The sequence below is a fragment of the Leptodactylus fuscus genome, chromosome 5, assembly GCF_031893055.1.
Source record: "Leptodactylus fuscus isolate aLepFus1 chromosome 5, aLepFus1.hap2, whole genome shotgun sequence".
In the NCBI taxonomy this organism is placed as follows: Eukaryota; Metazoa; Chordata; class Amphibia; order Anura; family Leptodactylidae; genus Leptodactylus; species Leptodactylus fuscus.
This window is the reverse complement of record NC_134269.1, coordinates 121,764,888-121,909,066: the sequence shown is the minus strand read 5'-3', so window position 1 is coordinate 121,909,066 and position 144,179 is coordinate 121,764,888. Positions and strand designations below refer to the sequence as shown.

Here is a 144,179-nt window from a genome sequence, read left to right as displayed (position 1 = left end):
GAATTTAGCTCTTACAAGAGCTGTTGGTTGTCTTCTCCTTCCTATCCTAGCCTGTCCCTGCCTACCCAGAATCTAAGCCCTAGCTAGCTGGACGGAAACCTCCGTCCTCGGTGAATTGCAAGCTCAGAATGACGCGAAGCTGGGCGTCGCTGTTCTTTTAAATTAGAGGTCACATGTTTTCGGCAGCCAATGGGTTTTGCCTACTTTTTTCAACGTCACCGGTGTCGTAGTTCTTGTCCCACCTACCCAGCGCTGTTATTGGAGCAAAAAAGGCGCCAGGGAAGGTGGGAGGGGAATCGAGTAATGGCGCACTTTACCACGCGGTGTTCGATTCGATTCGAACATGCCGAACAGCCTAATATCCGATCGAACATGAGTTCGATAGAACACTGTTCGCTCATCTCTAGTGACAACTACATTGCTAATTTTTCACTAGAAATACTTTGGCTATTTTACTGTAAGTAAAGACTATTCACATTACAATGAGGGATTGACATGTTCTATCAATGTCAATCATCTTCTGCCAACTGTTGGTGCAATAAAGGCCTAAATGCAGGCTTTACTTAGTAGCGTGAAGCTGTAATACTATATAGACATGGAACCTTGTCCCCGGCACAGCTGCACTTACTAAAGTCCAAACATTCAATTAGTAACAATGATTCAAGTATGAAAACTATAATTTCATACCACATACAATTACATAGGTTGTTATTATATACAACCTCATCCTAAACTTTCTACTTTATGTTTTTTTGGGGGGCCTACAGTACAAGGCTTGCTTTCTGGAGACAATCCTAACTAATAGTCTACAGTAGCTTATCACTTCTTTACAAATAAAGGGAGACACCAGACAGAGCTCCTTGTGAACAAGTATTCGGAGCTTTTTCTGAACCACCACTTGTTCAACTTATCTTCCTTTAAAGATGCACAAATGAACTTCTAGCGACAGACGGTTTTCGTTATTTTTACTCCCTATCTTCTAAAAGCCATAACGTTTTCCATTCACAGAGTCATATGCAGACTTATTTTTTGCAGGGCAAATTGTACTTCCCAATGGAGTGGTTTAATATTCTATATAGTTTACTTGGAAGCTGGAAAAAAAATATGGAAAGGGTTGTAATTTGGGAAAAAAAACACAATGGAGTCGTAAGGGAATTGCTAGAGAAGCAATTCCCCAGTAGCTGCTGGTGAACCCTGGAGGAAGGGGCACAACAAGACAGTGAGCCCTAAGCTGAAACCACCACTGCCCCTACCTGCTTGCCTCACTGCCCTAGGTGACAGGACAACTGGTCGACAAAGTCCTTCCTGTATAGGTGACAACAGAACGAAGACAAGACAAACAACAACAAAGGGAGGTCAGCTAGCCAAGGGTCCAGTAACAGTCAAGCAAGGCAGTACAGAATCAAAATCCAAGAGAATGGTCAAAAGGGAAGCCAGAGGTCAGTAATATAATAGTAGCAGACAGATGAGCTTAGCAGGGACAAAGTCTAAAGACAGAATCTCAATAGCCAGCATGGCTGTGTGGGCTAATGGTTTGCATGTAGAAAGCCAAAGACCCGCCCTAGGCTTGATTGGTAGACAAGCTGTCAATCACACAGACCAGACTAAAATTAACCATTTGATGATCAGAGAAAAACAAGGTCCAGAAGATGGGTGTGGTGGAATTTAATTATAGATGTGAGGTAATACAGCAGTATTCACACAGTGCAATGAAAAACTCTAAGCAAAGAATCAAAATGAGACCGCCTCCTGCACCGCAGTGTACATGCGGAGGTGTTGAAGAGACCCGAACAGGCAGAGACGTTACAGGAGTCATATTTTTACGTTTGTTTTCACAGTATTACCTATATTCTATGGATCAATATGACCACAGCAATACCAAATTTGTATATTTTTTAATGCTTAGCTTTAATAATATTTAGCATAAAAAAATAGAAAACTTTGAAATGCACTAATTTTTTTTTCATATTTCCCTATATGGAGTTATGTAAGAGCTGTTTTTTTTTTTTTTTCCATTGATAGAGATGAGCGAACAGTGTTCTATCGAACACATGTTCGATCGGATATCAGGGTGTTCGCCATGTTCGAATCGAATCGAACACCGCGTGGTAAAGTGCGCCAAAATTCGATTCCCCTCCCACCTTCCCTGGCGCCTTTTTTGCACCAATAACAGCGCAGGGGAGGTGGGACAGGAACTACGACACCGGGGGCATTGAAAAAAATTGGAAAAAGTCATTGGCTGCCGAAATCAGGTGACCTCCATTTTAGACGAATAGTGGATTTCAAATCTGGGTCATATGAGAATGTGAACTTTGTGACTATGAGACAGGGATAGCTGTACAGGCAGGGATAGCTAGGGATAACCTTTATTTAGGGGGGAATGTTATTAAAAATAACTTTTTGGGGCTCTATCGGGTGTGTAATTGTGATTTTTGTGAGATAAACTTTTTCCCATAGGGATGCATTGGCCAGCGCTGATTGGCCGAATTCCGTACTTTGGCCAATCAGCGCTGGCTCTGCTGGAGGAGGCGGAGTCTAAGATCGCTCCACACCAGTCTCCATTCTGGTCCGACCTTAGACTCCGCCTCCTCCAGCAGAGCCAGCGCTGATTGGACGAATTCCGTACTCTGGCCAATCAGTGCTGGCCAATGCATTCTATTGGCGTGATGAAGCAGTGCTGAATGTGTGTGTTTAGCTCAACTACACCGGTGGAGTAGTTGAGCTAAGCACACAGATTCAGCTCTGCTTCAATCAGCGCTGGCCAATGCATTCTATTAGCCCGATGAAGTAGAGCTGAATGTGTGTGCTTAGCACACACATTCAGCTCTACTTCATCGGGCTAATAGAATGCATTGGCCAATCAGCGCTGGCCAATGCATTCTATTAGCGTGAACTGAGTTTGCACAGGGGTTCTAGTGCACCCTCGGCTCTGCTACATCAGATTGCTACATCTGATGTAGCAGTGCTGAGTGTGCATCAGATGTGTAGTTGAGCAGAACTGGCTCAGCACTGCTAAGTCTCTGCATTCGCATAGGAATGCATTGGCCAGCCTTCGGCCAATCAGCGCTGGCTCTGCCGGAGGAGGCGGAGTCTAAGGTCGGACCAGAATGGAGACTGGTGTGGAGCAATCTTAGACTCCGCCTCCTCCAGCAGAGTCAGCGCTGATTGGCCGAATTCCGTACTCTGGCCAATCAGCACTGGCTAATGCATTGTATTGGCGTGATGAAGCAGTGCTGAATGTGTGTGTTTAGCTCAACTACACCGGTGGAGTAGTTGAGCTAAGCACACAGATTCAGCTCTGCTTCAATCAGCGCTGGCCAATGCATTCTATTAGCTTGATGAAGCAGAGTGTGCACAAGGGTTCAAGCGCACCCTCGGCTCTGATGTAGCAGAGCCGAGGCTGCACAAGGGTTCAAGCGCACCCTCGGCTCTGATGTAGCAGAGCCGAGGGTGCACAAGGGTTCAAGTGCACCCTCGGCTCTGCTACATCAGAGCCGAGGGTGCGCTTGAACCCTTGTGCACACTCTGCTTCATCAAGCTAATAGAATGCATTGGCCAGCGCTGATTGAAGCAGAGCTGAATCTGTGTGCTTAGCTCAACTACTCCACCGGTGTAGTTGAGCTAAACACACACATTCAGCACTGCTTCATCACGCCAATAGAATGCATTGGCCAGCACTGATTGGCCAGAGTACGGAATTCGTCCAATCAGCCCTGGCTCTGCTGGAGGAGGCGGAGTCTAAGGTCGGACCAGAATGGAGACTGGTGTGGAGCGATCTTAGACTCCGCCTCCTCCAGTAGAGCCAGCGCTGATTGGTCGAGTTCCGTACTCTGGCCAATCAGCGCTGGCCAATGCATTCTATTAGCCCGATGAAGTAGAGCTGAATGTGTGTGCTTAGCACACACATTCAGCTCTACTTCATCGGGCTAATAGAATGCATTGGCCAATCAGCGCTGGCTAATGCATTCTATTAGCGTGAACTGAGTTTGCACAGGGGTTCTAGTGCACCCTCGGCTCTGCTACATCAGATTGCTACATCTGATGTAGCAGTGCTGAGTGTGCATCAGATGTGTAGTTGAGCAGAACTGGCTCAGCACTGCTAAGTCTCTGCATTCGCATAGGAATGCATTGGCCAGCCTTCGGCCAATCAGCGCTGGCTCTGCCGGAGGAGACGGAGTCTAAGGTCGGACCTGAATGGAGACTGGTGTGGAGTGATCTTAGACTCCGCCTCCTCCAGCAGAGCCAGCGCTGATTGGTCGAGTTCCGTACTCTGGCCAATCAGCACTGGCCAATGCATTTCTATGGGGAAAAGTTAGCTTGCGAAAATCGCAAACTGACAGGGATTTCCATGAAATAAAGTGACTTTTATGCCCCCAGACATGCTTCCCCTGCTGTCCCAGTGTCATTCCAGGGTGTTGGTATCATTTCCTGGGGTGTCATAGTGGACTTGGTGACCCTCCAGACACGGATTTGGGTTTCCCCCTTAACGAGTATATGTTCCCCATAGACTATAATGGGGTTCGAAACCCGTTCGAACACTCGAACAGTGAGCGGCTGTTCGAATCGAATTTCGAACCTCGAACATTTTAGTGTTCGCTCATCTCTATTCATTGATAAAGTTTTGGGTAATGTATTAGATTTTAGTCACTTTTCATTTAATTTTTTGGGGAGGTGAAAGGGTAACAAAACACTGATTTGCCTTTCAATTTTTTTCTAAGACGATCACTATATGGGATAAATATTTTTACATTCTTTAACCCCTTCCCGACATGCGCCGTAATAGTACGGCGCATGTCGGGTCTGTAACTATGGCTCTAATACCTCCGATCGGTCCCCGGACCGATCGGAGGCATTAACCCTCCGGCGCCGCGGTCAAAGGCGCCGGAGGCGCCATTTTCCCAGCGACGCATGGGCGCCGCCATTTTGCACGGGATCGCCGGCTCCTGGAGCATGCTCCAGGGCCAACGTCATGTTGCCATGACAGCCGGGAGCCTGTTCAAGGCTCCCAGGCTTGTCTGCAAATTGTCTCTTTTGCAGGCTGGTCTATGCAGCCTGCAAAAGAGAGGATGATTTTTTGCAATGCATTGCAATGCATTAGCATTGTAATGCATTGCATTAGTGATCAGATCCCCTGGGGTTCAACATCCCTAGGGGGTCTAATAAATGCAAAAAAATTTTTTTTAAAAAAAAAAAGTAAAAAAAAATATAAAAAAATATAAAAAGTATTAAAAGTTCAAATCACTCCCCTTTCCCTAGAACACATATAAAAGTAGTTAAAAACTGTGAAACACATACATGTTAGGTATCCCCGTGTCCGAAATCGCCCGCTCTACAAATCTATAAAAATATTTTTCCTGTTCGGTAAACGCCGTAGCAGGAAAAATAGTCAAAAGTGCCAAACCGCCGTTTTTTCACTGTTTTGATTCTGATAAAAATTTGAATAAAAAGTGATCAAAGCAATAACATTTCCCGAAAATGGTAGAACTAAAAAGTACACCCGGCCCCGCAAAAAAAAAGATGCCCTATACATCCCCGTACACTTATGTATAAAAAAATTACGGCCGTCGGAATATGGCGACTTTTAGAAAAAAATTTTTTTAACACAGTTTTGGATTTTTTTTAAGGGATCAAAATGTAAATAAAACCATATAAATTTGGTATCCCTGGAACCGTACCGAAACACAGAATATAGGGGACATGTCATTTTGGCTGCACAGTGAACGCCGTAAAACCAAAGCCCGTAAGAAAGTCGCAGAAATGCATTTTTTCTTCAAATCCACCCCATTCTGAATTTTTTTCCTGCTTCCCAGTACATTATATAGAATAATTAATGGTGCCATCATGAAGAAAAATTTGTCCCGCAAAAATTAAGACCTCATATGGCTCTGGGAGCGGAGAAATAAAAAAGTTATGGGGTTTAGAAGGAGGGGAGTCAAAAACGAAAAAACGAAATTCAAAAAATGCCATCGGCGGGAAGGGGTTAAAGTCTTGGAATTTTTGAATGTGGGGATACCTAATTCAAATTTTATATTGAATTTAAAATAATTTTTATATTTTATCAACTTCTAAAACTATTTTTATATTATAGATGCCATGGTCACAATTGTCTGAGACATCTAAAGTGCTAGCATCCACTATCAGTTTAGAACGTGATTGAGACTGTTAGCGATAAGTGTCTGCGGTATATGTACAACTGCGCATCTGTGTGCCCACCACATGACCACGGAGTGATTTTTATCCACTGGGAGTAAACAAAGAATGACATCAAGCAGAGATCTAGAAAACCATAGAGATTTGTCTCTCAATATTGGTCTGAATGTGGTCAGCGTCTTTAAGGAGGCCCCTGGAGGTTATATAAGAGAGTGAAAGGGAAAGCTGGGTGGAGGAGGCATAACTTCAAGTAAGCTTTTAAAGGAAGTGTCCTCAATTATAGTGCTGGCAGACTTCTCAGGCTGTGTTTAAGGCTGGGGCCCCACAGGCTGGAAACGCCGTGATTTGCCCACGGCGGAAACACCACAGGAAGAATCACAGCATTTTACAGTAAGTACAAAGTGGATGGGATTCTATTTGCAATAAAAACGGTGGTGTGGACATGCTATGATTTCCAAGACTGGCGCAGCTTTGGAAACAGGTGTGGACACATTGCAATTTCCAAAACTGGAATGGTTTTGGAAATCGCAGCATGTTAATTATATCTACGGAAATGCTGGCGGTTTCCCCATAGGTATAATTGTAATATAGAGTCCTAGGGGGAAAACTCTGCGAACTTTCTGTTTAAAGCGATGCGTTGCCGCCGGTTTTTTACGCAGCGCTTTTTGGCTGCGGAACGTCCTGTGGAGCCTTAGCCTAAAGTAGATTTGGGCCTCTCTGAGGGGGAAAAAAGGTATAGGTGCCAAAACCTCTAGAAGGCTGGGGCCCCACGTTGCTAAAACACAGAAAACTCTGCGGATGGGACTCTGGCTAATTCCATCCACACACTGCAGAAAAAATCTGTAGTGGAAAACACCAGCGTTTTTGAAAATCACAGCATGTCAATTATACTTTTCGTATAGGTATAATAGGGACAGAAAGTCCACAGAGGAAAATCTGCGAAAATGCAATGAAACACTTCTCCTCACTATGTACGGTCAGAATGCACACATCCTTATTAGATACTTATGTCCAATACAGCAGCATGTGAACTTGGAGTCTCCTCTTTCATATAAAGCCCTTCTATTTTTGTCCTTTGTTTTCTCACATGGCTGAATAAAACACGGCTTTTACTCAGAAACACTGTATTTTGTCCAAAAGAACATGAAAGTAAGTTTGGCTGACAGTGTGCAAAGCCTTAGGATACAGTTAAGCATCTGTCAGTTGAAGCTTTAACTGTAGTTCACAGAGGCTAGAGCACGTTCCAAAATAGCTTCTTCCAGCTTGATCTGTATGGGATGGTAAAATCAATCAAACAGAAACTTGGTGATCAAACTTGTGCAAGCTCCAATGCAGTTTTGCATACACTCTGTATAAACTTTTCAACTGATACTGTTTCTAATTCGCCATCATCTTCTTGCCCGCTCTGTTTATATATTAATAATTAGATTCTTCCGTTGTTAGATGTTGACATTTGCTTTAGGCTTGAAATTCATGTTAAAAGAAGGAAGTATTTGGAATATGGATATAGAGCCACAGGAGATTCTGTAAGATGGATTTAAAAACATTTAGATAGTCACAGTTTCTTAAATTCTTTAATTTCTCTAGTGACAAACTGAGAAGATGTAATATTATCACAGCATGTAATATAAATTCCTGAGTTTGCTAGAAGAGACAAATTTATGGCACATTGTTTCTCACAAATATTCAAGGCTGTGTAATGTTAAATTCTTTAGAGGAATGAAGAATTTTAAAAGAAGCTGAGCAAAATCATTGAGTGCTGTCTAGTTCCTGCGAGGCTGTGCAGGTTTTAGAGAGAGCTTGTTGTTTAGTATTCAGCAGAAAGTCCCTTGTGCAGTCGCAAGACTGCCTGCCACCTGATTTCCAGTCATATATAGCAGCTGAGCGGGAGCTGCTTGTGAATTCATAATGCACAATATTATGACACTTTGGGGGCTATTTATCAAGTTACAGAAAAGGCGTCTAGCAGCTAAACGCACACATTTAGGTGGAAATTTAGCTTACGTTTGACTTTTAATATAGTGGTTTCAAGCAGAATGTCTCTAGTTTATGCAGATTTGAGATTCCCCTGAACACAAAATGTGGTCATATCACATCCAGCCCATATATCATTTTAATCCACAACATGTTTATATGTTCCTTTATCATCAAGACCAAAGGGGTAAATTTTACAGATAAGGAAGTAAATATAGACACTGCCATGAAGGTAGGAATTTCATTACTAAGAGAAAGGTCCTAGTAATAAAAGCGTGCATAAAGTTTATTACCAAAACAATCTATTCAGATCTTCTCGAAACACACTTAGGAATATTTTCAATGTTTACATTTTATATTGAAAAAATGGCTTTAGTTACATAACGTTTCTGCTGAGTAACATTATAGGATGATGAATGGACACGGCATTATTGATGGCATGAAAATCCACTTCAACCTTCCAGATAGGAAGAAGTTCCAAAAGGCAATGAGATGCCCTTATTTTACATGGCTTTGAGTTTTGGCACAGAGCCCCTGCCAAGAAGACAGTCATCATTCTTTCCCTTCTAGTAAGAGTGTAATACTTTGGGTCATAAACATTATCTACTGCTACATAATAGATGTTCTAGTCCTTAAAGAAAACAGAAAGTATCTTCCAGATTCCTGGCAACACATACTTTATAAAATATGTAAAAATTGCAGCACTTATCAAGGAGTATATATTCATCATCTCCAATCGATTTTCTTGTCTTTTGGAGATCTTGCTATCATTACCAAGAAGGTTCTTGGTAAAGATCTTGATGTAGAAGGTTCTTGGTAAAGATCTTGCTATAGAAGGTTCTTTATAAATATCTTACTGTAGAAGGTTTTGGTAAAGATCTTGCTATCTTTACCAAGAAGGTTTCTGTAGTAGAGGCAAGCTTTCATGATTAGAAGACTTCCTGAATAGTGGTAATGCGTCATCCCAGATGCCAACAGGAGAATGCCACAATGTATCCGTGCATCCTATGATATTCTACAGAATCTACTTCTACATCATGAACAATTGTGTTCTGACCAAAAATGTGTAATTTGTATACTAATAGGCTTAAAGGGGCTTTCCAAGATTTATTTATTTTTTTTACAGATAGAGCAAAAAATGTGGTGAAATTATTTTTTTTAACTAAAACCAAATATAAATGTCCTTACTTTTTGCAGAAATGTGTGACCAACACAATCTCTATTGCGATCACTTCTTCACTGGTTCTGATAATGTGATGTTTATTATACACATGCCTTCAGGTGTGAGTCACGCCCACCTTGTGATGTCATCAGTGAAAAAAAGCAGCATTTGTCTACCAGAGTTCCCAAGTAGAGGTATGGGCTGGTGAGATTCAAGTTGCAGAATTTATACTGGTCAACCGGGTTCATCTGACAATAACCATGGCCAAGTTAAGCCTTTAATTGCATTTCAGTAAAAACTTGTAAAAACCCAAAGACATACAGTACATTAAAACAATAACCTTTGACGCTTTATGACTAGGTGTGATAACTCCTGGTAGTGAAATGGATATTACACTGCCTACAAAGTGGATGGGATTCTGGTTACTCCCATCCACACATTGCATTAAAAACATTTGCAGCGGAAAAGCTGCGATTTCAGAACCTCATTTCATCACAGCATGTCAATTATACCTACAGAACAATGGTAATGCTGGTTTCCCTATAGTTATAATAGAGACAGAAAGTCTGCAGAGGAAATATCTGCGGACTTTCTATAAAAAAATAAAAAAACGCAATGTGTTTTGGCAGTCTTTTCCACACAGTTTTTTGGCAACAGATGACTATGTGGGGCTTTAGCCTTAAAGGGTATTTGCCATGAAAGTAAGTTATCCCCTATTCATGGTAATTGGATCTGAGCGGTTGGGCCCCCCCCATATGCAAGTTTTCCCTTATCGCTATATAACTTTATAAAACACCTTTAAGTGTTGGTCACAAGGACGTATGTAACCTGACATCAAGTTCTGCTTTTTATTAGCTATACTTTTACAAGAATGTATTTGATGATTTCTAGATGCACTTTGCCCTATGTAATAAAAATGTCCACATACAAGTAATAAAGTGGTTAAATGTTTTCTGATGTTTCCTGCTTATGAGTCACTGACGCTAAACCAGTATTCATGAAAATTTACTTTTTTCACTACTTTGAGAAGATGGAGATGGAGGTTAACAAGTTACCTCTTTACACAACATATATACATATTGGCATACAAAACAACAACATAGGTTCTGTGTGTAACCACCTAATATTCCCCTGATAAAGCATCTGGCGGAACTGTGGTCTATATTTTCTCTTTGCAATGCTTTCTGTGATCTTTGTATGGTCTGCACTTATGCTTTGATTTCATTGTTTGAGCCATTTTTTATCACAAGTATTTATATGTATACCTAGTAGAGATGAGCGAACAGTGTTCTATCGAACTCATGTTCGATCGGATATTAGGCTGTTCGGCATGTTCGAATCGAATCGAACACCGCGTGGTAAAGTGCGCCATTACTCGATTCCCCTCCCACCTTCCCTGGCGCCTTTTTTGCTCCAATAACAGCACAGGGTAGGTGGGACAGGAACTACGACACCGGTGACGTTGAAAAAAGTAGGCAAAACCCATTGGCTGCCGAAAACATGTGACCTCTAATTTAAAAGAACAGCGCCGCCCAGCTTCGCGTCATTCTGAGCTTGCAATTCACCGAGGACGGAGGTTTCCGTCCAGTTAGCTAGGGCTTAGATTCTGGTAGGCAGGGACAGGCTAGGATAGGAAGGAGAAGACAACCAACAGCTCTTATAAGAGCTAAATTCCAGGGAGAAGCTTGTCAGTGTAACGTGGCACTGACGGGCTCAATCGCCGCAACCCAGCTTTCCCAGGATCCTGAATGGAATACACTGTCAGTGTATTCCCGTATACCCGATATATACCCCCGATACCCGTTCCAACGGTGTGCCCCCCCACCTTCACCCCAGAAATACCCTGCAAGTCCCCTAGCAATAGGATTGGGGCTATATACACCCACTATTTTTGCTACTGCCATATAGTGCCATTGTCTCACTGGGAATTCAAAGAATATATTGGGCTTACATATAACTTCAATTCCAGGGAGAAGCTTGTCAGTGTAACGTGGCACTGACGGGCTCAATCGCCGCAACCCAGCTTTCCCAGGATCCTGAATGGAACACACTGACAGTGTATTCCCGTATACCCCATATATACACCCCAAATCCCCGTTCCAACGGTGTGCCCCCCCACCTTCACCTCAGAAATACCCTGCAAGTCCCCTAGCAATAGAATTGGGGCTATATACACCCACAATTTTTGCTACTGGTATATAGTGCCATTGTCTGACTGGGAATTCAAAGAATATATGGGGGTTATGTGCACCCACAATTTTTAATACTGGTATACAGTGCCATTGTCTGACTGGGAATTCAAAGAATATATGGGGGTTATGTGCACCCACAATTTTTAATACTGCTATACAGTTCCATTGTCTCACTGGGAATTCAAAGAATATATGGGGGTTATGTGCACCCACAATTTTTAATACTGGTATACAGTGCCATTGTCTGACTGGGAATTCAAAGAATATATGGGGGTTACGTGCACCCACAATTTTTAATACTGGTATACAGTGCCATTGTCTCACTGGGAATTCAAAGAATATATTGGGGTTATGTGCACCCACAATTTTTACTACTGGTATACAGTGCCATTGTCTGACTGGGAATTCAAAGAATATATGGGGGTTATGTGCACCCACAATTTTTAATACTGGTATATAGTGCCATTGTCTGACTGGGAATTCAAAGAATATATGGGGGTTACGTGCACCCACAATTTTTGCTACTGCTATACAGTTCCATTGTCTCACTGGGAATTCAAAGAATATATGGGGGTTATGTGCACCCACAATTTTTACTACTGGTATACAGTGCCATTGTCTGACTGGGAATTCAAAGAATATATTGGGGTGACGTGCACCCACAATTTTTGCTACTGCTATACAGTGCCATTGTCTCACTGGGAATTCAAAGAATATATGGGGGTTATGTGCACCCACAATTTTTAATACTGGTATACAGTGCCATTGTCTGACTGGGAATTCAAAGAATATATTGGGGTTATGTGCACCCACAATTTTTACTACTGGTATATAGTGCCATTGTCTGACTGGGAATTCAAAGAATATATGGGGGTTATGTGCACCCACAATTTTTAATACTGGTATACAGTGCCATTGTCTGACTGGGAATTTAAAGAATATATGGGGGTTATGTGCACCCACAATTTTTAATACTGGTATACAGTGCCATTGTCTGACTGGGAATTCAAAGAATATATTGGGATTATGTGCACCCACAATTTTTACTACTGGTATACAGTGCCATTGTCTGACTGGGAATTCAAAGAATATATGGGGGTTATGTGCACCCACAATTTTTAATACTGGTATATAGTGCCATTGTCTGACTGGGAATTCAAAGAATATATGGGGGTTACGTGCACCCACAATTTTTGCTACTGCTATACAGTTCCATTGTCTCACTGGGAATTCAAAGAATATATGGGGGTTATGTGCACCCACAATTTTTAATACTGGTATACAGTGCCATTGTCTGACTGGGAATTCAAAGAATATATGGGGGTTATGTGCACCCACAATTTTTACTACTGGTATACAGTGCCATTGTCTGACTGGGAATTCAAAGAATATATTGGGGTGACGTGCACCCACAATTTTTGCTACTGCTATACAGTGCCATTGTCTCACTGGGAATTCAAAGAATATATGGGGGTTATGTGCACCCACAATTTTTACTACTGGTATACAGTGCCATTGTCTGACTGGGAATTCAAAGAATATATTGGGGTGACGTGCACCCACAATTTTTGCTACTGCTATACAGTGCCATTGTCTCACTGGGAATTCAAAGAATATATGGGGGTTATGTGCACCCACAATTTTTAATACTGGTATACAGTGCCATTGTCTGACTGGGAATTCAAAGAATATATGGGGGTTACGTGCACCCACAATTTTTAATACTGCTATACAGTTCCATTGTCTCACTGGGAATTCAAAGAATATATGGGGGTTATGTGCACCCACAATTTTTAATACTGGTATACAGTGCCATTGTCTGACTGGGAATTCAAAGAATATATGGGGGTTATGTGCACCCACAATTTTTAATACTGGTATACAGTGCCATTGTCTCACTGGGAATTCAAAGAATATATTGGGGTTATGTGTACCCACAATTTTTACTACTGGTATATAGTGCCATTGTCTGACTGGGAATTCAAAGAATATATGGGGGTTATGTGCACCCACAATTTTTAATACTGGTATACAGTGCCATTGTCTGACTGGGAATTCAAAGAATATATGGGGGTTATGTGCACCCACAATTTTTAATACTGGTATACAGTGCCATTGTCTGACTGGGAATTCAAAGAATATATTGGGGTTATGTGCACCCACAATTTTTACTACTGGTATACAGTGCCATTGTCTCACTGGGAATTCAAAGAATATATTGGGGTTATGTGCACCCACAATTTTTACTACTGGTATATAGTGCCATTGTCTGACTGGAAATTCAAAGAATATATGGGGGTTATGTGCACCCACAATTTTTAATACTGGTATACAGTGCCATTGTCTGACTGGGAATTCAAAGAATATATGGGGGTTACGTGCACCCACAATTTTTAATACTGCTATACAGTTCCATTGTCTCACTGGGAATTCAAAGAATATATGGGGGTTATGTGCACCCACAATTTTTAATACTGGTATATAGTGCCATTGTCTGACTGGGAATTCAAAGAATATATGGGGGTTACGTGCACCCACAATTTTTGCTACTGCTATACAGTTCCATTGTCTCACTGGGAATTCAAAGAATATATGGGGGTTATGTGCACCCACAATTTTTAATACTGGTATATAGTGCCATTGTCTGACTGGGAATTCAAAGAATATATGGGGGTTATGTGCACCCACAATTTTTAATACTGGTATACAGTGCCATTGTCTCACTGGGAATTCAAAGAATATATTGGGGTTATGTGTACCCACAATTTTTACTACTGGTATATAGTGCCATTGTCTGACTGGGAATTCAAAGAATATATGGGGGTTATGTGCACCCACAATTTTTAATACTGGTATACAGTGCCATTGTCTGACTGGGAATTCAAAGAATATATGGGGGTTATGTGCACCCACAATTTTTAATACTGGTATACAGTGCCATTGTCTGACTGGGAATTCAAAGAATATATTGGGGTTATGTGCACCCACAATTTTTACTACTGGTATACAGTGCCATTGTCTCACTGGGAATTCAAAGAATATATTGGGGTTATGTGCACCCACAATTTTTACTACTGGTATATAGTGCCATTGTCTGACTGGAAATTCAAAGAATATATGGGGGTTATGTGCACCCACAATTTTTAATACTGGTATACAGTGCCATTGTCTGACTGGGAATTCAAAGAATATATGGGGGTTACGTGCACCCACAATTTTTAATACTGCTATACAGTTCCATTGTCTCACTGGGAATTCAAAGAATATATGGGGGTTATGTGCACCCACAATTTTTAATACTGGTATATAGTGCCATTGTCTGACTGGGAATTCAAAGAATATATGGGGGTTACGTGCACCCACAATTTTTGCTACTGCTATACAGTTCCATTGTCTCACTGGGAATTCAAAGAATATATGGGGGTTATGTGCACCCACAATTTTTAATACTGGTATATAGTGCCATTGTCTGACTGGGAATTCAAAGAATATATGGGGGTTACGTGCACCCACAATTTTTGCTACTGCTATACAGTTCCATTGTCTCACTGGGAATTCAAAGAATATATGGGGGTTATGTGCACCCACAATTTTTAATACTGGTATACAGTGCCATTGTCTGACTGGGAATTCAAAGAATATATGGGGGTTATGTGCACCCACAATTTTTAATACTGGTATATAGTGCCATTGTCTGACTGGGAATTCAAAGAATATATGGGGGTTATGTGCACCCACAATTTTTAATACTGGTATACAGTGCCATTGTCTGACTGGGAATTCAAAGAATATATTGGGGTTATGTGCACCCACAATTTTTACTACTGGTATACAGTGCCATTGTCTCACTGGGAATTCAAAGAATATATTGGGGTTATGTGCACCCACAATTTTTACTACTGGTATATAGTGCCATTGTCTGACTGGGAATTCAAAGAATATATGGGGGTTATGTGCACCCACAATTTTTACTACTGGTATACAGTGCCATTGTCTGACTGGGAATTCAAAGAATATATGGGGGTTATGTGCACCCACAATTTTTAATACTGGTATACAGTGCCATTGTCTGACTGGGAATTCAAAGAATATATTGGGGTTATGTGCACCCACAATTTTTACTACTGGTATACAGTGCCATTGTCTCACTGGGAATTCAAAGAATATATTGGGGTTATGTGCACCCACAATTTTTACTACTGGTATATAGTGCCATTGTCTGACTGGAAATTCAAAGAATATATGGGGGTTATGTGCACCCACAATTTTTAATACTGGTATACAGTGCCATTGTCTGACTGGGAATTCAAAGAATATATGGGGGTTACGTGCACCCACAATTTTTAATACTGCTATACAGTTCCATTGTCTCACTGGGAATTCAAAGAATATATGGGGGTTATGTGCACCCACAATTTTTAATACTGGTATATAGTGCCATTGTCTGACTGGGAATTCAAAGAATATATGGGGGTTACGTGCACCCACAATTTTTGCTACTGCTATACAGTTCCATTGTCTCACTGGGAATTCAAAGAATATATGGGGGTTATGTGCACCCACAATTTTTAATACTGGTATACAGTGCCATTGTCTCACTGGGAATTCCACAAATAATTTGGGGATTCATTCACCCTACATCTCAGGCTCTTGCCATATTCACCCAGGTTGTCAGTGCTGCACCAGCTCGTTCCCAGACAGCTCGGCCCGAAAAACACATTACCTATATAGAGGATTTGGACAATGAAGACAACATGTTCTAAATCTAATGTCTGCACCTTCTCCAGAATTAAAATAAAGGCAGCGTTTAACTTTCAAATAGCACTGCACAAAGGAAGAGCTTATCAGCTTGTCTCATGACATGCTACTGAAGTTTCATTTGTGTATCTTAATGTAAATATAGTTGTATAAGCTTTTTGGGTTTTAGGCACTGCCAAGTTATTTATTACCACCCGCTCCCTTATAATGATGATGACGCCAAAGTCACTGTGGGTGTTCAGAGCTCACAGCTTTGGGTGACATTTGTCTTGCTCTCTGTCGGTACCAGCTGTCTTTTTGGATACCGTAAAGTTATGTTGACTTTATTAACAGCTATAGAAACTTTAGCCAGGTTGTGACGGTGTGTAACCCTAACAACACTAAGTGGGATACACATTAATAGTCAGTCTATGTACGCTAAACGTATCACTGAAGTAATTTTTTTTCCCTCTCCCCTAATATAAGAAAGGAACAGACATTAGACCTAGACCGGGGTTCGAGGCTTGAAAAAATCCAGTATTATTTGTTCTTCATGATGTGAAATATGTGTTGAAAAGCAACCCAAGATGAAGTCAGCCATGTGTGCCAGTGTGTTACTTGGCATGCCTTTGCTGGCCCCAACTGTAAGGGTCACTCTCCATTTCCTCCATTTTCCACTCCCCTTCACACCATTTGTGGTGAAGCAATGGGATGCACTGAAGTGCACCCTCTAGCCTCGTGTGGGATAGGGACATCAGATGCCACTCCAACCCCCTCGTCTTCCTCCGCCAGCCAACGGTGCGAAGATGAGAGGAGTGTGCTCTGAATGTTTTCTGCCTAGCAGAGGCTAGTTCTCACTTACGAAAATGGCCCCACTTTGACCTGTATATCAGGCACAATGGTGTAGGTTTCAAAGAAACATGGCACCAACAAGTTGGAAAACGTGGGCCATGCGTGGACAGTGTTTGAGTCTGGCAAGCTCCAGATCTGCTACCAGGTTCCAGCCATTATCACAGGCGCAAAAATGCCAGGCCCCAGGTGTAGCAGGGAAAAAAAAATGCCATCTCAGCCAGGATGGCATCCCTGACCTCGGAGGCACTGTGCTGTCTGTCCCCCAAGCTGATCAGTTTCAGCACGGCCTGCTGACATCTCCCCATGCCAGTGTTACAGTGTTTTCCGCTAGTAGCTGGGGTGGAGGTTGCAGCTTCGTAGGGTTTCAGTCTACTCCTGCCATGAATTTTGGCCTGGGAGAGGAGATAGGCCACCCCAGTTTGCACCCGGGGAACAGACTCCACCACATTCACCCTGCCTGTCATTAAAGATAAGCACTGCAGCATCCCTGACCACAGGCGCTTGTCCATGTGTCGGTGGTCAAGTGGACCTTGCAGCAAAGCGCAGAGCTCTGGGCCCGACTGATGTTATGGGACACATGCAGGCGCAAGGCAGAGACAGCACACCAAGAGAAGTAGTAACGGCTAGGCCCAGCATAGGGAGGTGCCCCAGCTGCCGTCTGCTGACGGAAGGCCTGGGTCTCCAGAAGCATAAACAAACACCAACATCTCCAGGGCCAGCAGTTTATCGATGAGGCTGTTACAGGCTTGGGCATGGGGGTGGGTTGTATTGTACTTCTGCCTGCAATGAAAAGCTTGGGAAATGTGGAGTGGCTGGGAAGAGGCGCATGATGGTGCAGGCCAAAAGGGCGCATGAGGGTGAACTCCCCAATGTGTCAGAGATAGGTGTGTAGGTGTCCTTGCATCATATACTTGCACCATATTTGGCTTTGGAAGTTAATTTTGTGCCAAAAAGTGGTTAAGACAGCGATCCCTCAGCTACTCCCGTTACACTGTCTATTGAAGTTACCATCTGTGGAAGTGGACCACCATTTCTAAGATCCCAAAGGAAGCAGGCAAGAGATGTGCAGTTCAGAAAAAAAGATGAGAAAATAAGTTTAGGCTGTAGAGCACAGAGGGATCGGAGAGGACAGAGCTGGTGTCGGCCAGGTATTCCCACAACATGCGCCTATACTTGTCCCTCCTGGTGACACTAGGCCCCTGAGTGGCAGTAATTTGTCCAGGGGGGCCATTAACGTGTTCCAGACCTAGGAATAAGTCTTCCAACAGGGTAGAGTTTTGCATGCCTTTGCTTCTACCCACTGTTTTTGCTGCTTAGCTTCCCTCCACATCTACTCTGCTTTCACCCCTAAACATCACCCCAGTTTATGCCTTTGCTTCTACCCAGGTTTTTTGTTGATTTAGCTTCCCTCTACATCTACACTGCTTTAGCCCCTAGACATCACCCCTGTCCATGTGGGGTCGGTGGCCTCGTCATCCACCAACTCCTCTTCCAATTGCGCACTGCCCCCTTACTGCAAACCGCACATGACCACAGCTTGCCTTGATGGCAACTGTGTCTCATGATCCCCACTTAGGTCCAGACAAGTCGGTGGCGGGTCCAAAACCCCAAAATTGGAAGGAAATGGCAGATGCTGCAGTATTTCTAACACCTGTTCCTGGTGCTCGGGCCTGGTCTGTGTTGTACCCTGCACCCTGCTTAACGCATCTGCCATATCCGAAGTTGTGCTGAGCGCATGCTAATGTTTCGTGTCCAGTGCAATGGATGGGATGGGATTTCACATAAGTCTGCCACCCATGGCCACTCATGGTTGAGCAACTGAGGGAGTTGACTTTGACGAACCCGAGGGTTTTGGAGTTGGAACTACATCAAAGGTCTGTGCTGCTCACACACTCTGCTCAACACATGATATGTTTAGTGCCAGCAGTGTGGAGACGTCGCACAACAGCCGTTGTTCCAGCAGGTACAGGCGTTGTAGGAGTGCATAGAGGCTAGCAGCGGCAACTATACACTTTAAAAACTATCCGCACAAGCGCCACACTTTCACCAGTAGCTCAGGAACATTGGGGTACCTTTTTCAAAAGATTAGCAGCAATGAGTTAAAAACGTGGCCCAGGTATGGAATATGTTGCAGGCTGCCAAGCTACAGAGCCAATCCCAGGTTACGGCCATTATCACACATGACAACATGCCTGGGCCCAGGTGCAGTGGCAAAAACCACATTGCCGTCTCATCGAGGATGGCATGACTCACTTTGTAGGCAGTGTGCTGTCTGGCCCCCAAGCTGATGAGCTTCAGCACGGCCCGCTGACGTCTCCCCACACCAGTGTTGCAGCGTTTCCAGCTCGTAGCTGGGGTCAATTTAACAGCGGAGGAGGGTGGTGTTTCAGCCCTCCTCCCAGGAATGTTGTGTGGGGAGACAAGTCAGGCCACCACATTTTGCGACCCGGTCCACGCCTCAACTACATTCAACCACTGTGCCCAAATTGAAAGGTAGCGTCCCTGTCCGCATGCACTTGTCCATTCGTAACTGGTCACATGGAACTTTAGGGCTAAGCGCTGAATTTAGGGACCGCCTCATGTTTGGGGGAAAGTGCTGGTGTGGACGGCACAGTGCGGTGGCGCAGTAGACACTCTGCCCAAAAAGGGCAGAGTGTCCCCCAGCCGGGATTCCAACATCTCCTGGGCCAGATTTCTTGAGATGAGGCCGTTGAAGCCTTGGGCATGTGGGTGGGTTGCGCTGTACTTTAGCATGAAATGAAAGGCTTGGGAGATGGGGAGTTGCTGGGAAGAGGCGCATGATGGCGCGGGCAAAAGGAGAAATGGCAGGAAAAGGTGAGGATAAGGGTGAACTCCCCAAAGTGTCAGAGGCAGATGTGGAGGTGTCCTGGCTCCTGGTCTGGACTGCAGCGCCAGCCCTGTCAACAGTGGAAGAGGCAGTGGCCGCCAGGCCAAACGACGATTATCCTGCGCTTGCTCTCACCCACTGAGCCCAGGGCTTGCCTTCCAAATGATGGCACCCGCAAGAGGTGGTGAGATTCCTCTCCGCAGATCTCCAAACCATCTTGGACTTGCAAATTGCACTAAATTTGTCATGTAACTGACATGTATATGATGAGTCTATCCATTGTCTGTTCATTTTGGTGAAAGTCAGCCTGTCAGCTGACAGACAGCTGTGCTTGTCAGTGATGATGTCACCGGCTGCTTGTACCCCCAGTTTTTGCTGCTTAGCTTGCCTCCACATCCACACTGCTTTTGCCCCTACACATCACCCCTATCCATGCCTGTGCCTCTAGCCATAAGTCTGCCACCCATGGAAACTCATGGTGCAGAAAGTGAGGGAGCTGACTCTGAGGAACCCTTGGGTTTTGTAGCTGGTACTCCATCAAAGGTCTCTGCTGCTCACACACCCTGCTGAACATACGGTATCTAGGGTTAGAGCGTGTGGTGACCTCGCACAACAGTAGGTGCTTCAGGCAGATGTAGGCCTTGCTGGAGTGTATTGCGGCTAGCTCCAGGTACTGTAGACTTGGGAAAGTGGGTGTCCAAGTGCCGCACTTTCACCCTTAGCTCAGCTAATTTGGGGTATGTTTTTAAAAATCATTGCACCACTACATTGAACATGTGGGCCAGGCATGGAACGTGTTGGAGGCTGGCAAGCTCCAGAGCCCTCCAACAAGCTAAAAAACCTGGCCCCAGGGGCAGCGGAGATAAACAAATTGCCATCTCATCCAGGATGGCATCCCTGACCTCAGAGGCAGTGTGCTGTCCGTCTCCCAAGCTGATGAGCTTCAGCCCAGCCTGCTGACGTCTCCCCACACCAGTGTTGCAGCGTTTTCAGCTCGTAGCTGGGGTAAATCTAACAGCGGAGGAGGAGGAGGGTGGTGTTTCAGCCCTCCTCCCAGGAATGTTTTGTGGGGAAACAAGTCAGGAAAATTCTTGAAACGGGAGAGTTTTGCATCTTTGCCCTTGCTGCCTATGGACATCCCTTTGCCTCTAGCCACCATTTTCCCTGCTTTGCTTGCCTCCACATCCACACTGCTTTTGCCCCTAGACATCACCCCAGTCCATGCCTTAGCTTGTACCCCCAGTTTTTCCTGCTTAGCTTGCCTCCACATCCACACTGCTTTTGCCCCTAGACATCACCCCAGTCCATGCCTTAGCTTGTACCCCCAGTTTTTCCTGCTTAGCTTGCCTCCACATCCACACTGCTTTTGCCCCTAGACATCACCCCAGTCCATGCCTTAGCTTGTACCCCCAGTTTTTCCTGCTTAGCTTGCCTCCACATCCACACTGCTTTTGCCCCTAGACATCACCCCAGTCCATGCCTTAGCTTGTACCCCCAGTTTTTCCTGCTTAGCTTGCCTCCACATCCACACTGCTTTTGCCCCTAGACATCATCCCTATCCATGCCTCTTCCCCTAGCCATAACTCTGCCACCCCTGGAAACTCATGGTGCAGAAACTTTGGTTGCTGACTTTGAGGAACCCTTGGGTTTTGTAGATGGAACTCCATCAAAGGTCTGTGCAGCTCACACACCCTGCTCAAGATATGGTATTGTAGGGTTTCAGCATGTGTGAATGACGGACAACAGCCTGTGTTTGGACAGATGTAGGCCTTGCTAGAGTGTTTTTAGGCTAGCAGCGACTCCTGTGCACTTGCAAAAGTGGGCGCACAAGCGCCGCATTTTCAACAGTAGCTTCGGTACATTTGGGTATGTTTTTAAAAACCTTTGCACCACTAGGTTAGACGTGGGCCAAACATGGAACGTGTTGGAGGCTGGCAAGCTCCAGAGCCGCTACCAGGTTCCAGCCATTATCACAGGCGTAAAAATGCCAGGCCCCAGGTGTAGCAGGGAAAAAAAAATGCCATCTCAGCCAGGATGGCATCCCTGACCTCGGAGGCACTGTGCTGTCTGTCCCCCAAGCTGATGAGCTTCAGCACCGCCTGCTGACGTCTCCCCACACCAGTGTTTTAGCGTTTGCCGCTAGTAGCTGTGGTGGAGGTTGCAGCGTCGTAGGGTTTCAGTCTACTCCTGCCATGAATTTTGGCCTGGGAGAGGAGATAGGCCACCCCAGTTTGCACCCGGGGAACAGACTCCACCACATTCACCCTGCCTGTCATTAAAGATAAGCACTGCAGCATCCCTGACCACAGGCGCTTGTCCAAGTGTCGGTGGTCAAGTGGACCTTGCAGCAAAGCGCGGAACTAAGGGCCCACCTGATGTTGAGTGACACGTGCTGGTGCAAGGCGGGGACGCCACACCGGGAGAAGTTGAGACGGCTAGGGACGGCATAGTGAGGTGCCACAGTTGCCATCAGGTCCGGGAAGGCGGGAGTTTCAACAAGCCGGAACGCCAACCTCTCCTGGGCCAGCAGTTTAGCGATGTTGGCGTTCTAGGCTTGCGTGGGTGGGTGGTTAGCGGTGTATTTCTGCCGGCGCTCCAATGTCTGAGAGATGGTGGGTTGTTGTAAAGAAGCGCCTGATGGTGCCTTTGATGGTGCAGGAGAAGGAGATAAGACAGAAACAGGGGAGGATGAGGGAGAAGTCAACAAAGTGGCGGAGGCAGATGAAGTGATGTCCTGGCTCGTCCTCTGGAGTGCATCGCCAGCACTGTGAGCAGAGGCAGTGGCATGAACGGCGGGCGACGTTTGTCCTGCCGTTGCTGCCTGCCACTGATTCCATTGCTTGGATTCCAAATGACGGTGCATTGAAGTGGTGGACAGGTTGCTCTTCTCAGGGCCCCTACTCGATTTCGAGAGGCAAATTGTGTAGACGACACTATATCTGTCCTCGGCGCATTCCTTGAAAAAACTCTACACCTTCAAGAAACGTGCCCTCGATGGGGGAGTTTTTCTGGGCTGGGTACAAAAGGGAACATCTTCGGACATTCCGGGTCTGGCCTGGCTTCGGCAAAGCAGCTGACCTCTGCCTCTGGACATGTCTCTGCCTCTAGCTACCCTTTTTGGTGCTGCACCTGCCTCAACATCCACACTACTTTCCCAGCTTGACATCTGCCTTGTCCAGGTGGGGTCGGTGTCCTCGTCGTCCACCACCTCCTCTTCCAACTCCTGTCTCGCCTCCTCCTCCTGCACAATGCGCATGTCAACTGGCTGCCCTGACAGCAACTGCGTCTCATCGTCGTCGATGAGGGTGGGTTGCTGGTCATCCGCCACCAAATCGACCGGAGATGGAATGGAGGAGACTCTAGTGTTTGAGCATCTGGACACAGATACTCGTCTGTTAGGTCCGTGGAATCGCGAAATGGAGGGGCAGGTTGCGGTACAGTCAAAGGAAGGGAGAAAAGCTCTGGGGAGCAGGGACAGTTGGGGTTATTGTTCTGGGAAGATTGGGAATTTTGGGTGGAAGGAGGACAAGACTGTTGGGTAAGAGGAGGTAGAGGCTGACTGGCTGGTGGACAATGTGCTTTAAGCGTTATCCGACAGCCATTGCAAGACCTGTTCCTGGTTCTCGGGCCTACTAATCTTTGTACCATTCAGCCTAGTTAATGTGGAACTTTTGTGCAAAGCGCAGAACTTAGGGCCCGCCTGATGTTAAGGGACACACGCTGGTACAAGGCTCAACTCACCCTAAGTGCCAAAAACACTGCTGGTGCAAGGCTCTACTCATGCCAAGGGCCTCAATCTCTGCTGGTAGCTCAGCTTAAGGTCATGTAACTTTGTTTGGAAGGGCTCATGTTAAGGGCTAGAAAAGTGAATTTTGGAAGGTCTTACCACATCACACACACACACACACACACACACACACTCAAAATGACAGTTAAGGGTGAGGGCTTTTGGAATTCCCATTGCCTATTCCATTTGTGGTTGTCATGGGGAACGTGATTTAAAGGGGTGGTTGTTACTGTTTGTTGAGCTTAAATTGGGGTTTGTGTCCATCCATTTGGGGAGTAAAGAAGGTTTCCAGGTATTTTCCCACTTTGATAGAGGGTTTTTTGAATGTGGAAAGTGTGTAGTTGTTAGGCAGTGATGTTGGGGTAATAGAGGGTCTTTGGTGTGTTAGATGCCCCCAGACATGCTTCCCCTGCTGTCCCAGTGTCATTCCAGAGGTGTTGGCATCATTTCCTGGGGTGTCATAGTGGACTTGGTGACCCTCCAGACACGGATTTGGGTTTCCCCCTTAACGAGTGTCTGTTCCCCATAGACTATAATGGGGTTCGAAACCCGTTCGAACACACGAACATTGAGCGGCTGTTCGAATCGAATTTCGAACCTCGAACATTTTAGTGTTCGCTCATCTCTAATACCTAGCATTACCTTGCTTGGCATGTTCTTTAATCCTTCTTTTTATGTTAACTGTATGTTTATGAATTTTTAATCCTAATGGTGTAAATAAAGATGAATTATAGTTTTAACATTGTGCACTGTGTGAATAATAGTTCATGTTACCTTTTTGGTGAACTGTATAATTCTAACTTTACACCAACTATATTTTTCAACCCTATAGTATAGCTTTTACAAATGCACACCATGACCCTTCTCTATTGCACTGGTGGGATGGTGTGTAATATGAGGGTCCATTCACAAGGAGTAAACGCACGCTCATTTTGGCAAAATACACATGTAAAAAATACACATGTAAAAATACGACTCCCATTGACTTCAATGATATTTTTTTACACGTGTAAAAAAACACATCAAAATACACATCAAAATACACATGTAAAATGTCATTGAAGTAAATTCATAGCTATTGACGTACTAGGGCTCATTCTGATACTGCAGCCTGCAAATGTTTGATCGTATTACTGTAAAAAGGCCACATGTGCCTGATGTTAGGAGGAGGATGCACACAGGCTCAAGTAGTATAAGATGGATACTTCGTTGGTGCAAAGAACTGGTAAATATACACCCACACGTACAATACATGACATTGGTGGATGCTTTGTACACATATAAGGCTTCTATAAGATGTCATTCACATGATAATGTGAAGTGCACTAGGCTGGCTCACAGCCTATTAGTATTGACCTTACTATTAAACATGCGCTCATTTTGGCAAAAAACACATGTAAAAAATACATGTGTAAAAATAATACTCCCATTCACTTCACACGTCAAAAACCACATCAAAATACACGTCAAAAAACACGTCAAAATATACATATAAAATGTCATTGAAGTCAATGGGAGTCTTATTTTTTACACGTGTATTTTGTGAAAATGAGCACATGTTTACTCCATGTGAATGGACCCTGAGATCAGTCAGGCTTTCCAGCACCTGTAAAAGTATCACTAAATGAATGTGAACCATATGAAAGCTTTTTTTATGAGTCCTAATATGAAATATAGAAATAATAAACATTTAGTTTGAAAGCCAAAAATCTGAGCATTTGAATAGATTTTTTTTGGCTTCTGAATGTAAGCCAAAATAATAAACCAGTAAGAAAAAAAAACACAATCAGATAATATGAGCAAACAAATCATGTGTCTTTCATCATTGCTGGGTAAATGAAAACATGATGAATGTGCACTTGTCTAAGGAAATACTGTTTACTTACCAATTTAAAGTAAATGGAATAAATGGAAAGTTTTCACAGTTAAAGGCACTAGCTACATTGTTCTGGAACACTTTCTACATACACCAACACCCATGACACGTAAGTATTTACATCTTAATCCTTATAGAATGGTTTACATCCTGGAAACAAAAAGAAGCATAGAACTATGAATGAAGTCTGAGACTCTTCTTCCAAACTAAAACCCAAAGGTTTGAACTGTATAGATAAATATACATGAATATCTATATAAAAAATATAAAACTCTACAGAAATGTGAAGAAGCTGAAACATAACCAGAAGCCTTTTAAATTGAGTTACCAGTCTTAAAGAGGACCTTTCATGTCTTCGGTCACATGCAGTGTAATACACCACTAGAAAGCCAATAGTGCGCTGAATTCAGTGCACTGTCGGCTTTCAAGCGGTGTATTACACCACATGTGCCTGAGGATGTGAAAGGTCCTCTTTAAATGGTCACTAACTTATTAGACAACTTATTTAATAGGAATTGTGATTCTGGTTCAAAATGTCATGCACTTTATTGAAAAAATATTGTGGTTTTCTGCTTAAAACCTGTATAAGGCTGGGGCCCAACAGGCCGGAAATGCCATGATTTGCCTGCAGCGGAAATGCAGTGGGAAAAACCACAGCATTATACAGCAACTGCAGAGTGGATGGGATTGAATGTGGATGTGAATCCCATGCCTACTTTGCAGTAAATTCCGCAGCACAAGCACGCTGCGATTTCAAAAAGCCAAGGCTTTGTCAGGGGGCTGAGGTCGCAGTGGTGAGCATCTAGTATTGGCTATTAATTTATGTCATATGTATACATGTTTGACCATCAGTGCTTTTTGTGATACAGGTATTTTGAACTGCGTATTGTGGGCTTCCATATACTTTTTGTTGTACTATTGTCCCACTTTTCAGGACTATTCTAGCCCTTCTGTTACATAATTGATATTGTAATAGGGTTGTCACTAGACATTTATATGTTTGTTGTGTATCTATTCAGCGTACTATCCATATCCTTTATGCCTTGATTCCTGATATATAACTCAGTCTGGTGGTAACTATTTTGGATGATACATGGCTGTAGTGCTGCCCTGCAACCTCCACTCTTCTGTTGTGTTTTTTTAAATGTTGTACATACAAGTATATATCTTGTTTTTTCTCTATTGTATACAATAAAACATTTTGTGATCTTTATCTTGTGTATGAATATGTCTATAGTATATCAGTACCAATACCAGATTAGTTTATTATAGGTCTTCACATAGGTATTCAGTATATATTATGTCTTAGTGGTGAGTCATTTGTAGGTTTAATATAAAGAGTTAAATAGGCTGTTTTGCTGCATTTGTAAATGTTATAGTGTCATAATGTCTTTTACAGACTAAGTAAAAGACACTGTGATTGGCTCTGACATCCAGACATCCTGGCTTTGTTAATGAAGCATTGAATGACCTGAGGTTTGCACACTGAGTTATGCACTTACCTCCCTCCAACCCTGCATCTTGTACTGATGTGTCTAAGCTGAGAGAAATAAGAAGGCACCCAACCCTGACATAAAGCTGATAGCATCAGTGATGGTAATAGAAGCAGCACAGCGTCAACTGGCACAGTATCAGTATCACGGTATAATATGCTGTCAGCTCAACAATTTTGCTTGAAGTTGTTTTCTGATTAAAACCTTGTAGGTATTTGGTTGCTTTAAAATTGCCTAGTGAGTACATAGCTTGGAGAAGTGAGACACTGGTATAGTGGAAAGCATAATATGCGCTTGTGGCATTCTGTAAGGCAAAAAAGCACAAATACAAGCACAAGGACAACGACAGGGTTATGAGAACATGAATCAAGATTCTGTTGTCTTCAACAAACTGACCAATAGTGGCTGTTGTTTTACACTTTAAAGGCTTTTAAAATGCATGGGAGCTGCAGTGACCTGGCGTAGCCACTACTCTGTGATTCCTGCTCCTTTTCAGAGTTAGTTCTGAGTTGACAGCGGCTGGGGCGCCAAGTGTCATACTATCACCAATTTATTATTAATGAATGATATTGTGTGTTATAGAATCCACCTTTCTTCTTGCCTGTCCCTACTTCAGACCATGTAGTTAACCTGAACATTTCTTAAAGAGGACCTTTCATGTCCTCGGACACATGCGGTGTAATAAACCGCTAGAAATCTGACAATGCGCTGAATTCAGATTTCCCATTCTGTGCCCCTGCTGAAGAGCTATCAGTGCCGTTACCGTAGCTCTTCAGTGTCAGAAGGGTGTTTCTAACAGTCTGTCAGGAACACCCCTCCTCACGGTAGCGTCTATTGCACTGTACTGTAAGAGGGGGTGTTTCTTACTGCCCAGTGATGATATTGAGCAGTGAGGAACGCCCCCCTAGTACTCGTCTATGGACGAGTACTATCAGGAGTAGTGGAGGTGTTTCTCAGCATCATCGCTAGGCAGTAAGGAATGCCCACTCTCACAGTACAGCTCAATGGACGCTACTGTGAGGAAGGGCGTTACTGACTGACTGTCAGAAACGCCCCTCTGATACAGATGAACTACGGTAATGACACCGATAACTGTTCAGCGGAGGCACAGAACAGGAAAGCCAATACTGCGCTGAATTCAGCGCATTGTCTGCTTTCTAGCAATGTATTACACCACATGTGCCCAAGGACGTGAAAGGTCCTCTTTAAGTAAAGTGATTTGTTCCATTTTTTCTGTCCCCTGACAACTGCCTTTCTAGACCATAGGAGTAACTTTAAACTTCCAGGCCCCAATGCAAAATATGTAACAGGCCCCATTTACCACGTGTTACTTATGATACTGGTGTCTTCGTATTTTGTAGAGAAGCCTTTGGGTCACCTGCTCCCTCAATAGCTACGCCCCTGTGCCAGACTGTGTCTACTCCTTCTTGGATTACTTCACTGTATTTACATGTGAATGACGTATCTAGATACCATGCCAATTTTCTGGTTCATGGCTGGCTGCACTAAAAAATGTGACAAAAAGTGCGGAAGTTCTGGTCCAACAGATGTATTGTAACGTATGACTGAGAATTTGCATGAATTATACCTGAAATCTATGCCAATTCCTGACTGGTGTAGATTTCAGTTTTCATGCATGAGATCTTCCACATTGTAACAGAATGACTTAGAGGCTTAAAATTTATTAAAATTCTGGTGCTTTTTCTGCCAGCACTCACATTGTTAAGACTGGCACATGACACATGGGTCTGTCTACAAAAAAAAACAGTAAACCAACATAATATCAACAATGTACTAAACTTATACAAGCCTAAAATGTAAATTTACATAATTACAATTATCTTATATAAGGTACATTTTCTATAGAAAACTGGATGGAGACAGTTCAGACAACACAAGGGTAACACTTGGATTAACTGGCACATTTCCTCATTTTGTAGTATCACGTTTTTTTGTTTTTTTTTCAATTATTCCTATGTTTAGGCTGAGTCTGAGGCCCCACATTGCAGAAAAGCTGCATTTTGTTATTTCAAATTATGGTGCACTTTTTGAGCCAAAGCCAAGGAGTGGGAAGTATAAAGGAAACACTTATACTTCTCTCTTCTGCTAAATGCACTCCTGGCTTTGGGTCAAAAAACACAATTTACTACTTTGTCGCCTTCTAATCCGCCTTCCTTACTTTAGCCTCCTTAAACCCTTTCCCCCATCCCTATAGGTCTCCTACCCTTTTTTATCTTAAGCCTCCATCCTTTCACCACCGCTACGACTCTTTCACTTCTATTTTTTAATTTCGTACCTGTCCATATGCCACTGTTTGAGGGGTGACCCTCCTCTCCAGTTCTTTCATGTGTTTGAGTTTGTGTTGATCTCATGATGTACAGCTTTGCTGCATCAGATCCTTTTGTCCCTCTCCTTTTCCCCCCTGACCCCTGGTCTGTTTTCCACGTGTTGTCTCCCCTCACATTGCTTTCCTCCACCCATTCTCCTTCTCCTGAGCCTTGTTCTTCATTCAAATTATTTTTGGTTTCAACTATGTTATTTTTATGATGAAAACTTAATAAAATCTATCATGTAAAAAAAAAAAAAACAGCAAAACCTGCAACAACAATACGCACCTTTTCAAAAACGTGTGGCCTCAGCCTTAAGACGAATGTCGAGGTTGAATGTGTTTAGTTGGTTATGAATGATGTACTTTGTACAATACAGATCCTTTAAAACTCATTTCTGATGTAGTGCAATAATGTAACAATAAAAGCCTCCCACCAAAAAATGCAAAAACTGAAAATAATTTCTAAAAAAACAAACAAAAGCATTTAGGCCGAAGTCCCACATTTTGAAAACACATTTTTGCCATGGTGGAAACACAATGGAAAAAAACACTGTGTTTTACAATACTTGTGAAGTGCCTGCATTTTTAAAAATCGTAGAATGTCAATTATACCCGCAAAAACACTGGCATTTTCTTTGTAGGTATAATAGAGTTAGAAAGTACACAGAAGAAAACTCTGCAAAATCACAATGAAAGAGAGCCTGCACAAGGAGATTACGCTCGTTCATTCTGAACAGATCCCATTGACTTGAATAGGTGCCAGCATACGTGCTCTACCCATTGAAATCAATGGGAGGCTGTTTTACCTATTGCTTTCAATGTGATTCTCTGCAGACTTTCCACCCAGGAAGTCTGCAGAGTTTTCCTCTGCAGATTTTGTACTTCAATTATAAACTTACTCTGCCACACCTGTGGGAATAACTTGGCTCCTCTGCTAGTTGAGGTAGAGCCTCTATTTGGCTGAACCGCTGTCTATGCGACATAAGCACCCTCAAAAATACCCTGGTGAAAACCTTTTTATGGTCAAAAAGTGTCAGAATGTTGTAATATGTATATATACAGTTTTGGAAATTGCAGCATGTCAATTATACCTATGGAAATGCCAGAGGTTTCCCCATAGGTACAATTGAAACAGAAAGTCCACAGAGGAAACCTCTGCCAACTTTCTGTCTAAAGCGTTGGGGGATGAACTGCGACATATTTCTGCCACGGTTTTTCCCACAGTGTTTTTTTTACTGTGGGAAGCCGCATGCGGCCTTAGCCTAAGGCAGGATTAGGTTATAAAAATATATCACAAGCTTTGAGCATCCCAAGGAGCACTGTTCAATCCATCATACAAAAATTGAAAATGAATTCTACAACTGCAAACCTACCAAGACAGGTCCACAGGAATAAAAAATTGAAGATCCAGCGTATCCGTAAAAAATCTTTTTCTTACTTTATTAAATGGTTCGTAGCCACATTAAAATTGGGTCACAGACATGGATGGTATAGGCAAGATGGAAACAGCATTAAGTCTGACTGACGCGTTTCGAGAATATAGTTCTCTTAGTCATCCACGACAGGGCCGTCCACCTAAACTGACAGATTGAGCAGTAAGAGCAGTGGTCAAACAACGAGTCAAGAGGCCCATGGCCACTCTGGAGGAGCTGCAGAAATCCACAGCTCAGGTGGGAGAATCTGCCCATAGGACAACTATAAGGCTTAAAGAGGACCTTTCACCGTTTTGCCCACAGGCAGTTCTATATACTGCCGGAAAGCTGACAGCTGTCGGCTTTCCCGATGTGGGCCCAGTGTGAAGAGCTTACGGTCCCTATACCGTAGCTGTTCTATGGTCAGAAGGGCGTTTCTGACACTCAGTCAGAGACGTCCTTCTTCATAGCACAGCCAATGGCGCTGTGCTGTGAGAGCCAGGAGGAACTCCCTCCCTCCCTCCCTGATGAATTCAGCGCACTGTCAGCTTTCCGGCAGTATATAGAACTGCTTGTGGGCAAAATGGTGAAAGGTCCTCTTTAATTCACACGGAGTTTTTTGGATCGGAACCTGAGGCGGAGGCTGCCTCAGGTTCCGATCCATAAAACGTGCGGAACTGAAAGCTGGTGCATGGCACCGGCTTTCAGCCGCGCACTCTCCTCCGGATCAGGCTCAATGAATGGGCCTAGTCCGGAAGAGGGTGTGTCTTCAGGCCGAATTGTGAGGCGACTCGGCCTGAAGAATGAACACCTCGCTTCTTTTTTCCAGGAACCGGAAGAAACAGTTCCTGGAAAAGCCTCATGTGTGGCTCCGATTGATTTCAATGGGAGCCGTCTTTTTGGTCAGGGTTTTGAGGCGTTTACGGCCTCAAAACCCTGACCAAAAAACTCAGTGTGAACTAAGCCTAAGACTGCATTCACTTGGAGATTTTTGGTCAGGAATTTGGTCAGGAAACTGATTCAAATTCCTCCTCCTAAAAACACCTCATCATAGGATTGTATGGTGAGGCGTTTTTTGGAGGAGGAATATGAGTCAGTTTCCTGACCAAATTCCTGATCAAAAAACTCTGTCCTGCACTTCACAAATCTGGCCTTTATGGAAGAGTGGCAAGAAGAAAACCATTGTTGAAAGAAAGACATAAGTGCCATTTGCAGTTTGCCACAAGCCATATAGGGGACACAGCAAACAAATGGAAGAAGAAGCTCTGGTCATGTGAGACTGAAGTTTAACTTTTTGGCCTAAATGCAAAGTGCTATGTGTGGTGGAAAAGTAACATTACTCATCACCATGAACACACCATCCCCACTGTGACACATGGAGGGGGCAGCATTGTGCTGTGGGGAGGCATTACTTCAGCAGGGACAGGGAAGCTGGTCAGAGTTGGTGGGAAGATGGATGAGGCTAAATACAAGGCAAATCTAGAAGAAAACATGTTGGAGGTTGCAAAAGACTTGGGACTGGGAAGGAGATTCACCTTCCAGAAAGACAACAATCCTAAACTTACAGCCAAAGCTACAGAGGAATGGTTTAGATAAAAAAATATTCATATGTTAGAATGGCCCAGTCAAATTCCAGACCTAAATCCCATTGAGCATCTGTGGCAAGACAAGACAATTGCTGCTGTCAGATGCTCTCCATACAATCTGGCTGAGCTTGAGTCTGTAGATGTGCAAAGCTGGTAGAGACATTCCCTAAAGGACTTGCAGCTGTAATTGCGGGGAAAGTGGCTCTACAAAGTATTGATATAGGGGGCTGAATACTTTTGCACATCACAATTTTAAGATTTTTATTTGATTAAAATTTTGAAAACCATGTATCATTTTCCTTCTACTTCACAATTATCTGCTACTTTGTGTTGGTCTGTCACTTACAATCTCAAAAAATACATTTAAGTTTGTGGTTGTAAAGTGGCAAAATGTGAAAAAGTTCAAGGGGTATGAAGTCACTCTTTTAGAACCAGCTATTTTAAAGGGATTCTACCATTAAAAAACTATTTTTTCTAGGTAACACGTCGGAATAGCCTTTAGAGAGGCTATTCGTCTCCTTCCTTTGGAAGTGCTCTCCGCTGCGCCGTTCGTTCGAAATACCGGTTTGTACCGGTATGCTAATTAGTTCTCTCGCAGTGATGGGGGCGTCCCCCAGCACAGGAGATGCGATGGGGGCGTCCCCATTGCTGCTCGAGAACCGACTGCAGCGCCGCCTCTATGTTCTTCTGCAGTACGTTCCTCGAAGTCTTCGCCGAACAGAGCGTACTGCGCAGGCGTCCGACATCAAGCCGAAGAAGGAAGGGGAGGATACAGAAGAACATAGAGGCGGCACTGCAGTTGGTTTTTGAGCAGCAATGGGGATGCCCCATCGCATCTCCTGCGCTGGGGGACTCCCCCATCACTGCGAGAGAACTAATTAGCATACCGGTACAAACTGGTATTTCGAACAAACGGCGCGGTGGAGAGCACTTCCAAAGGTAGGAGACGAATAGCCTGTCTAAAGGCTATTCCGACGTGTTACCTAGAAAAAATAGTTTTTTAATGGTAGAATCCCTTTAAATTTATTAATAAAAATTATATTTTAAAGGACTCATATTGAGTCAAAAGATCCAAGCTTAATTGTTGAATGGTCCTCATAAGAACCAAACAGTGCTCTGTCAATCAAATTGTGCCGGCTTTCTCAATTATACCTATACGGAAATCGCCAGTGTTTCTGTACGTATAATTGACATCCTGCGATTTACAAAAACGCAACGTTTTTTTTAAATGCAGCATATCTGCTGTAGATATTTTTTTGCATCCACTTTTTTCCCATCCACTTTGCAGGGATTGTAAAACAGCCTAAAAAGGCCTACAACAAACTTAAATCCTTAAATATACAAGGAAAATGTGCCACACACTAGTGTGGACATCCTGTGGGAACTGGGGATTTGCTTATTTTCTGAAAGAAACACAGAAATAAATAAGATGCATTAAAAACAGGCAGTTCTGTGATGCACTTTGTATTTGGAAAGTTGTTTCCACTTTAACATTTATATTTGACACTATTTTATCCTTTGTTACTGTACAATATTAATTGTGGTGAATACTAATTCTTTTACTGGAACAACCTCACAAGGCTGCTGACTCAATCTGCAGAGATCCGGCATACAACAGGGAGACTTTTTTCTTCCTTCTAGAGAACTATTTTGCATTTAACAGAACAAGAAAGTGTTGTCTAAAAACTTTGCCTCGCACATTGTACATGTGTTGCATTAAGAGCAGGATCATTACTATACTTTACAGGAACATTTATGTTATTTTAGCTTGCATGTAAATTTTTCTTTACAGCAAAAGAGAAGATTGACAGCACTAAAAGCCAAAAGCAGTTTATGACATTTAAAAGTGTATAGGAATGTACCTGCAAGGTCCAGTCATACCTGAAAAATGGTGGCAAATATGTTGCACATTAACTTAATATAAAATGCCAGGGTGTTAAAGAAATGTTTCAATATACATATTCAATAAACAGTAAACCTGCTGCGCAATGCTCTCTTTTGGTTCTCAACTGACTAACAAATACTGTATCCTAAGGCCTGGTTCAAAGATGCATTTGGTATTCCATTCAGGGAGCCTGCTTGGAGACCCCCTGTTTGGAACACCGAACGCAATAAATAGCGGTGAACAATGAAAGCACGCAGACCCATAGACTATAATGGGGTCCGTGTGTCTTCCGCATGTGTCATGCGGAGAGAAAAGTACTTCAAGAACTACTTTCCTCTCTGCATGATTCATCTGGACACTGCATGGAAAACACATGGACCCCATTATGGTATATGGGGTCCATGTGGTTTTATTGCTCACCACTTTTTAATGTGCTCAGTATTCTGTTTGGGGGTCCCCAAACGGACTACCCAAACAGAATACTGAATGCAGATGTGAACAAGGCCTAATTTATATACTACCTATAATACAATAAGATGTAAACATATTGTATAACATAAGTAAATATCAAAATATACAGCATAGTGAGAATATATTATTCCAGGGTAGGGTATCAGTACATCAGTACATAAACCAGTCTATAATATGATAGAAGTATGGTAGATTTGATTGTACATAAGCAAGACAAGTGATCAACAAACAAGGTAAAGCACACTTTGGCACAAAACTTCAGTCACCCAGAGTTTATATATCATTTCTGTTTCCACAAACTGAGGTTCTCTACCACACTCATGGGCTGGCTCTCCTTGTAGCTGCTTTCTAAAATGATGTGGATTGAGCAAACAAATGGAATTACCCGATTATGTTTACCAAAAATGTGAAAGTTATCCTTTTTATAATGTGCCCTTGGCCTGGTTTAACAAAACGTCATGCTGCCCAACAACTCATCCTGTGGTACAATACCAAGGTGCAACCAATATTCTGCCGCTACACATTGCACTTGCAAAGGACACATGGCAACATACACTTTGTGTCTAAGCTGTATAGTATTTAGGTCACAAATGAATATAACATCAAATAAACACAATTCCTTAGGAGATGGTAGCTATCCTTTTTGGGTAGGGACTCTGTGGAAAAAGGAATCCATTGAAGTCAATGGGAGGCTTTTTTTCCACGTTGATTCTGACGTGAATTCCGCAAATTCTGACGTGAATTTGTTCCACACTGAACCATGCTATTTTCAGTGAACATAGACATGTATGACTATTTTGTATCTGAGATAGCCCACTAAATAGTTTTAGGATTGCATGTCTCTGATGACACAAAGTGGACACAACATATTGGCCACTGAATTATTTTTATAAAAAATTTTAATTTTCACTTTACATTAATTTTTGGGAAGCAATCTTGGGCTCAAAATGATAATATCCCTTGAGAAATTCCTTCTTTAACCCCTTGCAAAAATTAAAAATGTGGGGCTAAATGGACAGTTTATAGGAAAAAAGTAATTTTTAAGTCCCAATGCTAATAAAATTTGTGAAACAGCTGTGAGCTCAAAATGCTCACCATGCCCCTTGAAAAATTCCTTGAGGGGTGTAGTTTAACCCCTTGTGAAAATTAAATCTTTGGGGATAAAGTGACATTTTAGTAATTATTCATTACACATCCCAATGTTAATAAAATCTGTAAAATGGTTGTCGGGTCAAAATGGTTTCTATACCCCGTGATAAATTCTGTGAGGGGTGTAATCTCAAAAAGTCTCACTTTTTGAAGGTTTCTGTTATATTAGTACTCTAGGGGCTTTGGGAATGAGACTCATTTTGGTATTGTTTCCTTTCCAGCTTTCATTATTATTTGAGGGGTGCAGTTTTGAAAATGGTGTGATTTATGGGGGGTTTCTAATATATAGTCCTTTATAATTTCCTTCAGAACTAAAGTTATCCCTAAAAAATTAGTATGGAAATTTTTTTGTAAATCTGGAAAATCTCTGTTACATTTGTAAGCCTTCTAACGTTTAAAAGATGATGCAGAGATATGGTAGATAATATTTGTTATTTTATTTGGGCATTTCACATATTGAAAATTGCCATTTTTTTTTTCGAAATTTCCAGCAAATTTCCTATTTTTATTTTTTTTTTAATACAAAAACATTGATCAGTGTTTACCACTAACATGAAGTACAATGTGTCACCCCCCCCCCCCAAAAAAAACAAAACAAAACAGTCTTAAAAGCGTGAGTTGATTCTGGGCAGTGTCAGTTAAAGGGGCTGTCCAATAACAAAGATCCTATCTATACTGCTAGTTTATGTGGATATAAAACTTTTTCTACATACATTGCTTTATCAAAACTGCTTTGTTTGGCCACTATCTTAATTTATTCACTTCATTGTTTTATTAGGGGGTCTAATAAATGCAAAAAAAAAAAAAAAATTAAGTAAAAAAATTAATAAAAAATAAAAGTATAAAAAATTTAAATCACCCCCCCCCTTTCCCTAGAACACATATAAAACTAATACTGTGAAACACATTAGTTAGCCCTGTGACCAAAAACGCCCGCTCTACCAATCTATAAAAATATTTTTCCTGTACAGTAAACGCCGTAGCTGGAAAAAAAAGTTGTCTAACTGCCCCTTCCCTGAGACTGTTTCCCCCCCCCCACACACACACTTGGAATTCAGTCTGACTTTAGCCAGGCTAAATATAGGGTATCTGCAGTGCTCCTATTCTGTCGGGAAGGGGTTAATAGGAGCACTGCAGATACCCTATATTCAGCCAGGCTGAATTCCAAGTGGGGGAAAAAAGTCCTAAAGCTCAGGGAAGAGGCAGACGGACAATCAAAACCCCCCTCCTCTTTCTGCTGCATTTCCCCTCCCCCTAGGCTTATACTCGAGTCAATAAATTTTCCCAGTTTTTGTGATAAAATTAGGGGGGGTCGGCTTATATTCAAGTCGGCTTATACTCAAGTATATACGATAATTAAAGGGGTATTCCCACATCGCATACTCACCAGTCTTCGCTGCTGTAAAATCTTCTTTCTTCCTGCTTTGTTGCGTCATTGGTGGGCGGGGTTACATATGCAAAGCCAGCGGCGAGAAGACGTCGCTTGTATGCCGCTGGCCCTGCATGTGCGCTCACGATGCAGCTAGGCATCAGACGTACAGCCTTCACAATGCAATACAGACTCGGCATCCGCTGTAATAGAGAGGCGGATGCCGGGGAGTGTTAGACGCCGGCACAGGTGCCTGCGACATCGCTACGCTCCTGCCCTGCATGAAGCCAGCAGCGGCAGGAGCGATACTACTATTCCGGAGGGGGGGGGGCGGAGGAACGGAATAGCAACATCGCTCCTGCCGCTGACTTCATGAAGGGCAGGAGCATAGCGATGTCGCAGGCACCTGTGCTGGCGTCTAACACTTCCCGGCATCCGCCTCTCTATTACAGCGGTTGCGGGATCTGTATTGGCGGCCCCTTCCCCCAAAGTATAAACTACCCCCCCCCCCCCTCCAGGCTCGCTCCCGCGCACTTAGCCCCTCCTCCCTCCCCCCTGAGAGCAGCAGATACATCACTTAACTTTTGACCAGATAAGTCAAGGGATGTGTCAATAAAGAAATGAATAAAGTGATATAGTGGACAAACAAAGCAGTTTTGCTGAAGCAGTGTGTTTAGGAAAAGTCTTACATCCACATTAACAAGCAGTATAGATAGGATTCTTGTGATGGGACAACCCCTTTAAGTTTTAGCTCTGGTACTAAAGAGCGTCAAGTATTTTTTTCCTTCTGACATGACTATATTACACCACCAGGTATGTGAAGGGTTCTGTTCAGCAGACTTACAGTAGGCTGGATATTATAGTAATGTGGCAGAGTGTTATGGAGCCATGGTCAGTTTCCAACTGCTGTTCCAAGTGTATTATACATTGCAACGTGGTCTAGGGGGTTCCCTTTAAGAACTGCAAAAAGACCAATTTGCAATGTTGAAAAACAGACGGTAACAGGCAGAGTTGCTACAATGAATCATCTCTACATTATAAATTACCTCAACTCAGTTTCATAAATTTTAATTCTGCAAGGGTGACCTGCTTTATAGAATTTCCTAATGTAGAAAAATGTCTTATGTGACATTATTATTCTCAGAGGTAGAAGTTATTACCACAAGTCTGCAAATGTAACTGTGTTCACAAATATTCAAAATTTAGAACTAATACATAATCTGGAAAAATATAATTGTGGGGCAATACACATCATGCGTAAAAGGGAGCAAGGAAGTCAATATCAAACCAGGCACAGTGCACTGTAGGGGACATTATGTTGATCACTATCATGCTGTAGATAGTCCAATAGATGCATCATTTCCATGACAATTTAGTTTTTAGTTTTATTTAAATCCACCTTTTTAAAAGATATGGCCTCTAAAAAGTTTTATTTAAATTAGATTGTATTCTTCAAATGGGCAATTACCTTTTATTTTGAGAAAAACAAAAGAGCATCTCCCACTTGGGGACCAATCAAGGATCCTTTTAAGTGCAGGAGGAATGTAGTAAGCCATTTTCACCATTATTCTGGAGTACTTTGCAACATTTTGGGATTTATTAATGCTGACAGATTTTGTGCCTGGCACTTGCTCTTTTCTCAGTCATTGACTTAAACTACCATGGCTGTTTTAAGTGACAACTCATGATGTGAGCTCAGACACTTCTCCATTTCTCACACCATTATTGCACTCACCAGGCCTTGACCAGCGCAGCAGTCCTGCTATGATACTGTCTCTGAAGCAAACATCAGAAATTACACACGTAGGCTAGGCTATTTCACACGTACCTTTGCATGTAAATTGCCTCAGTGGTTTCTGAATAAGTCAATTAATATTCATATACTAATGAGCTTCCAGCCAGCACTGGAAGTTCTCAGCAGCACTCGTCCCTGCTATTATCTCCTATGTGTCTGAGGCAAACAGGAAGCTGTCATCATCATCAGCCTCCCATAGGAAACTATAGCAAAGGGGTGCATGATGTATCGTGCAGCAGTCTAATTAACATATGAATAAAAACGAACTTATTCAGAAACCACTGAGGCAATCTACATACTAAAGGTAGGTGTGGAATAGCCTTTCTAAAGGCTATGCAAAGATGTGATTAGTTAAAAATGACTTTTCCCAGTTATAGAGCCCCTTTAAATCGCATCCACTGTGCTGCTACTGTAGATTGCAGGGTATAGGCTGCAGTGGCTAACCCACTGCGATTACTCCTTGTATGTCCCCAGTCTAATAATGTATTTGGCTGTGATCCTGCACATTCTGTACTTTAGAAGCTCCATCTCTAATGTGAATTGTTTTGTTCTATAAAATCACTTGTGCCATGGCCAAAATAATAGAATACGATGAAACAGATGCAAGTTAAAAGCATTGGATCAATGTAAATTATTGAGTCTGCTTCTGTAAGTGAGAAAGATGCTGTATGTTAGCTTCTTTAGACTTTATAATAATCCTCTTTATTTTACTGGGTGTGCTTATGGAATAGCAAGTTTTACTCTGTTACAAGATTCCAACACCCACAATGCTCTGTTAAATAGCTAGAAGACAAGTGTTCTTCTGTGAATTGTTGTGCCCACGCTGCCTTGTAGGACAAGTGTTAAGGGAATTTCTTTCCTTTCAACTGAGAGTGCCAAATTCTAGTGTCATCAGTGAAATTCATTCCCAGCAGGGGTGGCTAAGAAGTAAGGTTATATACCTGGCTTCCATTCTATACTTATATGTATCAGGGTCTAAGTAACAAATGTGTGCACCTCACTTATGTCTATAAAGAAATAACTTCTAGTGGTAACAAATAAGACACCAGGTTTCAATATGTGGTATTATTCTCTAAAAGGTAAAAAAAAACAGATGGGAAAAATAACTTCACTCTTTCTACTTGCAAATGCATTAAATAGTAATTAAGTGGTAGACTGATGTTACTAATCAGATGTATGATCTAGGTCTTAGACTTCAGTGACACAATTTTTTAATGACCGTCACACAACTGCAGTAAATTCTATGTTTGGTAATGGGGCTATTAACATGATCATTTATTGAAGGTCCATTTTAAGGGATCATAATTAAATAGGCCATGTCCTATTTTTACCTGTTTTCTGGGATCCCTCAATAGATTCTAAACCATAAGGGATCCATGAAAACATATCCCACTTGGATGCAAAACAGCCGTGAAAAGCGTCTATTTTCATCCAATGTTTGTGTGAATGTACGCTTAGCCTGGTTTTACATGATGCTGCTTTACTGAAGAAAGAAGAAAATGTTTGTTTTTGTACCGTGTTAGCCAGTGGGTATGAAATATAAAAAACTTGAGAGTCTTCAGTAGATGATACCTTTTTTAATGGCTAACTCATAATGATGACAGAATATGACGTTTCGAAGCTCTTTGGCGTCTTCTTCAGATATAACTACGAACAATTTCTGAATGCTGCATATTTATATACAACAGGACACATAGGGATAGGATTTCAGGAGGGAGGCGGATGAGGAGAAGAGGTTTATTAGTATAAACATGTAAACAATTCACAGCTCCTAGTTTCTTATCTTTATAGCTGTCTTAGTTCAGTGATTTCTATAGCATGACATGAACCCATTCCATTCTCCAGAGTGTTAAATAGGGTCATGCAGTTGTATTCATGAATCTGTCTCTGTTTCCTTGATTTAAAATTCCCTGTTAAAATCAAAATTTTCATGTCATTGGTGATATTATGATTTTCATTGCAGAAATGTTTTGGCACGGGAAGGTCCATTCTCTGTTCTCTAATTGTATGGCGATGTGCGTTCATTCTCATTCTGAGCTTCTGACCGGTCTCTCCAACATACAAATTTTCAGTGGAACATTTGGTGCACATTATTAAATACACTACATTAGGTGTGTTACAGGTGAAGATACCTGGGATTTTATATACCCTGTTAGAGTTTGGTATCTCTATCCTGTCAGTGGTCAGTATGTGAGGGCAGGTTTTGCAACTTTTCTGTCCGCATGGAAATGTTCCTGTGTTAGTTGGAGGTGACAGTGAGCTGCTAACAATCATATTCCTGAGATTTGGTGGCTGTCTATCACACAGGAGAGGGGGGTCTGGAAATATGGATTTTAGATGGTTGTCTTTTTGCAGTAGTGGATGTAATTTGCGTGTAATTCCTGATTACAGTCAGGCCATCAGATGTCATCGCATATGTTCAAACTCTGCAGATAGAGACAAACACCTGGGAGGCCTAAAAAACACATTCTTGAGGCAGGGTTACCATCCAAGAACAGTTGAAAACCAAATCACCAAGGCCACCAGAATACCAAGATCGGATTTATTAAAATACAATACCAAACAGGAAAACAATCGGGAGCCCCTGGTCGTCACATATAACCCACACCTGGAGACGCTGAGAGGAATCACACGCAAATTACATCCACTACTGCAAAAAGACAACCATCTAAAATCCATATTTCCAGACCCCCCTCTCCTGTGCTACAGACAGCCACCAAACCTCAGGAATATGGTTGTATTCCAATATTCCAATACTGTGCAAGCAGCCATTTTCCCGTGGCCTGGGCGCCTGCGCGGTCTGCTCTGCCCAAGGCCCGAGGCCTAGAAGTTACGAGTCTGCTCCGGAAGAAGATGCTGAAGATGACGCTGCAAACGAAGGAGGAGGTGTCGCTAGAGACACTTTTCTGGCAGCGGTGGGGACGCCCCCATCGCTGTTTGAGCGCTGGGGACCGCCCCCATTTCTGCTAGAGAACTCATTTGCATACTGGTAAAAACCGGTATTTCTATGGAACGGTGCAGCGGAGACCACGTCTAAAGGTAAGAGATGAATAGCCTTTCTAAAGGCTATTCCGACGTCTCATCCACAAAAAAAAAAGGTTTTAATGGTAGAATCCCTTTAAATCAATATTTCTTATGTCTGTGGATTTTTTGAATGCTTTATTACCACCTTAGCAATGGCCTCTGTCCCCTTTGACCATTTTATTAAAAAGTAAATGAAAAAACAACAATCAACAGTCTCTAACGAATCCATCATAATCTAAATGATCCAAAGTAACCTGTAAGACAAAAAACAAAAATACAAAAACCCAGTATGAAAATTAGAAAAACAAAAATATTCATCTACAATTGAATAGAAACCAGGATTCAATGAATTCTGTCTCATCGCAAAAGTCCATGCGACAGAATGAGCTAAAGAAGGGACTCCTAGAGCTATATAAGAGTTCCTGCACTTCCTATATGACTGGGGTGACTTCCCCTCATACTGAAAGTAAGACACAGTCAATGTGACTGAGAGTAATCCATAATCACACTGAAGTGAAAATAGGACTAAGGAGCGGGGGAAGCAGGAGCTGCCGGCTATTGATGTGAATTTCTGGATAACTCCTGACATGAAAATGAATAGCTGGCAGCATTATAGGTAGATCGTGCTAGTTATCAAACTCTGCTAGATCAGTGTGGAAGATAAAAAAGTTAACTCTAAGAGTTAGTTCATATTTGCGTTTGTTAATCCGTTTGGGAGGTCTGCATGGGGACCCCCCCCGAATGGAATACCAAACGCATTGGAATGTGGTGTGCAGTAAAAGCACACGGACCCCATAGACTATAATGGGGACAGTGTGCTCTCTGCGCAGTGTCCGCACAGAATATGAAGGCAGAAAAGTAGATTGTCATCTACTTTCATGTCCACATGATTTGTGCAAGCAGTGTGCGGAAAGCACACAGACCCCATTATAGTCTATGGGGTCCGTGTGCTTTCACAGCACACCGCTTGCCAGTGCGTTCATTAGTCTGTTCGGGGGGTCCCCATGTGGGCTTGCCGAATGGATTACCAAATGCAGATGTGAACCAGGCATAAGACTGAACTACTGCTGTTTCCACCATCTAATAGATCTGTCCCTGATATATTCATTGTAGTCTCAGGCCTTATTATAACTCCCAGGCAGCAGGACTGCTGTCTCGGGGTAGTGTTTGACTCAGACCTTTCCTTCACCCCCCATATCCAATGACTCGCACGTTCATGTCACCTCCACCTCAAAGACATCTCCAGAATACACCCTTTCCTTACTAGAGATACACTAAAGACACTTATTGTCTCTCTGATTCATTCTCGCCTTGACTACTGTAACTCCTTACTAATCGGTCTTCCCCTCACTATTGTGAATGCAGCGGCCAGGCTCATCTATCAGTCTAGACGCTGCAGCGATGCCTCTGGTCTGTGCCAGTCACTACACTGGCTGCCTATTCATTATAGAATAAAATATAAAGTTATTACTCTCATGCATAAGGCTCTCCATAATGCTGCACCTCCATACATTTCCTCCCTCATCTCTGTCTAACACCCAACCCGTGCTCTCCGTTCACTGAATGACCTAAGACTAACATCCTCTATTATCAGAACCCCCCACTCTTGTATACAAGACTTTCTCGCCTACCTAAGTATTTTGCTAGCTTACCACACACCTATAGCATTCCACTTGTAATTTTATCTGTAATTTACTGAACATTTTAAAAAATGATTATTATGTCTAAAAATGTTAATGTGTACGTTTCTAATCGGTGTATTTGTCACTTGTTTCCTCCTTTTATTTTTAACAAAGATGCTCTTTGGGCGTTGTCAGTTTATAGAGATTACAGAAACTGAACATACTGTTATCTATTGCGATGCCCATACTGTACACTGCAGCTCAACTCACACTGACTTCAATGGAAGGTGAACTGCAGTGAGTGCGTTCAGTCACTATACAGGGAAGAAGCTTTCTGCATGTACTGTAGCTGCTCCGGGCTCTATGGCATTGGAGGCCCCTGCAGTTGGCCTGGATCCAACGGGACAGTCCTGCATTTCAGAGGTTATTCTGGTTAACAGATAATTTCAGATCTCACAGATAGAGCTGAATACAATGGTGGAGCATGGTGCTATCAGCTCTGTCTTCCATTATTCAACATTTGCCTGATGATGTCTGCGGCAGAGAGGCCCATTCTGTACAGCTCACCAGTCTGAGGGCGGACCCCTGTCAGGCCCCCCACCGATCAGGTATTTATGGCCTAAAAAGCTAAACCCCAGACAACCCTTTCAAAGGCTGCTAACATACAAGTGAAATGGACAGTGGCATGTTCTATTCATCTCTGTAATTAAAAACCACATGTAGGTCTTCAGTAAAAAAAAAAAGTGCTGTATAATCCCAGCCTTAGACCTTATTCACACGTACATGTTTTTGCAGACAGCATCCGTTTTTGCATACACATTAATTTAACATTCTTCATTCAGATGTTCACTTGTTTTGTCCAAGGTCTGCAAAAAAAAATAAATAAAAATTAAGTCTGTGAAAAAGAGCAGGTGATATCCCATGTGTTAGCTTGTACGTTGCAGAAACAGCTTTTTTTTGTTGCAGATTTTGGAGCTAAAGTCAAGAATGGCTAAGAAGGAATGGGAAATCTATAAAAAGTTCTTCTACCCTCTGCTCAATCCACTCCTGACTTTGGCTCAAAAAAAGCAACAAAATATGCAACAAAAAAAGCTGTGTTTCCGCAACGTGGGGTCTCAGCCTTATAGTGTACGAAGCATGAAAAAGTCCTAAATCATTTGGCAAAGTTCTTCACAATATGTATAACTTTTTTCTTTTACGTCTTACTGTCGCCTCTGTCCTTTATATCAGAGGTGAGGCATGGCTCACAGATCCCCCCAGATTTAGGATCATTAGGTCAGCCACTCTCTCCGATTATTTGTGCTAGTATTCTAATAGAAACCTATTCAAGCTTATAGATGTACAATATAATGTCTCTCTGTGACATAGACATTTATATTGGTACCAGGAGATCCGCCACAGAGGTGGCTATACACCGATAGAAGAGGGTATACACCATAGATGAAGGTATACACCATAGAGGAAGGTATACACCATAGATGAGGGTATACAAAATAGAGGAGGGTATGCACCACAGAGGTGGCTATACATCACAGACGTGGCTATGCACCATAGATGAGGATATACGCCATAGAGGTATGTATACACCATGGAGGAGGGTATACACCATAGATGCACCACAGAGCTGGCTATACACCATAGATGAAGGTATGCACCATATAGGTATGTATACACCATAGATGAGGGTATACGCCATAGAGGTATGTATACGCCATAGAGGAGGGTATACGCCATAAAGGTATGTATGCACCATAGACATGGGTATACATTACGTACACAGCGCAGTGCCAGCCGTACCCTCACGTCACCCCCTCCCCGCAGCTAGCTCTCTTTGCCGGTCTACAGCTCCTCCCATTACGCGGCTCATTTGCATACGTGTTGACGCGGATGGGGGTGGGCGGTGCTGGAGAAGCTCCCGGAGCAGACAATGGAAGTCCCGGACCGCTAGCTGGGCAAGTGTCCATGTGATCGGCCGGCGGGAGCACCAGCTGGTTATGTCAGTGGCAGCGGGCACCTCAGGCACACGTCATGGAGCCCGTGCAGCCGCCCTCACCCCCAGTGCTGTGCTCTGTGCTGTCGGTGAAAAGTCACAGCTGCGAGGTGACCCTGGACCCCAGCCGGGCACTGCTGTCCTGGAGAGAAGTGAGGCCTCGGCGGGGGAGAGACAGTAGCCGAGCTGGTGAGTGCCAGGCCAGAGATTGGGGAGTGTGCCATGCTGGTGGAGGTGGCAGAGGTGCCCGTCAGCTGGTGACATATAGGTGCCCTGGTGGGGGGCAGTGTATGGTGCAGACCACACATCACCTGACCCCTGTGTTTGTGTGCAGTGTGTCCGGCTTCCTGTCTGTGTTGCTAGACTTGTTATATACATAATGCATGCCATGTGTACTTCAGTGCCCTCCTGATGGTGCCCATGCCCCCTATAGACTTGTTTATGTTGTATTACTGTGTATGTAATTGGGTGCAGACTACTGTAGAAGTGGCCTGGCACCTGTTGGCATAGACTTACTGTGGGCACTTCTTTATGTAACTCAGCAGAACTTTCTGTACATTTCCACCCTGAGATATTAGAACATTGGATGAATACATATATGGAAATGCCAGGCTAGGATGGGTCATGTTATCTGTAGCGTGTGCTGTCTATCCAGTGGGTTACTAGCTGCCTCTCATGCCCCCCGCATGTGGCCCCCTATTATTATACACTTGTGATGTCCTTCATCCTTGGCACTATGGTGAGCCTGAGCCATGTACTTGTAACTTGCTGGTTACTGTAATGCTCTCACTTTGCACCTGGTTATGGATTAATCACTACAAATACCAAGGTATCAATCTGACAACTGTGTTGCTGTTTTATTTGTATATAGTAGTTGGCTGTAAATTTATGTTTATCGTTTATCCTTCTGATCTTTTAGTTTGTGAAAAGTTGTTTATAACTGGAGGTACACTTTAAAGTGACATTCTGGGAGAACGTGTTCACAAGGAAGATGAGAAAAACCAAAACTAAAACATACTCATTTGTTCCTGGTGTCTCCCTGAATTTCCCACTGCTCTGCGACGTCCTGCGTCCCTTTCCTTAGGCCACTGGTTGGCCTCAGTAGTCATATGCGGAGGGGACTTTCTTTTACATTCCCCAGCCTAATATATGTGTGTGTGTGTGTATATATATATATATATATATATATATATATATATATATATATATATATATATATATATATATATATATATATAATATCTCCTGGACAGCTCCTTTAAGGGTGTACCAGAATTCTCTGTAGAAGCTGATGAGATTCATATTGAGAATCTCATAGTAATATGTAGACTGACTTTGGATCCACCCTGAAGACCCAGTAGGATTTGGAGAGTCAGAATACCAGACAGCCACTAAGTGCCAGAACAGAATTGTTCTATTGAGAACGGATCCACCAGCTAGAAAATTACCAGCTGATCTATTTCCAGTCTGACTTAATGATAACATGTGTTCCCCAAGCTCTACTTTAAAGAGAACCTGTCACCTCTCCTAATATGTCTGTTTTAGTAAATACCTGTATCCTCTAGGAAACAAGTGTTCTGGAGCATCTATTCTTAGAACAAAGTATTGCGCCTTCTTTTTGTTGTTCTTCCTTTTTTTTTTTTCTTCCACCAGAGCAAACATTCCTGTAGAATGAGTGGAGCAGTGCCTATTGAAGTATGCAGTTCTTGCAGGTGGTGAAAGGGCCTCATAGATGTGTGGTATTATGTGCACTGTTTGCTTTCCTGGTATGCGCCCAGTGCTGGTAATATCGGTGTTGTTAGTTTTGGCACCAATATCCCTTCACTATCGTAAGCGTGGGCCTTATAGCGTAGCGTTATTTCTGGACTGTGAGGATCTCCCCCTTGAAAGTACTCTTCTACAGCCTTGAACTGTTGGGGGAGGCCTTCCTCACAGCCAATTGATGACGCAGGGCTGTAAGGCCTGCCTTTCCGACCGTGGGGTGATATCGTGGCGAAGATGGCTTCCATCATGTTTTTTACTTTTCTAATGGAATTAAAAACTCTTTCATGCAGGACTTTTTCTTCTGTTGCAAAAGTAAACCTACATGACAGAAGAAAGGTTCAGTTGTGTTTTTACATTCGAGTCAGGCACAGATGGACTGGACTTCATCTGCATCCATCACTCTTCTACCATTAAAGGGGTTTTCTGGGCAAATTTTTTTTAAAAAAGTGTTTTGAGTGATTTCTGGGTGTCTCTGGGGCTGCTGGTATCTGCTTTTGTTTAGATGCTCAACTTCCAGCTATGTAACTTCCACACTAAACCTCTTACTGTACCCCTCTTTCTTCTTTCCCTCCTCCTACATTCCTCTCTCCCTCCTCTTTCCTTCCTCTCTCCTCCCATAAACCTCCTCCCTGTCTGTCTAACTATCCCACCCTTCCCTACCTATTCAGCCCAATCCCTGACCCATATTATATACTTACCTCTCCATGCTTCTTTTGGCGAGATGTCCCCCTCCTCCTGTACTGCTCCTGTACTCAGCAGCGATGAGCTACCTCTACTGCGCACAGACAGCAGCATTACAGGAGGAGGAGGAGTCTCGCCAAAAGAAGCCTGAATGGTAAGTATAATGGAGATGATAGTGGTGGTGGGGAGTAGTAGTGACGATTCTTATTCAGAAATGGGGAAATGGATCATCACCAGATAATCAGAAAATATCCTTGGGGTGGTCACATTTTTGATAATTGATGTTATTTAGAAAGGAGGAAGGTGTTTAGAGTAGTGTAGGGATTTCAAGTTATCCTGGACAACCCTTTCAAAGTAAATTTACTGTCATTCTACAACAGATGTGAGCAATGACCAGTAAAAACTGTAAGGTAAATATCCCTCTAGATAGTGTTGCAGAACTGTTGTTTTTTTTTTTAAAAAAAAAAAAAAAATATATATATATATATATATATATATATATATATATATATATATATATATATATGAATTTACTACAACAAACATGGACTTTGCTGTTTCCTATTTGGCTCCCTTCAATACTGCATGGTAGGCTACATGCACGCAACAACTCCCATTGCTCTGAGGTCTCGGGTCCTGACCTGTGAAGCAGAGAAACAAGTACACCGTACACCCTGATACGCGCATATCACATTGAAAGCAATAGGGGAAAAAGCCTCCCATTGATTTCAATGGGTAGCGCACGTATGGGATCAATGGGATCTGGTATTTACGCGCTCATTCTGAGCGAGTTTTACGTTCAGAATGACCGGAGCGTAACTCCGTGTGCAGGCTCCCTTATTTTGTTTCTTTTAGTCTAGAGCACTTAGAATGACCTAGAAATGAAAAATAGACAGGAATAGGACTGTCCCGAGTTTTCTGTCTTGACTCATGGGCCACCCAACACGGATTTGTGAAAAACACAGTGGAAAAGAACAGATCAGTGTGATGACTGTTAAAGTAAAATAAAAAAAAAAAGTCCAAAGATTCAGTTGTGTGCATATATCCTAAATAAACAACAGATGCAGTCATTAGAGCAGCCCCCAAACTTTTCAGCCAGTTAGGCCTCCTCCATGTGGCCATAATGTGTCCAGATGTTTTGGACAGTATCATGGCCACAAATTTCAATCATAGCGATCTATGGTGCTGTAATTTTAGGTTATTGGACACACTATGGCTGTCTGCAGGGGGTCTCCTAGCAGCAACATCCCTCTCTTGCTACTGTGCTGGTAGGTGTTTGGGGAACATTTTCAATATACTTAGTTAACCTATCTAACTTTCTTTAGAAAACAGGCTGCAACATTCCCACTAGCAATGTTGTAACAAAGCATTGCCAGGGAGACTGTATACACTTGTACACAATGCAGTATATAGAACTGTAGAATTTGCAAAGGGGGGGTGATCACTTTAAATAGTTATGTCTCTCTAGCTATGATAAAAACTGAAGTATCACCAGTTAAAAACACAGTTGGAATGTGATTTTAATATGCAGCATAAAGTGTAGCATACCCTGTTTCTCCAAAAATAAGCCCTAGCTTGAAATATAAACTGCACTTCAAAACTAACCTCTAGTTGCAGTAATCGCCTCCAGTGCTAGGTTTTGTGTGACGTAACTGATATCACAGAGATGAAAAATAGGCGCTCTCAACCTTCCTAGACAAGTACCCTGCAACCTCCCGCCATGGCAGGGAAGTAATATCAGCTTACTAGCTCCTGAGTATGCCTTCTGAGTGCCACCTCCTGGGTCTCGCCTCCCAGGTGCTACTATGCTTTGGGCTTGGCTACCTACATGACTTGACATCAGATATCCCCCCCTTCCCTGCTCACTCCCACAGGTGTAGACACTCCACTATAGCATCTACCTTTTAAAAGGAGAGGAGATAGAGAGGGCATGGTGCCACTGCCACACAAAGTGTTTAGAGAGATAGAGAGTCCCAGTAAGTTTGTTTAAGGTCGGGGCCCCACGGATCGGAAACACTGCGATTATCCCGCAGCGGAGACGCTGCGGGAAAAATTGCCACATTGTACAGTGCAGGCAAAGTGGATGGGATTCATGCGAATCCCATCCCCACTTTGCGGAAAAGATTGCAGCGCGGACACACTGTGATTTGAAAAGCCGTTGTGGCTTTGCAGATCGCAGCATGTCAATTATATCTACGGAAACGCCGGCGGCTTTCCCGTAGATATAATGTTAAGAGAAAGTCCGCAGAGGAAAACTATGTGAACTTTCTCTTAAAAGCGCTGCGGAAAGAACCGCAATGCGAATACGCAGCGGTTCTTCCCGCAGAGCTTTAGTGCTGTGGATACGGCCCGTGGTGCCTTAGCCTAAAGAGGTTTTCCCATCCCCTTGTTTCAGCTTTGCCTGCAGTGTCTGCTTCTCACTTCCTGTATTTCTCCTCAGCTTTCATGTGATATCAGAATGATTTCTTGTATAAAACTATATACCGGTACGTATGTAACCATTTGACGTGACCAATTTCCCCTTTGTCAAATTTTTCTGCTCTATGTAATAGCTATACAAATGTGTACAGATTTCCCTGGTATCAGCTCAGTTAGAGAGTAAGGGAGAATGTTAAAGCCTGTTTTCTATTAAAAGGAAGTTAGGTTAATTAAGTATATTACAAAAATGATCACCAAACAACCCCATTAGCAAAAAACACAATAGCAAAAACAAAATAGGAGTTGCACTTTAATGCTGGGTTGACACTAGTGTACTATCCGCTTAAAAAGCGGTTACACACGTAAATCCATGGACCCCATAGACTATATGCCTCCTTGCAGGACTTTTCTCTCCGCTGATTAGGGGACAAAGAACAGAGACTCAAACGCTAGTGTGAACCTCGCGTAAACCTTGTATACAACAGTGAGAAAAAGGGAAAGATCTTGGTATAGAAGGGCAGTGGTTCTGCTGGTACTTATGTAACCAAGCCCTTAGTTATGTAACTTTGCATTTACGTGCACGTCAGATTCAGCTGCCACTACAGCTAAGCGGGTAACTGAAAAGCCCAGAACCTTCTTGTGCCTGTTCTGTCTATTAACTTCAGGTTCACACTAGGGTTGTGGTTTCCGTTCTTCAGGGCCTCTTGGGGGGACCAGAAAAATGGAATCCAATCTGCTTACAAAGCTGTTACCTGCGGAAGCCTGACTTCATAGACTACTGGGGTCAGCCGGGTTTCTGCCCAAGTAAAGTGGAAGAGAAAAGTCCTGTTTTCAAGTGGAATGGGGGGGTGGAATGTCTGAATGCAGGTGTGACTGAAGCCTTAGGGTCCGTTCACATGGATTAAAGTGGCGCTGTTTATGGTGGCAAATTCTCTGCGCTGAAAACAAAGCCTCCCATTGATTTCAGTGGGTGCTGCTAGCTTTTTTTTTTTTCTACTCCCAGAATTTATCGCTAGCGGCACCCATTGAAATTAAGTGGGAGGCTTTTTTTTTTTCAGTGCGGAGAATTCGGCGCCATAAACAGCACCAGTTTACTCCGTGTGAACGGACCCTTCCAGATATGCCTGAAGAAAAACTAGAACAAAAAGGTAACAAAAGTAACACAGGCCACAATTTATTCTTTTATACCGTTGCTACAACAATCACCCCGTCCTTTAATTTTCCTTGTGTACTTTTGTGAATAATTTTTTCAGTGTTATCTTTTGGTTCACCTTTGAACATGATTTTTAATATAATTCTGTAGGTATGTTGCATTACTTATCTTGGCTGACCCATGTTACAGCAGATAACTATACAATGCTTGATGTAAAGCCTTCACTCTCAGAAGTTCGATAACTAGCTCAGTGTAGTCACTAAGTAAAGAATGATGGGAGATTTTATCTTTAAGTCCAACAGAAATGTGAACCCTGCAGAAACAATCCTGTTCTAATGGCTGCCCTAAGGCTATGTGCACATGGGAATGAATTTGACATTTATTTTCTGTACAGATTTGCATGAAGAATTTGCTGCAAAATTGTTGTGTTGTGCACCTTCCATATTTCAAAGGGTGATATCCTAAATGAAAATCCTTTAAAAGAAATGACATACTGCAGATTTCTAAATTTTTGTGCAAAAAACTTCTGCAATGAGAAGCTGAGATTTGTAAGATCAATTTAGGCTGGTCCTTGCTGGCTGGAAATTTATTGACATGCCAATCCACATGTAAAAGCCACACCTTGTAAGCAACGTCTGCATTCCGCCTACCTGCTTCTTCGTATATATTGTTTAACAAGAAGTTGTAGGTCACATTCACATAACTCCTGTCCAGGAAACATGGCTTGTGTGCGGACTCTATTTTCTGGACTGAACACTGCTGTGTAAATGGAATTCCCCGTATCATAGTGAGTTATGGTGCAGTGAGCTCCCGAATGGCCAGATCGGTACTGTACCAAACTGTCTTAAAGATGTGAGTTGCGTACAGTAGATCCAGCCTTTCACACAATGGTGTTCATTTATAGAATCGGGGCCAATGTTTGGTGGAGTCAGGGAAAAAATTCTGATTCTGGTCTCAAAATAAAATGATTACTTTTAATTATGTTGTACAGTCTTAATCTCAAGTAGTGTATAATTAAATAGCTGTATAATTTGTTACATATTTAGTTACATAGGAAGTCAATTACTGTTTATTAAATTAATTATAGGATCTTAGGAGTCGCAGTCGGATTGTAGAAAAAGAGTCTTCGTTGGTTTGACCTCCTGATTCCACAGCCGTGGTGAATGCAGCCTTTTCTCAACGCACACTCTGATACAAACACTGCAACAATTCCAAAAATAAACTGTTTGTGCAGATTTTACAATTACAATATATCAGGTCACATTGTTTTTGGAAAAAACAATCCAACAAAAATGCTGTAAAAAACACAACCAAAAACTTCATACCAGTGTGTGAATCCAGCCTACCCCTTGTTACCTAGTGGGTGGGGATCACAGCATGTTAGCCGCTACAAGGTTGTCTGTGACAAACCCACTACATTTAAAGGGATTCTCTAGGGAGGGTTTTAACACTTACTTTCCCGGTGTTATATTTATGATGAATCATAGGGTTCTGTTCCCTCTACTCCTGTACTACTCCTTCTTCTGCTATGTTCACAGGTTAGTTACCTGTACTATGGGGATTAGCTTGCCTATTATAATCTACTATGTCGGCCCCCATAGGACAGGTAACTAGCAGTGAACTCGGGGAAGAGGCAGAGTGACTTGGGGGGCTGGATGGTGGTTTCCATTCACATGACCTGGGTTCAGAATCGGCCAGAAATCTGTGGTCTGCCACAAATAGAACCTGAGGAAACGAAGTGTAGTCCTATGTAAGTAAAGTTATAGGTAGTCGGGTCGGGGTGGCCATTAAACTGCAGATGCAGCAGCATCAAACTCACAGTCCCCTGACTCCTCAGTGTAGAACTCCTCAGGATTTGGACAAACTCTGAAAGAACCTAGGCAGTTGTAACAAGAAACGAAACAAAACAAACATACTCAATGGGTCTCTGTATGCTGCTACTGCAGCCTGTTCCAAAGCATGGTGTCTGACCAGACCTATGCAACCCATATGATCGCTAAGGCCAATCAGCAGCCTCAGTACTCATTCACATCTGCGCCCGGTTTCCGTTTCCTGCACAAAACAGAGGCAGGAGACGGAAACCTGCAGGACTCTTTCTCACCCATTCATTTTAATGGGTTTGAAAGCTGTCCGGCCGTGAGCGGCAGTGAGCGTTTTATGCTCTCCGCCGCAAAACCGTTTTTTTAAAATCCGGACACAGAGTCAGACATGCAGTACTCTGTGTCCGGTTTAAAAAATCCGGTTTCGTGGCGGAGAGCATAAAACGCTCACCGCTGCTCACGGCCGGACCCGGTCTGTGGTTTCCGTCTTCTTGCATGCAGAAGACGGAAACCACAGAACGGAGACCCGAACGCAGGTGTGAACCTAGCGTCAGCGGTCGCTGGATAGGGACTAGTGACATAGTATAATGTCCCATAGTGCTCCCTCCACAAAGTATAACGAGATGTGGTGTCATTTTGCGTCATGACGCCAATGTGACCATTAAGGCATTCATAACGTTTCTACTACCTGAAGACTGGCATCGGAGCACAGAAGTGAATAACACTGTTTATTATGTTTAATCATCCCTTCCCCATGGCTTCCGCTCATTATACTCTGGGGCCTGACGAAACCTCAGCGTATAACAGCAGATTTGGTACGTACCTGTTTGGTACGAACAAAACTGCTGGGTGAACCTTGCATGGCAAATCTTGCAAGGTACGTCCAACAAATACCTCTTCATGCTGCCTGGCAGCCTCCGCTATAAAGGTATGGAGAGGAGGCCCCTGGGCTGCACTATTTAGCAGTAGCAGCCCACATTCTAGTTGGCTAATTGGGAACTTTCCTGGTTACATACATTGCCAATTCACCCCTGGTAATGGGTTAGCCACTGGTGATCCTGCTTCAGCTAGCCATCTGCAAATTTGTCCCATGTACCCCCAGCCTTTTGGTTGTTTTTCCTGTGGCGGCTTGCCGAAGAACGAACACACACATTCTCTGCGGAAAATTCTGCATCATTTGCTCCCCGTATGGCCTATGTATTCACATTTTTTATGTAATCTGTAGATTGTTTGTAAAGTTTGCTAGTGCTGTATTCTGCTGTACCATCTTGCTTTCCCCTGTACCAGAGTAGGATGGGCCTAAATTGTTATAATCTATGTTCTGATCAGTTTCTGGTTAAGTCCTGCCACTGATGCACAATTTTTTGGGCCAAAATAGGTTGTAAAACTGAATGATAAATTCTCCCATATAATTTCTCTGCTTAGAGCTATGTCTTGTAGTACGCATAAGGTTATTTAGTTTATTGCAGCTATATAAATCAATTTGTTTGTTTTTTTCTTTGGCTGAGTGACTCAGTGATTGTGCAACTGCAGGAATACAAAATACAATAGCGGCCTCATATTTGTTAGTACAAGTATAGTAGGAAGTTGTTCCGAAGACAAGGAAGCTGATGTATCTCTATAGTTGTGCAGCCGTCCATGGATAAAGCCCTTTAGAAACTGCTTGTTATACATATGGAATACTTGGTTATAACTGGAGACTGTTAACATTGCAGGAGCTGTCTTTCATTTTCTTTGAAGAAGCCACTAGCTATTTGCTAGTAGCTGAACATTTGTGAAGTTTTGATGCTCTACAAAAGTTGCAGACAACTCGGCACCCACATCGATTAAAGTCCATTTGGAGTGAGCACATTATTACACCTGAACTTGGCTTGGGCCAAGTTCTCCCGTGTGTCATAGAAGTCCGTTGATCTGATCTGTTATAAACTGAGTTTTGTTTTTAACAACAGTCATTCTGTCAGCCTTTCAGTTTGTTCTGATCTATGATGGATTAGTACAACAGACAATGGCTAATGGAAGAGGACTTTACTTGATGCATCAGTGTAGCGCTGGGGGATTAACCGAAAAATAACTATATCCAAACATCAACTTTAATGACCAATATCATTTTGTTGGTGTCTGTTATTTCAATTCGGTTATAACAATATTCATGAGATTCCACCTGAAGTTTCATTCAGACTGAACAAATCAGAACCGAAACTGCTATTATTATACTCTGGGATCTCTTTAAGGACCACTGAGGCCTGTGATTAGGCCTCAGCAGTCCCTGATGTCAGTGAGAAGACCAAAACCGAAGGAGTAAGGCCTGGTTCACATCTGTGTTCGGTATTCCGTTTGGAGAGTCCGCTTGGGGACCACCCGAATGGAAACCTATACGCATTAAAAAACGGTTAGCTAAGAAACCACATGGACCCCTTAGGCTATAATGGGGTCCGTGTGGTGTCTGCTCAGTGTCCGCACGAGTCATGCAGAGAGAAAAGTACTGCAAGCTAACCGTTTTTTAATGTGTATAAGTTCGGGACCCCCCGAACTGAATACTGAACGTAGATATGAGCCATGCCTAATAGAAATGAGCGAGTAGTATTCGATCGAGTAGGTATTCGATCGAATACTACAGTATTCAAAATACTCGTACTCGATCGAGTACCACTCGCTATTCAAATGGAAAAGTTCGATGCAGAACCAGCATTGATTGGCCGAGTGCTATACAGTTGGCCAATCAGCGCTGGTTCTTCTCCTACCTTTAGAAGTCTTCTCCGTGCAACTTCCCCGTGGTTTCTTCCGGCTCTGAATTCACACTGCCAGGCATCGGGCCTGGGCAGAGCCCACTGCGTATGCCCGCTTGTAGTGCAGACATGCGCAGTTGGCTCTGCCCAGGCCCGATGCCTGGCAGAGTGAATTCAGAGCCGGAAGATGCCGCGGGGACGCTGCACTGAGAAAACTTCTCGGAGGATTCAGCCCGACCCTCACTCGGGGACTTGGTAAGTATAATTTGATCGAATGTTGCCTACCCCTGAAACGAGCATTTTCCCCCCATAGAGTATAATAGGGTTCGATATTCAATTTGAGTAGTCGAACATTGAGGGGCTACTCGAAACAATATCGAATCTCGAACATTTTACTGTTCGCTCATCTCTAGTGCCTAATATTGTTTGATCAACTCCCCTGGTGTTCTGCTTATACTCTGGGGTCTAATGGGCCTCCAGAGTATAATAGCAGTTCAGATGTATTCAGTGTAAGTGGATCTCTTGTGGTTTCCCCAACACATATTTATATTTTAAAAGGGTGTGGCCTAAATAATCGCTATTAATCGTAATTGTGGTAAAAGGTCATGAGAGAGCTGTCAGATGGTGAACAAAACTGTCTATTGGACCCCCTGTACCAGAATGAGCGTAAGTTTATGAGCATAAATGTATGCATAATCTTTTCTCTGAAGACTGTACATCTGGCTTCTCTATAACATGCACATCGGCCTGTATGTTCAGTGTTGGGTTCCCTTTACAGCTTCTGTAAATTATCTCCAATGTATTTCCTTTCCTGTAATGGTTGCTTCTTATAATGGAGACCTGCAGTGAAGTATGTCTTTACATTGCTGGAAATATGAATAAAGATCTGATGTGTATGCAGCCTATTAAAGATAAATGTAGCTGTAGGAGCAGCGCAGGCAAGGATGTCACAGATAATGCTAAATTATGTATATGTCCTACTGTCTTTCCTTTGAGGTCTGTTTGTTTAGAACAACAGCTCTCAGCATCTTTACAAGCCGTCTGTTCTCCACGCTTGTGCATATAGCAGGATGATTTCTTTTTTCTGTAAACTCTGAACTTGGCATGAACCCTTATCGATTAGTCTGATTGATAGCAGGTCGGATGTATAATTTCCTTACAAGTATTCTGTTAAATCAACTGACTGTCTAGAAAAATCCCAGTAAAATGTCCCTAGTGTCAGATGAGCGTAAAAGGTCTTGGAGGTCCTTGAAAATCAATATTGCAGAGGTTGAGGAGAGCTCAATTAATGACAAACACATTAGCATTTCTTTCCTGTTTTATCATCTCGGTGAGAATTCAGATTTGTGTATCTGTAGCAGGAGGAGGATCTGCTTTGTAAAGTGCAGCACAGTAGGATTTGACCAGATCTGTGTTTGGTCTGAGGTTGGTGCATTAGTGTATCGGTCATGAGTAGATCAGCAGTCTCTACAAGCCAGTCGCCGCTGATTATTTACATACTGCATGCTAATATGCCTAATTCTTCCCATCAGTTTTACTTGTTCCCATAGCAACTGTAGTCTCTGGAGATGCTTGTGAAGTGCTGCCATGATGTTTGCATGAGCTGTGCTTGGGCCTCCTAGGGTGGCCAAATGTCTATAAATTAGCATTCACATAGTTGCTTGCATTTGTTTCTTGTGCAAGTCTGTGAAATAAACCAACCGGCTTCTATCTGCAGGATCAAGAATAAAAACCCTATGTCGGGTTATTCTGCAAAGTAATAGGAACGCCATCTGGTCAGATGCTACACATCCAGTTCCAGCTATGAGCTGCTGATCTGCGCACAGCCTTTGTCTGTTTAATCTGTTTGCTCATACTAGAAGCTCAGGTGCCACAACCCTGTCATTATATGCATTAAAGGGGCTGTTCTATAAAAGAATGACTGCCACAGATACACAATTACATGTACCCGCTAAATCAAATAAACAAGTGGAGAACAGTGCACTCTTGTAATACTGTTAATTGTACCAGCCTGGCTCATGTGGATGAATTGGTTTAATTCTGCTAGTCAATCTGTACCTGTAAATGGGAGCTGTAATCTGCAGCATCCAACTATAAGTTTCTGGCTGTCCTACCAATAAATATTATTTATCATAAAACATAAGTATAAGGAGCATTACACTGTGTAGGGGCAATTATGAAACATTATACTGTATGAGGGGCCCCAACGGATATTACACTGTGTGAGGGGAATGGTATAATAGTCCACAGTAAACACAGTATAATTCTCCTTATCGCCGACCCCCCCCCTCCCCTGCTGCCTTTTTTCTAAATTACATTTTTGCCGAATTTTGTATAGTTATCCATTTCCCTAGGACATTTTCTAATAATCTGGTGATGACCCGTTCCCGGAAGTGGAACATCACCAATAATCAGCAGCCCCCTCCCCCAATACTTGTGTGTTTTCCTTCCAGACTTCCTTCTGTGGGGAATGGCTCCTCCTCCTTCTGTGACGTCTGACCGCGCATGCACAAAAGACCCGGAATCCCCGATGTGCACTATAGCCAACACTTCAGAGACTAGTCCTCAGCACAGCAGCCTCTTCTGCGCATACACAGAGCAGACGGTGCACACAGACACTTCCGGTGCACGGTCTAAGCTCATTAGCATATGTATAAAAACAGACTTATTCCAAATCTACTGAAGCAATTTACATACTAAAGGTAGGTGTGAAATAGCCTTTCTAAAGGCTATGCAAGGATGTGCTTATCTAAAAATAACTTTTCCCAATGATAGAGCCCCTTTAAGCCTCCAGTTAACAGGATGTGGAACTCTATACCCTCTGACTTTGGTCTATAAGACACATGTACTTTTTAGCAAGGTTTTTCCTTTCTGAAAAGTTGGTCTTGTGGTCTGAAAAATACAGTAATTAAGCTAATTCAGTTAATTCAGTTATTTTTCTATTAATTTCCCAGCCCTGCATTAAACTGTGTTCACTGAGCTTTAAAGAAACTAAAAACAAAAATTGTGAAAGTAGAGATTGTGTGTTTAGAATCTCTTGTAAACTTGAATACAACGTAGCCTTCCTTAGGCAAAAATGAAAAGGAATTAGTTGCAATAAGAATCACTACTGCTATACAGCGTACAGCACTGTGCTGTGTAAGTAGTGAATAGGCCACAGCAATTCTTAGACATGAAAACCCTTTAATACTACCATTCATTTTAGTATCTTTACTAAATTGTAAGTAGTACCAGTTTTGCATAGAATACTATACTATATGCTTGAAGGTTGTACCTCTGTTGCTTGTTGTCTGGAAAGCTTCTTAGGCTGGTTGTGCACATTATACAACAGTGGGTTTGAATGCTTGGCACAGATCCGCTCTGTCTTCGGACCCCATATCCATGCCCTCTGGAGTTGCCCGAGCAAGCATGTATACTGAATTCAGCTGCCGACGTCTTCTCTGCCCAATCACCTGCTGTAGAAGCAGCCAGAGGGCCTATAAACTGAAGACCCGACCTGTTGCCGCTGGAAATGGAGGCCTGAGGAGAGCAGAGTACGGATTTGTTATATGTAGAACGCCTCATCAGCACTATTAAATAGCAAAAATGTGAATCTGTTTAGTAGTCTGGGAGAAATTACTATTTTATTAGTTGCTGTGCTATTGTGGGAGTGGTCTTCACAACTTTGTGTATAATTGTGGAGTCTTCAGTATGAATTAGGTACGGGCCAACTATATGCCCACCACCTGCCAATTTATAGCTTTTTCCAGGATGTTAGAGTTGAGTCAATTTTGTATGGGCTCAAATAAAAAAAAAGTTAGCGACTCTGACTTCAGCTATTTTTAATGACATTATTCAGCCATTTATGTAGGAGTCAGTCTTGCTAGGAGTTGGTGGTTTGGCCTACAGACTCCACAGCCCTGTTGTTTTCCCTATGTACAGATGTTGAGAGAAAGCTTTCGGTCATAATCAGGAGCAGGGCTGTGGAATTGGTCGGCCAAATCACTGACTTCGACGTCTCTTTTACTAGAACTTAACGCAAATGCCGGGCAGCTGTGCCGGGCAGTTAGACAGACTCAGTAATGTTCCTTTAGGGTAAGTTCACATGGGGTTTTTTGGACCGGAAGCCTCCGCCTCAGGTTCCGGTCCAAAATACGGGTAGCTGCGACTGGAACCCAGTGCAGTGCATTGGCATGCAGTTGCACACTCCGCTCCTTGATTAAGCCCAGTGAATGGGCCTAGTTTGGAGGAGGTAGTGTCTTCAGGCCGAATCGCGAGGCGAATCGGCCTGAAGAATGAGCATCTCGCTTCCTTTTCCGGGAGCCTGAATGAACCAGCTCCCGAAAAAAAAGAACTGACTGGCTCTCATTGATTTCAATGGGAGCCGTCTTTTTGGTCAGGATTTTGACGCGGATATGGCCTCAAAATCCTGACCCAAAAACTGTGTGAACTTACCCTAAGGATTAGTGCACACGGACATTTTTGGCGCTGATTTTTGAGGCTGAATCAACCTTAAAATCAGCCTCCAAAAAAGCCTCCCAATAGAACCCTGCGACTAAATAAAATTACCGGTACCTTTAAAAGAAAAACATGAAAACCATAAATAACAGAAAAAACTCTGACATCAGTATGTCTGCCACTGAAGGAGTTTACCCATCTCCTCTATTTACACCATGTACCTCTGCGACCACCAGCAGTCCAACTGAAATGGATGGAATGGTGCTCACGTAAACCAACCCCTTCTGTATTCACAATGGTGGACAAAACTCCCCCAATTGTTGTGGATTGGGGGAACTTGTTCAGATGGGAAAACTCCGCAGCATAAAGGTGGTGACACTCTCCCATTAATAAAGAAATTCCCTATTCTATCCTGAGTCATAGCACCAAGGGTTAAGTTCCTGTTTTAGCTCAGCATAATATAAAAGGGTTACAAGGTGATCTACACGTTACCGGATAACAATGTCTAGGTTATTTCTATATATACATTTTTTACCTTCATTTTTAAAATAGATTGGAGGGGGAGGGCCGGACTCATTAACTATATCTGTCTCTGGAGGACTGTATTGTTATGCAGTATTCATACATTATGGTAATGATTAATGAATAATTTACAGCAGAGACAGTGATAAATCTTACATTGCATAGCAATTAAAACTTCAGCTTTTACTATGTGTCAAATATTACTGTACAGTAGTAGTTTTTAATATCCTCTGGGTGTCTTATGTTCTGTAAAGCAAAAAAAAAAAGTGCTGTAAATATGTCAGGCTTGCAAAGTTTAGCACATGGGTTGTATTTTCTCTGAACCCTACAGATGGTGTGGGTTGAAATACTTGTAGTGTTTTCTACTGGTTAAACATTTAAATTGTAAACCGTACAGTATTTCTTGAAAAGGTTACCTAATCGTACTTTTCTTATGCTAAGTTCACACTAGGGTTGGGGTTTCCATCCTTCAGATTCACTTAATGGGGTCTCTGGGTTTACACTGATTTTATAATGAAATCGACAAAGAGAAAAGTTCCTGTTTCAGCTCAGCATAATGTAAAAGGGTAACCCGAAAGCAATGTCTAGGTTATCTCTGTGTATACAATTTTTTTTTTTCCCCCTTAATTTTTTAAAATACATTGGAGGGGGGCGACCAGGCTTATTAGCTATATCTGTCTTTGCAGAACTGTGTGAGCTTTTCTAAAAATAAAATCTATGGTCTTTTGTGTTTCTCAATTTTAACCGCTTCCCACTGCTGCATTTTTTTTTTACTTTTTAATTATTTTTTTTACTCTCCTCCTCTCAAAAGCCATTTTTTTTTTTTTTTTTTATTCACAGGGTTACGGTAATGTTTGCAGGACAAATTGTGCTTTGTAGCGCTACTGTTTAATATTCTGTGCCTTATATTGGGAAGCTGAAAAAAGTTCCAAATGGGGTAGAACTAGAGAGAAACTATGGTATTCTATGGGATGGCATAGAATATTTGTATATTTTATATTTGTGTGGGTTATTTTTAGTTTTTTATGTGTATGGGGTTGCAGAAGTCCCTTACATTGCAATGCAACTTTATTGCAGCCTATTGGAGAGTTGCTATACAGCTGCAATTGGGTCTATTTTTTGGGGTCTGCTTCTGAGTGCTGTGATATTTTTAAGACCAAGTATCTGCCATACTATCAATGTAAATGAACTAAATCTGAAAATTGGCTCCGTTAATTGTTGTGAACTTGCTCATATCTATTATTTCAATTATTTTGCATCCATGCCATCCAGTCTCACTGTTTTTTGCTAAAGGATATGACACTAGCTCTATGATATCCAGTCAGGATTGCTATTATCTGAAACCAAAATGTATCAGTATATAAATAGGGGATTTTTAATTTAGTTCCTAATCGTCCATCTTTACTATATATGCATTCTGATTTCTTCTTCTGTATATATCTGTGCTGTGTTAAAGGAGATCATTTCCACAAAATGCAGTTCTTTGCATCATTTAATACATGACTTGACTGATTCTGGTGCTGTAAGAATATTTTTCTCTAGCCCCCACTGTTCCTTAACAATTAGTGAAGTTATTGTTGGTTCTTGATATGCTAATTAGGCTTTCTACTGACAAGTGGGTGGTCTTGGGCAGGAGCAGGCCAAGAGCTGTCATTCAGATCTCTCTGACTGTCACATTCTGGTTGGTGTTCTGAATCACTGCCCATTACAGGATAAAATTGCACCAAATGTTTGTATTCTTCATTGTTTTTGTTTTTACTTTTCTTTCCATAGTATGTTTCTCTGCATTTTAATTATTCAACTGAAATCATCATCTTCCTGTTCTAACTCAGACTTTGGTGACTTTATTCTACCTGCTTTGTCGCTGCAGAATTGATAGGGTATCCATAGCTAAAATGAAGTATAACTCTATGCCAGCGTTTTTTGTTGAGGCTTTCTCTCTCCACAATGTGAGTGTTTGTTTGTTGCAGAATTTTTTCAACAGTATGTGTTTCAAATTTCTGAAAATCCTAAGTTTTCATGCTGGAAATGGTTTTTGACATAATCATTTCACCCGAAGACTGGTGTCACACTAGCAGAGTCTCGAATGTGTGACACTGATTTTATGGACCTGTACACTATGGCGGGAGACTAGCTCCTAGCTTCATAGTTATCTAAGATACAAAGAGTCTCTTCCTCCCTGCTTAATATTGTTCTGTTGTCATTACAGTATAAGACAGTACGTAGTGGAGAGATATGGATTCCTAACATTATAGATCACTGCAATGCTAGAAGTCCATCTCTCAACATAGTGTACAGTCTTGTAAGTCAGTCAGTCAGGTACATCCTTCTCCACAGCAGCGCCTATCTCGCTATACAGTGTGAGCGGGGAGGAACGCCCCCTCCCTCTTCTCACAGTGCTCATCCATAGACGAGTATTACCAGGAGGGGAGGGGGTGTTCCTCCCCGCTCAGACTGTACAGCGAAATAGCCGCTGCTTTGAAGAAGACGTACCTGGCTGACTGCCAGAAACGCCCTTCTGACTGTAAAGAGCTACGGTACCGGGACTGATAGCGCTTTACCCGGGGCACAGATCGGGAAAGCCGACAGTGCGCTGAATTCAGCACACTGTCGGCTTTACAGCAGTGTATAGAACTGCCTGTGCCCTGGACCACAAAAGGTCCTCTTTAATTGCTTCCTATGTATTTCTCTTTCCTGTTGAAGCCACTCTTTGCTTTGGCTCAAAAAAAAAAAAAAAAAAACATCAAAATTTGCAAAAGCACAAAAGAAAAAAAAAAACAGCTGTTGCACAATGTGGGGCCTCAGACTGAAATTTACAGGTTTACAAAACCAACAGTAAGTCTTCTAAAAGAATAGAATCTGAAATAAAGGCATAAGGTCAATACAGAATGTTATACATTTACATAGAATATAATATTTTCAGTATTTAATATGTCATTTTCTGGTAAATGCTGGTCCCTTCATCCTGACACATGCTTGTCATCTTAGACATTTATGGCATATGTACAGTCTATGCCGTGTTTCCTAACCCTTTAAAGGGATTCTACCACTAAAACACATTTTTTTCTAGTTAACACGTCGGAATAGCCTTTAAAAAGGCTATTCGTCTCTTACCTTTGGAAGTGCTCTCCGCCACGCCGTTCTGGTCTTCAGTGTCCTCCCCTTGCTTCTTCAGCGTCTCTGTCGGACGCCTGCGCAGTACGCTCTGTTCAGCGAAGATTGCCGAACGTACTGCGCATGCGCGAAATTGCGGTCCCAGCCATAGTGCGAGCACCGCAATTTCGCGCATGCGCAGTACGTTCGGCAATCTTCGAACAGAGCGTACTGCGCAGGCGTGCGACAGGACGCTGAAGAAGCAAGGGGAGGATACAAAAGACCATAGAGGCGGCGCTGCGGTCGGTTTTCGAGCTGCAATGGGGACGCCCCCATCGCTGCTCCTGCGATGGGGACGCCCCCATCGCTGTGAGAAAACTCATTAGCATACCGGTACAAACCGGTATTTTGAACGAACGGCGCGGCGGAGAGCACTTCCAAAGGTAAGAGACGAATAGCCTTTTTAAAGGCTATTCCGACGTGGTAACTAGAAAAAAATGTGTTTTAGTGGTAGAATCCCTTTAAGGCTTGGGATACCTCTGGGAAAATATTTCCTTAGGGGGCCCTCACTAATTTTTTTTTTTTTATCAAAAGACAAAAAAAAGTCTTAAGGATGCAGATAACATTGCATGAAGACTTTCAGTCATCTTCACAAGTGTTGCAGCTCCCTAGTGGTTTTCCAAGGGAATCCCCCCCCCTTTTCCCTTCCCCTGCGTTGTTCTATGTCTGCTGTGAAAATAGGGGTAGCGCAGATGGTTTCTGGGTGTCTGATCCTAGCTGATCTAACATTGATGGGTAATCCTAAGGATAAGTCATCAGTATGTTAGTCACAGAAAACTCCTTTAATATTAAACATACTTTTGCACAGTACTTCATCTAAGTATGTCATGTTCATTTTAAGAAAAAAATACCATTTTTTGTGTTTCTTTTTTGTAAAGACTTGCAGTAATCAGTCCGTCACTTTATTGACCACGGCCAAAGTGACTTGATCTTTTCTCCTTGACTAGCACTTGAAATGTCTGGAAGAAACAAAAATGCTCTGTAGATGAGTATACCCTAGTGCAGATGAATAGACCAGAAAAATGAAGTATAATTAGTGTTTCATACATTAATTTGACAGCCCAGTAATTAGAGTGAGACCAATAATGAAAAGTAATTGGGCAGTGTAGCAGAAATGTGCTGCGCTCTGGGTGACATATCCAGTATTTCCCGAAAGGAAGAGTCCACATTTTACTTTACGTGGTATTTATATTCCTCACATTTGCACAGTCCATGCTTATTGGGCGACTTTGTCTATTCGATTAAAATGACATCCTTAATCGGGATGCTGCTTTCCTATAAAAATGACTTGTGACCTTTTCAAATGTCTCCTGTTTTTTCATGTGCTCTTTAACTTTGTACTGAGTCTGCTTGGAGTATTGTGTAGTTTATTTCCTCTGTATACTGTTCCGAGAACTTGCTTAGCAGTGTACTTGTACTGTGTACATAATATACTTACACACTCCTTATTTACAAAGGACAGCGTGAGCTGCAGCTCTCAGCTGTTTTTTTTTTTTTTTATAATTATAACAGGTTTTATGATTTTTTTTTTTCTTTTAATAGTTATAGGATTATTATCAGTGTTATATACAGAGTAGTAGACTTTTGAGACAGTGTTTTTATTTGTTTTGTTTTTTTGTAGACCTGAATACTCAGCTGTTGCTAACAGTTTGTCTGTGCCATATTATTGAAGATCATTTTAAGAGACTTTAAAAATTGCCAGATAAAAAAAAGTGTTGGTGTCCACAGTTTTAGTGTCAATATCTCTGTTGTTCTGGTCCTCTGACAGATCAGAACAATGGACACGGCAGCACAGATGTAAATATAACGTGAAAGAAACAAAAGACATTGGAAGTAGTGAAGGTTAATTTGTGACCAGGTGGTGGGTGACAGAAGGATACGGTCTGTGGTGAGCTCCATGCGAGAGAATAAATCCCACCCCATGTATGAGACCTTGACGGCACTTGGCAGAACTGTAAGTGACCGACTGCTTCACCCCAAGTGTGAGAAGGAGCGCTATTGTAGGTCCTTCCTCCCAACCATGGTCAGGCTACATAATCTACATCAGACCAAGCGAAGATCACTCCGCACAGAGAACTAAATGACCCTGAAGTCTTCCTTCTTTCTTCTCTTACTTAGCTACTACAAACTCCTAGTATATCTTCTTTTTCTAAGCTTATGTGTGCCTACTTCCGTAATATATTACTGTTCATTATGCTGTATTTATATTACTATGCTGCTGTAAGATACTGAAATTTCCCCACTGTGGGACTATTAAAGGATTATCTTATCTTCTCTTAAGGCCTGGTTCACATCTGCACATGGTTTTCCATTCCAAGAGTCTGTTTATGCCCTCCCCCCGAACGGAAACCTAATCCGCATAAAAAATCAGTTACCTTAGGAAACCTACAGACCCTATAGACCAGTGGTTCTTAACCTTGTTTGAGGTACCGAATCCACCAGTTTCATATGCACATTCACCAAACCCTTCTTTAGTGATAAATCAAATATGATTTTTTTTCCAAATTCACGACATAGGCATATGTTTTTTTTTTTTTACTGGTACACAAAATGAACCGTGCATTGGGCCTAGGGTTCGATCGAACCCCGGTTAAGAACCACTGCTATAGACTATAATGGGGTCCATGTGGTTTCTGCTCGTTTTCCGCACAGAAAATACAGAGACAAAATTGCTGCTTGCACGACTCTTCTCTTCGCATTTTTAATGTGGAGAGGGGAACAGAATGGCCCGAATGCACATGTGAATCGGGCCTAAGAGTGCCATATTAATTGTCAGTTGTGCGCCTCTGGACTAGTCGGAGATTAAAGGGGGTTATCAGAGCACAGAAGCTGTGGTCTTTCCTAGGTCTGTGTTTACTTGTGACATGTAAATGACAGCTACATCCAGTCGCTGGCTCAGTGATGACATGTATTTACTGGCATGAGTATTCCGTGATGGGAGCCATGATGCCCGTAAAGATGGCACATTATTGTCTATAAAGCAAAGCCTGTGGTTACCCCCACGCATTTTGCACTGGATTTCTGGGAGATTTATTTTTTATTATATAGAACAGATACACTTCTTTTTTTTTTTTTTTCTCCCCTAATGTCATTGCCAAACGTATAGTTTTTCTTTGGAGATGTTGAAATATACAACAAGAAGGAACCCAGTCACCTAAGATTTATTGGTTTTGACAGAGGGGTTATCATAGTTTGGCAGAGGGTTGATCAAGATTTGTTGGAAGGTTGACAGATCTGTAGCAAAGATGAGCAAGATGTATAGCAGTGAGCAAGGTTTGTATGAGAAATGACAAACATTTGGTGAAAAACATGACCCGAGTATATTTAGGAATGACATCTGACTGTCAGTGATGATACATTTTCTATGGCATGGTGCAGCTTGCAGACGGAACACGACGTTGCTAAGGTGAATGAAATATGTGCATGTGAACGCTCTGAAGACGTCTTGGACGCTGTTGTTGGTCATTATGTTGCTGGTAAAGGAGCAGAAGTTTGGATGATGGCTTCTGTTTGCTGTTACACAGCGAGATAAATTAGGACAAGTTTTACAATATATCTTAAAAATGAATCAATATGGTTACCATGGAAATAAGCTGTGTGCAAAAGAAATGGCATATAGTAACTCTTGAAAGGCAGGATTTTCATTATAGAAATTTGGAAAAGCTTTCTTCTGACAGAATAAGCTTGTCCTGGTGATTTAGAGATTTGCTGCTTTTGTTATGCACTGTTTTTTCGTTGTATTATACCTTTGTAAGATTGCACTGAGTAAAGCTATACATGTAGACACAACAGATAGTCTGTAAGGATACAGGTTAGTGTTGTGGGTTATTACATGGCATTTCCCTTGATGTGAAAGTTATTTTTATGCCAACTAAGATGACAGTTTTTTTTCCAAACATATTTCCATTTCCCATTTTTATCTGTCCAGGCACCCAATGGTTGAATAACTATTGTTGGGCCCTCGCAGAATTTTCTGTTGCTGCCAGTGCTATTTCCCGATGATGGTAGCTTTGTTGTCCGTTCTTTTCATTGTTATTTTGTAGCATTGTTTGAATACATTCTGATTAAAAAACAAACAAACGAAACAGCGAGCTTTGCAGCAATGTTAGCCGTATAATCTAATACTGTATGTGTAGTTGTTAGAGAGTCTACCACCATCCCAAGCGTATTCACCTGTCACCACCATGTTACAGAGCACATTACAGTGATAAATAATATACCCTTGTTATGTATGTCATTTTCTAGATTTGGAGAAAAACATCTTTGAAGTCTGAGGCGGTTGGTGCACTAGGAACAGGATTTCAGTGTTTTTTTTTGTTTTTGTTTTTTTTTGCTGCTTAACCCTTTCCCGCCACAGCCATTTTTTTTTTTTTTTAAATCACCCATTTACCGTTCACAGAGCCATGTGAGAGTTTAATTTTTTGAAAATGAATTTTTGTGTCTTTTTCTTGTGTACTTTCACTGTGCAGCCAAAATTACATATTACGCTAGGTTCACATTATTGTTCGGGTTTCTGTTCTTTGGATCTGCATGGAGACATGAAAGACGAAAATCTTGTCCACTTAAAAAGCGTTCACACACGGAAATCTGCGGCCATGGGATTCGCCCGGTTATCACCTATTTTTTTTATACCAGACAAGTGAGTGCTCCTTGCAACACTTTTCTCTCCACCGATTTTAAGCGGAATCTGGGATGGAGAGACTCAAATGAACCTGTATGAACCTGGCATTACCAGTATGTTGCAATTCATTAAGGAGATATGAAATTTATATAGTTTTTTTGTTACATTTTAAAACCTTAAGAACAAATCCAAACCTTTGAAAAAACTTTTATATTTTCGTGTACAGTGCTGCATAAGGCCAGCTCTACTTTTTGTTTATACCATTTTCAGAACGTTACAGATGTTTTTTTCAGATGCAAAAATGCCTAATTTTTTTTTTTTTTGTTTGTTTTATTTGGGGAGCAATTTTAACTTTTTTTTTTTTTTTTAAATGCACGTTTACATTTTTTTTTTTACAATTTGTTTAAGTCAGTTTTTCAGTCCTGTATAGTGAAAGGACTGTAGCAGATGGTTGAAATTAAGGTAATGGGGGGGCTAAATGAAAGGGCAAATGCCCGCGATAAGAGCAAGCATTTTCTTTACAGACCCAGTAACTTCCGTAATAGTACGCTGGCTGTGTGGAAGACGTTAAGTAGGATGGGTGATGGCATAGCAGTGGAGAGATCAGCATTCATTGCATAGGGTTGTACAGGCACAGTGGATGGCGCGAGCAGGGCTCTAGGGAGCTGAAGGTCTATGTAACAACTGCCTCATTTACATAAGGCATTAAAGTTGTTTTTCTCAAAATATACCAAAGTGAGCTACGTAACAAAGGTATGTTAGCATTGTAATGTGCTCTGTAACAAGGGGGATATGTATCTTGTGGGACATTGTAGACGCCTTTTAAATGCTAAGTAAACCTTCCCTGAAATTGTTTGCAAATGTTGAGCTGCTGTGACCAATGCAAATTAGAATATTTAGTCATCCTAAAATATGTTCCCAATTTTCTCCAACTGCTCTGTGCGATAGCCATGAATGTTTTCTTTTACAAGTGCTATGTCATTTTGAATTAATAGATGGGAGCCCTTCATTTGGGGTCTCTATCCAGAAGCTGCAGAGTATTGCAGCTATGGGGAATATCCTTCATTCTGGGGGAACTGGCAGGTACAATGTATGTTTAGCAATACAACTCATTACAAGTTGTAACCTTCTCAGCGCTCAGTGTACTGCAGCTGTCCCATTCACTACAATGCAATATATTCTCTGAATACCACTGGTTTAGAGCGCTGCTGTGCAGGATAAAACTGTGCATTTGGTGTAAGCACTGAGCGTATTATAGAATTGAATGCATGTTATACATAAAGAATGTCTGGCTGGAATATGTCTGTATTCCTTTTTTCTAATTGTACTGCGCAATGCGTCTTACTATGCTTTTTAGTACAGAGGACTCTTAATTGGAAGAAAAAAAAAATGTTGAGTACTAGAGAGTGGGTGGGTGACTTAAAATATGTAGCTATAGGGCAAGGTTGTAGGAGGACCACAACAACGGAGACAAAGACCGCTAAAACAGCGGACCAAAACGATGTCTGACTGGGCCCCATTGTTTTAAACTGAAATTGCCGAAAGATAAAATGGAGACTCTTGCATGAATGTGAATCCAGCCTAACCGGTTTCCTTTTAGTTACTACATAACTAATATATATATACATTTCTTTTCTGTACTAGGTGCTTGTTTCACACGAGTTCTTCACAGAGCACAAGGTCTGACAGGCACTTTAACACATCGATTGTATACAGGTAAGAAACTGACTCTGTCCATGAAATTTAACATTTTCAGTCCTGAAATCCTGTTTTTCCTCTTAAAGGGGCTCTATCATTGGGAAAAGTTGTTTTTAGCTAAGTGCATCCTTGCATAGCCTTTAGAAATGCTATTTCACACCTACCTTTAGTTTGTAAATTGCCTAAGTGGTTTCTGAATAAGTCCGTTTTTATTCATATGCTAATGAGCTTCCAGCCAGCACAGGAAGTTCGTAGCAGCACTCGTCTCTGCTATTCTCTCCTATGTGTGTGTGCAAACAGGAAGCTGAGTCATCAGCAGCAGCCTGTGCTGTATACACCCATAGGAAACAATAGCAAAGAGCATCAGTCTAATTAGCATATGAATAAAAACTGACTTATTCAAAAAACCACTGAGGCAATTTACATACTAAAGGTAGGTGTGAAATTGACTTTCTAATGGCTATGCAAGGATGTGATTAGTTAAAAATGACTTTTCCCAATGATAGAGCCCCTTTAAGTATCTTTCGAAGACCACCAGCTAAGAGCACAACTTTCCATCACTGTGCCCCCCCCCCCCCCCTCCGCCCCATGATTGTCTACCACATGCAGGACTTCCTTTTTGTATATTGTACCCAGTCCCCTGCACTTTAGCCTCCTTTCTGCTTCTATTCCTGCCTGTTTATCAAGCGATAGATCACATAGCACAAAGTATGTCTATCTGTTGGAATAATAGTCTGATTATTGTTCTATTAAAAAACATATATGTTCTCCTAAATAATTTGAGTCCATACGTATATAGTCAAGTAAGCTGGACAGTCGTCTTATTCATTATAACTGTGATAGAAGTCTGCCTGATCATGAGCCAGAAATGTCATAGGAGTCTGTCTGGTACAGCCCAAGCAGTATGACTGTAAAGGGTTACCTTCTTACACTCAGGTACAGAAAGTATGTCAGCAAAGCCTGATTTACACTGTTGCTATGCAGTGGCCATATCATAGACTTAACTGTTTCTTCAATTTTGTCCATAAATCAAGTGCTCCAAGATGTGACAAGAAGTTTTGTAATGTACCCTATTACATTAAAAGGTTTTTTTCTCCTTATGAGACATCTTCTGTTGCACTGATCATTTATTCAGATAACTGGTAAAATCTGTCTTAGGAGGCAGCGATGAGATGGATTTTGAGTTTCATCAAGGTTTACGTTACAGCTACTGTCTGTGGAAGTCTGTGGAGATAGAAGGTGAAGGAGGAGGGAACATCTGCAGGAAGAGAGACTGATGCTGTTGGTTCCAACCCCAGTGTTGGACTCACACTGTTACTGGGCGTACGGGAGACATCATAGCGGATGGTCTTTGTATACCCTGGAGCTGAGTTTAGGGATGACTGACTGACTGTTAGAAATGTAGCCTGCAGGGAATTTGGTTTCCACCATTTGGACATACCCTTACTCAACATCTCTCTCGCTCTCAAATAATATTTATATATATAATCTTACTGCCTTTATTATAAACAGGCAGTTGTGTTTTTATCTATATATTAATTGTACTTTGGAGTATATTCAGACTGTGGGCAAATCCTAGCTAACCTTCACGCTCCAACCCTCTACCTCTGAAGGTGTGTGAGAGTGCCGCTGATAGGTATTAGTACATTGTGGTGGTTTACTGTATCAGACGTTTTGAAGCCTAATAGTACCTAATAGTTTTTGGGTTTTTTTGCACAGTTTCCATAGTGTGCTTCGGCTGTGTATTTGGATGCTTTAACTTTTTTTTTCTCCTTTTATAATTTGCTCTTTATGTTTAAATACAACCCCTAGGACTTCTTTTGCTCAGTGCTGGCAGATTTAGATTTACTTAACAAACTTAATCACATTGTATGATTTAATTATGGATGCTTATTTGGTTTTCTTCTCACAACGGGTAGACTTTTGTCATCCCCAGTAAGGATAATTGAAGGAGGAAAATCACAGCTAAATCATTTTTTTTTCTTTTCTCTTCATTAGAGATGAGCGAACACTAAAATGTTCGAGGTTCGAAATTCGATTCGAACAGCCGCTCACTGTTCGAGTGTTCGAATGGGTTTCGAACCCCATTATAGTCTATGGGGAACATAAACTCGTTAAGGGGGAAACCCAAATTCGTGTCTGGAGGGTCACCAAGTCCACTATGACACCCCAGGAAATGATACCAACACCCTGGAATGACACTGGGACAGCAGGGGAAGCATGTCTGGGGGCATAAAAGTCACTTTATTTCATGGAAATCCCTGTCAGTTTGCGATTTTCGCAAGCTAACTTTTCCCCATAGAAATGCATTGGCCAGTGCTGATTGGCCAGAGTACGGAACTCGACCAATCAGCGCTGGCTCTGCTGGAGGAGGCGGAGTCTAAGATCGCTCCACACCAGTCTCCATTCAGGTCCGACCTTAGACTCCGCCTCCTCCGGCAGAGCCAGCGCTGATTGGCCGAAGGCTGGCCAATGCATTCCTATGCGAATGCAGAGACTTAGCAGTGCTGAGTCAGTTTTGCTCAACTACACATCTGATGCACACTCGGCACTGCTACATCAGATGTAGCAATCTGATGTAGCAGAGCCGAGGGTGCACTAGAACCCCTGTGCAAACTCAGTTCACGCTAATAGAATGCATTGGCCAGCGCTGATTGGCCAATGCATTCTATTAGCCCGATGAAGTAGAGCTGAATGTGTGTGCTAAGCACACACATTCAGCACTGCTTCATCACGCCAATACAATGCATTAGCCAGTGCTGATTGGCCAGAGTACGGAATTCGGCCAATCAGCGCTGGCTCTGCTGGAGGAGGCGGAGTCTAAGATCGCTCCACACCAGTCTCCATTCAGGTCCGACCTTAGACTCCGCCTCCTCCGGCAGAGCCAGCGGTGTCGAATTTTGGCGCACTTTACCACGTGGTGTTCGATTACTAACGATTCGATTCGATTCGGTTACTAACACCTAACCCCTTCCTCCATAACGTCCAGTTGGAACTGAGTCCGACTGGACGTTTTAACTCTTTCGATCGCGCCGTGAAACATCACGGCGCGATCGAAAGGGATCCGCCGTCAGGTTAACCCGATCGGCACACCCCGCGGCGAGATCGGGGGGTGTCGATATCAGTAAAAGGTAGTCTGGGGTCTGGCCAGTGACCCCAGACTACCGGAGCCCCCACATACCTGGTGATCCTGCCAGACGGTGGAGGAAGTGAGCGATGTGTCTCACTTCCTCTGCAGCTTACAAGACACGAGCAGGCTCATGTCCTGCTCGTGTCCTGTCAGCTACTGTGTAGAATCAGCTGATGCTTTCATCAAAGCATCAACTGATTCAAGTGTCCTAAATGGACACATGAAAAAGTAAAAAAAAAAAGTGAAAAAATAAAGTGTATAAAAAAAGTAATAAAGTTATAAAGCCCCAAAATCTCTTTTTTTTTTCTATAGAAAATGAATTACCGGTATATAAAAAAACTTTAAAAATTAATAAAAACAATGCATATTTGGTATCGCCGCGTCCGTAACAATCTGTACAATAAAAGTATAATAATATTTAATATACACGGTGAACGTCGGAAAAAAAAAAAAAAAAACGGAAAAAACTCACTGGAAGTAATGATTTTTCACCATCTCATCTTACAAAATATGCTATAAAAAGTGATCAAAAAGTCATATGCACCCCACAACAGTGCCAATAAAAACCGCACATTGTCCCGCAAAAAATAAGCCCCCAAGCAACACTGTCAACCGAAAAATAAAAATGTTACGCCTCTCAGAAGATGGCGATGCAAAAAACATTGATTTATGTCCCCAAATGTGTTTTTGTTCTGCAGAATTAGTATCGCATAAAAAAATAACATAAATGAGGTATCGCCGTAACCGTACCGACCCGCAGAATAAAGGGAACATGTTACTTTTACTGTACGCTGCATGGCGAAAAATTAAAAAGGTAAAACTCAATACCGGAATTGATTTTTTTTTTTCTAAATCCAGCAAAAAAGAGTTAATAAAATGTATTCAATAAGTTGTAGGCACCCAAAGATGGTGTCATTACAAAATGAATCTCATCCCGCAAACAACAAGCCCTTATATGGCCACGTCACCAGAAAAATAAAGAATTTATAGCCTCTACCAACGTGAAGACAAAAAAACACCAAAATCGCCAAATCATTAGAACTCAACTGGCTGCGGCAGGAAGGAAATATATAAGCTGTGCGAGCGAATATCAGGGGACACCCCAGATTTACAGCTTATGAGCGAAAAGACACAAGTAGTGACCCCCAGAGTGACTTCCCCCAATCATAGGAGCTACTGGGACATAGTAGGGAATTTGTTGTTTGCAATGTTCTCCGCACAGCTTATATATTCCCTCTTCGCCATCCGCTGTGCAGTCACGTCTGGGATACTAATCCTCACTACACCCCCTGATAAATTCTTTGGGGGTTGCAGTTTTCAAATGGGGTCACTCCTTTGGGGAATCCACTTTTCTGGTACCTTACAGGCTCTACAAACATGACATGGCATCCAGATACCAAACATCCAAATCTGTGCTCCAAAAGCCGCATAGCGCTCCTTCCCTTCTGCGCCCTGCTGTGCGCCCAAACTGCAGTTTATGCCACATGTATGACACATGTATGACACTGGTGTACCCGGGATAACGGACGTAATGTCATATGTGAATATTAACTGATATTGGGGCACAGCCGGACACAGAAGGGAAGAAGGGTTATTGGGTTTTTGGAGCACAGACGGTTTGGTTTTTGGATGCCATGACACTTTTGTAGATCTGAAATGCCAGTAAAGTGGAATCCCCTGATATGTGACCTTATTTTGGAAACTACACCCCTGAAGGATTTATCCAGGGGTACAGAGAGCATTTTTAACCCCCAAGTGATGCTATAACTTATTATCCAGAAATGAATATGAAGCTGATTGTGAGAGGTGAAAATGACCATTTTTCCAGGAATACGTCATTTCAGTGCGTAATATGTTATGCCCGACTTGTATCAGAGATGAACGCTCTAAAAGCTGTTGTGCCCGGGATACCCCCTACCAGTTTTTGGAGTGTCTCTGCTGACATAAGTCGGGCACAACATATTGGCACTGATATGGTGAATCTCTGGAAAATTTTCATTTTTAACTTCTCATTATCAGTTGCGATTTCATTTCTGGAAACTAAATAAATGCAACACTCAAGGGTTAAAAATGCTCGCTACACCACTTGATAAATCCCATGAGTGGGGTAGTGTCCAAAATAGGGTGACATGTATGCGGATTCCACTTTATTGGCAATTCAGGGGCTTTACAAAAGTGACGTCCAAAAACTAAAATAACGCTCCTTCCTTCTGTGCCCAAACAGCCATTTTTACCCACATATGGCATTAAGTCTGTTATTCGGGGTACACCAGTGTCATACATGTGGGCATACACCGCCATTTGGGTACACAGCAGGGCGTGAAGGAGCGATATGTGCTTTTGGAGTGCAGATTTATATTCTTTATTTTTGGACACCATGTCACATTTGCAGAGACCCTAAAATTGTCCCTACAAAATAGGGTCACTTCTTGGTGAATTCCAGTTTACTGTCACCTGTGTAGTTTCTAAAATGGGGTCACTTTTGAAGGGTTTCCATTGTATTGATACTTTAGGGGCTCAGCTAATGCGACATGGCACCAGAAAACTATTCCAGCAACATCTGCTTTCCAAAAGCCAAATAGCGCTCTTTCCATTCTGAGCCCCACCATGTCCCCATACAGCAGATTATGGCCACATATGGGGTATTGCCGTGTTAAGAAGAAATTGTGTAACAAACTGTGGGGGGCTTTTAATTCTTTAACTACTTGCAAAATTAAAAATATGGCGCTAAATGGACGATTAATTTGAAAAAAAGTAATTTTTCATTTTTACGTTCCATTGTTAATAAAATCTGTGAATCAGCTGTGAGGCCGAAATGCTCACCAAACCCCTAGATAAATTCTATGAGGGGTGTAGTTTCCAAAATGGGGTCACTTTTAGGGGGTTTCCACTGTATTGGTACTTTAGAGGCTCTGCAAATGCGACATGGCACCTGAAAAATATTCCAGCAAAATCTGCCCTTCAAAAGCCAAATAGCGCTCTTTCCATTCTGCACCCCGCCATGTTCCCATACAGCAGATTATGGCCACATATGGGGCATTTCTGTGTTCAGGAGAAATTCTGTAACAAACTGTGGGGGGCTTTTTCTCCTTTATCCTCTTGTGAAAATGAAAAATTTGGGGCTAAATTGACAGTTTGTTGGAAAAAAAAAGTAAATTTTCATTTTCATGCCCCAATGTTAATAAAATCTGTGAAACAGCTGTAGGGTCAAAATGCTCACTATACCCTTTGATATGTTCTGTGGGGGGTGCAGTTTCCAAAATGGGGTCACTTTTGGGGGGTTTCCACTGTATTGGTTCTCTAGGGGCTCTGCTAATGCGACATGGCACCTAAAAATTATTCCAGAAAAATCTGCCATCCAAAAGCCAAATAGCGCTCTTTCCATTCTGAGCCCCGCCATGTTCCCATACAGCAGAATATGGCCACATATGGGGTATTGCCGTGTTCAGGAGAAATTGTTTAACAAACTGTGGGGGGCTTTTACTCCTTTAGCCCCTTTTGAAAATGAAAACTTTGGGGATAAAGTGACATTTTAGTAATTTTTCATTTACACATCCCAATGTTAGTAAAATCTGTGAAACAACTGTAGGGTCTAAATGCTGACTATACCCCTTGATGAATTCTGTGAGGGGTGTAGATTCTAAAATGGGGTCACTTTTGGGGGGTTTCCATTGTTTTGGTACTCTAAGGGCACTGCAAATGAGACATGGTGCCTGAAAATTACTCCAGTAAAATCTGCTGTTCACACACCCAGTGTCGCTCCTTCCCTTCCATGCACTGCCGTGTGCCCAAAAATCAGTTTACACCCACATGTGGGGTATTTCTGTGTATGGGAGAAATTGCATAACAAAATCTAAGATGCATTTTCTCCTTTAACCCTTTGTGAATGTGTTAATTTTAGGTCTAAATGAATGTATTAGTGAAAAAAAATGAAATGTCTAATTTTCACCGCCATATTATTTTTATTCTTATGAAATGCTTAAAGGGTTAACAAACATCCCAAATGCTGTTTTGACTAATTTGAGGGGTGTAGTTTTGAAAATGGGGTGATTTATGGGGGTTTCTATTATACAGGCCTTTATAATTCCTTTCAGAACTGAAGTGGTCCCTAAAAAATTAGTTTGGGGAATTTTCTTGTAAATCTGGAAAATCGCTGTTAGGGTGCATGCACACTGAGTAACGCCGGGCGTGTATGAGAGCCGTACACGCCGGCATTACAGCAGACTGCCGAACACTTCCCATTCACTTCAATGGGAGCGCTCGTAACAGCGGCGTTTACGAGCGCTCCCATTGAAGTGAATGGGAAGTGTTCGGCAGTCTGCTGTAATGCCGGCGTGTACGGCTCTCATACACGCCCGGCGTTACGTAGTGTGCATGCACCCTTACACTTGTAAGCCTTGTGACGTCCAAAATAAATTAAAAGACAATCAAAAGATGATGCCGATATAAAGCAGAGATATGGGAGATAATTTTTATTCATGTATTTGGATGGTATAACTATCTGCCTGAAAAGTAGAGAATTTCACATTTTGAAAATTGCAATTTTTTCCAAATTTCCATCAAATTTCCTAGTTTTTTTTTATAAATAAATACAAAAATATTGATTAGTGTTTACCACTAACATGAAGTACAATGTGTTACGAGAAAACAATCCCAAAATCACTTGTGTAAATTAAAGCGACTCAAAGTTATTGCTATTTAAAGTGATACATGTCAGTTTTGAAAAAAGAGGCCTGGTCTTTAACGCACTTCTGGGCCTTGTCCTTAACCGGTTAAAACAAACTTTCTGCCTCTCTCGCTGAACAATTGGTGGAAATGGCATATTGTCCTCTCTATCTCCTCTCCTCTACTCCTTTATAGGGAGGTACTGTAGCGGAATGAGATTGAGGCGGGGTGGCACCTTGACATCTAGTCATGTAGGTAACCAAACCCACAGCATGGTAGTGCTGGGAGTTGGAACTCGAGAGCAGGTAAACAGATTTTGCCCTGCCGTGTTGGGACGTAGCAGGGCAATTGTCCAGGATGGTTGGGAGCTACGCTATATCTATTCTCAGTCTCCGTGACGTCATGTGAAATAATCTAGCGCTGGAGGCGCTGACTATAACTAGAGCTTATTTTTGGAATAGGGCTTATCTTTCAAGCCTACTGCAAAACCAAGCTACGGTATGTTTTTGGAGAAACAGAATTTGTGGGGCCTTAGCCTTACAGACGCTTTTCATGTCCTCATCAATGTGCGGTCTTATACACCACTAGAAAACCGACAATACACTGTTGGCTTTCCCAGTATGCGCCCTGTTGCTGGTAATATCAGTTCCGAAATGAATGCTCTCCCCTGACTGTAATCTATAGACTTGTACTGTTTGGTGGGGACACCCCTTTACCCATGTCTAGCATGTACATCATTTTGTAGTATTTTTAGTACAATAATAGCTCCTAAGATCTACTGTATTGCTTAAGATCAGGTTACAGACATTTTTCTATGTATTTTATAGAAAATGTTTTAATTGAGCAGTTCACCCCTTCCTTGATGTGGGACTAGACCACTTGCCATACAAGAGGTACTTGTTCCATTTTCTTCTTCTTTATCTTGCAGGTGCTCATATTGTCCCAGTTTCTGAGATTGTTTCAGTAGGAGAAGCTGAGATCGATGAGAAGTACTACCAAGGCATGCAGTGGAAACACATGTGTAAACCTCATGCATTCACAGGTAGATATATGTCCTGAGATTCCGAAAAAGATGCATAGGCTAGATAATCTAATACCTCTGCTATGCTACTGTGCTGATCAATAGATGCTGGTGTGAATTGGAATAGGTTGGTTGAAGCAATGCTGTTCCTTGTTGAACCTTTTACATAACTTAAAAAAAACGAAAAAAAAAACCTTCATCCTTTCTTAGATTTGGGACTAAATCACTTGACTTGTTTTTATTTCCATGTAGTATCCTGATCTACAACAAACACAATACTGTCTGCAGCGTAATCCTTTCATCAAGCTGTAATTTTTAGGCTAGGACAGAAAGATTATCATTTTGGAACACTGAGAAAATTAGCAGACATGAAAAAGGGATCCAATATGGATCTAATGCAAATGGTTTTAGGGGCACAATGCAGTGTTTCTTTTATGACAGTGTGAATGAGCTCTTTTTTTGTCTTTTTCTGTCTCTTGTCAGTTCCCTAATATTACCATAATCTCTTTATTGTCTGGAGCTACACCCAGACTTTTGTGCAACAGCTTCACAAGAAACAGTCACTGTCATGACACATATTGCATTTAATGTGAATTCTGTAAAGTCCATTTATTCCTAGGAACATTGACTTTAAGGCAATAATCCTAATCCATCCATTCAGAATCCTCATGTGATTCATGAACTCCTGGTGGGTGTGTGGCTCGCCATATGATCTCTTCATAATGACCATATGCACATTGATGGCACTGCAGATATATCCTAACCTCTGCACAATGCGTATTTTATAAGATGATTCAATTGTAAATTATTACACAAAATTCGTATCTGTAAATGTTTTAAGTTGTATGTAGTCCCCGACTATTACTCCTACAGGGCACAATGCTAAGGGAACCCTTCTGTAAGAAATTCTGATTCACCATACCTGCTTTGTGGCATTGTGTTTGGTATAAGAATGGGATCAAATGATCCTCCATAAAAAGCCATTTGGCTGTCGATAGAGAAACTAACAAAATAAATGTTTGTATTATAAGATGTAATATATTTATATTTGTTTGATTTGATCCTTTATCTACATCTGTATTTCCTAATCCTGTGGATGTGGGTTATTCCTCCTTTATATATGTAGTATTTAATGAACTTTGGGAGAAATTTAATCCCTATGCATATGACTGTAGCTTTGGCCCGTGTACTATCTGTTACTACAGATCCCTAATAACCGGGTAGCATACACAACCATTCATTTCTATGACTACTACTACTACAATTATCCATAGTTTTTATAGGTCTGTGAATGGGTCTTTTGACGGAGGTATACAATAGGGAGCAAATACTCTTCCTGTCTGTAGTTGCGGTTTTTAAACTCTTTTTCACCATGTATTTTCATATCTTTTTGCACCGTCTTCTGTATTTTTAAATTCAACATGGAATAAAAGCTAAGTTTTAAGGAAGTCAAGGTGTGAAGACGCCCATTTCTCTTCTTCTTCGTTGATAGTATTGATAGTGTCTGTGGAAAACATGTACTTAACACCTATGCCATCACTTTTCATGGCTTTGCACACAACTAATGGCATTTGCAATGAGCCCTAAAAGGTTTTTCCAGGGGATATAAATTATTTTTTTAAAAAGAGAGTTTTAGTGGATTTCAAAAAAGTAATGAACAGATACTCCGCACTTTGCACTCCTTCATAGGTCCAGCTCCAATGCTGCCCAGATTCCCATGAGTTTTTCTTCCCGGTGTCTCAACTACTGACTGAGGAAAGTCACTGCTGTGACCAGTGATTCCCTTGGAAGGCATTTAGCACATTTCCTTTATACCAAGAGACACCAAGAAGTAAGGGTGCATGCACACTACGTAACGCCGGGCGTGTATGAGAGCCGTACACGCCGGCGTTACAGCAGGGCTGCCGAACACTTCCCATTCACTTCAATGGGAGCGCTCGTAACAGCGGCGTTTACGAGCGCTCCCATTGAAGTGAATGGGAAGTGTTCGGCAGTCTGCTGTAATGCCGGCGTGTACGGCTCTCATACACGCCCGGCGTTACTCAGTGTGCATGCACCCTAAGTCTGCCTGGGACTGGGGTGATCAGAGAGAGGCGAGTACCTATTTCTTTGTAACCCGCTATCTGCCATTTTTGAACCATTGTCTTTCCTTATAAAACTTTTAATCAACACCCAATTTGTAACTTTTTCTTTATGTCCATTGAAGATAAATGTTTGTGAATGTGATGTGCAAATGCCCTAGTGCACGTAAAATAATCTAGTTGGCTAAGTCAGCTCATTTCCATTTGTGTATTACTTTCCTCTAGTGCACTATGTGCAGAGAATGAAGAAGCACCGCTGGCGGTGTAAAGCCATAACATTCTGGTGCAGTGATGAGCTTCTGTGTTGCCACTGGTTACAAGCACTTAATGATCTACTTGAACAGCAGAGTAAGTAAAAAGTTTTTATTTATTTTTTGTCTTCTGTGGTTAGATAACACTCTGCAGGAGTTTAACCAAGTGAAGAGGCTCTGGTTAACTCAGCTACATCTATACATATGACTCACCTAGAAATTACATTGCGAATTCCAGTTTCATAGAGACAATTTTTAGTAGCCATTGATATCTGACACAAAATACATTTGTGCAAGCAAGCCAATTCTTCTTTCTAACATCTTCGGCAGCAAGCCATCATCTCCTGTTTCCAAAGATTCTACTGACAGTGCTCCTTCTAGAAATTGAAGACACATTGGGTAAAGATTTATAATGGTGCCAGGCTTAATAAGTGTCAGAGAAATGCAATGACTGTGTAAAGTCAGTAAGTTTAAAGAATATTTTTATACTTATTCTCAATAATACTGAAAGATAATGTCATTGAAAACAAGGGGACTTGTACCTCCGAGCAGTTTTGCTGATTATCATCAATAAAACATCCTGTCCCTCTTCCTACAAGATCTATTACTCTCACTTGACATCTCAGTTGAGGATTCTGAATGCCCAAAGAGGCTAAAATGTAAAGTAAGCAGGAGATAAGAGTTTCAGGTATTACATCCCATACTCTACTTATAGAAAAATAACTTGCACTATACACCTCTTTCTAGCTAAGGATTCTTTTGATGTTCTTTTCTCACTTTACAAAGAATGCGTTTTATTTTCTTCTCAATAGCATGGAGACCAAAGCATTTATTAGTCTATATAAACCCATATGGTGGGAAGAAGAAAGGAAAACAAATATATGAGAAGAAAGTAGCTCCTTTGTTCAGCCTTGCCTCCATATCTACAGAAGTCACAGGTAAGAACAGAACGGTATGTTTAGGTGAAAGGTGTGTAGACCTTACCAGTTGGTATGCCAGAGATTTTAAGTACAACACTGTAGAAATTTAAGTGTAGTATTATGCTTCTCTACAGCTCACGCTCCTCAGACATTAGGAATTGATCCGTCTGAGATCTTAGATTCTTGTTTATAACAGTTATAGAAATGGAAGAAAGTTTAACATTAACCATTCGTCCCTGGGCATAGGCCTAAGCTGAAGTACTTATCGCTTGGCCGTATGTGAACAGCATGTGACAGTATGGCATTTAAGCCACGACATCCAGAAACTTTTTCATGCTCGTTTCCTTTTATTCTTGATTAAAAAAAAAAAAAAGAGATCATCATATGCTAGAAAACGCCAAAAGAGTCCAATGGGTATAAGTAGTATATTGCTGTTGGTCTTAGAAAGCCACATAGAACATCTTCCATCATGCCCAGCACTGCCTACATTCGCACAACCACTTACAGATTACACTGTAATCTATTCTTGCTATTTATTGTGCAATCTTGATGTTGCAATTAAAGGACCGCTATAAATTTTCAGTAACTTTAAAAAAAAAAAAAAAAAAAATTATATATATATATATATATATATATATATATATATATATATATATATATATATATACACTCACCGGCCACTTTATTAGGTACACCTGTCCAACTGCTCGTTAACACTTAATTTCTAATCAGCCAATCACATGGCGGCAACTCAGTGCATTTAGGCATGTAGACATGGTCAAGACAATCTCCTGCAGTTCAAACCGAGCATCAGTATGGGGAAGAAAGGTGATTTGAGTGCCTTTGAACGTGGCATGGTTGTTGGTGCCAGAAGGGCTGGTCTGAGTATTTCAGAAACTGCTGATCTACTGTGATTTTCACGCACAACCATCTATAGGGTTTACAGAGAATGGTCCGAAAAAGAAAAAACATCCAGTGAGTGGCAGTTCTGTGGGCGGAAATGCGTTGTTGATGCCAGAGGTCAGAGGAGAATGGCCAGACTGGTTCGAGCTGATAGAAAGGCAACAGTGACTCAAATAGCCACCCGTTACAACCAAGGTAGCCAGAAGAGCATCTCTGAACGCACAGTACGTCGAACTTTGAGGCAGATGGGCTACAGCAGCAGAAGACCACACCGGGTGCCACTCCTTTCAGCTAAGAACAGGAAACTGAGGCTACAATTTGCACAAGCTCATCGAAATTGGACAATTGAAGATTGGAAAAACGTTGCCTGGTCTGATGAGTCTCGATTTCTGCTGCGACATTCGGATGGTAGGGTCAGAATTTGGCGTCAACAACATGAAAGCATGGATCCATCCTGCCTTGTATCAACGGTTCAGGCTGGTGGTGGTGGTGTCATGGTGTGGGGAATATTTTCTTGGCACTCTTTGGGCCCCTTGGTACCAATTGAGCATCGTTGCAACACCAAAGCCTACCTGAGTATTGTTGCTGACCATGTCCATCCCTTTATGACCACAATGTACCCAACATCTGATGGCAACTTTCAGCAGGATAATGCGCCATGTCATAAAGCTGGAATCATCTCAGACTGGTTTCTTGAACATGACAATGAGTTCACTGTACTCCAATGGCCTCCACAGTCACCAGATCTCAATCCAATAGAGCATCTTTGGGATGTGGTGGAACGGGAGATTCGCATCATGGATGTGCAGCTGACAAATCTGCGGCAACTGTGTGATGCCATCATGTCAATATGGACCAAAATCTCTGAGGAATGCTTCCAGCACCTTGTTGAATCTATGCCACGAAGAATTGAGGCAGTTCTGAAGGCAAAAGGGGGTCCAACCCGTTACTAGCATGGTGTACCTAATAAAGTGGCTGGTGAGTGTGTGTATATATATATATATATATATATATATATATATATATATATATATAATTTTTTTTTTTTATAGATATATTTTAGAAAAAAAATATTAAAAACCTAAAAACAGAACACATAAACAAGAGTATAAAAGCAGGTGCACAGACCCAGTTTATGTCCATTAGGCTGTACAAGTTAAGCAAGGTATTATATCATTAAAGGCGGGTTCACATCTGTGTCCATGTCAGCTTCAGGCAATCCAGCTGGTTTTCAGTCTTCTGCTTCGAGAAAATGGACAGGGGACGGAAACCCAGTAGTCAGTTTTCAAACCCATTCAAGTGAATGGGTTTGAAAAGTGAGCTTTTTGTACCTGTCCGCGGCAAAACCGTTTTTTTGTAAGCCAGACTTAATGTCAGACATGCAGGACTTGTCCTTGGACTTGGACTTGTGTCCTGTTAAAAAAAAGCGGTTTCGCCGCAGACAGGTACAAAACGCTCACGGGCGCTCACTTTTCAAACCCATTCACTTGAATGGGTTTGAAAACTGACTACTGGATTTCCGTCCCCTGTCTATTTTCTCGGGCCAGAAGACTGAAAACCAGCTGGATTGCCTAAAGCGCGCACGGGCACAGATATGAACCTTCCCTAAGGCTTATTATGATGAAACTATTTTAGAGGGATGTTACGGTAGGTTCACACCTGCGTTCAGGTTTTTGTTCGTGGGTCTGCTTGGGACCCCACAAACAGAAGCCTACTCTGCTTAAAAAAAGTGGTTATCTGTGGACCTCATAGACTATAATGGGGTCCATCAGGTTTCTGCCCAAAAAAGGTGGAAAAAGGCAGAGAGAAAAGCCCTGCTTGCAGGTAATCCTGGTGCAATCCAGGTGTGACTCCAGCCTTACCTTATTACATATATTTGGATATAGTTGAGATTTCAGTACCTTTCTATGCATGAACTCAAGGACCACATCCTAGTAACCTGCACCTGTGCTCCCTGATGGCTGCTTAGAGAAAGGATCTGAGATTATGATGCTGCTGACACATACGCTCTACATGTACATCTGTTCCAGTTTTCATGAGGTCACCACCACCACCATCAGTAGTAGTGTAAAGCACATCTACCAGTGACTTTATATGACTTCCTCTGTAAAGCAAATTTTAGCTGTGACTGGATAGAATGGGTATCTTTTTTCTCCTAAATGCTGTCTTCTAAAATATATTGATTGATGTGACACCATATAATATTTGACTACATTAGTATCAGCTTTTACAAAATAGGCAGGACAATGATTAAATATCCCATGGGATCAATATTTTGTCTTTGCTGTAACACTGTGGTGAATGTGAAATGGCAAATTCTCAATGCTGTATTGTGCTTTTTCTCTTGGTTTTATTTTCCCCATTATTTAATGGAACGGGTTGGGAGATGTATGTTTTAGTGAGTTAAGTTTTTTTTATTTCTGTGAAAGCTCTTCTGTTTTATAATGCAGGGACTGTTATCCGTAATTTCCTATTGTACATCTCAGGGCATTGGCAGAAGGTGATAGCTGGTCTGCTAATCATTAGTGATGTTGCTATTGGAACATGATGACGGAATGCCATTCACAGCTAAGGCACATTCTGCAGTTGTCACCGCTAATGATACAGTGTCAGATAAATTGCACATTGCTGTTTTATTTTTATCTTTATAATTGCAGCAACATCTTAGAAATCTGGAACTGTAGTAATTATCAGCTTTGTCAGTATTCCAATATTTCATCTGCTCGCTTTCAGTTCACTTTAATTTAAAGGGATTTTTCAGTTTCCTCTGCCTTCTGTGCCGGCACTAGGGAGTTCATGCTAATTACCATGGCTGTATTAATTGGCAGAATATATAAATTGTTGCCTTTTAGGTCATTGCTACTTGGCTTGTTTGCTCCAGTTCTATATCGTAGATGTATTTTACTTGGTTATAAAACTTCTGATTAGAATTTTTGCATTGAAGTAAGTGATGTACATCTAGTCGTGTTATGTAAAGTCCTTCTTAGAGTTATCTTTAGTACTAGGCACACAGGAAGGTCAGTTAAATTGCACCAACTAAATCCATCGAGTTAAGTATTTCTATATATATATATATATATATATATATATATATATATCTCTATATATATATATCTATATATATATATATCTCCTATTGATATTATAAATGTGAAAGTTTGTGAGTTTGGATGTTTGTGGGTTTGTGTGTTCGGATGTTTGTTAGTCAATCACGCAAAACCCGCTCGACCGACTTGGCTGAAATTTTCCACAAACATAGTTAATACACCCCATTGCGCAATAGGCTACTTTTCGTCACAATAGCGCACATACGTTTTTTCCAGGACCCCCACAAACCCCAAACTCACACCACCATCTCTGCAATCTCACACACTTTGGACCATAGCAAGCCCCAAAATTCATATTGCCCTCTTCAGCCTCGCCCCTAACCCCACACAATCTCATATACATATACTTTACCACTTTGCCCCTCACCTTAACGATACTCCAGGAGGCTCTCTTTAACGCTCCGGAGCAGCCATGTTTGCCAACCCCCACCGCTCTGACAATCCGCGACACCGCCCACCCATGTCAATACCCCTAGGCGGTCTAATAAATGCAAAAAAAAAAGTTTAAAAAAAGTAAAAAAAATATTAAAAACAAACAAAAAAAGGATTAAAAATTCAAATCACCCCCCTTTCCCTAGAACACATATAAAAGTAGTTAAAAACTGTGAAACACATACATATTAGGTATCCCCGCGTCCGAAATCGCCTGCTCTACAAAGCTATACAAATATTTTTCCTGTTCGGTAAACGCCGTAGCGGGAAAAATGGTCAAAAGTGCCAAACCGCCGTTTTTTCACTGTTTTGATTCTGATAAAAATTTGAATAAAAAGTGATCAAAGCAATAACATTTCCCGAAAATGGTAGAACTAAAAAGTACACCCGACCCCGCAAAAAAAGACGCCCTCTACATCCCCGTACACGCACGTATAAAAAAGTTATGGCTGTCGGAATATGGCGACTTTTCAAAAAAAATTTTTTTTAACAGTTTTGGATTTGTTTTTAAGGGGTCAAAATGTAACTAAAACCATATAAATTTGGTATCCCCGGAATCGTAACGAAACACAGAATACAGGGGACATGTCATTTTGGTTGCACAGTGAAAGCCGTAAAACCAAAGCCCGTAAGAAAGTCGCAGAAATGCATTTTTTCTTGAAATCCACCCCATTTTGAATTTTTTCCCTGCTTCCCAGTACATTATATAGAATAATTAATGGTGGCATCATGAAGAAAAATTTGTCCCGCAAAAATTAAGACCTCATATGGCTCTGGGAGCGGAGAAATAAAAAAGTTATGGGGTTTAGAAGGAGGGGAGTCAAAAACGAAAATCAAAAAATGCCATCGGCGGGAAAGGGTTAACTTCAAATCCCTCTGTCCCAAAGTCACTATGTAAAGTTTCTCACAACACCGTATATATAGCAGCTCAAATACAAAGTAACTTCAACACAAAAGTCTCACGTACTCTCTGAATTACAACAAAAACAAGATACAAAGTTACATTTCATATCCCATACCTTATACACACTACGAAAACCTTACCCATGCCTGTATATACCCACTGCTACAATCACCGCAGACGAAGTCGCGGGTACCAGCTAGTATATATATGTGTGTATATATATATATATATATATATATATATATATATATATATATATACACTGTATATATCTAAGCTCTAAGCTTTTATACAACTACAACAAGTATCTCTTGCAAGTAGTGGCAAGGTTTATGTAGATGTATTCTCATTTAACCCACTACTATACTTCTACCTTTTACAGTGACTGAATATGCAAACCACGCGAGAGATAACTTGTACGAGGTCAATTTAGAAAAATACGATGGGTAAGTTTTTTGGGGTTTTTTTTTACCTTAAACTCATTGGAGGGAATGTAATAAGGTAAACATGCCAGTATTCTGACACACACTTGTTGCATTTTTGGCACAAGAATGGATGGATATATGCAGTAATGTATCTTTAGGCTTTCTCTGCTGAACAGGCTACACAAGCAGAAGGCTAAGGACCCCTGCACATGGAGGAATACGGTCTGGGAAATCCGATCATATACAGTACTGACTGTATTTCCTGGCCCCAATCCATTGTCATGCTGCAGCTCAGTCCTAAGCTCTCCATAGACTCTCAATAACCTTTGGTTGAATGTTGACAGCTTTCCTTCCCAGTTAACCCATGTATATGAATGAGCACTGAGTTTTTGCATTTTGTTCACAATGCCGAGAGGTAAATGAACTCCAGCCAGATACTAGCAGCGTGTTCTGTCCTAGGAGAAGAAAGGAACCAGCATGTTAAAATCCAGCATAACTGATCTTTCTTTCTCCTAACATCTGCCATTGCAAGAGTCGGCATGCCCTCACACACATAAGATGTGTATCAGTCATGAGTCCCTCCGCACTTGGTGGGGCTCTGATGACTGCTGTGATGTATGTCTAACTTTAGAGATGCTGCAGCTTGCATACAAGTATGAAAAGGCCCAAAATATAATGAAGCCTTACTTCATCTCTTTTATTCTTTTTGGCCAGAAGGGAAAAGACATTATGTTGCACAAATTAACAGAAAATTGATGTTATTTTATGTTGTTTCGAGTAACATCATACACTGGAGAATGGGCTTCAGCTCGTACAGTCAACATCTCCTGCAGTCTGTTTGCTCTCATGTCACAGGAGCTGCTGTGATTCTTGTGTGTGTATTCTAACAGAGATCTCTCCTCACCTGCAGCATTGTTTGTGTTGGTGGCGATGGAATGTTCAGTGAAGTGCTTCATGGCCTCGTAGGCCGGGTACAAAAGGATGCTGATGTCGATCATAACAATCCCAAAGTCCCATTATCTCGTTGCAATATGAGGATTGGCATTATTCCTGCTGGTAAGGGGACTAATTATGTTCATGCTGACCTCATATTGTTCTGCTTCGTTTGTGATTTTGTGACATTGACTTTTCTGCTCAGTGATGCAGCTCATTTTAATATTCCATATGTGACCTTGCACTGCTCGAAAAGCTATTTTAAGTATGGTACAGAGCAAGCATATCAAAATGATTATACATTCTGGTTCATGCTATCATCAATGAGGATTGAACTGGGTGCATATACTCATTACATTTCTCTGCTCCTGGGTAGGGTCATTTATGTCCTCTTCTTTCAGACTTTAGTCAATCATTTTATACTTTCATGTCATTTTTTTGATGCTAAAAAACCTTTACTTTATGTGTTGCAAATGGTTTAGCATTGTATGCAGATAATGTATTCTATCAAATGAATAACCTGTTATTGAATTGTGCTATTGTGTGATTTGATACACTCTCTTAGAACAAATGAGCAATGGGAAGCTGTTAAGACAACCCTGCTCATTTCTGCTGTACACATCAAATCATTTAATATCAAATCATATTTCTTGATCCTATTGCTGTAGGAAATTGCCTTGTGTCTAAACTTGAAAATAAAATTTTGTTATATTGCCTGATTTGAAATGTTGCTCTAGTTCATGGGCATATGATCAGTACGTTGGTTCCTGGTTGTATGATTTGGATGAAGAGTGACTGGTATAACAACTGTAACAAAATTAGATGGTTACTGTCATTTCAACACGCTTTGCACAAACCAATACAACAGCAGATTATAAGATGATGGGTTTAACAAAGATTACAGAGAGAGTCAATTTCGAGGATAATGAAGAGGCTGAAGGAGTAAGACACATTAGCTAATGCTGGAAATCTAGATCTATAGAAGCCCAAATATTATATGTATGTTATTACTAAGTACTATGTATGCCCTGCAGCTATTTATGTATGAGTAAGAAACGGTTAAGGAATAGAGATGAGCAAACACTAAAATGTCCGAGGTTCGACATCCAATTCGAACAGCTGCACACTGTTCGGCTGTTCGAACGGATTTCGAACCCCATTATAGTCTATGGGGGGAAATGCTCGTTTCATGGGTAGGCAAAATTCGATACAATTATACTTACCAAGTCCACGAGTGACGGTCGGGCTGCATTCCCCTTGAAGTCTTCTCCCGGCGCAGCGCCCCCGCAGCGTCATCCGGGTGGAATTCACTCTGCCTAGGCATCGGGGCCTAGGCAGAGCCGACTGCGCATGCGCGGTCTGCTCTGCCCGGCCCGACGCCTGAGCAGAGCCGACTGCGCATGCAAGGGCATGCCCGCACATGCGCAGTCGGCTCTGCCTAGGCCGGATGCCTAGGCAGAGTGAATTCCACCCGGAAGAATACGCGGGGACGCGGCGCGGAGAAGACTTCGGAAAGGTAAGAGAAGAACCAGCGTTGATTGGCAGAATGTATAGCGTTCTGCATCGAACCTTAAACTTCGAACAGCTAGTAGTGTTCGATCGAGTACGAGTATCTCGAATACCGTAGTATTCGATCGAACACCTACTCGATCAAACACTACTCGCTCATCTCTGTTAAGGAACAGATTCTCCTCCACTTACTGTGTGCAGTGTATAGCAGCTAGTCTCCATCTAACTTCTCAGGGAGCACTGCACAGATGCAGTATGGATAGAGCCTGCAGATGGGAAAAATGCCACACAAGGCAGCTTATCCTGAAAAGTCACCTTAAACAGGTATAATTTGTAAATGGCTTGCCCACGATGAGAGAGTGTATTACAGCTCTGCCCCTATCCACATGATCGTTCATCATCTATCATTTAATGTCCTTTGCTTTCATCCTTTCACAGATGAGAACAACGGTCATTGAATAACGGTAGTGTGAACCCATGCCCACTCAGGCTTAGACCTGTTTTAATTCCTCTCTTACTTTGCAATTATTATGATATATAAATAATAATGACTATTCTAATAATATGCCTTTTCTCTACCGCATTTATGTGGTATCAAACATAGACATTATGCTATCTAAACCTTTTAGCTATTGTCTTGTTCTGAAAAAAATCTGGACACTATACTATTTCCAAAGTTGTAAGCCTTTATTATGTATATATTGTTTTATAGAAAATAAATGGACAATCTTTAATCACATGCTAGTGATTACTCTGATGTACTAAACCTGCTTTCTTTGTTAAAAAAAAAAAAAAAAAAAAAAAGCTAATTCTGAATTCAAAACAAAAAAATACTCCTGTTCAGATACACCAGGCGATGGAAATATAGGGCCAAATGAATGGCCCATCCTGAGTTTGTTGCATTTCTTCAGAAATGTATCAGTGTCATGCAAGAAAAACTGAAAGCTAGAGAATATCCTTTTTATTGTATTTGTAGAGTAAGAAGGAGTTGACCACTTTGTCCAAAAGTGAGAGACATGTTATTCTTTATATTTTAAAAGGTTGTACAATTTTACAATATAATTTCTGTATTAATTATGGTTGGCACTGGAGTCTTGCAGCACTGGTGTCCTAGGTTCGAATCCAGTCAAGGACAACCTCTGCAAGGAGTTTGTATGTGCTCCCTGCGTTGGTTTCTGAAAGGTTCTCCAGTTTTCTCTCATACTACAAAGAACCACTCATATCGAATTTAGATTGTGAGCCCTATATGGGACAGTGACCGACACTGTCTGTAAAGTGTTGCGGAATATAATGGTCCCTGGTCATGTGATGAGCACACAGGTGCACAGCTTGTTATCAGGCAGATATCTGATAACTGTACTGTGACTATAATGAGCTGTGCACCTGTGTGACAGATCACATGATCATGGACTGTATAAAACGTAACCATGGACTGATTTTTATACACTGGGATTAAACGGATGAATGACATCAAGCAGAAATCAAAAAAAAAATAAAAAATTTTTTTAAAGAAAGTATATTGTAAAATTGTACATTTTATTTTATGGAAACCATAAGATTGGCCTCTCAATATTGGAGTGAAAGTGGCCAACTCCTGCAGGTGTTCTGTTCTTATAGCTGATCTTTCTCACTGTTTATTCATGGGAAATTCATTCCAGTTGTAGAGAAATGTTTGTTCATGCAAGTTCAAGAACAAATGTTCCTATAATGGAAAAATGTCAAAAGCTTTCTCCCCATCTTTACATTTAAGCTTTATTTAACTCCTTACCGCAGCAGCAATTTTCCAGTTTTCATTTTTTACTCTGCCTTCCAGAAGCCATAACTTCTTAAATTAATATAATATTAAGATAGACATATCATTTTTTTAACATTTTATCCCCTTATAAAATCCAAAGCCCATAACTTTTTTTTTTTTACATTTGTATGTACAAGGCTTCTTTCATTTGCAGTGCCAGATGTAATTTTTATTCTTACCATTTTGGGCAATGCCTATTGTTTTGATCACTTTTTATGCAAGGTAGAACAGCAAAAAAAAAAAAAAAAAAAGAAGAAAGTGAAAGGGTGATTTGAATTAGAATATATTATTATTATACTCACACACAGTATATAATATTTTCTTATATACTTTTATTTTTAGAGCCCCACCTGATGCAGCCTGTAATCCAACTAATAAAATGACAAACCTGGGTGCATTCAATAGATTCCCATCTGTCATATTAATGGATTGTTGCCAGTCTACCCTTTATTTTATTATAACTTTTATTTGTTGCAGATTTTGTTACGTTTTTTTTTTTTTTTTTTTAGCCACAACCAGGAGTGGATTGAGCAGAAGGTAGAAGTAGGAGAACCTTATATATATCTGCCTTTCCTCTTGTAGCCATACTTGGCTTTGGCTCAAAAAACCGCAACAAAATCTGCAGCAAAAAAAAAAAAAAAAAAATCAGTGTTTCCTCAAGGTAGGGCCTTAACCTAAAATGGCTTTGACCAAGGGCCTAGGGGTCGGGGAATATAATGTGCATGATCAGTGCGGGCACTGATTGTGCACATTGCTGTCACATGTTTGCTGTATATTACATAGCTAAATACCCAACATCTGCACTACTAGTATGGATGTGGGTAAAGGGTTAAAAGTTGAACGGTTGCAGACAGACATTTAAACGCACATTTTATTGTTTGTATAATGAAAATTTTATAGAATTTTCCAGCATACTTTCTGTTTTAATTCCTGATGGTTTTCTAGATTTCTGCTTGCTCTCGTACATTCTGCTCACTCCCTCTGGCTAAAAATCAGTCCATGGTCATGTGACTGTCACACAGGTGCACAACTCGTCACCAGGCAGATGTCTGATTACTGTACTGTGACTATAATGACCTGTGCACCTGTGTGTGTACATCACATGACCATGGACTGTGTATCATGTGACAGCAAGCATAGATCCCTCCCCAAAAAATCGAGAGGAATTGATACAGAAAGTCTACTGGAAAATTGTATATCTTATTATACAGGGAGGTAAATCTTTGGTGTGATGGGAACAATGTCGATGACCTTGTTGCTCCAAGCAGCTCATTGGAATATCAGGACAAAGCTAATATTTCAGCACCTTGTCTATCTGACTCTGCTTATAGTTCAATAGAAACCGTTTTGGTGACAGGCTCCCTTTTAATTCTGAGATTGTCACATGCATCTATCAAAACCTTCACTGATAAGTCTTAACATTAAAACCAACCACCTAATATTGTGTAGTTCTGCCCTTGTTCTGCTGAAACAGCTCTAACTCATTGATACATGCAATCCACAAGACTTCTGAAGATGTTTTATTGTTTCTGGCACCAAGATGTTAGCAGCAGATCCTTTCCATCTTGTACGTTACAATGGCGTTGCTTTTCCAGCACGTCCCACAGATGCTCAGTCAGATTTCTTAATTTTGAAGTCCAAGTCAACACTGTGAACTCTGCCATGTAGTTCATCGAAGTCAATCAGATTCTTATGCTTGGCCATATTTCTTCTTCTAACACCAGCTTCAAGAACAGTTTGTTCAATTCCCTTAAGGGTCATTGTCTCAAGATAATAAATGCTGTTCACATGGACATTCTGTAGACCTGTTCAAATGAATGAGGTGGAGCTGCAAAACCAAGCACAGCCATTATAAAATGTACGGTGCTGTCCTTGATGATCAGCAGTGAAAAGGGAGCAATCATTATTGTAATTCTAGACAACCCCTTTAATGATCATAAGTGAGATGTACTAAGCAGAATGCCCCACAATTCTGGTGTAACTTTCACTAACAAAGCCTAACTTGCCTAGCACTGCTTTTATTAAGTGTTCTAGATACTTTTTAAACAGTTTTAAAACTTGAATGAAAATTACTGATTGTATAAATTGATCTGTTTTTTTTTTTTTTTCTTTCTGAAAAACTGAGTAAAATGCACATGTGAACCCAGCTAATGTTAAAGAGGGCCTTTCACCATCTGGGGCACCTGCGATTTTATATACCACTAGAAAGCTGAACGGCTTTCCCGTTCTGTGCACCAGGTGAAGAGCTATTGGTGCCGGTACCATAGCTCTTCACTGTCAGAAGGGTGTTTCTGACAGTCAGTCAGGAACGCCCTTCCTCACAGTAGTGCCTATTGAACTGTACTGTGAGACTGGTGAGGAAAGTCCCTTCCCTCTCCTCACAGTCCTCGTCCATAGACGAGTACTGGAGGGGGCATTCCTCACCTCTCAGCGTCATCGCTGGGTGGTAAGTAACGCCCCATGTCACAGTACAGCGCTATAGATACTGCTGTGAGGAAGGGCGTTCCTGACTGACTGTCAGAAATGCCCTCCTGATGGTGAAGAGCTACAGTACCGGCACAGATAACTCTTCACTAGGCGCACAGAACGTGAAAGCCGACAGTGCGCTGAATTCAGTGCACTGTTGGCTTTCTAGTGGTGTATTAAACCGCATGTGCCCCAAATAGTGAAAGGCCCTCTTTAACAATTCTGCACCATTATACTATGATCTTATGTACTGTGAAGTTCTTTTTAATAGCTGCCAATGAACCAAACACGTTTCTTATATTTTCTCTATACACATTTCAATAAGTAGAATTCTGCTGCTATTGACATAAATGATCGAAATGATAACCTTCCTTGTGAGAGGAAATGTCTCCATTATTAAGTACAGACTTTGTCCTTGCTGAAAAGGCAATTCCCACAATGAGTGCTGTAGTCACTTGGAGCATTACTCTGCGATTCTCCAATTTTCTGCAGATTGTATAATCTCAGTATATGATCAGATTCCCTGATACGCACAGTATAGTGTGTAAACATGTAGTTGTAAAGTTCTGGTAAATTAAGTTTTCTTCCCAACTATAATATTGTGTTCGTTGTATGACCACCGGCATAGGGCCGAAGCTAGAGCGGCTTTAATCTACTTGATCTTTTTAGACGCTGATGTAGAGGGTGTGACATATTGCTCTCCTGGACCTTATTAAAAGAGCATTTTAGTTGTCTGTTTGTGGCTATCATGCTGCTTTTTTGTCGTGCCTTGACAATGCGTGTTTTAAGTGTAGCCCAAGGCCTGGTAATAAATGAGAGCCTTTAGCGGCACTGTACTCATCCTTGTAATGATGAAGTGTACTCTCTTGTGCATTGCCGGGCTCTTATGAATGTTCTTTGGACTGGTTACACAGCTCCCCTTATTAGTCAGCTTCCCCACCCTCTTATACTTTTATACACAGCACAATTTCTTTCCTGAGGTCTTGACTTATTGCAACAAACTCAAAATATAATAAATACCTCTGAAATCCTACTGCTCTGTAAGGCAGAGGTTTTATTAGTAATATGTCAAAGACTGAGATTTATCTGATGTGTTGACTTGAGCGTATAGTTCTATTGAAGCACCATTTTTTTTCCTAAGAGCTGCAAAGACTAATCCTTTCTTGAGAAGCATATGCCCTTGGAATTACATTAAACTTTTTATGTGGGCAGTGATAGAAATAGGGCCGCTTCTGCACAGCGGTTTGATCCATTGCGGCTTTTACTACAAGCTTAGTAAAACTGGATTTAACATACAGTACAGTAGCTCAAGCCGGGCAAGGTTCCAGCTCTTCCCTGCAGAAAAGAGAAATAAATGAAAGTCACCAATTTTCTGGCCGTTTCAGGGAGTAAAATCTAATCTTATAACCAGCTGAACTATCACGTTTCATTTTCAGTAGGTATATTTTATTGCAGTCATTTCTGTTTTTCATCCCCCCCCCCTGTTTTTACTATCTTAGTTATTTAATGATCTTGACAGACAACCTTTGTATGTTACTTTTTATATCACAAATGGCAAAACCTGAACTTAGACATTATCCAAGGATACTATTAACTCCTTGTAACATGGGTTCAAAAGGGCAAATGAAGAATAGAATTTCCAATAATAATACTGAGGTACATTACAGGTAATGGGAATCATCTCTTTGAATTACCTAGTTTCTCTGCTCCCAAGAATCAGTCAGCTACCGTCAAAATCATAGATGATTTATTTTTACCTTAGGCTGTGCAGTGTCTGCAGTGCATATGTTTGATGCCTGTGTGTTTTTATATATATATATATATATATATATATATATATATATATATATAATTTTTTACATTTTATCTCTTAATATCATAAGGGTATGTTCACACAGCTGAATTTGAGGCGGATTCTGCTTCCAGTTTCAGCAGCAAACAGAAAAAATAAGGGTCATGCTTGAACTTCAGAAGGATTCTGTCTGATAACGCCCAGTAAAGTAAACAATAGGAAGAAAAATTCAACTTCCATATGTAAATTTGGCACAGATTTTGGTCAAGCAGAAAAATTCAATTTTCTAAACTTGAATTTTTCAGCTAGGAAACATTCCTCTGTGTGAACATACCATAACAATGACATAGAAACAAAAAAAAAACAACTCCACATGTAAATGTACCCATAAAGAGGATTAAACAGCAATTTTTAAATTTTGATTCTGTTGAGTTTTTGTCTTGGGATGTTTTTTTTTGTTGAAATACAACATGATCCTTTGTTTTCCCAGGATCTACAGACTGTGTATGCTTTGCTACTGTAGGCATCAATGATCCAGTGACTTCAGCTCTACATATCATTTTAGGTTTGTACTTTACGTTAGAACTTCTACAGTACAAAATTTATGTTTTCTGTTTTTTTTCTAAGATGTAATAAATCTTTGATAAGTATGAGTTGTGTATAAAATTGATTGTACTTCATAAGCAGTCTATGTTCTGTCCCCAACTTCAGGATTTCCACATATGCCTGTAAGCGTGATCCCTTGGTAATGGGGCAGCTTAACTAAATAAGCATAAGTTTGGGCATTATGTGCACTGAAAAACTAGCCCACATGAAGTGTACCACATTAATTAGGTGTATTAGGCACTTTATTCACATTGTAAGAGGGGCGTTTAGTGAAAAAGGTGTCTGTTTTGCTAAAAAAGTACAGGGTTTGCTGGAATTTGTGTATAAATCTGTCACAAAGTAGACCAACTAAAGAGGAGGCCACTCGTTGAAAAGTTGCATTTTTGTGGCACAGGTTTTGCTCTTGTGTTTTTTGGAGCCAAAGCCAAAAGATTTAGCAGAAGACTGTAATATAAGAGATTCCTTTATATTTTCTCATTCCTTTTGATGCTGTTTTCAGCCTTGTCACAAAATCTGCACCAAAAAATGTAGCTTTACTACAGTTTAAAACTTTGTGTCAACTTGGACTAAATCGTTTAAGGATGGCCCAGATGAATCATCCATCATCAGTAACTGTGATAAATCTGGTGCATACCCTAAAGACCCTATTAAACTGGTCAATATTCAGGACTAATATTGACAAGGAGTGGTCCTAGGAATATTTGTTGTAATAATAGGCTTTTATAATAGTACTGACAATCGCCCTGCTGGTGAGGAACAGCTCACTGGTCAGCTGTCTCATCTTTTATACAGGAAAAGAGATGCAGATTGTCAGCCGCATATCTCCCTGTGTAGTCAATGCAGCCAAATGGGGGAGAAACAGTTGCGATAGAGAATGCTCCTCCGCCATTCAGTTTGCGTTGGCCTGTGTAATCGGGCTGATGTAAATGAGTGCCGATCAATGTATTTCTTGTTGATCGACACTTTGGCTGCAAAAGCCCTGGCACAGTAACGCCAACTTTCGTTTTCAGTGTTCAAAAAAAAAAAAAAGGCCGATTAGTAAACCCAATTCTGTGTCTATATATTCTTAAGCAATTGGCCTTTCTCAAGTGATTACAATCTCTTTTTATAAAATAAGATTTCAGCAGAGAATCTTTTTACAAAATATGTTTTTGCGAGCTAGAACTGGAGAGGGAAATGGTCAGCAGGGCATTTCTATCATTTCCTTGTTTGCTCTGTTGGTGATACTGGAAGAAGTAGAGTGTAAAATATTGAAATGTTATCTTTGTAAGTCTTTGAGTTATTTGTTATGAAGAAAAAGGATGTATTCCTTTCCAAAAACAGAGCCTCTCTCTGGTCCATTGTTTATACCTGGTACTGCACTTCAGGCCTACCCAAGTGAATGTAGGCTATAAATCCAAGAAATGGCACATGGAGGAGTTTTGGGTCTCTTTCTAGGAAAAAAACAACAACTATTAAACCACCCTGTTATTGACATAACATAACTTTTTTTTTTTTTCTTGCTTTTTCAACAGGTGACTGTCAGCCACTAGATGTGAGCTCAGTTCACCACAAAAAAATGTTTCTTAAATACTCTGTGTCATTATTGGGCTACGGTTTCTATGGTGATGTGTTAAAAGGCAGTGAAAAGAATCGTTGGCTGGGTCCGGCTAGATATGACTTTTCAGGTAATATTATGGGTCTTCTGTGTGTTTTACATAATAAACTTACTGCTTGCTTTAGCTTCTTTCTCTAGAATAATTTGGGCATTCCAGTTAGACCGACACACTATGTATGGTGCTGTTCTGAGCCTTTATCAACTTGCTTTCTATAAATACCTATAACTTGCAATACAAAGTAATATTGTGTAGCCATAAATAACAACATGTGTGGAGGCATCATGGTTCAGAAGCTAACTGCTATTTTAACATAACTACCCACTGCTATAGATGAGCGACCCCCCCCCCCCCCTTAACACTGATCCAGTGTCCTCTGATGCCTGTCTCTGTTTGTCACCTGCTGTCCCACAGTATTTGGAGATGCAGCACTAGTTCTCCGGGAGTGTTGAATATAAGCACTCATTAAATCTCACACTTCCAAAGCAGTGGTTCTCAGGCATGGCAAGTACTCCCTGAAACTGCATGGCAGACCTACCTGGGGTACACGTTCCACTGTTACAGTAGTCTCCATGCCTAGTTCCACAATGTCCATAATATAATTCACACAAAAATGTAGTAGATATGCTGAACAGACTCTACATGTTCGCAACAACATGTCCCGAAACGCCTAAGCTGTGGTATCTTCTTTTTGTCTTGCTCCTGAAACATGTAAGATGTTTCTGTTTTATTGGAATATGAAGTAAAAGTTATATTTTATATACATTGGTTTGCTGGACACACTTTTTGCGAATTTTGATATTATTGGCCCTATACAGTCTCGGGCTTGTCCTGTGCAAACCATACAAATCCACATTGGAGCTAGATGCAGCGGTTTTTATTTGCATGAGACTCTACATGTGGCAGGTGTTCTGCGCTGGGCATGCTACTTCACACAGACCTAATGGCACATGTAATGTCTGTTCAGGATTCTTGCAGCTTAGCTGTGTGAATTACATTATGGAATTATGGACTTCATCGGGCTAGGCATGCAGTCTACTGCAAGACAGCCGCTGACTTGTGTTGTGGTTTATGGTTACAAAAGATTATTTTGTAGTGCATGTTTGGCTAAGTTGGCATTTGCGCTTGGTGTCTGTTCTTCTAGTGTGTTGGAAGACCAGAAGAACAAACGAATGGACCGCTACAATAGCAGCCAAAAATAGAGCCCAAGGGACTCCATTGACTATGGAATTGGATGAATTCCATTGTGAATTTCAACATGCCTGATCCTTTTGTTCTTAAGGGACCTAAACTACCGCCAGACATGCCTAGCAGCAGTCTACTCCCCTTCCTTCCTTAAGAACTCATGCAGGCCCAGTCAAGATATTTTGAGGGCGAGCAGGTTGTAAAAGTAGCAGTCACCCGAACTTTTGTTTAGCTATCTTAAGTGTAAGTCCAGCCTTGGGCTATAGACATGTAACACAGCCTGAGCAATGTCAGTGACCGAGCAAAAGCTTTGGTATTTAGCTTTTTTCATCCATCTTTTAATCTTTGTAAAGATCTTGTCATATCTAGTGATAAAAGTTTAATCATTCATCATGGGAAGTAATTCAGATCTGTATCCAGTTGCCATTTATCACATCTTTCTCTTTCTAGAGAGTAATGTTTAGAATGTGATGTCCCAGAAGGAAAATTAAAAATAAATTTGCACAAAAGCCATCTAAGCTGTGATATGCAATTAAAAATGTAAATGTAATTTGTGGGTTTAACAGTTCTTTTGCTGAGCAACAGCGATCTATCATTTTACTGTACTAAATCTCTCCAATACTCCAACATCCTTAAATAGAATTATGAAAATTGTATTTATTGTTGTTGTTCTTTTTTGTGTCTCTCTGATTCAAAATACCATAAATCTTGGCAATTTACTTCACTAAAAATACCTGAAGTCTTATATCAAAATTAGGATCAACGCAAATTACAGCCTATAATCACTGAATAATGCTGTTTTCTATACATTAAACTTTTTCCACTTTCAACTTCTGCTGCATTTGACATCATGTCACATATATAGTAAAACGTAAAAATTTAAAGGGGGCGTGGGATAATGCTGCAAAGTAAGAATGCTTTCAACAATATAGAAGTGTTTAAAAGTTTTTAAGTGAATGAACAAAAGAGAAATCTAAATCTATATTTGGTGTGACCACCCTTTGAAGGCTGAGTCCTGGAAATGATGACAGAGACCTGTCTGAGCTTACATTAAGAGACAGAAGGATTTGAGCAAATCTAGGTTAGTTCTTTGTGATATCTGGAGCACCTTCCCTGCCATGTTTTTTCAATAACTGTGTAAAGTATACCAGAAAGTATTGATGCTGTTTTGAAGGGAAAAGGTTGATCACGCCAAGTATTGATTTCTTTTGATTTTACTTTTCACTTTATGTTTAGTAAGTGGCAAAGATAACCTATTGGCATTTCTATTTTTGGAAGCATTCTTACTTTGCAGCGGTTTTCCACACTTTCATAAAACTTATGTACAGTCCTGTATATGATCACACACCAAAACCATGTAATAGATTGCATGTGTTTTAAAAAAGAAAAAAAAAATCTGCCTATAATTCTGCTGGTAGAGACAAATAATGTAAATGGCAGCTGTGCAGAATGTATTCAGAATGAAGTGAGTACAATATTAATTATGTTAATTGAGGAAGTAGCCACTGGAGATCCTTGGGCAGTTTAATTGTACCATTTGGTTATTGCAATGTGATATTCCTTGGAACTTCTCTCTGCTCATAAATCTGCTGTAAAATCATTGTGGTGCATTTTTGTCCCTCTGTTCCCATAAAGATGGCTTAATTTCTATAAAATGATTTGTTGTGAGACAAATACTAAGGAAAAAAAGAGCCACATACAGAAGGCTGTGAAATATATCTGCACTGGGGTCAATAACTATTGATTTTATTAGATCAGTTATTGTTGGCTGTAGCCATATAATGCGCTTCTTTGGAGCAACTTTATAGTAAGGGGTTAAAATAGGGCTAATGTTTACCATTCTTGGTCCTCTCTGGGTCATAAATGGCTCAATTTACAGGGAGGATTATTTCTCCTAGTTGAGCTGGTCTTTGGTGATCCTAGAAAAAAATAACCCATATAAGCATAATACCATAATAGGAACTACACAGCTGACAAATATATACTGAACAAATATATACTGCATTGCAATACATTGCAAAAATTGTCATTTCTTTTGCAGGCTGCATAGAGCAGCCTGCAAAAGAGAAGCACTGCCGGCTGGGGAGCCTTTACAGGAGCTCTGAGGGGAATCCTCAGCCGGCCGGACCTGAAGGAGAACTGCAGTCGGCTGCCGGCAGGAGCGCTGAGGGGAATTCTCGGCAGAAGCACTTCTGCCGGCGGCCGGCCGCAGTTCCTATCTAAAGGAAGTACTTCTGCAGTTTGAAATTAGCAGTATCGCTACACTCCTGCTATGAGCGTGGTGATGCTGCGGCCCGGCACCCGTCCCGGTGTCTGTATGCCAGGTCCGGATGCCGGGTCTGTAACTATGATATTGCTGAATTACTGTAATGACCCGAGTATAAGCCGAGGCGGACTTTTTCAGCACAAAAACTGTGCTGAAAAATTCGGCTTATACTCGAGTATATACGGTATATATTTTTCTAGTATACTTTTTGTATCAATTCCTCACGGTTTTCTAGATCTCTGCTTGCTGTCATTCATTCTGCTTACTTACACTGGATAAAAATCAGTCTGTGGTGATGTGATCACACGTGCACAACTCGTTACCAGACAGATTGCTATGCTGTGACTGTAACGAGCTGTGCACTAGTGTGTACATCACATGGCCATAGACTGATTTTTATCCACTATAAGTAAGCAGAATGAACGACAGCTAACAGAGATCTAGAAAATTATAGTGAATTGATACAGAAAGTATATTGTAAAAACCTATAACCTTTCATTATACAAGCTATAACTTTTATTTGCTAAAACTGCTCAACCCCTTTAAATTCCAATACATAACTGTCAATTCGAATTACTAAATATTACAATGAAAAATGTAAAGGACAAAAAACAAACTACAGAGTCACAAAAATGTCCTTGTGATAAGGCTACAGATATAGTTTATGTAGAAAGTCAGAAAAACACTACGTGTGAGGGTGTATTCTAGCAAAGTATGCATATAGCTGAACATTTTCATTGTATCTAGTTTACATTTTTATTGTATCTGGGGTTTGTAGTTCAATAAACATAAGTTCTGATATTGATACCAATATTATGTCTGTTTTATTGTCAGGTTTCAAGACCTTTTTGTCACATCGCTACTATGAAGGAACAGTCTCCTTTCAACCAGCAAAATGGGCTGTAGGGTCTCCAAGGGACAAAATCTGTTGTACATCTGGGCAAGTTGCTTAAATAATAATTTTCTGATGACCTCATATGCACAGTAAAGTATGGAGAAGATAGTGTGATATATATATATATATATATATATATATATATATATATATATATATATATATATATATAATTTTCTTTAAATTGAAGTACTGGTAGTTGTATAGTGGTTAGGAATTGTGTTTTATTACATGACTGTGCTCCCACTTAACACTTATAGAGGCCCTCTCTCTTTTAATGTCCGCCTTGTAAGGACTGTCTATTTCATTTGTCACAGTAGCACATAAATTATTGTTCTATAGAGATAATAGCAGTTATACAATAGATTTATAGTTATAAACTGTTTGTATTGCTGTGGGGTGCGCTCCCAGCCTCCTACTGCCCTTCTTACCATTCTATTACCATACCATTACCAGTCCACTGTAACTTTTCCATGTTAATGCATATGGATTTACTACAGATTTTCACAAGGTTACCAGGCTTAGCGTAGTTACTTATGAGGGTGGTAGAAGGGAAGCCTGAATTTCATACAGCTGCATCTATACATGCACTTCTGGGCTATTTTCTTAGACTCCAAATTAAAAACTTACATCCAGGGCTTTTCATTATATAGCCATTTTTAGAACAATTCCTTATTGAAGGGGTTTCCATGCCAATGGTATTCTTTTCTAACAAGATGTTTTGATGTTCCAGGTGCTACATTTGCAGGCAAAGTAGCAAGCAACTAGAGGAGCAGCAGATGGCAAAAACCTGTGGATTAGAAAACAATGGTGAGGCCATGTTAATAAAAATGTTATGACTGTGTGGACAAGAGCATCTTAAGACATTTGCAAAACAGCCAATGCTGAGGTCGACTGCAAACCTGAAAAGGCTAAATAAAAACATTTAGTATGACATTTGATAGGAAATAATGTGAGTTTCTAGTAGAGTATGTCTTCTAGCAATCTAACCTTAATAAGTAAGGCAAAGAGAAGTAACACATATGTAACAGCATTATCCTGAACTTCTGCAATTGGTTAAATTAGTGCAGTGTGATGTCTTATCATAGAAGACAACAAAAGCCAATGAAAAGTCTTTGAGAAATGTTTTCATTGCTTATTGTGGTCTTTTGTCTGAAGATAGCACGCTGCAATAGTTTACTTTCAACAATTGCAGAAGTTCAGGTTAACTGTGCTACATCTGCATGTTCCGAGCACAGCAAAAAAAAATTCATTTCTAACAAATGATATGCTGTATCTTTGCTTATATGGAAGTAGAACTCTAGACTTGGATGTATGTACACTCTGGTTTTATACTCTGCTCATCTAATATAAAGACGTGAAGTTTAAGGGTGATTCTTCATTGACAGAGTCTACCATTATGATTCCAGAGACTTCTGTCATATTGTATGTCTCCTGGTGTGATGATTTAATACAATGGGGGCAAAAGACATTGAGACCAATTCTATCTTTAGCAGAAATTTGGCTATCAAATGATGGAGGCGTGTAGGAAATCTAGCATTGAGGGTAATTGGGGAAATTTATTTTTCTATGTAATATTCAAAACTGGTGTTGAAGTGGTAGTACATCTTTAGTGCCAGGCCCAACATGCCAATTTTTAGGTAGGGGGGGTTTGCCCCACTCGCCTCTTTTTAAGACATTGTGCAAAGCAGGACTTGGAACAAAGTGGGCTAGTGCAGGGGAGCCTCAACCTGCCAGATTTACTGTAACACACTGAAATATTTTAATTATGGAGCACAGGACCTCCCAATATGCATCAGAAAAGAGGCTGTAGATTCTTAATAATTTTGCAGTAGATCCTTCCTGTAGAGGAATTAAGGCTGGTATAGGAATCACCAGTCTTAATTAACCCCCCTTCCCCCATGCGATATTAACAGGAGTATCAACTTTGGATACAAACAGTGTCCTTATTAAAGGGGTTTTCCCATCTCCCTGTTTCAGGAACTTTGCCTGTTGTCTCTTCTTCTCACTTCCTGTATTTATCATAAAACAGTCAAAGCTACCTTCCCTCAGCTTGTTGAATAGGACACTATGAAGTTTCACAATATAGACTCTGTCTTTACAATGAGAGATTTATTCTGATTACTAGAAATCTCATTGATATGAAGATCAAGTAATATGCACAGTAAATATATTTTACATTGCACAGGTTTGTATAGAACACTACCATGCTTCTATAGAGAATGGACTCTGTGTTATCTTTGTGTTTTACATAGAGAGCACACAGACTCTGCCTGAACCTTTATCAACAAACTGCAGTTAGCTGAACTGATTGTCCTGCCAGCAGAGCTGTACATAACAGCGGGAGAACTCAGCAACCTTCTGCCCCCCCCCCCCCCCCCCCATCAGAGTGCTGTGACTGACATCATTTGTCTTATTTTATCAGATTTGTCTGGCTCTATAGAAACAATGTGTAAACAGTGGGGGAATAATTTCACATCGCAGGCAAACAAAGCAGCATTGCTAAAGCAATGTGTTAAGCAAAGTTCTTCAATTTACGTATGTTAGCAGTATAGGTGGGATCCTTGATATGGGAATTTCAAGGGCTGAGGAGAGAGAATTGCAACAGTTGAGATTGCAACAGTTTGTGGCATTTTCCATCAAATGTATTATACATGTATTCTTTTCTAACATTGGGAATATGATGCCACATGGAAGATCTTCAGGTTTATAATATGGACCCCCTAGGTGTGCTAAGTGGCAATAAGGTCAATGGATTTTAGGCCACTTCAAAGCTTATTTTTCATTTTACGATATTTTCAATTTGACTGTAACCAAAATCCATCCATGATATTTCAAAGCGAGTGTGGTGGTGGCAAGAGTGTTAGCCTCGTGTATAACAGATGGACAGTAAATGACTTGCATTACCAACTGAAATCCCTTATTACAGCACAGGTGGATGTCCCATAATTAGCTCATGTGGAAGCCAGGGCAAAATATTGGTTTTCTGCTTGTTTGTTCACCTTTGTGATGTCATGTTATCGACTGTAGGTGTATGTTGTAACCATTTATTTGGAAATGCTGGGTTGATTATTAACCCCATCTTCTGCTGTTGATGACAAGGTTAATATGAGCAAAGACTAATGGGTTTATCATATTTGGCGCATTTGTCCGGGTGATTTATCCAGATGTCTTAGGAAGCAAAAAACAATTATGGGTTTGGCAAGATAGTCTTGTTGCTTAGTGTTTGGCATGAGTGATGTTATGGCTTCTTGCCCACAGGTCCTGCCAGAATCAACATATAGGAGCAGTTTCTATAAGCAGTTTGCTTATTCTGAAGTGAGTGACATGTTGAATGTCCTGTTACAGTGTGATCAGAAAATCTTTCATGTTTCAGATTTATCTGAATATGATTTGTACAGGTGCTGTGAGCTTAGCTGCTACAGTTTGTGCTTCATATTCCACTCATTTCCTCCTAGAGTCTGATGAATGTGGATAAATAGCAAATCCATTTCCTATGGGCTGACTGTAAGTGTTAGATTTAACAATACTTCCCCTTGTAGTCCTTCAGGAGCTTAACCTTGTAAAATGTGAACAACCGCACAATTAAGCCACAAGAAGAAAAGAAATCACTCCATACATAGCCAGTCTGAATACATAGTAAAGTGCATTACCAATTGCTGTTTTCTCTCTACAGTGCTTTTAACTGGATATGACACTTACAATGAATGTTCATCTCTTGAGTACCTTTTTATTCCTCTTTTTAAATAGATTCCTAATTCTCTGCTTATTCATTTCTTGATATATCTTTATAATGGTCAGCAATTTATATCTCTGATGGAGAGCTTCACATCTATTGTATAGACATGGGTTAAATGAGTAACTATAGATTCAGTAGACTTCTGACGTGTTGGTAGTCAGTTGTCAGAAGTTTTGATTAATAAGAGTTCCTGGTGCTGGCACACCACCAATTGCAGAGACGCGGGGGCAGAAACACTGCCCGCTGCGATTGGCTATTAGCGACTTTCCATAGTAGCTGAAGATGGGCTTAGTCGATTTCTATGATTTAGATTATTATTTCATCCTGCCTAATTTCATTTGTTCATGTACCCTCTGAGTTGTAAAGTACTAAGGAATATGACAGCGCTACAAAAATAAAAATGATGCTGGTCTTTAACCCTTTAAGGACGTAGGACCCTTTAAGGCACTGAGCACGTTATTGCTCAGTGCCTTTTTTCTTGTTTTCCCTCCCCATCTTTCAAAATGTATAACTTTTTTTAAAAAAAATTTGTCAACCTAGTTATGTGAAGGCTTATTCTTGCATGATGAGTTTTGCTTTCATTTGCAATAAAAACATGTCCCACACCAATACCCGCTGTGCAAAAAGTGAACGATTGTGAGGAAAGGAGGTAGCACTGTAAGTAATTCGCCTTACAGTAAAGAACTATCTGCCTCCCTGTTACAACATATGATGTGCACCAAAGACTCCACAGATTTAAATAAAAACAGGACCAAATCTTTATAAGCCCAATGGAATGCTCCCCCACCCCTCTGAGGCTACTGGCCTAACGCCACACCAACAGAGAAGGGAGGTACTACCGGCCAGGTCACTGTTCAGATTATCCGCGTGTGGGTACCACAACAATAACTATATAATTTGACCCTACGCGTTTCCTCTCTAAGGGAGAGATTCATCAGGGGTCTATTAACCAAGTCCTCACTGTCGGACCACACATTGAAGATACTGTATAGTATCTGATTGTTGAGCGGCGGTCCTGCTAGTGGTCAGTCCATTTACTGCTTGTTCTTACTATACAGTATCTTCAATGTGTACTGATAATACTGGCATCTTCTTTTCATGGAACTGCTTTAACTTGCATTTTTGGATTGCATGGTGAACTGGCTTCAGTGTTAGTGATTTCTGGGAGTCCATTACCAATTTATGCCTGTTTTTAGTGCAGGGCAGCCGGAGGACCTGTAGATAATCAAATATTGTCCATTCAGGTTGTCCCTTGTACACATGGTTTTTGCCAGATTTTTTGACGATGTTATATATTGTAGATTGTTGGATATTCAAAGCATTTACAGTTTTACATTGAGAAACATTTTTCTGAACTGCTTAATTTTCACAATTTTTAGATGCAGTTTTTCATAGACTGATGAACCTCTGACCATCTTTGCGTCTGAGAGACTCTGCCTCCCCAAGATGCTGTTTTTATTCACAGTCCTGTAACTTAGTTGAGCCTGTAGCTGTTTTTCATTAGTACCACATTTCCAGCCTTTTGCTAACCCTTTCCCAACTCTTTTGGGATGCGTCCCTGCCATTCATTTTGGATGAGTTAATTTTTTCAAATGAAATGGAAAAAGTCTCTCTTTACTTTCTGATATGTGTTCTATTGTAAATAGTATTCAATAGCATATATAGCATTCAGAAAGTTAATGCTATGGTTATATAAGATTTCTAAATCATTGCATTCTTGTTTTATTAAAATTTTTCAAAACAATGTTTTTGAAATTGAGGTTGTCTTAATGCCAGACCTTAATGTCACACTATAATATAACAAATTAAAGCCATATGCAAATCTGTTACTATTTGTGTTCTGAACCTGTGTATATAAGTAAATATAATATTTTATCTGTAACTTTCTGTTTTTTTTATAGGGAATCATGTATTGAAAGCGTGGCCTGTGAGCCAAGTGGGGGTTTCTAGTCTGTAGTTTTCAGTGCTTTGCAGCAATATAGTCTGTAAACACATGTTGAACAATGACAAGTTTGCAGTGACCTCCTGGTAGACATGAATGTAGTACCTTTGACTGGACATGCATCTGTACTCTTTCAGTCCACCAAATCAGCTGTGAACAGGATGCAGTCAGCTGTGAATGTCATTCTTTTGCTTGACTGCCTATTTTTTTCCTTGTCATTATCTTTTTGTTTTAGGTAAGCAGAAAACAACCAGAAACCTATTTGTTCACTGTAGTGATTACTGAGAGTCAGGGCTTCAATGAGGGAGTTAATTAGTTCATAGGCAGTGTAGATATCTATGGGATGAGCGCGGCTTCTGAAATCGATCTGCGGTAACGTCTTACACTTTAGAGACTATATCCAAAAAATAAGCCTGAGCGGAGTGGGACCTAGCTTTTTTGCCTTATAAATAGAACAGAAAGGGAAACGTGGAACTATAAAATGATTCATGTGAACTAAACAGACCCACGTGCAAAGCAAATGGAAGACCACTGGCTGGGTTAAGTAGAGTATAATTTGTCATCTCAAATCCAGTCCTGCCATGTGCCTTGTAAAGACAAGCTTGTGTACACGCACTATTTACCCCTCCCTAGAGATCCGTGTTGTCTATTTCAGTTTCAGTGAGAAGAACTTCAAATATATCTTCTATATAGTTATGATGTATTGAAGGTACTAGTTACTGTACATTTATATGTTTCACTTATAATGTAAAGAAGCTGAAACTCCTCTTGTTTTAACAAAGTAAGATTCTTTGACTCCTACCTACTTAGTAAATGGATTTTAAAAATTGTCTATTTCTAGAACTAGGGGACCCCCAGCTATAAGTTTTGATTTTTGGTAATAATTGTATTTATTAACATTTCTTGTGCCTTTAGAACATGAAGATTGGACAACAATTAAAGGAAAATTCATGGCGATTAATGCGGCCAGCATGAGTTGTGCCTGCCCGCGCAGCCCCAGAGGATTGTCACCAGCAGCTCACCTGGCAGATGGAACAGCTGATCTTATTTTAGTTCGTAAATGCTCCAGATTAGATTTTCTTCGGCACCTTATCAGACACACAACCAGCAATAGCGATCAGGTATTGGTTCATCAGAAAAAGGAACACTGTAGAAGCAGATGGTTCTTAAAGTGTTCTCATCATGCAGCATAGAAAAAGTCATTTAAAGGGCTCCGTCTGCTCCACAGTCTTGTCTGTCTTAATACACGCATTAACTACTCCAGATCTATTGTTCCTTTGCCTCTGTACTATACTGTTCTCATGTTATTCCCACTAGTAATTTATGAATACATTGACCATTCGGTAATGTGTGCTCACTCTTAAGTTGTCCCATCGGGGATACACCACTTAGAGGAGGATAGAAACATCCAGCTGGAATAACAAACAACATAACACAGATCTATAGAAAAGACGCTTCAATTTTAATTTCATTGGCAAAAGTTACTTCCTGAATCAGACATCTAAAGCAGTACAGGTCTTCTTTATATTTGGCCTACTAACAGAGTAGCTTTTGAACTACTGTATTTTCGATAATGGTAATTGGGGACTTGCTTTTTGCAAAAATGTCATCATGCCGTAATTGTCCCATAGATATGAGTTCTGAAACTGTGAGATGGGGGAGAGTGGCTTTGTTCTTTAGTGATGCTATGGGACACTTATGACATACCCTGTAGATATACCATAAATGTCACAAATGGGAACACCCCTTTAATGTGTTAATTACATTGTGTCAAGAAATTTGATTTTCCATGGTCTATTTTATAGTTATTACAATGCAGCAAGTTATCAATCAGTAGCAAGTTGATGCTTACTACTTCTGTACAGTGTATGAAAGTACAGATCATTGTACAAAGTGCATATATTTGTGTATGGACACTGGCGTGTATGGCTAGATGGGACATAATTTCTGCAGGCTGCCTAGTTGCATGTTACTACACAGCCCTCTTAGCAGTTATTTCTTTTACATCACATGTAAAAGATGCACACAAAATAATTTTGAAGAGGACTAATTATTACATAACCCTATAAATGTGCATGCCTATAGTGAGTGAAGTGAGCCAAAAGCCATGGTCCTAGTAATTGTTTGGTTCTCTATTTCATTTTATAGCTTGATTTTCCATTTGTCGATGTTCATCGGATCAAGAGTTTTCAGTTTACTCCAAAGCATTTTGAAGAGGAAGATGCAGAAAGCACTGATTTGGGGAACATTGGCAAAAAGAACTTTGCTCAGATTTGCACGGACCACCCCTCATGTGGGTGCAACCAACTGAACAGTGTGTGGAATTGCGATGGGGAAACTTTGGAGCAAACTGCCATTGAAATCAGGTACAATTTAGAGAATCTTTCCCATGGAACTTATGCAACTATTGTCCCCTGCAGTGATTTTCAAGCTGCAGTACGCCTACCCCTAGGGATACCCTCTTCCATCCAAGGATGAATGCATGTGCACGGACATCATTGAGCGTGGCAACCATTATATGATATGTGGGAAGATTGTAGGGGCCATTATATTATCTATGGGGGTAGTATGGGGTCATTATACTATATATGGGGCCATTTGTATTTAGGGGCACTGTGTGAGCTATTATATGGGGGGCATTGTGGGTGTCATTATAATACATGGGGGCACAGTAGTTGCCACTATGTTACATGTGGAGGCACTCTTGGGGACATTCTATGAAGTCTGAGGGATGTTATACCACATTTGGGGGCACTGACAGGCCATTGTCCTACATGTGGAAGCACTGTGGGTCCATTAAACTATATGTGAGGGGACCATTACATAACTGTTAATGTAGGCTCCAGATGAAATCTTATTTTGTTAGCTTTTATAAGTGGTCACTACTTTAGGGGTAGTCAAGATGATTTCTCACTGGGTGGTACTTTGCTTTGCCCTACAATACACTGTGACAGTGTTTACATGCCAAGCTGTTGAATGGATTCTGTGTTTTCTATAAAAACATTGCATGTTTCCTCATCCCAGATAACATTTGTCACCTTTCTTGTGTATTGCTGGGAGTCCATCACTGTATTCATCACATTGTTGTATGTCCAATGATTCCATGTTGGAAGAACATATGTAGTATTTTCTCCATTATAACTGGTTTTATTTTGTTATTTCTTCCAGGGTTCACTGTCAGTTGGTTAAATTATTTGCACGCGGTATTGAGGAATCCCAAAAAGAAGAAGATAAAAACCCAAGTAGGGTTTAGCTGAATATTTGGTGAATTTGCCGGCTCTTATGTAGTGTGTTTGTTATTTATTTTACATTGAGATGAGATGTAATCCACTTTGAGCATAATTTAAAAACAAAACATCTATAATGTATTTTAAGTTTGATAAGTTGAAGTAATTTATAGTGATTTATGAACTAATTCTCATGTTGTGGCATAGTTACAGCATTCAATGTGTAGCCTTAATATTTGCTTATAGTAAGCTTTGAAGTGTTTCCTAAATTGATGCTATTCATCTAGATTTTGGCAGATTACATATGTTTATGTACTCAACCAAAACATGAGCACAGGCAGTTTTAGGACTGCTAGAGAGAGGACCTGTATCTGTTAACAGTAGACTATAAATTGCTATGATCTAAATTGAATGTGTTACGATTCAGTTTTTTTTTTCCATTTGATTGTGATCAAGAGTTTGCATCACTGTCAAGATATTCATTGTCCATTATCCCCCTTTAGGTGTAGATCAGGCAAATATGATTTTTTCTGTTTTGACAGAGAGTTGCAGCAAGGATTAGTTGCATGTGTTTTCCCAGCAGTTGTTTTTCTACACTAAGGATGTAGAACTCTTATAGGCTGCTGAGGCTGTCCACATAAATGTGATAAAAGCATAGACAATGACACTTGCTTTTGTTATGTTCCATACAAAGCCCTTCATGTTTAATAGAGCGGTTTGTCTATAGTATTTTTTTCTATTTTCTTTGAAGTGTCAACAAATAGTTGTGTACCAGTACACACTCACCAGCAAACTGAAGTGCTTTCATTAACTACTTTCACCTAAAATAACTTTAGTGGGGTTTCAATACATGTTTACCAGTGCTATTGAGTGAAGTGGTCTGGATTCATAGTCTGATCACTAATGTCTGTTAGTGATTTTTTTTTCTTCAGCAGACTTATCAAAAGCATGGAAGATAAAAGCAATAAATCTTGTGCAGGAGGAAAAAAAAATCATTCATCTCAAAAATCATGACCTGTTACCTGGAGAATTTAGAAGTGTGCTTTCAATGGAGACATTTGGCACTAAGCAGATTGCAGTATTTGTCCATGGAAACATTTCTTTTAATATTATAGTAGTGAGTATGCAAGCTCCATCGTTGTGTTTTGTAACCTTTAGAAACAATCACATGCTTTAGCCTTGGGAGCAGCACATGCAAGTCAAGTAGTGTACTTAAATTTACCTTGATCAAGACTTCCACCAGGAGAACACAATAAATGTAAATGTCATATTACTGTGTATCCATGGCTATTTTGAGGACTACAATTTAAAACCAGTTATCACTCATCTCCTACCAGCAACATAGAGGATTTTAGTTTTGTCGTTAGAGGCCAACCATTGACACCCATAGTGATCCTGAGTAGCCCATGTAAATGGAGCTGTTGTGTGTACGTGACAACCACACCATTCAATTCTATGGCCCTATAGAAGTGAATGGGGCAGTGGTCACACATGCACACCATTGCTCCATTCACATGGGCACAGTGGCCCCTGTACTTGTAATAGCTGTGTGTCCCAGTGTTAATAGCAACACTAACCCTTTTCACTTCTTTGGGAAGAAAGTTCTCCTGCAGACTGTAAGGGACATTAGAAAGGAAATGTTCATCCTACTTGCAGGAATATTTTATAAACTATGCATTGTTCTTTGATGGTTTGGAAAATAAAATTCCATGAAAGAAATGTAACTTTCTCTCATCTTGTATTTTTTGCAAGGAGTTCCAGCAAACCCAGTCACCATTTACAATGAGGAAGTTTAGAATTTCCTCACATACACTCTTGAATTCAGTCAATTCTTTATGATAATGTTCCAAAATAAAGGCCATATTTGAGTTTGGTCCTGGAGACCCAACATATGTTTTGTTTTGTGTTTTTTACACTATGTTGATCATGGTGTTTAGTCAGCAGTGACTGCCCTAAAATAAAGAATACATTTGAGAGGTACTGTTTTAGAGAGGAAAGTTGCATAGTATGTTGAGTTTTGATGTGAGTTGCGCAGTATGAGTTACAGCAAATAGCAATGTATTGCTGATACCACTCATTTAGCTAGCACAGATCTCTTGCCCTCCCCCAGTATCAATATATTTCAGATGTTTAGCTATTATCCGTGATTGATGACCTTGAAACATGGAATATAAACGTTCGCTAAGACTTGTCTTCTTACTTGTTATTGTTTTCAGTATCTCCAAAGTACCTACATATGCTGTAATGTAAGAACGTATTTGGTGATGTGTAAATGCATGTTCATGTCATTTCAATTTTACTGTGCAACTCAGCAATGCAAACAAATAAACATTCCTGCTATTTTTCAATCATGAAATAAATATTTTAGTATGCAAAAATTTAATTGGTCTCATACTTTGTTTCATTATTCAGCACAAATGTACGTCTTGAAGTTTTGTTCTCTTGCTGAAACGTTGATACCCTCTTCCATGTGATTTGACAACCATCCTCCATTGACTTTTACTGAGACTGTAGTGAAACTGAAAGAAAGTGTATATTATTCACGAAACGTAATTATCCTCTCTCCACACGAATAAAGCATAAAATACTGATTGTGGGAATCTGACCTCTAAGTTCCCCAGCAATCCTGAGAAAAGAGGGGTTTTACCCCTGTTAAGTAGAGACACCCCTGGCTCCCATTCACTTCAGTTGGAGTGACAGAGAGAGCAGAGTGCTGAACTTCAGCAATCTCTGGCATGCCTATTACAGTTAATGGGAGCAGGGGAACATCTCCCATCCCCCAAAAGGCCTCTTTTGCAGCGATTGGTAAAATGATCCTTGTCTCAGACCCCCACTGCTTAACAATTTATTTTCTATCCTGTGAATAAAGTGTGATGAAAGAAGCCCCACTTGTCTATGTGTCATTACTAAATTATATTTTTCATGTATATATGTTGTTAGGGAATATAGTGTATATGCATGTGTCATCAGTATATTACATTGGTATGTGTTATAATTAGTATCTGAACTGGATCAGGGGTAACACTGTTTATTCCTGCAATCACAAGACCAGATATCCTTCTATTGCCAGCTTTATTGCCTTACAACTAGTCCCTATCAAGTGTCAGTCATAAGAGGCAGGGGGTTGGGTCCGGACAGTGACCTCAAACCTTTGTGGAACCCAGCTCTAGCTGATGGAGATGGAACATTTCTCAGCTTTGTGGAAAGTGAGATGGAGGGGGGTGCACTCTGACAGTTCGTGCGTCTTCACAAGCCAGAAGATTCACATTACAAAACCTGAGAGTGCCTTGGAACTTTGTCACACCTTGGAAGCCAGGAAACCACCTGGGTATGCCCATCCCATCTGAGAGATTTTCTTTCTTCTTTTATTTTAAAAACTTGCTAGCCTTGCCATGTTTTATTTTTATTTTTCATATATAGCACTGAACCCCTTGGATATTGAATTGTTAAATTTAGTGATACTTTGTGTTTGCTCTGTGAACCCATTACCTTTTTAAAGTGTGGTTACATGTGATTTCTAGATAGATGCATGCATATGTGATATGCCACTGAGCCTAGTAAATTGGTAGTGGTGATGGCATGTATTTGAGCTGTGTGGACAGTGCTGCAATGTACTCTCATATAGCAGAGCGAAGTGAATTATATCTCACATGCACACCCACGTCACGTGCTAGTACATTCCATACGTGACATAGAGGGATAAATATTATATATTGCATACTGTGGTCAGAGGATAGTTCATAATAGAGTAATGAGAGAAATTAGATCTTTTAAAGCTATTCCGGATTCCTGAAAGGCAAAACAATCAGCTTTGTCATAACTTATACAGAGATTTACACTGGTAGATTTTGATTCTGCAAACATTATTATAGCATTAAGTCATTTGTTGCTGAGCTTGCCTGGAACCTGAAAGATGCCTAAGTTTATTATCTATTTAAAATAAATATATATAAAACAATCATGCAGTTCTGGCTTTGTCCACTAGGCAAAGTAATATGCTGAGACTTTGCTTTCTGTAGATTTTTTTATTTATTTATTTTTTTGCAGCTCACTGAAACTGATGCTCACAGTATATGAAGATTTGACACAGAATCCATTAGTCACAATAGTGGATTTCATAGCTTATCTACCCCCCCTCTGTATAATGACTGCTGCCCAGGTCCGCGAGCATGCCCAGAAAGCTCTCCCGTAAAAACATCACCAAAAAATCTTTAAACAAAAAAAAAGAAAAAAAAAGTTTAACATAAAGACTTGATTTTAAACAATAGCTAATTTCCTGGTGTGTAATCAGGAAATTACTTATTGTTTAAAATCACGTCGTTATGTTAAACATTCCCTTTAGGGAAGTACCAGACCAAGAAAAAGATGCGTACGTGTGAGACTTTGAACCCTAAATTAATTAATTAATTAATTAAAAATAGAAAAAAAAAATATTTCTTTATTGGCACAAGTACATTAAAAACTGGCCTGCCTGGGAATATAATACAAAATGAGAGCTCTCTGCCAAAGATAAAGCATTCAGAGGTCTCTCCTTTGACTGATCTCCCTTGGGGGTCCAAGGCTAGGTGGTAATAGCCCTGTTATATTATTATAACTCCATATCCTGATAGCAGTTCATACCTTATCCTTTATTTTATTTTAGCTGTTTTTACTCTATACTGCTATTTATGTGAATTTTCACAGTATTCAATTGTATTCTTTTGCTTTTTATGTGCTATGTCTATTGTTTAGGGACAGACTTTGGGCCACATTGCAGGTGTTTTTTGTATGGTATGTACCATTCCTTTGGTATTATTTCACATGCTAATACGTTATTTTTATGCAATCCTGAATACTCTATCTTTGGCTTGCAGTACTACAGTATTGATACCATCAGCGATTAGAGACCAAAAGTGAGGAAAAACCGGTAACGCTTGAGCACTGCTATAGTCAGAAATGATGCATACTCAGTGATATGATTTGAAAGTTTATTCCGCATGACTATACATTGATAGAGCAATGCATTTCAACACCGTTCCAGCGTCTTTGTCAAGCCAACTATAGTATTAATAAGATAACAAAAATATGTCAATTAAAACAAGCCAAACATGGGGATATGCCCTGAGAATGAAATCCAAGAAAGGACTGATCAATGTTCAGTGTATGAATTTGCGTAGCTCAGATACAATAAAATTAGACAAAATTAAACGAATAAGCTTTAATGAAGAATCCTGGTTCTAGGTTTTATGGAGTCAAACATAAAGGCACATGTTTTTCCCCTACCTCAGTGTGACTTATGTCTTCAGCTAACACTTCTGACATGAAACAATTCAGAGGGAAATCTAAAAAGAATAATTCATACCCTGCCTTGGAATGAAATTCCAAATTTTGATCCCCAAGTTATGGAGTTGTCATTTAGGCCCAATATATTGTGTAGAGTTAGACTATAATATTTGAGGTATTATGATTTAGTAGTTCTGTATTCTGCTATTTGTCCAGACTGAGTTATATCTTCCAATACATACAAGAAAGCCTTTGTGTGAATCTGTCAGTGTATATAGTTTAATCTATACATTTCACTCCAAAAGAGAAACTGCCTGAACTACTCTTCTGGATGAACATGTGTACAGTGAAGATATAGATTTTCTTCCTGAATAAAATGGACCCATCTGCAGATTTGCTTCTGTCATAGGTTTCTCAATACCTAAATTGTTAGCATCATTATTTCCAAAAAGTTATTTTTGCATTTCAATAGCCAGCAGACACTGGATAAAAAAAAAAAGATATACAAAAGTTCAGTTTTCAACTTGATAGCATTTGACTACAGCACAGCCTGACCTTTGTGTAGTGCTTCCCTCCAATGTAAAGGCTAGATGTTTCATACAAGCTCAATATATATCATTTTATATCAATGTGAACATTTTTTTTGTTATATAAAGACCCATAACAGAATTTTTTTTATAATTGTCTGGAATTTCTTGGTATATTGCACACACACACACACACACACACACACACACACATATATATGTATTTTTTTTAATGCCCTTTGGTCTGCTTAATGGTACATTAAATCTTATCCCACAAAGTTTTTTTTTTTTTTTTTTTATAGAATTTCTGCTTTGACAACAAATACTAGAATTGTAAGAGCTCTGAGCTTTCAGCTCTCTGTAGAATGGAATGAACATTGCTCTAGAGCCCTGTCTCTCTTCACTAAGTGTACAGTAATAAATTGCATGTGGGTCCTGGAGAGGGTTTTATCACTGAATACTCCTGAACACATTGCACTTTTCAGACCTCTGGTTTCTTTTGTAGGAACCCACATTCATTTGGTTTACTGCATTATACAAACTAAATGTTTTTGATATGTTTGCTTCTATTTATCTTTGGCTTATATGTTACTTGGCCTGCTGTAATTTTTTTTCCTATGGATCAATTGCTGGGTTTTTATTTCCTTTTTAAATTATATTTTTTGTAATATTACCCCTTGCATCAGTCTTCGATCATCAAGAAAAAATATCTTAACAACTTTATTGTCAAATGTGCAAAAAATGGCATTTCAGTAATAACATATTTGCAAAATTTCACCAAGTCCATTTATTTGTATTATGCGCTTCCTACTAATATTATAAATGTGAAAGTTTGTATGTTTGTGTTTGTTCCTCAATCACGCAAAAACGGCTGAACGGATTTGAATTTATTTGTTTATTATGCTTACTTGTATAGCGCCATCATATTCCACAGCGCTTTACAGACATTGACAGTCACTGTCCCATATAGGGCTCACAATCTACAGTCCCTATCAGTATGTCTTTGGGTGTGGGAGAAAACCGGAGTACCTGGAGTAAACCCACGCAAACACGGGGAGAACATACAAACTCTTTGCAGATGTGATCCTTGGCAGGATTCGAACCCAGAACTCCAGCACTGCAAGGCTACAGTGCTAACCACGGAGCCAACGTGCTGCCCCATTTGAATGAAATTCGGCACACAGATAGATTGTAACCTCGATTAAAATATAAACTACTTTTTATCCCGGTAAATGACATGGCTTCATGACAGTTATGTATTTAGGTTCACATACTATATTAAACAGCTCTTAGCTGCAGCCTTTTCTCAGCCAGGGCTGTTATCTCTCTGTGTAAACACACGCTAAGTGTGTAGACAACTTTGCATATTATCTGATCTGCTCCAGTGCTGACAAACATGGGCAAACACCTTTAATCCAAATTGGCAGTTTGTCAATTTTTAATATGTCTGGAAAAAGAGAATCTAATTTGTCGCAAACAACGACAGCTATGAAGGTACAAATATCAAATGCAATATTTTTCCAGCTCACCCTTTCATCCAGCCAAATGCACGGAAACGCAGGTGGACTTCAACCAACAGAAATACGATTTTTCAAAGGAGATGAATCCAGCATAAAAATAGGTTGGATGAATAAAATTTAACTTTTATTTAGTCTTCATAAAAAGCAGTAATGTGCATACAGCAAGATCCATATTGCATGGCAAATAATATGCCATGCAATATGGATCTTGCTGTATGCACATTACTGCTTTTTATGAAGACTAAATAAAAGTTAAATTTTATTCATCCAACCTATTTTTATGCTGGATTCATCTCCTTTGAAAAAGCTATGAAGATAGCCAGAAGTCACACAGTTCTTCTCAAGCGCAGCTGAGGGGGATCATCGACGTCAACAACACACTCATTTATATGATGTCCCAGCGGGGTGCTCAGATACTGAAACAATCCCAGGCACAGTGCAAGAACCAAATTCAGTGGCAGGCCAGCTTGAGAGCTGCCGGAGCAGGCGGATCATCAACTCCAACAACATGCTCATTATATGGCGTCCCAGTGAGCTGCTGAGATGCCTGAAAAATCACGGGCACAGTACCCGGAGCAGGCGGATCATCAACACCAACAACATGCTCATTATATGATGTCCCGGCGAGTGGCTGAGATGCCGGAACAATCACAGGCACGGTGTGAGGAACAAGTTCAGCAGCAGCACAGCTTAACAGCTGCTGAAATGCCGGAGCAGGCAAACCATCGACGACAGCAATTTGCTAAATATAGGCGGATAATTGATGCCAACAACCTGCAGACGAAGTGAATTTATTTAGGATTTAAACTATTTGATAAATTAAGGAACAGATTGTTGTGGACCCTTAAGATTATGGGCACCTTTGTGCTTCACTTTTTTTTATTGTTCTATTTACTTTCTGAATATAACGTGAAGAACTTTGACCACTATAACATTTTTTTTTTTTTTTTTTTTGGGGGGGGATACTTAAATCTTTTTTTATGGTGACTGATATGGCCGTATTTTATACCAAAGAAAAACAAATGCCTGAAAAGGAGTGCTGACCTATATAATATTTATATATAGCAAAAATGATATATTTTAATATCACAAAGACAATGTTAAAAACATTTTTTTTTAAATGTGGAAATACTTCATTGACCTTTAATAAACGTATAGTCCAAATGCTGTTGATCGTAGAAGGATATAAATAATACAATGCTGGAACATGCTGATCATCACGTCAACAACATTCTCATTATATGGCTTCCCAACAAGCTGCTGAGATACCTAAACAATCACGGGCACAGCATGAGGAATGAGTTCAGTAGCAGGCCAGCTTGAAGCTGCTGAAACACTGGAGCATGCAGATCATCAATGCCAACAACACGCTCATTATATGGCATCCCAGCGAGCTGCTGAGATGTCGAAACAATCACAGGCACGGCGTGAGGTACAAGTTCAGCAGCAGGACAGCTTGAGAGCTGTTGAAACGGGCAAACCATCGACGGCAGTAATTTGCTGAATATAGGCGGATCATTGACGCAAATAACTTGCAGACAAAGTCGGGGCAGAGGCTAGTGTAAAATAAAGGGAAGGAAAATTCTCAATTATTTGCATATGTTTTTTGTGCAATATATATAATTTTTATTTTTTTCAAATAGTTTTCCCTTTCCATGATGTTCCCTTTTCTGTAATGTTAAAATGTCTCCATGTAGTTTATAGTAGACTTTTGGGGGACATTTTAACTTTTTTTTTTTCTGATTTTCCCTGTAACCATTGTATTGGTCCCAGTTACAGGAGAAACACAGCCTCCTAGTATAGACTGTAAAGTTGATCTAGGACCCAGCAGCTAAAGAAGTTACCAGGCATCCCAGAATCTATGTAATCCTTCACATAGCTGACCTTACTGCTACTTCTGATGTATATCTAATAGCCTATAGCACTAGCGTTGCAATCTTTTTAAGCACCTCCCACTTTTCTCAGTATTGGAGATAGTAGCAAGGAGGGTGAGAAGCTTGTACACAGCAAATCAGAGTATGAAAAGTGGTAAAAGCATCCAAATAAAAAACTTTAAAAAAAAAAAAAAAATCCAAAAATTGAGGGATAGCATTTTAAAAAGAGTTTACTGTTCAGCGTGTTAATGAAAAGGAAAGTACAAGAACCATGACATTTTTTTTTTTTTTGTAGACACTGCTGTATGAGTGCACAGCTATTTTTCCTTGCTGAACAGTTTTTATTGGTACCTTTTTAGGACACAGGTGAGCCAGGAGGAGAATCAGGGGCGGATCTAAGGCCGGGCAACCGCCCGGGGCCCTGCGCCCAGCGGACCTAACACAAAGTTCCCGGTCGGCGGAAGGTATGTCCCGATTTCAGCGCATTAGCGTCCTACGGACGTCGATGAGCTGAATACATATGCGTTTAAAGCAGGAGCTGTCACAACTCAGCTCCTGCTTTAACGCTGTGCTCCGGCATTTGTAGGCGCGATGTAGTGACGTCACATCGCGCCTACAATATGTGTATGAGTGAGAGAGTGGAGAGAGCGGCGGGGGAGCGATGGAAGGTGTGTTTTTTTGTGTTAAACATTAAGGTGGGATATAATGTAGGGGGCCCATGAAACTGGGGGCAGATGGGGGGAGAACGGCATGACACTGGGGCAGATGAAGGTGGGGGGGAGAACGGCATGACACTGGGGCAGATGAAGGTGGGGGGGAGAACAGCATGACACTGGGGCAGATGAAGGGGAGGAAATGGCATGAAACTGGGCAGAAACGGGGACATGAAACTGGGGACAGAGATGGAGGGGGGGACATGAAACTAGGGGCAGATGAAGGGTGTATATGAAACTGGGGGAGAGATGGAGGGGGGACATATAATTTATGGGTGACTGTAGGAGGATTATACTGTATGGGAGCGCATGAAAAATGAATGAGAATGGGTCAACATAAAAGTGGGCAGAGTGCCGCACATTTTGTCCCTCTTTCTAATCTTCAAAAGTTGGGAGGTATGGTTTAGAAAGGTGTCTGGCTGTTAGCGCCAGTGAGCGTTTTGTGCTCTCCGCCGCGAAACCGTTTTTCTTAAACCGACACAGAGTCGGACATGCAGTACTCTGTGTCCGGTTTAAAAAAAACGGTTTCACGGCGGAGAGCATAAAACGCTCACCGGTGCTCACGGCCGGACCAGATCTGACAGCTTTCCGTCTTCTGCATGTAGAAGACGGAAACTCAGAACGGACTCTGGGCGCTAGTGTGAACCCAGCGTCACTAGTTAACAAAACGCCTCAAAAACACATTTTTAGGGCTCATTTTCTTCAAAAAATCCTGGGGGGGGACACCCCAAGACCCCCAGTTCCCCTGGGGAGTATTCCATACCTCCCAGACCCCCCGGTAAGTAAAGCCCTGCCAAAGACAATTGCCCAGGGCACCGCAAAGTCTGGATCCGGCACTGAGGAGAATAGAAGATGCTCACACTGCTGCACCCTGCATCTGTGCTTGGTAGGCAGACGTCGGCTATAGAATTCAATGGTATAGACAGCGATACTGTGATGAAGGGGGCCTGGACAGTAATCAGCTGTGTAGGGGAGCACTATTACCTAGCCAGAGCACAAGAGGGATACTGTTAACTTTGACAAGGCTAAAAAGGACCCCTGTGCTGCATCAATGGATCACTTTAGGGTAATTCACGTGACAAATTTTTTTCTACAGGACCTGCTATATAAATTGGGATAAAAGCAAATTTCTGCCAGCCAATAAAATGAATGGAAGGTGTATTTTTTGCTGTGGATTCTGCCACAAAAATACTACGTGAACTTTCCCTTAAGAGACCCAGTGATGTAGCAAAGAGTACAGGTATGGCAACCATGAAGTTGTGGGGGGCAGGAACCCAAGCTGGGTTTTTTTTTTTTTTAATTCAACAAGTTTTTTATTAAGAAATTTTCATAAATGTACAACAAACAATTTATAAGTAGTAAATAAGTATAATAAAGCAAATGAACAATACAGTCAGAGAAAGGGAAAGTTTTGTAACAGCTAAAACAGCAAGAACGACATTACAGGTGGCAAATACAAGTCCACAAGATGTGGGATGAAAAATAATTTTTTCGTAGGACTAATGAGAAACATCGTAGCTTGCAGTAGTTATAATTAATGAAACAAAAAGAGAGATCATCTCACTGTTGAGATCCACGTGATCACAAGTTTCGCAAATACACCAGTTGAGTAATGATATGGGGGGGGATTAGTAGGGAGCAATAAGTAGAGTAAATAACATGTATTTGAAGGGAGGAATGGAAGGGGGGGAGGAAAAAGAGGGAGTGAAGTATGAAGTGACAATCAGAGTAAGTGTGGAAAAAGAACAGAAATTCAAATCAGGAAAGGACAGAGAGAGAGTAAGCAATAGAAAAATAAATAGGAAATTGAAGGAAATAGGTTCCTACACACCTTCCACTATGTGGGTGTCGGACCAGCTTTGCGGGTTAGCCAAGGAGACCAAATTTATAAGAATATGTCATGTGACCTCGTGGACCAGTTTAGGAGTTCTTCAAACCGAGCAATAACGTTCACTTTATTCACCCAGCTCGAGAAGGATGGAGGGGTTGTTTGAAGCCAGTATAGGGGGACAAGTACTTTTTCTGCCGCCAAGAGATGAGAGAGAAGTACATGTTTGGTCGGTTTGTAGTCTGGAGATGGGGCCGCTAGGAAGATCATTGCAGGATTTAGCAAAAATTGCAGGTATCCAAGGGATCTGATCTCATCCTGGATTGCCATCCAGTAAGTATGGATGAGAGGGCATTCCCACCATACATGTAGGTAGGTGCCTTCTGATTGGGAGCATCTCCAACAGTTGTTCGTGGTGCCGATTCCTTTGCTGTAGAGCCAGGAGGGGGTGCAATACCACCTGGAGAGTAGTTTGTAATGGGATTCCTGTAGCCGTATACACCTAGAAGGGCCATGTGAGAACTGCATGATAGAATCAACGGCAGCGTCAGATAGCGTAATGCCTAGTTCCCTTTCCCATGATGAAAGGAAAGCTGGTTTGTTGTAATGAATGGGATCTATATAACGTAAGAGGCGAGACGTCTTCCTGAGCAGGGTAGTTCTTGAGAACATCTATTTCTCGAACTCAATCAATTGAGTTCTGAGTGCAAATTTCCTTTGGAGCAGGTCAAAGCATGCTCTCAAATGTTGAACATGGAGAAAGGAGATAGATAAATCCGGACATACAGCAAGAATCTCATTAAATGGAAGAAGACCTGTCGTAATCGTGATGTCTTTCAATGTCAAAGCATTGAGCTTTGACCATAGAGTACTCTAGGAAGTCATATTAAGGTTCAGAAGAGTTGGGAGTGCACCCAAAGGCATGAGAGGTGAAGGAGTAGGAGCAAGTTCTTCCCCCAATTCTGCCCAGACCATCATTGGGCCTTGTAGCAGTAAGTTGAACTGGATGGATTTTCTCGTCCTCGAAGCGGGAATCCAGAGACCATTAAGAGGCAGTGAGGATCCAGGGATCATTAAGAAACAAAGAGGCAATTGAGAGCGGAGAGGAGCAACCAATTCCAGCCACCAAGGTAATTGAGACACCTTGTAATATTTGCGAATATCCGGTAGCCCTATGCCTCCAGAGTGTTTTATCTCCGTAATCTTCTCCCAAGCTATTCTCGGGGTCTTGTTTCTCCATATGAACTGAGAGAACATTCTTTTCAACGAAGCAATAAAGGCAGCAGGTAGGAAAATCAGAAGCATCGCAATCTTGTACAAAAGTTTTGGCAAAATGTAGGTTTGTATTAAGTTTTTTCTCCTAAACCACAAGATGGGCAATGTGGTATAAGATGCAAGGGATTTAGAAATATCGCCCAGGAGAGGAGGAAAATTATATTTGTAAAGGTTTGCAGTACAAGAGGTAAGATATATACCTAGATATTTCAGTCTATTACCAGAGCCTTAAGCTTCTCCACGCTACAGGCTGTAAGTGATACATTTAAGACCTCAGACTTTGACAAGTTGGCTTTGTAGCGGGAGATTTTCCCAAACTCAGAGAGGATATCAACTAGTGCTGGAAGACCTTCTTCAGGGTTCGATACAACAAAAAGAATGTCATTGGCATATGCAGTAGAGTGCAGAGTTTGATCACCCAATGTCATGCCTCTGACTCTACCATCCAGTCGAACTCTTTGAAGCAGCGTTTCCATTACCAACAGAAAGAGTGTTGGGGACAGAGGGCATCCTTATTGGGTACCATTAGTAATCACAAAGCTGGGAGACAAAGTCCTGTTTATCCTGAGCTTTGCTGAGGGAGAAAATGGCGTCAATGAAAGGAGAAGGGAAACCAAATTTCTCTAAGGTAGATCTCATGAACAGCCAGTCCACCCTGTCAAATGCCTTTTCCAAGCCGAATTTTTGCACTAGGGCCCGTGAGTCTTTAGCTATGCTCGGTCTACAGGTTGCTGTGATTGTGATGCCATTTTAATCGATTAAGTATGTATAAAAATAAAGGTTTCACACACCTGTCTAGTCCTGTAATTTTTGTCTCCCATACTACAAAATAACCTTTGGTCAGTGTACTTAAAAGCATTGAAAGCTGTAGTTCTTTGCCATGTCTCTAAACGCCCACTCTCTCAAAATGCCATTAGCTTCACTTGTCCTCTCCAATTACTTCTAATTACAGGTATCAACATATCTATGACTTTCTTCATATTGCCTTTGAGAAAACCAAAAGCCTAAAAGTCATGTTTTCATCCTTAACAGGAATCTGTCACCAGAACAGCCCAGATGGAACAAAAAGCACTGCCACATAACCAGGAGCTCATGGGAGTAAAATACCTTTTTCTGCTTTCCAATCAGTCCCTCCATTGCTGAAATTTTTGCTCTTCCACTTATAAGTTAATGAGTAGAGATGAGCGAACACTAAAATGTTCGAGGTTCGAAATTCGATTCGAACAGCCGCTCAATGTTCGTGTGTTCGAACGGGTTTCGAACCCCATTATAGTCTATGGGGAACAGATACTCGTTAAGGGGGAAACCCAAATCCGTGTCTGGAGGGTCACCAAGTCCACTATGACACCCCAGGAAATGATGCCAACACCTCTGGAATGACACTGGGACAGCAGGGGAAGCATGTCTGGGGGCATCTAACACACCAAAGACCCTCTATTACCCCAACATCACAGCCTAACAACTACACACTTTACACACTCAATACCACCTCTCTGACAGTAGGAAAACACCTTGAAACGTGTATTTGGCACTTGCAGTGAGGAGAGCTTGTCACCAGCAGTGAATTTGGCCCTTGTAGTAAGTTGAGGTTGGCACCAACATTTGTTTTGAAAATCAGGGTGGATTGAGCCTCTAACCAGCAGAGTTTGGGCAAATTCATGGTGGAGGGAGCCTCTAAACACCCCAGTTTGGGCAAATTCATGGTGGAGGGAGCCTCTAAAAACCCCAGTTTGGACCAATTCATGGTGGAGGGAGCCTCTAACCAGCCCAGTTTGGGCAAATTCATGGTGGAGGGAGCCTCTAAAAAACCCAGTTTGGACCAATTCATGGTGGAGGGAGCCTCTAACCAGCCCAGTTTGGGCAAATTCATGGTGGAGGGAGCCTCTAACCAGCCCAGTTTGGACCAATTAATGGTGGAGGGAGCCTCTAACCAGCCCAGTTTGGACCAATTAATGGTGGAGGGAGCCTCTAACCAGCCCAGTTTGAACCAATTCATGGTGGAGGGAGCCTCTAAACAGCCCAGTTTGGGCAAATTCATGGTGGAGGGAGCCTCTAAAAAACCCAGTTTGGACCAATTCATGGTGGAGGGAGCCTCTAACCAGCCCAGTTTGGACCAATTAATGGTGGAGGGAGCCTCTAACCAGCCCAGTTTGGACCAATTCATGGTGGAGGGAGCCTCTAAACAGCCAAGTTTTGGGAAATTCATGGTGGAGGGAGCCTCTAACCAGCCCAGTTTGGACCAATTCATGGTGGAGGGAGCCTCTAAACAGCCAAGTTTTGGGAAATTCATGGTGGAGGGAGCCTCTAACCAGCCCAGTTTGGACCAATTCATGGTGGAGGGAGCCTCTAAAAAACCCAGTTTGGACCAATTCATGGTGGAGGGAGCCTCTAAACAGCCCAGTTTGGGCAAATTCATGGTGGAGGGAGCCTCTAACCAGCCCAGTTTGGACCAATTAATGGTGGAGGGAGCCTCTAAACAGCCCAGTTTGGGCAAATTCATGGTGGAGGGAGCCTCTAACCAGCCCAGTTTGGACCAATTCATGGTGGAGGGAGCCTCTAACCAGCCCAGTTTGGGCAAATTCATGGTGGAGGGAGCCTCTAAAAAACCCAGTTTGGACCAATTCATGGTGGAGGGAGCCTCTAACCAGCCCAGTTTGGGCAAATTCATGGTGGAGGGAGCCTCTAACCAGCCCAGTTTGGACCAATTAATGGTGGAGGGAGCCTCTAACCAGCCCAGTTTGGACCAATTCATGGTGGAGGGAGCCTCTAACCAGCCCAGTTTGGACCAATTAATGGTGGAGGGAGCCTCTAAACAGCCAAGTTTTGGGAAATTCATGGTGGAGGGAGCCTCTAACCAGCCCAGTTTGGACCAATTCATGGTGGAGGGAGCCTCTAAACAGCCCAGTTTGGGCAAATTCATGGTGGAGGGAGCCTCTAAAAAACCCAGTTTGGACCAATTCATGGTGGAGGGAGCCTCTAATTAGCCCAGTTTGGACCAATTAATTGTGGAGGGAGCCTCTAACCAGCCCAGTTTGGACCAATTAATGGTGGAGGGAGCCTCTAAACAGCCCAGTTTGGGCAAATTCATGGTGGAGGGAGCCTCTAACCAGCCCAGTTTGGACCAATTAATGGTGGAGGGAGCCTCTAACCAGCCCAGTTTGGACCAATTAATGGTGGAGGGAGCCTCTAACCACCCCAGTTTGGACCAATTCATGGTGGAGGGAGCCTCTAACCAGCCCAGTTTGGACCAATTCATGGTGGAGGGAGCCTCTAAAAAACCCAGTTTGGACCAATTCATGGTGGAGGGAGCCTCTAAACAGCCCAGTTTGGGCAAATTCATGGTGGAGGGAGCCTCTAAAAAACCCAGTTTGGACCAATTCATGGTGGAGGGAGCCTCTAACCAGCCCAGTTTGGACCAATTAATGGTGGAGGGAGCCTCTAAACAGCCAAGTTTGGACCAATTCATGGTGGAGGGAGCCTCTAAAAACCCCAGTTTGGACCAATTCATGGTGGAGGGAGCCTCTAACCAGCCCAGTTTGGACCAATTAATGGTGGAGGGAGCCTCTAACCAGCCCAGTTTGGACCAATTAATGGTGGAGGGAGCCTCTAACCACCCCAGTTTGGACCAATTCATGGTGGAGGGAGCCTCTAAACAGCCAAGTTTGGACCAATTCATGGTGAAGGGAGCCTCTAAAAACCCGTTTGGACCAATTCATGGTGGAGGGAGCCTCTAACCAGCCCAGTTTGGGCAAATTCATGGTGGAGGGAGCCTCTAAACAGCCCAGTTTGGGCAAATTCATGGTGGAGGGAGCCTCTAACCAGCCCAGTTTGGACCAATTAATGGTGGAGGGAGCCTCTAACCAGCCCAGTTTGGACCAATTAATGGTGGAGGGAGCCTCTAACCACCCCAGTTTGGACCAATTCATGGTGGAGGGAGCCTCTAAACAGCCAAGTTTGGACCAATTCATGGTGAAGGGAGCCTCTAAAAACCCGTTTGGACCAATTCATGGTGGAGGGAGCCTCTAACCAGCCCAGTTTGGGCAAATTCATGGTGGAGGGAGCCTCTAAACAGCCCAGTTTGGGCAAATTCATGGTGGAGGGAGCCTCTAACCAGCCCAGTTTGGACCAATTAATGGTGGAGGGAGCCTCTAACCAGCCCAGTTTGGACCAATTAATGGTGGAGGGAGCCTCTAACCACCCCAGTTTGGACCAATTCATGGTGGAGGGAGCCTCTAAACAGCCAAGTTTGGACCAATTCATGGTGGAGGGAGCCTCTAAAAACCCCAGTTTGGACCAATTCATGGTGGAGGGAGCCTCTAACCAGCCCAGTTTGGACCAATTAATGGTGGAGGGAGCCTCTAAACAGCCAAGTTTTGGGAAATTCATGGTGGAGGGAGCCTCTAACCAGCCCAGTTTGGACCAATTCATGGTGGAGGGAGCCTCTAAACAGCCCAGTTTGGGCAAATTCATGGTGGAGGGAGCCTCTAAAAAACCCAGTTTGGACCAATTCATGGTGGAGGGAGCCTCTAATTAGCCCAGTTTGGACCAATTAATTGTGGAGGGAGCCTCTAACCAGCCCAGTTTGGACCAATTAATGGTGGAGGGAGCCTCTAAACAGCCCAGTTTGGGCAAATTCATGGTGGAGGGAGCCTCTAACCAGCCCAGTTTGGACCAATTAATGGTGGAGGGAGCCTCTAACCAGCCCAGTTTGGACCAATTAATGGTGGAGGGAGCCTCTAACCACCCCAGTTTGGACCAATTCATGGTGGAGGGAGCCTCTAACCAGCCCAGTTTGGACCAATTCATGGTGGAGGGAGCCTCTAACCAGCCCAGTTTGGACCAATTAATGGTGGAGGGAGCCTCTAACCACCCCAGTTTGGACCAATTCATGGTGGAGGGAGCCTCTAAAAACCCCAGTTTGGACCAATTCATGGTGGAGGGAGCCTCTAACCAGCCCAGTTTGGACCAATTAATGGTGGAGGGAGCCTCTAACCAGCCCAGTTTGGACCAATTAATGGTGGAGGGAGCCTCTAACCACCCCAGTTTGGACCAATTCATGGTGGAGGGAGCCTCTAAACAGCCAAGTTTGGACCAATTCATGGTGAAGGGAGCCTCTAAAAACCCGTTTGGACCAATTCATGGTGGAGGGAGCCTCTAACCAGCCCAGTTTGGGCAAATTCATGGTGGAGGGAGCCTCTAAACAGCCCAGTTTGGGCAAATTCATGGTGGAGGGAGCCTCTAACCAGCCCAGTTTGGACCAATTAATGGTGGAGGGAGCCTCTAACCAGCCCAGTTTGGACCAATTAATGGTGGAGGGAGCCTCTAACCACCCCAGTTTGGACCAATTCATGGTGGAGGGAGCCTCTAAACAGCCAAGTTTGGACCAATTCATGGTGAAGGGAGCCTCTAAAAACCCGTTTGGACCAATTCATGGTGGAGGGAGCCTCTAACCAGCCCAGTTTGGGCAAATTCATGGTGGAGGGAGCCTCTAAACAGCCCAGTTTGGGCAAATTCATGGTGGAGGGAGCCTCTAACCAGCCCAGTTTGGACCAATTAATGGTGGAGGGAGCCTCTAACCAGCCCAGTTTGGACCAATTAATGGTGGAGGGAGCCTCTAACCACCCCAGTTTGGACCAATTCATGGTGGAGGGAGCCTCTAAACAGCCAAGTTTGGACCAATTCATGGTGGAGGGAGCCTCTAAAAACCCCAGTTTGGACCAATTCATGGTGGAGGGAGCCTCTAACCAGCCCAGTTTGGACCAATTAATGGTGGAGGGAGCCTCTAAACAGCCAAGTTTTGGGAAATTCATGGTGGAGGGAGCCTCTAACCAGCCCAGTTTGGACCAATTCATGGTGGAGGGAGCCTCTAAACAGCCCAGTTTGGGCAAATTCATGGTGGAGGGAGCCTCTAAAAAACCCAGTTTGGACCAATTCATGGTGGAGGGAGCCTCTAATTAGCCCAGTTTGGACCAATTAATTGTGGAGGGAGCCTCTAACCAGCCCAGTTTGGACCAATTAATGGTGGAGGGAGCCTCTAAACAGCCCAGTTTGGGCAAATTCATGGTGGAGGGAGCCTCTAACCAGCCCAGTTTGGACCAATTAATGGTGGAGGGAGCCTCTAACCAGCCCAGTTTGGACCAATTAATGGTGGAGGGAGCCTCTAACCACCCCAGTTTGGACCAATTCATGGTGGAGGGAGCCTCTAACCAGCCCAGTTTGGACCAATTCATGGTGGAGGGAGCCTCTAACCAGCCCAGTTTGGACCAATTAATGGTGGAGGGAGCCTCTAACCACCCCAGTTTGGACCAATTCATGGTGGAGGGAGCCTCTAAAAAACCCAGTTTGGACCAATTCATGGTGGAGGGAGCCTCTAAACAGCCCAGTTTGGGCAAATTCATGGTGGAGGGAGCCTCTAAACAGCCCAGTTTGGGCAAATTCATGGTGGAGGGAGCCTCTAACCAGCCCAGTTTGGACCAATTAATGGTGGAGGGAGCCTCTAACCAGCCCAGTTTGGACCAATTCATGGTGGAGGGAGCCTCTAAACAGCCCAGTTTGGGCAAATTCATGGTGGAAGGAGCCTCTAACCAGCAGAGTTGTGGGAAAGCAGGGTGGAGGGAGCCTCTAACCAGCAGAGTTGGTGGAAATCAGGGTGGAGGGAGCCTCTAACCAGCAGAGTTGGGGGAAATCATGTTGGAGGGAGCCTAGTATTAGCAGAATTGTGCAACGCTTATGGTGGATGAGTATGAGGATGCGGAGGAATTGGAGAGGTTGAGTACAGACATGGAGTTTCATGTTGGGGTGCTTTACACAGGTGGGCACAAAAATGAAGGCTCTATCCAGTGGTGGTTCATTTTTATCAAAGTGAGCCGGTCGGCACTCTCAGCTGACAGACGGGTGCGCTTGTCAGTGATGATGCCACCGGCTGCACTGAACACGCTCTCAGATAGGACGCTGGCGGCAGGACAGGACAGCACCTCCAAGTCATATAGGGCAAGTTCAAGCCACAGGTCCAACTTCGACACCCAATACGTGTAGGGCGCAGAGGGGTCGGAGAGGACAGGGCTGTGGTCGGAAAGGTATTCCCGCAACATGCGCCTATACTTCTCACGCCTGGTGACACTAGGACCCTCCGTGGCGGCACTTTGGCGAGGGGGTGCCATCAAGGTGTCCCAGACCTTAGACAGTGTGCCCCTCGTTTGTGTGGACCGGTGAGAACTTGGTTGCCTACTGGAGGAACTGCCCTCCCTGCCGCCACTGTCACATGCTGGAAACATCTCCATCATATTCTGCACCAATTGCCTGTGGCAAGCATTGATGCGATTGGCCCTCCCCTCTACCGGAATAAAAGACGAGATGTTGTTTTTATACCGGGGGTCAAGGATAGCAAAGATCCAGTACTGGTTGTCCTCCATGATTTTGACAATACGCTTGTCGGTTGTAAAGCACCCCAACATGAACTCAGCCATGTCTGCCACAGTGTTAGTTGGCATGACTCCTCTGGCCCCACCGGAAAGTTCAATCTCCATTTCCTCCTCATCCTCCATGTCTACCCATCCGCGCTGCAACAATGGGACGATTCGAAGTTGCCCGGAAGCCTCCTGTATCACCATCACATCATCGGACAACTCTTCTTCCTCCTCCTCCTCCTCCTCCTCCTCCATTAAACGCAGTGAAGCGGACAGATGTGTGGACCTACTCTCCAGCTGTGACGGATCGGATGCTATCCCTAACTCCTCTGTGTGATCTGAGTTATCCCTGATGTCAATCAGGGATTCTCTCAGAACACACAAGAGCGGGATTGTAAGGCTCACCATCGCATCCTCAGAGCTCACCCTCCTTGTGGACTCCTCAAAGACCCGTAGGATGTCACAAAGGTCTCTCATCCATGGCCACTCATGGATGTGAAACTGAGGCAGCTGACTTTGTGGCACCCTAGGGTTTTGTAGCTGGTATTCCATCAAAGGTCTCTGCTGCTCAACCACTCTATTCAACATCTGAAACGTTGAGTTCCAGCGTGTGGGGACGTCGCACAAAAGCCGGTGTTGTGGCACATGCAGGCGTTGCTGGAGAGATTTTAAGCTAGCAGCGGCTACTGTCGACTTGCGAAAGTGGGCGCACATGCGTCGCACTTTCACCAGTAGCTCTGGAACATTGGGGTAGCTCTTTAGGAAACGTTGCACCACTAGGTTGAAGACGTGGGCCAGGCATGGAACATGTTGGAGTCCGGCAAGCTCCAGAGCTGCTACCAGGTTCCGGCCGTTATCACAAACGACCATGCCTGGGCCCAGGTGCAGCGGCTCAAACCATATTGCCGTCTCATCGAGGAGGGCATCCCTCACCTCGGAGGCAGTGTGCTGTCTGTCCCCCAAGCTGATCAGCTTCAGCACAGCCTGCTGACGTCTACCAACGCCAGTGCTGCAACGTTTCCAACTCGTAGCTGGGGTCAATCTAACAGCGGAGGAGGAGGCGGTGGCGGAGGAGGAGGCGGTGGCGGAGGAGGAGGCGGTAGAGGAGGAGGAGGAGGGGGGTGTTCTTCTCGTGTCCCTGCCAGGAATGTTAGGCGGGGAGACGAGGTACACCGGGCCAGTTTGGGAAGCAGTCCCAGCCTCAACTACATTCACCCAGTGTGCCGTCAGTGAAATGTAGCGTCCCTGTCCGCATGCACTTGTCCACGCGTCGGTGGTCAAGTGGACCTTTGTGCAAAGCGCGGAACTAAGGGCCCGCCTGATGTTGAGTGACACGTGCTGGTGCAAGGCGGGGACGGCACACCGGGAGAAGTAGTGACGGCTAGGGACGGCATAGCGAGGTGCCGCAGTTGCCATCAGGTCCAGGAAGGCGGGAGTTTCAACAAGCCGGAACGCCAACATCTCCTGGGCCAGCAGTTTAGCGATGTTGGCGTTCAAGGCTTGCGCGTGTGGGTGGTTAGCAGTGTATTTCTGCCGCCGCTCCAATGTCTGAGAGATGGTGGGTTGTTGTAAAGAAACGCCTGATGGTGCCTTTGATGGTGCAGGAGAAGGAGATAAGACAGGACCAGGGGAGGATGAGGTAGAAGTCAACAAAGTGGCGGAGGCAGATGAAGTGGTGTCCTGGCTCGTCCTCTGGAGTGCATCGCCAGCACAGTCAGCAGTGGCAGTGGCAGAGGCAGAGGCAGAGGCAGTGGCAGTGGCGTGAACGGCAGGCGGCCTTTGTCCTGCCGTTGCTGCCTGCCACTGATTCCAGTGCTTGGATTCCAAATGACGGCGCATTGAAGTGGTGGACAGGTTGCTCTTCTCAGAGCCCCTAATCAATTTCGAGAGGCAAATTGTGCAGACAACACTATATCTGTCCTCGGCGCATTCCTTGAAAAAACTCCACACCTTCGAGAAACGTGCCCTCGAGGTGGGAGTTTTTCGGGGCTGGGTACGAACTGGAACATCTTGGGAGATTCCGGGTGTGGCCTGGCTTCGCCTAAGCTGCTGACCTCTGCCTCTGCCTCTAGCTACCCTTTTTGGTGCTGCACCTGCCTCAACATCCACACTACTTTCCCCGCTTGACATCCCCCCTGTCCAGGTCGGGTCAGTGTCCTCATCATCCACCACTTCCTCTTCCAACTCCTGTCTCATCTCCTCCTCCCGCACAATGCGCCAGTCAACTGGATGCCCTGACGGCAACTGCGTCACATCATCGTCGATGAGGGTGGGTTGCTGGTCATCCACCACCAAATCGAACGGAGATGGAGGAGACTCTAGTGTTTGAGCATCTGGACACAGATGCTCCTCTGTTAGGTTCGTGGAATCGTGACGTGGAGAGGCAGGTTGAGGGACAATGAAAGGAGCGGAGAACAGCTCTGGGGAGCAGGGACAGTTTGGGTTATTGTTCTGTAAAGCTTCGGAATTTTGGGAGGAAGGAAGACAAGACTGTTGGGTAATAGGAGGAGAGGAGGCAGAGTCTGACTGGCTGCTGGACAATGTGCTGTAAGCGTTCTCTGACAGCCATTGCAAGACCTGTTCCTGGTTCTCGGGCCTACTAAGGTTTGTACCCTGCAGTTTAGTTAATGTGGCAAGCAACCCTGGCACTGTGGAGTGGCGCAATGCTTGCTGCCCCACAGGAGTAGGCACGGGACGCCCTGTGGCTTCACTGCTACCTTGCTCCCCAGAACCATTCCCCCGACCTCGCCCACGGCCTCGTCCACGTCCCTTTCCGGGAGCCTTGCGCATTTTGAATTCCTAGTTAGAAATTGGCACTGTATACCAGTAGTAAAAATTGTGGGTGCACGTAACCCCAATATATTCTTTGAATTCCCAGTCAGACACTGGCACTATATGGCAGTAGCAAGAAATGAGGGTATTTGTATTCCCAATATACTCTTTGAATTCCCAGTCAGACAATGGCACTGTATACCAGTAGTAAAAATTGTGGGTGCACGTAACCCCAATATATTCTTTGAATTCCCAGTCAGACACTGGCACTATATGGCAGTAGCAAGAAATGAGGGTATTTGTATTCCCAATATACTCTTTGAATTCCCAGTCAGACAATGGCACTGTATACCAGTAGTAAAAATTGTGGGTGCACGTAACCCCAATATATTCTTTGAATTACCAGTCAGAAACTGGCACTATATGGCAGTAGCAAGAAATGAGGGTATTTATAACCCCAATATATTCTTTGAATTCCCAGTCAGACAATGGCACTGTATACCAGTAGTAAAAATTGTGGGTGCACGTAACCCCAATATATTCTTTGAATTACCAGTCAGAAACTGGCACTATATGGCAGTAGCAAGAAATGAGGGTATTTGTATTCCCAATATACTCTTTGAATTCCCAGTCAGACAATGGCACTGTATACCAGTAGTAAAAATTGTGGGTGCACGTAACCCCAATATATTCTTTGAATTACCAGTCAGAAACTGGCACTATATGGCAGTAGCAAGAAATGAGGGTATTTATAACCCCAATATATTCTTTGAATTCCCAGTCAGACAATGGCACTGTATACCAGTAGTAAAAATTGTGGGTGCACGTAACCCCAATATATTCTTTGAATTCCCAGTCAGACACTGGCACTATATGGCAGTAGCAAGAAATGAGGGTATTTGTATTCCCAATATACTCTTTGAATTCCCAGTCAGACAATGGCACTGTATACCAGTAGTAAAAATTGTGGGTGCACGTAACCCCAATATATTCTTTGAATTACCAGTCAGAAACTGGCACTATATGGCAGTAGCAAGAAATGAGGGTATTTATAACCCCAATATATTCTTTGAATTCCCAGTCAGACAATGGCACTGTATACCAGTAGTAAAAATTGTGGGTGCACGTAACCCCAATATATTCTTTGAATTACCAGTCAGAAACTGGCACTATATGGCAGTAGCAAGAAATGAGGGTATTTGTATTCCCAATATACTCTTTGAATTCCCAGTCAGACAATGGCACTGTATACCAGTAGTAAAAATTGTGGGTGCACGTAACCCCAATATATTCTTTGAATTACCAGTCAGAAACTGGCACTATATGGCAGTAGCAAGAAATGAGGGTATTTATAACCCCAATATATTCTTTGAATTCCCAGTCAGACAATGGCACTGTATACCAGTAGTAAAAATTGTGGGTGCACGTAACCCCAATATATTCTTTGAATTCCCAGTCAGAAACTGGCACTATATGGCAGTAGCAAGAAATGAGGGTATTTGTATTCCCAATATACTCTTTGAATTCCCAGTCAGACAATGGCACTGTATACCAGTAGTAAAAATTGTGGGTGCACGTAACCCCAATATATTCTTTGAATTACCAGTCAGAAACTGGCACTATATGGCAGTAGCAAGAAATGAGGGTATTTATAACCCCAATATATTCTTTGAATTCCCAGTCAGACAATGGCACTGTATACCAGTAGTAAAAATTGTGGGTGCACGTAACCCCAATATATTCTTTGAATTCCCAGTCAGAAACTGGCACTATATGGCAGTAGCAAGAAATGAGGGTATTTGTATTCCCAATATATTCTTTGAATTCCCAGTCAGACAATGGCACTGTATACCAGTAGTAAAAATTGTGGGTGCACGTAACCCCAATATATTCTTTGAATTACCAGTCAGAAACTGGCACTATATGGCAGTAGCAAGAAATGAGGGTATTTATAACCCCAATATATTCTTTGAATTCCCAGTCAGACAATGGCACTGTATACCAGTAGTAAAAATTGTGGGTGCACGTAACCCCAATATATTCTTTGAATTCCCAGTCAGACACTGGCACTATATGGCAGTAGCAAGAAATGAGGGTATTTGTATTCCCAATATACTCTTTGAATTCCCAGTCAGACAATGGCACTGTATACCAGTAGTAAAAATTGTGGGTGCACGTAACCCCAATATATTCTTTGAATTACCAGTCAGAAACTGGCACTATATGGCAGTAGCAAGAAATGAGGGTATTTATAACCCCAATATATTCTTTGAATTCCCAGTCAGACAATGGCACTGTATACCAGTAGTAAAAATTGTGGGTGCACGTAACCCCAATATATTCTTTGAATTACCAGTCAGAAACTGGCACTATATGGCAGTAGCAAGAAATGAGGGTATTTGTATTCCCAATATACTCTTTGAATTCCCAGTCAGACAATGGCACTGTATACCAGTAGTAAAAATTGTGGGTGCACGTAACCCCAATATATTCTTTGAATTACCAGTCAGAAACTGGCACTATATGGCAGTAGCAAGAAATGAGGGTATTTATAACCCCAATATATTCTTTGAATTCCCAGTCAGACAATGGCACTGTATACCAGTAGTAAAAATTGTGGGTGCACGTAACCCCAATATATTCTTTGAATTCCCAGTCAGAAACTGGCACTATATGGCAGTAGCAAGAAATGAGGGTATTTGTATTCCCAATATATTCTTTGAATTCCCAGTCAGACAATGGCACTGTATACCAGTAGTAAAAATTGTGGGTGCACGTAACCCCAATATATTCTTTGAATTACCAGTCAGAAACTGGCACTATATGGCAGTAGCAAGAAATGAGGGTATTTATAACCCCAATATATTCTTTGAATTCCCAGTCAGACAATGGCACTGTATACCAGTAGTAAAAATTGTGGGTGCACGTAACCCCAATATATTCTTTGAATTCCCAGTCAGAAACTGGCACTATATGGCAGTAGCAAGAAATGAGGGTATTTGTATTCCCAATATACTCTTTGAATTCCCAGTCAGACAATGGCACTGTATACCAGTAGTAAAAATTGTGGGTGCACGTAACCCCAATATATTCTTTGAATTACCAGTCAGAAACTGGCACTATATGGCAGTAGCAAGAAATGAGGGTATTTGTATTCCCAATATATTCTTTGAATTCCCAGTCAGACAATGGCACTGTATACCAGTAGTAAAAATTGTGGGTGTATATAGCCCCAATTCTATTGCTAGGGGACTTGCAGGGTATTTCTGGGGTGAAGGTGGGGGGGCACACCGTTGGAACGGGTATCGGGGTATATATCGGGTATACGGGAATACACTGACAGTGTATTCCATTCAGGATCCTGGGAAAGCTGGGTTGCGGCGATTGAGCCCGTCAGTGCCACGTTACACTGACAAGCTTCTCCCTGGAATTTAGCTCTTACAAGAGCTGTTGGTTGTCTTCTCCTTCCTATCCTAGCCTGTCCCTGCCTACCCAGAATCTAAGCCCTAGCTAGCTGGACGGAAACCTCCGTCCTCGGTGAATTGCAAGCTCAGAATGACGCGAAGCTGGGCGGCGCTGTTCTTTTAAATTAGAGGTCACATGTTTTCGGCAGCCAATGGGTTTTGCCTACTTTTTTCAACGTCACCGGTGTCGTAGTTCCTGTCCCACCTACCCTGCGCTGTTATTGGAGCAAAAAAGGCGCCAGGGAAGGTGGGAGGGGAATCGAGTAATGGCGCACTTTACCACGCGGTGTTCGATTCGATTCGAACATGCCGAACAGCCTAATATCCGATCGAACATGAGTTCGATAGAACACTGTTCGCTCATCTCTATTAATGAGCTGTTTGGCACAATGATAGAGTCGCCATTGCTTTCATTGTACCAAAGAACTACCTCACTGCAATGACTGACAGGTAGGCAGGGCCAGGCAGTGAGGGTGGAGGGACGAGTCACTGGAAAGCATAGTTCTTTGGTGCAAATGGAGCAATAGTGATGCCCTTGTTACAACAAGCAGCTCCTTATCTCAGCAACAGAGGCACTGATTGGGAAACAGAAAAAACCCATGGAAATGAATGGGTTTTAAAGTTGACCATCGGCAAGCCGTCCCCTGTCCAGTTTCCCCGGGGTTTAGGATGGAAAAACCTGGGCGGACAGCAGCGGTAGTGTGAACGCTGCCTGACTTTACGTCAACTACCCATTTTTCTCCCGTGTCAATGTACTCTACTCTAGCTAACTATGCAGCATGTTTACTGTTGTGGTTGCAACTCATTCTAAATGTAAAATCTGCCAACATCTGAAGCATTTTGTCTAGTTTTTGACTGACTTGAAAAGGGTGTGTGGCTTCTTGAAAGTGGTGGTGATCCACAGGTAAAGGTACCGGAGTTTAATGACCAAAATTGTGAGGTACAATTCTTGTCAAAGTAAGTCATTTAATTTTAATTGGTAGCATAAACTTAACTTCTGGAACTATCATATTTATGACCTATCCTTAGAATATGCTATGAATAATAGATTGGCAAAGTCCAGGAACTCACTGATCTCCACTTCTTTTTTTCATGTCAGTGACATCATAACTATTGGTCACATCGTCATGCTGCAGTCCATCCAGTTTCATTTGAATGATGTTGAGCTGTAGCATAGCCATGTGACCAATGGACATGATGTGAGTGCCTAAGAGGAGGATGTGGAGCTCTTTTTCAAGGAAATCAGCCATGTTTTCTAATCATAGATGACCCTTTTAAGAAGATCCCTGAGACTCATGAATATAGAGTGTCAGATGTCTGGTGTCATTTTGCCCTTTCAGTTACTGCATATGTTGCACATTAAAGCTATACCTGTCTGAAGTACTCTGCACACTTAAAATGTACCTACATGTCATTTTACAGTGTTGTGAAAAAATGTCTTCTGCAGCTTTCACTGCCAAGTCGAAGATGCCGCTCAGTAAGCTGTTTCGCATGCTGAATAGTTGAGATGTCGCTGCAGAGTACCTGAAATTTCCTTTTCTGGTAGTTCTATAGATGGTTAGTCTTGCAGTAACAAATGGATTGTTAGGATTCATATTTCTAAAAAATCTTTTCATTGTTGGTGAACTAAAAATATTTAAGACAGGTCCAACCAGAGGAAATAAAACAAACGTGTCGGGAGGGGCTGTCTTCCGCAGATTCCTATACCATGTGAAGTTCTTGGCCATTTTTCTTTCTTTACAGTAGCATTTTTCATGGCTTGTATTGCTATGTTTACAGCAGCAGATTTTATCCACTTTGATTGTGTAGTAGATATCTGTTGTGCCATTTGCTTTAGAAGGTTCTGCAATTTCACAACTTGATGTCTAAATTGGGAAACCCATGTGACTGACAGGCTAAATAAAATGGAACAGCAGCTGGGAAAAGGTTTTATTTTTTTACAATTCCACAACCATTAGAAAAGATGGAATCTGTCAGACAATCGGTAGGAAGTTACATTTCCATCAGGGAATAAAGACCTGTCTGTCACTAACAGGTAGGTTTGAACAAGGTGCTGGATTTTACATTGCCTTGTATAAAAAGCTCTGTTTTAATGCAAATATAATGTTTTTATGTCTCAGAATAACAATCTGGGGGTTTAAACTGGAAATTCCAAAAAACATTTGGTTACCATATACTCTTCTAGTTTTCCTGTGGCTGTAGAGTTATATGTAGATATACATTGTTCCATTACTGCTTTAGGTTTACTTTCAGTGTTTTTGGTTCCTTATTATTTTAAAGGGAATTTATCATTGGGAAAATTATTTTTAACTAAGTATATATTTACATAGGCTTTAGAAAGGCTATTCCAGACATACCTATTATTTGTTAATCCTCTCAGTCGTTTTTTAATTAGATCGCTTTTATTAATATGCTAATTAACCTCCAGCGTGCACTCCGAAAGTTCACCGAGCACTGTATGGTATGTGTACACAGGGGGAGGTGAAAGCAGGGAAGGCTGATGATGATGACTCATCAGCCTTCTCTGAACTCAACTCCCCCTGTTTACACACAGTGCACAGTGAACTTCTGGTGCACTTTGCAGGCTAATTAGCATATCAATAAAAGTGGGCTAGTTCAAAAATGGCTGAGAGGATTAACAAATTAAAGGTATGTGTGGAATAGCTTTTGTAAAGCTATGAAAATATATGCTTAGTTAAAAATGAGTTTTCCCAATGATAGAATCCCTTTAAGGGCTTTGCATGCACAAAAGCTATGAAATCCATGCATTTATCCATACCAGGCTTGGCTGAATATGCATGTTTTGTGAATGGGAAGTAGAGAATAATCTGTTAGCTGACCACACACATTAGATTTTAGACTACCGAAGTGGCAATTTTTGAAGTGTGTGCTGATGGTTGGTTCTACATAACTGTGCAACAGTTTGTCCCATATAGCCAACCATCAACTAAAGTTAGAACCTAAATCTGTTGTTAGACTTTTTATGTCATCTGTCCCCTGCGATCTGTTGCGTATGGACTAGACTGACAGAAATGTGGGTTATTTTTGCATTCTGGATCAGTGTTTGTATTACTAACATGCACTCCCAAAGTGTCCATCATTTCCCGTTATCAACTCTTTATTAGCATTGAACGACTTTCATTTGTTCATTTTCCAAGTTTTTAAGGTAGTCAAACACTTGGAAGGTTTGTGTGTTTGGGACAGAAAGCCGTATAAAGAACTAACCAGAGTTCATTTCAGACGTGCAATGGCAGTCTAAAATCGAATGTGTATGCAAGTTTTAGCCGGTGCTTTATCTCTCTTGAAAAGAAGGATCCATCTGCCCTATGTTTATATCCCCCAACATTTGCCATCACAGGAGAGTCAGGAGCCCCCCTATAAAAACTAACTAGTTGGCCGAATCTGCTGAAATTGGTTTGTCTGCCAATCTACAATATGCGCATGGTAAGATTTCCTACTATATGATAAGGTTTTTGGCAGGTATCTCTGACTTTACATAATGATCAAATTTTATCTTTGCTCAACACTAACATATTTCTTTGAGATTTATTAAAGAGTACAAGCAAAGAGATTTTCATTTGTGCTTTACGAAATGTAATAGTGTCCTTTATCTTAACTAGTGCTGAATGTAATTCACAGCACAAACACATTTCATGAATTTCTTCTGCTTTAAAGCACAATGAAAAATCTTGATTTTCCAATGTACTAGCGTTGGGTTCTACAAAATAGAAAGCAAAACTTTTTGTCCAATAGTTTAATTCCATGGAGCAGAAAACATATTGAGAGCACAAGTCTTGTAATTCTCCCTTGGAGGAACCATCTGCTTTCTTGTATAATCTTGTTCATTAGGTTATACTAATGAGTGCTACATAATCACTGTAGCTGATATAGATTAACAATTGTTTTATATGTAGAGTAATATTTTTTGCAAGATACTGGAGCTCACAGCTCATTATAGGCAATTTATATCAATTTGCTTATAATTATGTTCTATATATGGTCTACCTTACTGGAAAGATAGAGGACTACTGGTTGGAATGAAGGTTGCAGGTTAAAAATGCTTTTATTTTTATTACTGGCATCGTTATTATTTTTTTATGTTACACTGTGATAACTGACAAATTAAAATGGTTCTCCGGGATTAGAGAAAATGTTTTTTTGTTTTTTTTTAAATTTGCTGCCGAAATCCTCCGAAGATCATCATTAGAAGCAAGTACAGTATTTAGCATCAGAAGCAAGTACAGTATTTAGTTCATCCCTTTTCAAATGTATATCACCACACATAGTACATGGATTGAGATTGGGCTGGTTCTGGAAAAAAAACCTATAGACCTCTGATGGCAAACCTATGGCACGTGTGACAGAGAGGGTACTCAGCCCTTTCAGTTTGCATGTGAGCCTTCGACCTGGTGACTCATTAACAGGGAATCCAGTGCAGAATTCCCCATTAGTGAGTGATCGCTGCTTTCACCTGTATGTGCATTTGCACATACAGCTGAAAGCTGCCAGTGTAGGCCACGGAAAATAGAAAAGGGAGATACTGAGCGGTGTGGTATGTAAAGTAAAAGGGACTAGTAAGAATGACACAAGATGACCTCTTACCTTCTGCTGTTGTGAATTGGTCACAACACCAAAACTAGAATTCAATAAACCCAGAGATGGTGGCAGAAACTTTCCCCTTCACGCTACACAAGGTAGTGTAATCTGCATAAATTCAATAACCAACATGGCACGGGACCACACTGGTGAGGAGGAGTACAGGTAAAGTGCGCACAGTAACTGGCTGGAATCACGGCTATGAGGATCTTTATTAATTTTTGTTGGTTAAAAGCGCAACGTGTTTTGGGCGGAGCCCTTCATCAAATGTATATGTAACTGGCCCGATGGCCTGGAATCAGAGAGTTATTGAAATAACCTAGTGGGTGCTACTGTGGAGCATATAATACTGTCTAGGGGCCACTGTGGGGCAGATTGTATTGTCTGGGGTCCCATCACTATTTATATCACACATTATCTGTTTTATAGCAGACGTGATATTAGTACAGGCTGTAAT

General features: G+C 41.7%; 1 protein-coding gene across 2 annotated transcripts; it reads left to right on the top strand.

Moving 5' to 3' along the window:
• The first annotated feature begins 45,618 nt into the window (after positions 1–45,618).
• On the top strand, positions 45,619–114,878 carry CERK (ceramide kinase). 2 transcript variants are annotated; one of them, XM_075274177.1, is made up of 14 exons: positions 45,619–45,892; positions 70,643–70,714; positions 79,420–79,533; positions 81,819–81,941; positions 82,657–82,782; positions 88,493–88,556; positions 89,446–89,591; positions 97,521–97,595; positions 99,151–99,303; positions 103,517–103,622; positions 104,311–104,387; positions 110,174–110,379; positions 111,407–111,624; positions 112,427–114,878. In XM_075274177.1, the coding sequence occupies exons 1-14, from the start codon at positions 45,742–45,744 to the stop codon at positions 112,509–112,511; spliced, it is 1,716 nt and encodes a 571-aa protein (XP_075130278.1). In that variant the 5' UTR covers positions 45,619–45,741; the 3' UTR covers positions 112,512–114,878. The 2 variants fall into 2 exon arrangements, with proteins under 2 accessions (XP_075130278.1, XP_075130279.1); XM_075274178.1 differs by lacking the exon at positions 97,521–97,595.
• The last annotated feature ends 29,301 nt before the right edge of the window (positions 114,879–144,179 follow it).

What these genes read in the sequence shown, in the direction of transcription:
- CERK (XM_075274177.1), top strand. Translation starts at nt 45,742, where the DNA reads ATGGAGCCCGTGCAGCCGCCCTCACCCCCAGTGCTGTGCTCTGTGCTG. An exon ending in TAAACCTCATGCATTCACAG is followed by an intron (nt 79,534 to 81,818) that starts GTAGATATATGT and finishes ACTTTCCTCTAG; the next exon opens with TGCACTATGTGCAGAGAATG. An exon ending in GGCTAGATATGACTTTTCAG is followed by an intron (nt 99,304 to 103,516) that starts GTAATATTATGG and finishes TTTTATTGTCAG; the next exon opens with GTTTCAAGACCTTTTTGTCA.